General features: G+C 46.2%; 1 protein-coding gene across 1 annotated transcript; it reads left to right on the top strand.

Moving 5' to 3' along the window:
- The first annotated feature begins 128,087 nt into the window (after positions 1 to 128,087).
- LOC125518833 (heme oxygenase-like, multi-helical) lies at positions 128,088 to 132,287 on the top strand. Its single transcript, XM_048683707.2, has 6 exons — positions 128,088 to 128,551; positions 128,623 to 128,731; positions 129,434 to 129,721; positions 129,824 to 130,235; positions 130,356 to 130,625; positions 131,369 to 132,287. Exons 1-6 carry the CDS (start codon positions 128,214 to 128,216, stop codon positions 131,791 to 131,793), a joined length of 1,842 nt encoding a protein of 613 aa, XP_048539664.2. The 5' UTR covers positions 128,088 to 128,213; the 3' UTR covers positions 131,794 to 132,287.
- The last annotated feature ends 11,892 nt before the right edge of the window (positions 132,288 to 144,179 follow it).

Raw genomic sequence — 144,179 nt, 5'->3', positions numbered from 1 at the left:
ACTGGGCCGAGGCCCATGGGTGAGCCACCCACATCCCAGCGCCCTCCTTTTTCCTTACCTGTTGGACCAGCCATCAGATTCGGCCCATATTGGTTTTTTTCCCGTTTTGTGATTTTCCTAATAAACCAGTGCACTGCATATTTACAGAAAAGTCCATAGACAACATGCATATAATAACTCACAAACCGTGCATCGGTTTAAATCAAACTTAATATGAAGCATGCTTAGAATCTTGTCTACTTTAATAATGTCCAACTTTCAATCATGTTTGACATGTTTAAAATGATGTTTGTTTAAATTTGCTTTATGGACATGCTAAAATGCTTTAATTCATAAATAAATAACTGTAGCTCAGATTTTAATAAACTTTATATGTAAATGGGGTAGAATTTTGCCTAGTTTAACATGGTGGCTTCACTTTGCATGCTTAACAACTCTAAAATTATGTTTAGGGAAGAACAGTATGAAAACTTAAAATGTGCACATGAGGAGTTTCCGGACTTGTTGTTTGTTGTTTCCGGCCTCATTTAAACTTGACTAGATAGGTAGTTTTACTTTGCTTCACCCTCTTGCCATGTTAATCAACATTTAATCTTGTTGGGTACATAAACGAGAGGGAACTAAATAACTTGAATGTGGTGTTCTGTCAATATGCAACTCGTTGCATATTGATCTCCACGTAATTTGTAGAATTGTTTGTGCACTTTGCCATGCCATGCCTCATTAAACTGGACATGCATCATAATTGTTTGCGCATCGTGCCATGCTTATGTGGTGGTTGTTTACTATGTTGTTTGCTTTCTTTCCGGTGTACTTCGTCTCGGTAATCCAGTAACATCATGTTGTGAGGATTCGTTCGAGTACGTCCGTTTGTCTTCTTCATGGACTCGTTCTTCTTCCTTGCGGGATTTCAGGCAAGATGACCATACCTTCGAAATCACTTCTATCTTTGCTTGCTAGTTGCTCGCTCTTTTTCTATGCCTATGCTGCAATACCTACCACTTGCTTATCATGCCTCCCATATTGTTAAGCCAAGCCTCTAACCCACCTTGTCCTAGCAAACCGTTGTTTGGCTATGTTACCGCTTTGCTCAACCCCTCTTATAGCGTTGTTAGTTGCAGGTGAAGATTGGAGTTTGTTCCGTGTTGGAACATGGATATTTTGTTCGGATATCACAATATCTCTTATTTAATTAATGCAACTATATACTTGGTAAAGGGTGGAAGGCTCGGCCTTATGCCTGGTGTTTTGTTCCACTCTTGCCCCCCTAGTTTCCATCATATCGGTGTTATGTTCCCGGATTTTGCGTTCCTTACGTGGTTGGGTTATAATGGGAACCCCTTGACAGTTCGCTTTGAATAAAACTCCTCCAGCAAGGCCCAACCTTGGTTTTACCATTTGCACTAACAACCTATAACCTTCCCTTGGGTTTTCACGAGCCCGAGGGTCATCTTTATTTTAAACCCCCCCGGGCCAGTGCTCCTCTGAGTGTTGGTCCGAAACGGGCAGCCTGCGGGGCCACCTCGGGGCAACTCGAGGGTTGGTTTTACTCGTAGCTTGACCTATCTGGTGTGCCCTGAGAACGAGATATGTGCAGCTCCTATCGGGATTTGTCGGCGCATCGGGCGGCTTTGCTGGTCTTGTTTTACCATTGTCGAAATGTCTTGTAACCGGGATTCCGAGTCTGATCGGGTCTTCCCGCTAGAAGGAATATCCTTCGTTGACCATGAGAGCTTGTGATGGGCCAAGTTGGGACACCCCTGCAGGGATTTGAACTTTCGAAAGCCATGCCCGCGGTTATCGGCAGATGGGAATTTGTTAATGTCCAGTTGTAGATAACTTGAACCTTAACTTAATTAAAATGAATCAACCACGTGTGTAACCGTGATGGTATCTTTCCGGCGGAGTCCGGGAAGTGAACACGGTTGTTGGAGTTATGCTTGACGTAGGTTGTTCTAGGATCACTTCTTGATCATAGTTGTTCGACCGTGCTTTGCCTTCTCTTCCCACTCTCATTTGCGTATGTTAGCCACCATATATGCTAGTCGCTTGCTGCAGCTCCACCTCATACCTTTTACCTTACCCATAAGCTTAAATAGTCTTGATCGCGAGGGTGCGAGATTGCTGAGTCCCCGTGGCTCACAGATACTTCCAAAACCAGTTTGCAGGTGCCGACATTACAGAGCAGGTGACGCAACCAAGCTCAAGGAGGAGCTCGATGAAGATCTTGTCCTTTGTGTTGCTTCATTCTAGTTGATTAGTAGTGGAGCCCAGTTGGGGTCGATCGGGGACCTTGTCGCATTTGGGGTAGTCTTCTTTTATTTTGGGTTCCGTAGTCGGACCTTGTGTGTTTCTAGATGATGTAATGTTATATTCATGTAATTGTGTGAAGTGGCGATTGTAAGCCAACTATGTATCTCTTTCCCTTATGTATTACAACGGTTGTGTGAAGATAACCTCACTTGCGACATTGCTTTCAATGCGGTTATGCCTCTAAGTTGTGCTCCGACACGTGGGAGATATAGCCGCATCGAGGGCGTTACAGGTATGACATGCAAAGCTGCCACAAATTGAGCCTCCGGGTCAGGAACAGCCAACTCCTCCTCTATTGGTACTTTGACCAACGGATTATGCAGCACGTCAAGAAAGACATTTGGTGGGACCGGTTTACGTGGAGAACCAAGGCGGCTTAAAGCGTCTGCCGGCTCATTCTTTCGCTGGTCTATATGGTCCACCTGATAACCCTTGAAGTGACCAGCCACTATGTCCACCTCTCGTCGATATGCAGCCATGAGTGGGTCTTTAGAATCCCAAGTGCCAGACACGTGTTGGGCTACTAGATTTGAATCCCCAAAGCACTTAACCCGGCTTAAGTTCATCTCCTTAGCCATCTGAAGACCGTGGAGTAAGGCCTCATATTCAGCTGCATTGTTAGTAAAAGGGAACATTAAACGGAGGACATAACAAAACTTGTCACCTCGTGGGGAAGTTAGTATGACTCCAGCACCCGAGTCCTCCAACTGTCTGGATCCATCAAAGTGAATAGTCCAATACGTGTTATCTGGCTTTTCCTCTGGTGCCTGCAATTCCGTCCAATCATTGATGAAGTCCACAAGTGCTTGGGATTTCATTGATGTGCGAGGCATGTATTTGAGCCCATGAGGTCCAAGCTCAATAGCCCATTTGGCAATCCGGCCAGTTGCTTCTCTTTTTTGAATGATATCTCCCAGAGGAGCTGAACTGACCACTGTAGTAGGATGACCCTGGAAATAGTGTTTAAGCTTCCGGCTTGCCATAAACACTCCATACACCAGCTTCTGCCAATGTGGATACCTCTGCTTTGACTCAATGAGCACCTCACTGATATAATAAACTGGCCGCTGAACCGGATATTCCTTACCAGCTTCCTTGCGCTCCACCACAATAGCCATGCTAACAGCTCGGGCATTAGCAGCCACGTATAGCAATAATGGCTCCTTATCGATCGGTGCTGCAAGCACAGGCGGTTCAGCTAACTGCCTCTTCAGATCCTCAAACGCCTTATCAGCTGCCTCGCTCTAGACAAAATCATCTGTTTTCTTGAGCGTCTCATATAAAGGGATAGCCTTCTCCCCAAGACGGCTGATAAACCGGCTCAAAGCCGCAATCCGGTCGGCCAGACGTTGAACGTCATTGATACATGCCGGTTTAGCCAAAGATGTAATTGCTGAATTTTTTTCCGGATTAGCCTCAATACCTCTATTTGACACCAGAAAACCCAAAAGTTTGTCTGCTAGAACACCAAAGACACATTTTTCCGGATTGAGCATCATCTTATAAACCCGGAGGTTGTCAAAGGTTTCTCTCAAATCCTCTATCAATGTTTCCTCCTTTCTGGACTTTATCACAATATCATCCACATATGCATGAACATTGCGCCCAATCTGCTTATGAAGACAATTCTAAACACATCGCTGATAAGTCGCCTGGGCATTCTTGAGCCCAAAAGGCATGGAGACATAGAAGAAGGCTCCAAAGGGAGTTATGAAAGTTGTCTTCTCCTGGTCCTTAACTGCCATTTTGATCTGATGATAACCAGAGTAAGCATCCAGAAAACACAAACGGTCACAACCTGCCGTAGCATCAATGATCTGATCGATATGAGGGAGGGCAAAGGGGTCTGCAGGACAAGCCTTGTTCAAATCTGTGTAATCCACACACATACACCAAGTGCCGTTTTTCTTAAGAACCAGCACCGGATTAGCAAACCACTCTGGGTGAAAGACTTCCACGATAAACCCGGCGACCAACAACCGAGCTACCTCTTCACCAATAGCCTTGCACCTTTCTTCATTGAAGCGGTGAAGAAACTGCTGGACCGGTTTAAACATAGGATCAATGTTAAGTGTGTGCTCAGCGAGTTCCCTCGGTACAGCTGGCATGCCAGAAGGTTTCCATGCAAAGATGTCCCAGTTCTCACGGATGAACTCGATGAGCGCACTTTCCTATTTGGGATCCAAGTTAGCGTTGATGCTGAACTGCTTGGATGAATCGCCAGGAACAAAGTCAATCATCTTAGTATCTGTGGTTGATTTGAATTTCAATGCCGGATCATGTTCCGTAGTTGGCTTTTTCAAAGAAGTCATATCCGCCGGATCAACTTGCTCCTTATAGAACTTCAACTCCTCCGTGGCACAAAACGACTCAGCACAAGCCGCATCACCTTCCTCGCATTCCAAAGCGACCTTTCTGCTCCCGTGTACTGTGATAGTCCCCTTATGACCTGGCATTTTAAGCTGTAGATAAACATAACACGGCCTTGCCATGAACTTAGCATAAGCCGGCCGCCCAAACAAAGCGTGGTACGGACTTTTGATTTTCACCACCTCAAAAGTCAATGTTTCTGACCTTCAATCATAATCATCTCCAAAAGCCAACTCTAAGGCTATCTTGCCCACTGGATATGCGGACTTACCAGGCACCACACCGTGAAAAATGGTATTTGACGGTTTAAGATTCTTTTCTATCAACCCCATACGGCAGAAGGTATCATAATATAGAACGTTGATACTACTTCCCCCGTCCATGAGTACCTTAGTGAACTTGTATCCCCCAACTTGAGGGGCCACCACTAAAGCCAGATGACCCAGATTGTCCACCCGGGGGGTGATCCTCTCTACTCCACAAAGTGGGTTACTCGGACCAGCGCAAATACTGAGGCACCGTCGGTTCAACAGTGTTTACTGCCCTCTTGTGAAGCTTCTGATCACGCTTACACAAGCTAGTGGTGAAGACATGATACTGCCCACTATTTAACTGCTTAGGATTACTCTGATAACCCGACTGTTGCTGATGTTGGTTCCCCTAATGGTTGTAACCTCCATGGTTGCCTTGGTGCCCTTGATTGATGTGTCCGGTTTGATTACCCTGAAATCCTGAACCGGAACTGCCACCTCCGTAACCCGGCCCGTGGAAACCACCTCCTGAACCGCCGGGCGGGCCATTATCGTACTGGAACATATTGGAGTTCTTGAAATCTCGCATAATATAACAATCCTTCCAAAGATGCGACGCTGGCTTCTCCTTTTGTCACACCCTGATTTTCATGCCACAACACTTAAGCTAATAAATCATGATAAAATGTGGTTTGACAAAAACTTTAGAGTGTTTTGGACCTTGCCTTGTTTGGATTTTGTCTGTTGTTTGCAAGTGCTCTAAAAAACAAATAAATTCTCCAACTCCTATACTTCATCTCCTTGCTCCAAACTCTTGAACCAATGATCATGCCATGTGTATAGAGCAATATAGTATTTTATTACAAAAATAATTTGGCCAAAAAGTATTTTCAAAAATTAGTTTTCCAAAAACCCCTGAATTAAGATTTGTACTGCAAGTACTTAATTCAGGGCAGTAAAAATCTTTCCAAAAATATGTTTGACTCCTATTAGATATAGGATACCCAGAAACCACAAAAATATAATTTTAAAAGTTATTTTCCTATTTGATTTAAAGGCTTTTTCTTAATGCCAAAAATGGTCTTTAATAGGTTAAAATTATTTTAAAGCTTTAAAAAATTTGAGAAAAATTAGGGAGACTCAATGGACATATATTTTCCATATATATGAGTTTCAACACATGGTCATGATCAAAATATTGGACAAAACCTCCCAAAACCATTTCTGCTCATTTCAAGGATTTGAAATATTTCTACAGGAAATATTTTCATAAAAATCCAAGAAAATTCTAACATGTCACATATGACATTTTTGATGATCTTGCCAAGTACCATGTCATGGAGAATAGTATAACCCCATGAAACCCTCTCAAAACCACTTCTGTCCTTTTTCAAGTTTGAACATTTTTGCACTGTCAAACATGTCCAAATGCTCTCAAACTTGGTGCACATGCTCAAATGGTGTAATAATCTGCCCTAGACCAAATGGCACAAGTTGGAGAGAATGTTATCTTGATCAAAGTACCCCAAAACCCTTTCTGTCCATAACCAAATTTGAACAACTCTACATTGCCAAGTGTGTCCTTTTGATCTGAATTTTTGTGCACATGTTCAAATACTCAAATGATGACACTAGAAAAAGTGGTGCGTCAAGGAGAATTGATTTGCATGACTAAATCTTGGTAAAGCCATTTCTGCTGATTTCTAGGGTTTACAAAAATTGCATTGGCAACTTTCTTAAAATGGACTCAAACTTGGTGGTCAACCTCAATTATGTGTGACACTTGATCCAGTTAATTCTCATGTCCAGTGGAGTTAATTTACTTGCCAAAACCTACAACAAACACCTTCTGCAAAATTTCCAAAACCACCTTTTTGACCACTTCCACTAATCTCCATGACCCTATCTTTTTACCACAGCCCCTCCTAGTCTTCTCCTACCTCCAGTAACTCTCCCCTGGCCATTGCTCAATGGTTGAGGGGTAAAATACCCCCATTTACCTCCCTGGACAGCCCCTCTCTCCCTCTTCTTCTACCTCTCTCCTCTCCTAGTGGTTCACCAGGGCATCCAAGGCCACCCCCCCTTTGTTTACTCATCCCACAAAGCCCCAGACACTAGTGGACACGCCCCTGGCACATAAACAATGCCATGGCATGCAGAGCTCGCGCTCTGGAGCATTCTACAGTGCTCTCCGACACTGTAGCACGCCCATTCCAAGGCCTCCCGTCGACCTTGGGCGCCGGAATCGTGTCCCCCGAGGCCGCTTCGGCGTCCACGACACGCAACACTATCGGGCCCCTCCTCCCTCGCCCTCCTTATCCCTCCACGAGCTCACCCGAGCACGTCCATGGACGCTGCCCATGGTGCACCGCGGCCTCGCCCATTTTAAGCTACCCCCGAGCTCTCTCTTGCCTCGGTTGGGTCCCCCTCTCTCCCGTGCACCTCCCAGACATCCTCCTTCTCCCCCCTCGTGCCCTCCAGCACCTTCCATGGTCAGAGTGCCGCCGCCGGCCTCCACTCCGATTCGGGCAAGGGCGGGCTTCTCCCCTCCTCCTCTCCTCACCAGGAAAGCATCCAGGGTCCGGCGACCCTTTTCCCCCCATCTCCCTGACCGCCGGGGCACTGTGCCCCTGCCCATCATCGCCTGGGTGTCCGCCCTCCTTGTCCAGTGCCTGCCGCGCCTCGGCCACCCTCCCTGCCATCCCCGGGGAGCTCCTGATGCACCGCTCCCTGGCGACCCCTCCGGTGGCCGCGGCTTGGCCAGGGGTGGCCTGTGTCGCCGGGAGAAGGCGCCGGCCGGCGCGCAGACGGGGCTCGATCCCCTCCTGTCGCGAGCGTGGGAGTAGGAAGAAGACCCTGCGGGTGGGCCCCGCAGGTCAGTGACCCCGCCGGCCGGCCACGTCATTTAAGTGGAGACGGGCCAGCCGTTCTACGCTTCCCTTCGGCGAAAGCGTCACCGGGGAATACGCCTTCGGCGTGGCCTCCCATCGGGTGTCCGCGAGGAGCTGGGCCAGGCCCAGTGCGCTGCCCGGCTAAATTACGCTCAGCGCGTTAGATTAGGTATAAAACCCTTTTTCTCATTTTCTTTATCCAGTGAACTTCAAAAATCTCTAAACAAGTCAAACAGTGTCCAAATTTGATGATTCAAATTTCTAGTAGTTTCTAAATTCATTCCCTATCGCATGGTGCTACTTGCACATTTTTACAGAAATATTTCTTTCACAAATAATTAGCAAATCCTATTTTTCCATTTCTGTGATAAACTTTAGAAAATCACAGAGAGCCCATTTTTGATCCAAATTCCATGATTCAAAATCCTAGATGTCTATAAGTTCAAAACATAGTTTTTGAACATTTTTACTAATACTTTCTGTATCACCTCAAATAGTGGTCTATTCCTTCATATATAGCCAACTTTGCAATTCATAGAGAAATCATTTGAACTCCAAATCCAGTGAAACCAACTCCTAGATGCTTCTAAAATCATGCCTTGTTAAATGGGTATCCTTGCTCATTTTTCAAAATAATATTTCTGTACCCCTCTTGCAAATCCATAAACCCCTTGATTCCATCATATCCAAATGTTTAGAAATATCCACCGACCCAATTCCAATGAAACCACTCCGGTTAATTTTCATATAACCAGAGATGTCCTAGAAAAGTCAAATCAATATTTTTAGAGCACTTCCATTTCCTGCCTTGTTGTGTTGCTTATTATGGTTGCTTTCGGCGATAGTTGACGAAGTAGACAAAATGCTTGGAGTTGGACCAGAGATATTTGAAGACCTCGAAGACTTTGTTAAAACAGGAAAGCAGCCCTTTGACCATATTTATGAAACCCTTTTTATGCATGTCATATAGCACTTTATTAGTGTTGCATCGGAATCATGATGAGATGGTAACCACTTTGATGGGTTGCCTCTGTTACTTCCTCGTTGATACTTGCATTGTGCATGACCCTACCTCCTTATGAGGGTTATGCCGGTGGGAGTAGATAGGATGCTAAGTAGTGCTACGCAAAAGGGATGGGAATATGCATGGTGATGGAGACAAAGTATTTTCAAAGGACTTTTCGAAAACCCCGTCGGGTGCCACTTATGCCCGAGGGAGATGATGAGTTGGGTAGCCACTTGATGACGAAGTGGTGTACTGAGGCAAGTGTGTGTGTTGCTTTCAAAAACGGATTGGTTTAAGTTGCGACCGTTATTCCAACCTTACATGCGCAACCACTCTACCCTTATATGGGAAAGGGCATTATTGATTACCTAGGCCGATACTATCATGGAGCCCGCATTACCAGTGACGGGGGAGAGTTGGTGCTCTCTCTCGGGACAGGGTCGTGCCAGGTAGGGCGGCCAAGAACATTTTTATGGGGCACCGGACACACCGTTGGTACCCCGTGCCAGTGGTATGTGATGAATATGGGAGCAAGGCTCCACAATTTTTAAGTTGTGAAATTTTGGGCATGGGGGTTACTACCAATCGAGTGGACTCCGTGTTAGTGTCTTCTAGGGAAAGATAGTGATCGGGTGCTTACCCCGGGTACTTGAGGTACCGCGGGTCGTGGATGACACGGAAGTTCCCCGGATCTTGTGGGTAAAGTGTGCAACCTCTGCAGAGTGTAAAACTATTCGAATAGCCGTGTCCACGGTCAAGGACAGTTGGGTAACCGCTCTTGGGCTACGTCCACTTGTTTACAAACCAGTGTGTGTGGGAAGAACTACTTGGGTCAAGTCAAAGGACTTGACATGGATGAGTTGGGTTGGAGCCCACTCCCTTTGTGTTGATATCTATAACCTGTCCTCTTGGTTACTTGAATTCTCCTCATGCAAGTCTTACGATTTGTTGAACATGTCATTGCACTCAAAAACTAGCTTTCCGCAAAAAAATTTACCTGTATCATGCATTGTTGTATCTTGAACCAAAACATGGGTTGCTTGCGAGTACATTCAAAGTACTCATTGGCTTGCCACTGGTTATTTTATTGGCCAGGCATGAAAGAACATGATATGAAGAAGAGTACCTCGGTGACGAACATGCGAGCTAGGATGCTTCCCAGTCAGAATGCCTGTAGGGTTAAGGCAGATGGCATGGGTCCAAGTTATCGACGAAGATTTCCGCTGCGATGTTATACTCAAGACTTGACCATAATGGTCCTACTTGTGTAATACGGTATGTATGGATGTAAGACTCTTGTTATTCAGCTTCTGTGTGTTCAGTGAGCATTGATCTCTGGGATCACTGTACACGTGCATTCGGTGACCATGACTTATGAGTCGGGGTACCCACACCTATGATCCATGCTTTGGACAGGGTTGATTTAACATGCGCTCCAAATTGGGGCCTGAACCTCCGCCCCTCTGGGGCTGCTTGCCCTTACGGTGCTAGCCATTCTCCTGAGCATTGGTGTTAGCGACAAAGTCCAAGCTATTGTCGGCTTTGCGCTTACCACTATTCCCATGGCCTGCCGGACTATGTTGCTGACCTTTGGTGTTGCCGTTCTTTTTCCCTTTCCCCGGTTTGTCCTCCTCTAAGTCAGGGTCTTTGGTATAATCTGAATCGGCGTACTTAACCAAAGCGGCCATAAGCGTTGACATATCATTGCAGTGACATTTGAGCCTTCCTAACTTCAGTTTGTGCGGCAGAAAACGGCAATTGCCCTCCAACGTTAGCACTGCGGTATCTGCATTGATACAATCCAATGAATGCAGAATAGCTGAGACCCGCTTTACCCAATGGGTCGTGGACTCCCCCTCCTCTTGGACACAAGCGGCCAGATCCACAATTGACATGGGCTGCTTACAAGTATCTTTGAAGTTCTGGATAAACCGGTGCTTCAATTCGGCCCATGATCCGACAGAGTTAGACGGTAAGCTCTTTAACCAAGTACGAGTCGTTCCTTCCAACATCATGGTGAAGTATTTAGCACATACTACTTCATCCACATCTAACATCTCCATTGCCATCTCGTAGCTTTCAACCCACGCCTCTGGCTGCAGATCGGCGGTATAATTGGGTACCTTACAAGGTCCCTTGAAATCCTTGGGCAGTCTCACATTACGCAAAGCGGGGGTAAGGCACGGCACCCCTAAGGAACTGAATACTACCCCTGGTTCGACTCAAGCGGTGGGACAAACCGGAGTAGGTTGACGGGCCCCGTGCAGAGCCGCTAACTCGGCCTCCCGACGTGCGCGACCATGATCCACCACATCCTGGGCATTGGCACCGCCCCCTGTCGGGTTGTGTCCTCGTGGCGAGTTACGGTGACGTGCACTACTTGATATGGCCGGTTCATCCTCAACATGCCTGCTGTAGCTCCGGCTTGGACGTGGGGTGGAATTAATCCTCTCACAACTGTGCAAATATGCCTGCTGCTGATTTAGAGTTGTTTGAAGGAGATCTCTGGCCCATCGTGCTTCAATCGCAACTAGTGACTCGCCATCGGTTGGGAGGGCTGCTAACCGTGAAGCGGCAGCCACAATGTTGTCCAACGGGTTGGAGTAATGCCCGAGAGGTGTTGGAACATATTGTGGCACAATGTTATTCTGACGAGGAGGGTCCATCATGCGTGGCTGAACCGGCGCTCCAGTTCCTGGTGCCTCCGTCCGGTTTAATATTGGCTGGTTACTAGTTCTTGCTCCTGGCGCATTGAAGAGATTTCGTGGCTCATAACCCGACGGGAGATGCGATCGGTACCTTCTTCTCATGACTTCTTCGGAAGCGTTCTGATCCAGCCTAATCCGGTAGGCCTGAGCTTCCAACTCGGCCCGTTCTGTAGCCATCCTAGCATTCTCTGCCGCTAGGTCCTCTTTGGCATGAGCTATCTGATCTTTCACCTTCGCAATCTCCGCGTTGTGCTGATCCCGGGCTGCTGCATCCACCTCTGCAGCCATCAATGTTGCCAAAGTGTCGAACAAGTCAGACAGGACTTGAGCCGGAGGCGGCGTAGAGCTTCCTGCCCCTGCCGGCGTGGCCGTTGTTGAACCGGAGAGTATTGTTGCAGTAGCTGACGAATGAAGTGCCGACTGTGTACCGGCCATGAAGATAGCGGCCCGGTTTGGCAGATCAGGGGAGTCCGGAATACTGTTGCCCACAGATCCTCCATCAATCCGACCATCCTGCAGCTAATAGAGAAATTCGGTCTCTCCAGAAGACTCGTCGTCGGAAAAGACAACGGTTTCTCCATCGGACGCCGGTCCGTCCTCGTATTCTGCTCCATGGATGATGCCTACGAAAGCATGCTTCGCCATGGGCTGAACCGACGAAGGGCTTGCATGCTGAGCTGTCTCGATGATGTCGGTGCAGATGTCCGGCTCAGGGGCCGGTTCGCCAATCTTGCCGATGAAGACGTCAATCCCACCAAAGGGGACCCGGTACCCGTATTCGATTGAATCAGCCTTGGGATCCCATCCTGCGTTGTCGATGTAGAGCTTGCCGCGACGACTCTTCGTCATCCGGCCCACAGCGTATCCCTTGAGTCCATCAAAGCTACCCTTCAAGAACTCGAAACCATCGTGCGATAGCCCCACGGTGAGCGCCAACTGTCGTGGGTTTGTCACGGCAGATGTCCTTGTGAAAGGACTTAGTCGTGGAGCCATCGCAACGGGTTAGCTTAAAGGGGTTAAACCGGACAAGGGGACACGGGGAGTTTATACTAGTTCGGCCCCTTCGATGAAAGTAAAAGCCTACGTCTAGTTGTGATTGGTATTGCTATGGTTTCGAAGGCCAGGGAGTGAATCCGCTTTATCTGGCTCTCGAGTTGTTGTCTGTTGTCCCCAAACCACGGCCGGGTCATCCCTTTATATACATAAGTTGACGCCCACCGGTTTACAGAGTCCCGAGGCCGGATCATAGATGTGTCCGGCTCGGTCTCTATTCCTCTAACTTACAACACAAGTTACATGACAGGGTCGGTTTACATCTACAGGCTTTAACCCGCCTTTGGGCCTTGGTCCTTCGTAAAGCGCCACCATCTTCATGTCTTCATGGGCTTCTATCTTCAAGGAGCTAACCTGGCCACTCCTAGCTGGTTTTCCTCCAGTAATCATATCCCCAACAGGTGACATGACTAGTCTGCAGAGACCATTGGCAATTTAACAACACGTGGAGTGCCCTAGGAAAAAAGTGCCCAAACAAGTACAAGAAGCTATGACAGGACTGCACGATCATAGGCATTACATATTTTGAATGGGAAAAGCTTGTCAAAGTTTAATCATTGATGTTAGCAAGAAGACGTTAGTTTAATATATTGGAATTGGAAAACCTTGTCAAAATTTGCTCATTGATGTTAGCCAGAAGACATGCATTTGATATTTTTGAGTGGGACGCCCTTGCTGTGAGCAGCGTCGAGTGTTTTTTCCTATTCCTGTGTTCAGTTTAGAAGTAAGAAGTTACTCTGCTGAGATATTCCTATGTTAAGAGTTTGTTCTAAATATTGTCTATGTAATGTCAGGCCTTGTGTTTGATTGCAAAGTTGAGCTTAGAATGTTGTGTCATGCGGCATCACGAGCTGTTCACCGTGCCTCCTGAGAATAATGCTTCGTATTGTTTTGCATGTCGATCTAATGCCAGTGATTTGCTTGTTAAGAATATCATCCTCTTCTGTTGTTTCCGTGCTTAAGAAGTTCATCGTCTGATGTTTCATTCCTAGCCTATACGACAAGTCAGGTAGGTTAGACATGAAACCATATGATCTTCCGACCAACTCATGATATTAGGCCATGATTGGATCATCGTTTTCCAACCAAAACCGCTTGTAAAACTGATGCTTGTAAATTAAAGCAGATGGTCTCAGGCGAAGGCGCTTGGTTGGTCAATTTTGACTAGTAAAATATCGGAAGTACTTCACCCATGATAAAAACGATGAACGACACTCGGACGTTTGCTAATCCAGCCGTTAGCTACTGTTTTAGCCTTGCCCATGGATGGCATGATATGCACGTCGTGCATTTATCATCTGGTAATGTCATCCCTATAGCAGTGCTCGTAAAATATACACTGGTCTCTCAAATTACACGCATAACCCGCCGGTTTTACTTACAGTCCTCGGGCCCTCGGTTTCTTTACGCCTGTATTTTACGCGTTGTTTCCGATGACAAGTAAATTACACTTGTATGTTAATATAGGTTTGAAATAAACCAGAGCTCCCAAGCGCGCCCTTACCGTTTCATGCCGTCTCAGTTTCTCGAAGGCGCTCATAGGTGTCCGATGATCCTGGCTTCCTGAATGAGCAGCGGGCGCTGTATTAGACCATCCATAGGGCCTGTGAGGCCCTCTCCATTGTCCATCGAGTTGTTGCACTCGGCGTGGCGCCGAGCATTGTTAACATCGTCAACGAACATGAGGATTCAGGAGATGACTTTATTTTGACTGGATGACACTAGGGACCCACTAGGGCCATAGCCATACATACATAAGTGCCTCCTTATTATGTACAACTATATTTTTTTTGCTTTCTCCTGGTTTCCTGACATCACGGTCCCACACCATTGTCAACCTATGTAGTCAATATAAACGAGAGAATTGCACAAGGTGCGGCCAACAACTGGGACCAAGCAGCTCGAGCAGTATTTGTGTTTTTGAGGCATGAGCACTGCAGAGTTTTTCTTGGCGATGATTTTCTTGTTGTTCAGAGAAGAGCAGGGTATTAACTGGGCGGGCTATGGCCCGTCTAGCCCAGGCCAGATATCCAGCCCAGATACTAATTTTTTCAAGATGAAAATGGCTAGCCCAGCTATACGTCTTTTTGAGGAATACTCAGGCAAGGTCAACTTGTTATTCTCCGCCCCACTAGGCTGTAAATCTTTCCTAGGAGGGATGCATTAGGCTTAACAGGAAAATGGGCTTTAAAAATAGTAAATGGGATGTAATTATAAAAAGTGGGCAGTAACTATAAAAAATGCACCAAACACGAAATTAGTTTATAAAATATTATTTATGGATTTTGAAAATCTTAAATTTTCATTGTTGCGCGCGCATTGTTTTGCTGGATTTTTACGTAATACAAATTTATATTTAATCTGACTAGAAATTTCGGGATAAAAATATTTCGGATCCCATCAAAATGTGGGAAATTTTATTGAATTCTGTCTTCAACGGTTGGTTGCAATTATTAATCGTTGTCCTAGCTAGAAAATGGGTTGTACTTTTAACAAACTGTAAATGGGCTGTTGTAAATTCCATTAGAATTCAAAAATGGGATGTACATTCTTACAAAATGCAAATGGGCTATAAGTTCTCTGCCACACACTTGTGGGCCTACTAAGTGACACGTCCCCTAAAAAATAAGTTGAGGCGTATGCAAGGCTTTGTCAACTTATCCTATATACTTAAGAAGTTGATCCCCACTACAAGTATTTATCTCAACATGCAGCATATCCACCTCAGCAATCTTGCCATATCATCATCTCCAAACATACATGCGTGCCACATCATGCCTTCCGTTTCCAATAGTACGCAACGCACAGAAGACTAGCACTCTCGTGCATTTTATTTTCAGCTTTAAACCACCGATGGCTGCAACGCTTCCTTCCCCACTTCCTGCACCCGTTTCTCTGACCTCTCGCTCTTCATTAAGGCTTTTAATAAAAATATAAATGCGTACAAAAAACCCAAAGAAATACTCATTGGTAGATAAAGAACAGGTCATATATTTTCCATTCATCTCCCTTCCGCCACTATTCAGTCGCTCCGCAACACTTTCGTTTCAGCTTCTAGCTAGGTCACCCATATCCTTATAAATTGAATAATGAGAAGGAGAAGCCACCAAGGCTGGGACGCCTGTGTACCTCGCTGCCAGTTCGCATGTCTAAGATATTTCCCCTTCCATATGTGCAAATAATCTTTCCATGTCCTTCCTTTTGTAGAAGCATATGTGAAAGATCTCTGAGATAGAGCCACTCACAAATCCATTAAATAGGAGACTGAAGTAAGTTCCTACTAGATTTATCCCCGAAAACACGTCACTCTAATAGTCTAATTTTTTCCTTGAGATTATTATTCACTGCCACATGGTTGCAGATTCTCACGGTTTCTTCTCCTGCAACTGCCATACGACAAATAGCCAGGAGAGCGATCTCATCCTGGCGATCTAGCAGTGCAGGGAGCAGAGGAAGGAGCGGTTTGAATGTATTCTCTCATTCATAATGTTTAAGTGTAACAGCAAGGTGAGCAGCTCGGAGCCCATGGGGTAAGAGTTTGAGCGCACTCGATACAGGTTGTAGATATCTTGCTACTCACATTGTTACATAAACTCTCCTCGATTGATTTTCTAATTTACATTGAAACTTCTAATCTTCTGCTATCTTACTTTTGATGTTCGCATGAATTCCCCATCTCTGAATTTGCCTCTGAATTTACGTTTATGTTGAATAAACATGCACCTTATATTTGCAACCTATTTTTTTTATTTCGCCACATGCAGGACATTGTCAACCACGCCCATGCAAGCTTCTCGTGATCTACCCTGCCTTCTTCCTGTTCCCAAATCAGCAATTAGCCATCACTAGGTTGATCAACTTTAATTATGGCTGAGATCATTTCATGATGATCCAGTACGTGCATGTATCTGCATGAATGAATACTCTTCTCTTTTGAAAAATTTATATTTGCTTCTTTGCCATGCATTATCACTAATGAAGCAGTACTTATTCTATAAATGTAATGACAAATTTGTTCCATATTCCTTGCACTAATGGCCGACCGTGCAACTGCAATCCAGAACAACTCTCATTTGGGTACGTTTGCTTCAGTTTCATACCATGGCAAGAACTTCGATGTTTGCATTAATTGTTAGCATAAAACACTATCATGATTTCTCTATTCCAAACTCCATCAATATTTCTATTTATTAATATAAAATTTCCGCAGCAACGCGTGGGGTATCATCTAGTTATAGTCAACACACAGGTCTAGCAGCAGTGGCCGTTGGATGTCTATCCAACAGATGTCGTGCTTCTTCTTCAATCTCGGATATTCTTAGCTTCGGCCGCCCAAAAAATGATTCCTCCCCCTGACATCTGGGGCGCACCGTTTCGGAGGCTGACCTGTGGGCCTACTAAGTTGGAGCGTACCAAGGGCTTTGTCAACTTAGTCAATATATACAATTCTAGCTTTAGTGACCGTACGATGTCCATCCAACGGCCGTAGTGCTTCTTCAACCTCTGGTCTTCTTGGTCCAGCCGCCCAAAGCAGCGCCGGTCGTGCCGCCTTCTCCTGCCTCCCGTGGTCGGCTGTGCTGCCGCGGAGGCCTCACCGCCCCCATACTACTCCCACCATTGGCCAGGCCATCCCTCCACTCACCCACACCCCCTGTTATTCTGCGACGACGGCAGCCTCACACCGCAGCCGAACTAGTGAACCCTCGTACTCCTCTCCGCGCGGGCTTCCACTGCTGTGTCTTCCCCGGCTCCACGTCGTCCCCTTCCTAGTCCTCGCCGTCGTCCACCGCCCTGGTGCTCTCGGCGCGACATGGTCAATGTGGTCAACGACCGACTTCCATCGGAAGAGTACTGTACATGGAGAGGCTGACAGCTGGGTCCACGACGGCCGCAAGGAAGTGCCTCCTTATTACGCGTAAAATAATTATTCCTCCACCTGATAGCAGGGACCCACCGGACGGGCCACCTTATTTCACGAAAAAAAATGTTTCCCCCTAACTGCTAGGACCCACCAGACGGGCCACCGTATTTAACGAAAAAAACGTTCCCCCCGCTGTCAGCTCGGACCCACCGGAAGTGCCTCCTTATTACGCACAAAAATATGAATACTCCCCCTGCTATCTAGGACCCACCTTGGTGGGAGGCTGACTAGTGGGCCTACTAAGTTGATGGGGATGGAGGGCTTTGTCAACTTAGTAAATATGAACGATTCTAGCTCCAGTGACCGTACGATGTCCATCCAACGGCCGTAGTGCTTCTTCAACCTCTGGTCTTCTTGCTCCAGCCGCCCAAAGCAGCGCCTGTCGTGCCGCCTGCTCCTGCCTCCCGTGGTCGGCTGTGCTGCTGCGGAGGCCTCACTGCCCCTACTATTTCCATCGCTGGCCAGACCCTACGTCGACGGCAGCCTCACACTACAGCCGAACGACTGAACCCTCATACTCCTCTCCGCGTGGGCATCCACTGCTGCGTCTTCACCGGCTCCGTGTCGTCCCCTTCCTAGGCCTCGCCATCGTCCACCGCCCTGGTGCTCTCGGCGCGGCGTGGTCAACGTGGTCAAGGAACGACTTCCATCGGACGTGGACTGTACGTGGAGAGGCTGACAGCTGGGTCCATGGCGGCAGCAAGGAAGTGCCTCCTTATTACGCGGAAAATAATGATTCCTCCACCTGACAACAGGGACCCACCGGACGGGACACCGTATTTCGCGAAAAAAATGTTTCCCCCTGACTACTGGGACCCACCAGCTACACCCGCGCACGCAAGGAAGTGTGTCTGGGCAAAAAAATGATTCGGCCCCCTGACTGCTGGGACCCACCAGCTACATCTTCGCATGCAAGGAAGTGCGTCCAGACAAAAAAACCAAAAGGATTCGCCCCCCTGACTGCTGGGACCCACCAGCTACATCTTTGCAGGCAAGGAAGTGCCTAACAGTCGGGACCCACCTGGTCAAAGCGTATGTAGCGTTGTTATTCTAGTCGCGAACGTGTACGTACATATATGATGGTTGATGTAGAGGCGCGCACGTGTCATAGTAGAGGCGCGTATGTGTCGTAGTAGAGGCGCACACGTAGCATGTACACGTACGTACAGCGGCCAGGGTGCAAGAAAGAAAATGCGGCCATGTACATACATACGGGCAGGGTCTCCAACGCCTACTCGCGCATACGTACGGCGAGGGCTCGTGTACATGGCTGGGTTGGAACGGAGAAACAGCGTTGTCATCGTGGTCATGGGGAGGCAACGGAATGCGTCGTGTTCATGGGGACGCAACGGAATGCGTCGTGTTCATGGGGAGGGGTGTGGCGTACCGCAAAACAGAGGAAACGGACCTCCTACGGTCGAAACGGGGGTCCTATTGATCAGGAGGAGTGTGGCGTACCGCAAAACGGAGGAAACGGGCCTCCTATGGTCGAAACGGGGGTCCTGTTGATCGGGAGGGGTGTGGCGTACCAGAAAACAGACGAAATGGACCTCCTACAGTCGAAATGGGGGTCCTGTTGATCGGGAGGGGTGTGGCGAACAGCAAAACGGACAAAACGGACATCCTATGGTCAAAACGGGGGTCCTGTTCATCGGGAGGGGAGTGGCGTACCGCAAAACGGACGAAACGGACCTCCTACGGTTGAAATGGGGGTCCTGTTCATCGGGAGGGTGTGGCGTACCGCAAAACGGGACTCCACGGGATACTGTTCATCTCCACCGTCGACCTCCTCCAACCTCCACGGGCTACCGTCGACCTCCTCCAGCCTCCACGGGCTCCTGTTCATCCAGCCTCCACCGCGCGCTACTCCACCGGCTACTGTTCAACCACCCCTCCACGGGCACCCCTCCACCGTCTACTGTTCATCCAGCCCTCCACACCATGGGGTCCTGTTCAACCACCCCTCCATGGGCACCCCTCCACCGTCTACTGTTCATCCAGCCCTCCACACCACGGGGTCCTGTTCATCCAGAGGCAACGCCATCGCTCATTGTTCATCCAACCCCCCCCCCCCCGGCAACGCTCACTGTTCATCCAATCGATCGGCTTCAGTTAGCAGCAGTAGCGAAGGAATCGCTCGATCGGGTTCAGTTAACAGCCATTGATCGATCGCTCGGGTTCAGTAACGCGTAGCCTGCAGTGCAATCGCTCGGATTCAGTTAGAGCCCAACGCCTCGCTCGGGTTCAGTTAGAGCCAACGCCTCGCACACATGTGCGTACGTGTACGAGAGAAACGCGCATCGCTAGGCCCCCGACCTCCCACCGTAACCGGGAACTCCCCGAAATTTTCCACCCCCTCGCTTCTACCACGATTTTTTCTGACATGGACGGCCCAAAGAATGTCATGCAGCTGCGTATCCGGCCCGCCCAGGATGAAAATCCCATTTTCTATCATGATTTTTTGTCATAGAAGTAGGAGCCCACCACATCTATGATGATACCGGGTTTTGTCACAATTATCGTCATAGAAGTGTCATATGTATGACAGAAAAAAATTGTTCGGCCCAAAATGTCACGGATGTGTCTTTTTTTGTAGTGACCTTCGAACTTCCACTCATGCCACGACATCGAGCATTGGTACAACAAAACCTCCATATTTGTTGATTGTGCGCATACATGTCATGCTCATTGGACATCTCACACACATGACAATTTTGCATCTTATGCATGGATTGACTCATATTATGATTGCCTTGTTGCAACTTGTATTCCCATGTCATCCATGATATTTGAGCTTGTGCATTTCCTTAGCAAATTTGTTGTGATCTTTCTTGATGGCATATTCATACATCATGATCATATTGCCCATCATCAATTGCATGATCACATACTCATCTTGAGCATCCATTGCCATATTCATGCTATTGATAAACCGTCTCTCCATGACATCATTTTGCACCTTGGTTGCATTGATCATATTCACAACACATTTGTGTGTGCAATGAATGCTTTTGCTCCCATGAATGCTTTGCATACGATTCCATCTCTTTTGGATAAGCTTCATGCACCTTGTCATGATCAATCTTGTTGCACGGACTCATTCTTACATGATGGATGCTTTGTGTGCTCTAACCATTGTATTTCCGAGTGCTGTTTGTGTTTTCACTTTTTGCATGTATACCACTCCGGTGATACCTTGGAGTACTTGGATTGTGCCATGTTTTCAACTCCGTCCAACTACAAGTTCGTCCACAACAACCGTTTCCATGGTGATGAGGATCATGATCCGAGGTCGGATCTTTCCCAAGTGGGGGAGATGATGTGGAGCATCCCACGTCCATCCCCATGTACACTCCGACTACTCTCCAAGCCCCAAGGATACATAAGACGAGACCTCAAGTATACGCCATTGGACACAAGGTGAACTCGCTCCTGCGAGACATGGCTACTACCTCAAACATGTGTGCTATGCATGACCAGGAACCAAGAGGAAGCCCATGGACAAGAAGGCGAGGACACCAAGCGCGGGGAACAATAAGAAGAGCGGTGGAAGAAGCTCCAGCCACCGGACGACCGGTCGGGACCGGACGTCCGACGCCTGAAGACCCACCGGACGACCATCCCGGACCGGACGACCGGTGATGCCGCACCCGAGCCAAACGAGCAGACGGCCGGCCTACACCGGACGACCGGTGCCTGAAGCACAGCCAACGCCAGCTACAACACCTCCCAGCGAGCGGACATCCGACGACTAGCGGACGACCGGTCTCTCTTGAGCCACCGGACGACCGGTACCCACCGGACGACCGGTACCTGCCTGTGCGCAGTCGGGCCTTTGGCCTTGTATCCCTCTCCCACTTACCCCTTCGTGGCTCTAGACTATATATACTCCTCCACCTCCTCCATTTAAGGGTTAGCATTGGTTTAGCTCATTTTAGAGATAGAGCATTGCTCATCCACATCGGATCTACTCCACGAGAGAGACTGCGGCTTCTACGGAGAAGATCGCTTTGGATTCAAGACCTCCTTGCAGAGAAGAACATCAAGACCTCCTCACGGAGAAGACTGGTTACCTTTGTATCGTCCGTTGTTGACTTTGGATCTTGTATCTTCCTTTGTGTTCATGGATCTAGCGTATGTGTGATCATACTTGTTCGTTTGAGTGTTCTCTTGTGTTTTCCACGTGTTTTCCCTCGTTTCCCTCCTCATGTTCTTCGTTTTCATCGCGGGATCTGCTCCTTTTGTGAAAGATCGGTCGGTTAGGGTTCCCACCCTACATCACCCAACTTACCCCTTGGACTATATATGCTTGTCCCTTAGCTCCATACTAGGGTTAGCATTGGTTTAGCTCATATTTAGAGATAGAGCATTGCTCATCCACATCGGATCTACTCCACGAGAGAGACCGCGGCCTCTACGGAGAAGATCCATTTGGATTCAAGACCTCCTTGCGGAGAAGAACATCAAGACCTCCTCACAGAGAAGACCGGTTACCTTTGTATCGTCCGTTGTTAACTTTGGATCGTGTATCTCCTATCGTGCTTCGAGGATCTAGCACTTGTGTAATCATCCTTGTTGGTTTGAGTGTTCTCTCGCGTTCCCCTTGTGTTTTTCCCCTCGGTTCCCTCCTCGTGTTCTTCATGTTCATCGCGGGATCCACTCCTTTCATGAAAGATCGGCTAATTAGGGTTCCTACCCTACATCATATTAGCTAGCGCTTGTAGCGCTCTTGCTCCAGGGGTTCCTCTGGCACGCTAAAATCTTCATCGCCGAGGCTTATGTCGTCTTTGGAGAGTGGTAGGTAGTTGTTGTCCTCCAAGTCTTCGTTCCTTGTTTGTTCGTCGGGATCAATTTGCCCATCCTCCTGATCATCCTGTTCGGATGTTGGCCCGATGGGGTGATGTAGGGTGGAACCCTATACGGTCGATCTTTCACAAAAGGAGCGGATCCCGCGATGAAGACGAAGGACATGAGGGGAAACACAAGGGGAAAATCACAAGGAGAACACAAGAGAACACTCAAACCAACAAGAATAAGTCACACAAGTGCTAGATCCTCGAAACACTATAGGAGATACAAGATCCAAAGTCAACAACGGACGGTACACGGTAGCCGGTTCTTCTCCAAAGGAGGTCTTGAGTTCTTCCCTAAAAAGGGGTCTTGAATCCGCTTGGGGGATCTTCTCCGGTGGAGGCTCGAATCTCCGAGGAGAAGGTAACCAAATGGATGAGCAAAGCTCTCACACGAAATATGAGCTAATCCTTTGCTAACCCTAGAAAGTAGGACGAGGTGGAGTATATATAGTCTAGGGGGGCGAAGGGGTACACAGGCCTCGGCCCTTACACTATGCGCAGACTAGGGAGGCCGGACGTCCGGGTGTCGGGCCGGTTGTCCGGGCATTCGCGGAGGGCCGAATGTCCGGGCTGTGGAGGTCAGATGTACGGGCTGGTGAAGTTGGCCATGTTGCTCTCGGGTTCGGGGGTGTCCGGATATCTGGGCTGGCAGCCGGATTTCCGTGGGCTTTGGAAGGGCCGGATGTCCGGGCTGGCGAGGCCGGATGTCCGGGCCTGTAGTGTCCTGGCAATTGAACGGCTGTGGTGGGTGAAGCTCCAGGGGCCGGACGTCCGGGGTCATGGCCGGATGTCCAGGGCCTGGGAGATATCCTTGACTCCTTCTATTTGTTTTCTTCAACCGTGAACTAGGGGGCTTGTACATCTTCATGTGCATCTTCGAAAGGATCCTTTTGATACCTAATCATGCACAACGTCTTGAACTTAGGTAGTAGCCATGTCTCATGCATAGAAAGTGGAAGTTCGGAGAGGAGTGAGTTCACCTTATCTTCGGTAGCCTTGGCTCAAGCTCTTGTCATTGGTCCAAGTGGTGTAGTTGGAGGTGTAGGTGCGTCCATGGGGATGATCGTGGGATGCTCCGCATCATCTCGCCTCCCTTGGGGAAGATCCAAACTCGGATCGAAATCCTCATCACCATGGTAGGGCGAGAGATCTTTGAAGTTGAAGATGTCGCTCCCGGAGTACTTGTCGCGTGGAATGTCGATCTTGTAGGCGTACTCGGCGATCGGTAGGCACGGTTACAAGATTTATCTACAAAATAGATGTGCAATATGTGAAGTATCATCTATCTTGTAGCAAGATATGAAATGAGTTGTGTTGGAGAATCGGGTCACAACAACAAACATGGAATCCTTTCCATTCCTATTTCTAGACAACCCAAGCACAAAATCCCTACTAAAATCCTCCCATTGTTGATATGGAATTGGAAGTGGCATGTAAAGCCCAAGAGATTGAGCTTTGCACTTAGCTTGGCGACATGTAGAGTATTGGTTGGTGAAGCAGTTGACGTCGCGAAGCATCGTGGGACAAAAATAGTGCTTGGAGAGCGTAGCAAGTGTCTTGTCGTGTCCAAAGTGGATGAGTAGTTGAACTTGCCATTGGATCTTCTTAGGTTCCTTGGGGTGGACGCGGTAGGGAACCTTGTTAGGAAGGGGTTCTCCGGGGATGATGCCGAATCGGTGCTTAATGCCTCGTAGAGGTGGACCCAGAGGTAGCTCGTCGGGGAAAACATCTTGAAATTCCTGCAAAAGAGAAGATAACACTGAAGATAGAGTGTGAGAGGTGTTAGCTTTTGATGCATCGTCGTTGCACAAAAGGTCATAGTGCATGACACTAGATGTGTTCTCACACAATTCTCTCATATCACGTGTGGTGGCAAATAGGACTAAGTTCTTCTTTTCGCTCATTGTGGAGGCGCTCAATTTGGGCTTGTGGCGCTCACTCTCTTTTTGGTGGCTTGCTCTCTCACTATTCTCTCCACGATGGATGTCTTGCTTGTCGGTGATCACTTGGCTTGGAGACATGGGATGAAGTACGTACATGTTTCCCTTCATCTTGAAGATGTAGTGGTTCGTTCGGCCGTTGTGGATGACACCTCTATGAAATTGCCATGGGCATCCAAGAAGGAGGTGGCAAACGGTCATTGGAACGACATCACACTCCAAAGTGTCTTCGTAGGTGCCAATTTTGCAGGAGACTTGGACTTGATGCTCGACTTGGATAGTGCCGGAGTCCCTAAGCCATTGAACTTTGTAGGGATGTGGGTGCTTCATCTTGGGCAATTGGAGCTTGGAGCAAAGTTCTTCACGTGCGAGGTTATGACAACTCCCTCCATCGATGATGACCTTGACAGATCTTCCATTGATGTCGGCCTTGGTATGAAATATGTGGCATCTTTGGTCTTCTTCTTGTTGATGATGAAGAGTCAAGACCTTGGAGACAACGAGAGCAGGACTTGAATCTTCATCACAAAAGACTTGATCTTCTTCTTCTTCGGGTATGTGTCGGTGCCTTGCCACTTGCTCAAGGGCTTTCATCTCCTCGTCACTCATGGAGTCATGTTTTCCTTCGTTGTTGAGGATCATGGTGTGCTTGTTTGTACACTCAAAGGACTTGTGGCCTCGACCGCCGCATGTGAAGCATTTGAAGGAACTTGTCTTGGCGGTCTCGTCGGTTGGGGTAGATGATGATGAAGCTCTCAGCTTGACGTTGTTTGTAGAAGGAGGATGACTCTGGTAGTCGAAGATGTTGGAGTCGTTGAAGCTTTATTGTTGGAGAGGCCGTATGTCCTGGAAAAGAACTTGGCATAATTGAAGTCATCTTGCACTTGACGTTCCTCTTTGGTAGCTTGATGCACTAGCTCGACGAGGTTCGAGTATGGTTGGAAGTCGGCGATCTTCTTGATAGGATGGTTGAGTCCATTCAAGAAACGTTCCATTGTTTGCTCATCATCTTTCGTGACATTGGCTCGTATCATGGCAATCTCCATCTCCTTGTAGTACTCTTCAACGCTCTTGGTTCCTTGCTTGAGTAGTTGGAGTTTCTAGAAGAGGTCGCGGTTGTAGTAGGTAGGCACGAAGCGTGCTCTCATGACATCCTTCATTTGTGCCCAAGTAGTGATGGGTGGTTCACCTCTTGCCTCTCGGCGGTCGATAACTTGTTCCCACCAAATGAGGACATAGTCTTGGAACTCAAGGGATGCCATCGCGATCTTCTTCTCTTCTTCATAGTTGTGCAAACAGAAGATTTTGTCGACCTTCAATGCCCATGAAAGATACTCTTCGGGATCGTTGCTTCCATTGAACTTGGGCATGGTGAACTTTAGCTTGCCGTAGCGTTTCTCTTCATTGTGTTGGGGCCGTGGATGATGTCGCCCGTGTTGTTGATGATTGTCAAGCTTGTGTTGCTCTTGGTGAGGAGGGTTGTCAACCTCATGTTGCTCTTGTCATGGAGGATTTCCATTCTCTTCATACTCTTGATGAACTTGATGTTCTTGGCGAGCTTGTGGAGGAGCTTGTCGAGCTCGAGGAGGAACTTGAGGAAGTTGACGATGCACGCAAGCTTGAAATCTTCGTTCTTGAACTTCTTCGTGAAGTGCTCCTTCATGTTCACGAGCCTGTCAGCCTCGGTTGGCTACGGCTCGACTTGAATCTTGGAGGGCTTGTTGTGCCTCAAGTGCTTGAGCTTCACGGAGTTGTTGTTCTTGGCGTTGTGCCTCGGCATCTTATGCATCTTGCTATAGACGCGCTCGCTCTTCCTCTTCATGTTGGCATTGTCGTTGCCGTTCTTGTGCTAGCGCAAAAGCCGCTTGGGTTTGACGTTGTCGGTGCTCTTGAGAGTTGGTGTTGCGTAGAGGATTGAGGCTTGCTTGACGATCATTGCGCGCGGCACGGCGAAGAGTGTTTGATGTCGGTGTACTTGAGCCAGAGAGGGTGAAGTTGGAGTTTCGTCTTGAGCGGGTCCTTCTTGAAGAGGACGAAGTGGAAGAAGAGCGGTTGAGCAACAAAGCGCAAATCTCGTCCATCCTTGCGTCATTCTCTTGCTTGTGATCGTCGAGCTTGTGGTCAAACTAGTCCCTTGTACGTTGCTCGAAGAGTCGCAAGTCGACGGCGAGGTTGTCGATGCGTTCACTCATTGCTTGTTGCTCTTGATGCAAATCATGTTGTGCACGAAAGAGGTGGCTCTTGGTGACGTAGGAGTTCATGTCGTCGTCGTGCTTAATGAAGAGTGGGTTGGTATAAGTACTTGGCCTATCCATCATTCCAAGAAAAATGTGAGTGGTAGAAAGAGAAGAACGAATACCAAATGTACCTTGACCAAAGTTGAAAGTGGATCGATGATCACTCCAATGTGGACAAGAAAATAGCACAATTGGTACCAATTGTTGTCGGTTTCTCACACCTACACAAGTAAAAGCTTATGGTGGAGCTTGGTTAGGATGGTGGCACGAAATTTGATGCAATTGTAAGTGAGCTTCAATAATGTTGGAAAAGATTCGCAAGATTGCAATGCAACAAGTAGACCAAGTGATATACGGTACACGGAAACACACACGCAAAAAAGATAGGTGGGGTCGTGCAACCAAGGGTGAGCCAAAATGTGGAGTCCACAAAAATGCTCTTGTTGCACAACACTAGAGAGACGCTAGCACGATTGCACAATAGGCGGATACAAAGACTTGTGCACAACCTACTAAGCAAAAATCCAACGACTTCTATCCCAAGTATGCTCTATGCAAGGTGTTTCTATGCGATGATCCAAGATGATCAAGTATGACGATCTTAATGTTGTATGATGCTATGGTTCTTGCTTAAAAGCTCTTTGATTATCTTTCCCTTTTGCTTAAAAGCTTGGTTGGCTCTTTTATGTTTGAGCTCTTTGTTGGGGAACGTAGTAATTTCAAAAAAATTCCTACGCACACGCAAGATCATGGTGATGCATAGCAACGAGGGGAGAGTGTGATCTACGTACCCTTGGTAGATCGACAACAGAAGCGTTTGGTTGATGTAGTCGTACGTCTTCACGGCCTGACCGATCAAGCACTGAAACTACGGCACCTCCGAGTTTTAGCACACGTTCAGCTCGATGACGATCCCCGGACTCCGATCCAGCAAAGTGTCGGGGAAGAGTTCCGTCAGCACGACGGCGTGGTGACGATCTTGATGTACTACTGTCGCAGGGCTTCGCCTAAGCACCACTACAATATTATCAAGGACTATGGTGGCTGGGGGCGCCGCACACGGCTAAGAATAAGATCACGTGGATCAACTTGTGTCTCTGGGGTGCCCCTGCCTCCGTATATAAAGGACTAAAGGGAGGGTGCGGCCGGCCTAGGAGAGGCGCGCCAGGAGAGTCCTACTCCCTCTGGGAGTAGGATTCCCCCCCCCCATCCTAGTTGGAATAGGATTCGCGGAGGGGGGAAAAGAGAGAGAGGGGCCGGCCCCCTCTCCTTGTCCTATTCGGACCAAGGGAGGGGAGGGGCGCGTGGCCCATGTTGGGCTGCCTCTTCTCTTTTCCACTAAGGCCCACTATGGCCCATATAGCTCCCGGGGGGGTTCCGGTAACCTCCCGGTACTCCGGTAAAATCCCGATTTCACCCGGAACACTTCCGATATCCAAACATAGGCTTCCAATATATCAATCTTTATGTCTCGACCATTTCGAGACTCCTCGTCATGTCCGTGATCACATCCGGGACTCCGAACAAACTTCGGTATATCAAAATGCATAAACTCATAATATAACTGTCATCGTAACCTTAAGCATGCGGACCCTACGGGTTCGAGAACAATGTATACATGACCGAGACATGTCTCCGGTCAATAACCAATAGCAGGACCTGGATGCCCATATTGGCTCCTACATATTCAACGAAGATCTTTATCGGTCAGACCGCATGACAACATACGTTGTTCCCTTTGTCATCGGTATGTTACTTGCCCGAGATTCGATCGTCGGTATACCAATACCTAGTTCAATCTCGTTACCGGCAAGTCTCTTTACTCGTTCCATAATACATCATCCCGCAACTAACTCATTAGTTGCAATGCTTGCAAGGCTTAAGTGATGTGCATTACCGAGAGGGCCCAGAGATACCTCTCAGACGATCGGAGTGACAAATCCTAATCTCGAAATACGCCAACCCAACATGTACCTTTGGAGACACCTGTAGAGCACCTTTATAATCACACAGTTATGTTGTGACGTTTGGTAGCACACAAAGTGTTCCTCCAGCAAACGGGAGTTGCATAATCTCATAGTCATAGGAACATGTATAAGTCATGAAGAAAGCAATAGCAACATACTAAACGATCGGGTGCTAAGCTAATGGAATGGGTCATGTCAATCAGATCATTCAACTAATGATGTGATCCCGTTAATCAAATAACAACTCTTTGTCCATGGTTAGGAAACATAACCATCTTTGATTAACGAGCTAGTCAAGTAGAGGCATACTAGTGACACTATGTTTGTCTATGTATTCACACATGTATTATGTTTCCGGTTAATACAATTCTAGCATGAATAATAAACATTTATCATGAAATAAGGAAATAAATAATAACTTTATTATTGCCTCTAGGGCATATTTCCTTCAGTCTCCCACTTGCACTAGAGTCAATAATCTAGATCACATCACCATGTGATTAACAACGATAGTTTACATCATCATGTGATTAACACCCATAGTTCACATCGCCATGTGACCAACACCCAAAGGGTTTACTAGATTCAGTAATCTAGTTCACATCGCTATGTGATTAACACCCAAAGAGTACTAAGGTGTGATCATGTTTTGCTTGTGAGAGAATCTTAGTCAACGGGTCTGCCACATTTAGATCCGCATGTATTTTGCAAATTTCTATGTCAACAATGCTCTGCATGGAGCTACTCTAGCTAATTGCTCCCACTTTCAATATGTATCTAGACCAAGACTTAGAGTCATCTAGATTAGTGTCAAAACTTGCATCGACGTCACCCTTTACGATGAACCTTTTTTCACTTCCATAATCGAGAAACATATCCTTATTCCACTAAGGATAATTTTGACCGCTGTCCAGTGATCTACTCCTAGATCACTATCATACTCCCTTGCCAAACTCAGTGGTAGGGCATACAATAGATCTGGTATACAGCATGGCATACATTATAGAACCTATGACCAAGGCATAGGGAATGACATTCATTCTCTTTCTATCTTCTGCCGTGGTCGGGCATTGAGTCTTACTCAATTTCACACCTTGTAACATAGGCAAGAAACTCTTTCTTTGACTGTTCCATTTTGAACTACTTCAAAATCTTGTCAAGGTATGTATTTATTGAAAAAACTTATCAAGCGTCTTGATCTATCTCTATAGATCTTGATGCTCAATATGTAAGCAACTTCAGCGAGGTCTTTCTTTGAAAAACTCCTTTCAAACACTCCTTTATGCTTTGCAGAATAATTCTACATTATTTCCGATCAACAATATGTCATTCACATATACTTATCAGAAATGTTGTAGTGCTCCCACTCACTTTCTTTTAAATACAGGCTTCTCCTAAAGTCTGTATAAAACCAAATACTTTGATCACACTATCAAAACGTTTATTCCAACTCCGAGAGGCTTGCACCAGTCCATAAATTGATCGCTAGAGCTTGCACACTTTGTTAGCTCCCTTTGGATCGACAAAACCTTCTGGTTGCATCATATACAACTCTTCTTCCAGAAATCCATTCAGGATTGCAGTTTTGACATCCATCTGCCAAATTTCATAATCATAAAATGCGGCAATTGCTAACATGATTCGGACAGACTTAAGCATCGCTACGGGTGAGAAGGTCTCATCGTAGTCAATCCCTTGAACTTGCCGAAAACCTTTTGCGACAAGTCGAGCTTTGTAGACAGTAATATTACCGTCAGCGTCAGTCTTCTTCTTGAAGATCCATTTATTCTCAATTGCTTGCCGATCATCGAGCAAGTTAACCAAAGTCCATACTTTGTTCTCATACATGGATCCCATCTCAGATTTCATGGCTTCAAGCCACTTTGCAGAATCTTGGCTCATCATCGCTTCCTCATAGTTCGTAGGTTCGTCATGGTCTAGTAACATAACTTCCAGAACAAGATTACCGTACCACTCTGGTGTGGATCTCACTCTGGTTTACCTACGAGATTCGATAGTAACTTGATCTGAAGTTACATGATCATCATCATTAGCTTCCTCACTAATTGGTGTAGTAGTCACAGGAACAGATTTCTGTGATGAACTACTTTCCAATAAGGGAGAAGGTACAATTACCTTATCAAGTTCTACTTTCCTCCCACTCATTTCTTTCGAGAGAAACTCCTTCTCTAGAAAGGATCCATTCTTAGCAACGAATGTCTTGCCTTCGGATCTATGATAGAAGGTGTACCCAACTGTCTCCTTTGGGTATCCTATGAAGACATATTTCTCCGATTTGAGTTTGAGCTTATCGAGATGAAACTTTTTCACATAAGCATCGCAACTCCAAATTTTTAAGAAACGACAGCTTATGTTTCTTGCCAAACCATAGTTCACACGGTGTCGTCTCAACGGATTTAGATGGTGCCCTATTTAACATGAATGCAGCTGTCTCTAATGCATAACCCCAAAACGATAGTGGTAGATCGGTAAGAGACATCATAGATCGCACTATATCTAATAAAGTACGGTTATGACGTTCGGACACACCATTACACTATGGTGTTCCAGGTGGCGTGAGTAGTGAAACTATTTCACATTGTTTTAATTGAAGGCCAAACTCGTAACTCAAATATTTTACCTCTATGATCATATCGTGGAAACTTTTATTTTCTTGTCACGATGATTTTCCACTTCACTCTGAAATTCTTTGAACTGTTCAAATGTTTCAGACTTATGTTTCATCAAGTAGATATCCCCATATCTACTCAAATCATCTGTGAAGGTTAGAAAATAATGATACCCGCCGCGAGCTTCAACACTCATCGGATCGCATACATCAGTATGTATTATTTCCAATAAGTCAGTTGCTCGCTCCATTGTTTCGGAGAATGGAGTCTTTAGTCATCTTGCCCATAAGGCATGGTTCGCAAGCACCAAGTGATTCATAATCAAGTGATTCCAAAATCCCATCAGCATGGAGTTTCTTCACGCGCTTTACACCAATATGACCTAAACGGCAGTGCCAAAAATAAGTTGCACTATCACTATTAACTTCGCATCTTTTGGTTTCAATATTATGAATATGTGTATCACTACGATCGAGATCCAATGAACTTGTTTCATTGGGTGTATGACCATCCCAGGTTTTATTCATGTAAACAGAACAATAATTATTCTCTGACTTTAATGAATAACCGTATTGCAAAAAACATGATCAAATCATATTCATGCTCAACGCAAAAACCAAATAACACTTATTTAGGTTCAACACTAATCCCGAAAGTATAGGGGAGTGTGCGATGATGATCATATCAATCTTGGAACTACTTCCAACACACATCGTCACTTCACCCTTAACTAGTCTCTGATTATTCTGCAACTCCTGTTTCGAGTTACTACTCTTAGCAACTGATCCAGTATCAAATACTGAGGGGTTGCTATAAACACTAGTAAAGTACACATCAATAACATGTATATCAAATATACTTTCGTTAACTTTGCCATCCTTCTTATCTGTCAAATACTTGGGGCAGTTCCGCTTCCAGTGACCAGTCCCTTTGCAGTAGAAGCACTTAGTCTCTGGCTTAGGACCAGACTTGGGCTTCTTCACTTGAGCAGCAACTTGCTTGCCATTCTTCTTGAAGTTCCCCTTCTTCCCTTTGCCCTTTTCTTGAAACTAGTGATCTTGTCAACCATCAACACTTGATGCTCTTTCTTGATTTCTACCTTCATCGATTTCATCATCATGAAAAGCTCGGGATTCGTTTTCGTCATCCCTTGCATACTATAGTTCATCACGAAGTTCTACTAACTTGGTGATGGTGACTAGAGAATTCTGTCAATCACTATCTTATCTGGAAGATTAACTCCCACTTGATTCAAGCGATTGTAGTACCCAGACAATCTGAGCACATGCTCACTAGTTGAGCGATTCTCCTCCATCTTTTAGCTATAGAACTTGTTGGAGACTTCATATCTCTCAACTCGGGTATTTGCTTGAAATATTAACTTCAACTCCAAGAACATCTCATATGGTCCATGACGTCCAAAACGTCTTTGAAGTCCCGATTCTAAGCCGTTAAGCATGGTGCACTAAACTATCAAGTAGTCATCATATTGAGCTAGCCAAACGTTCATAACGTCTACATCTGCTCCTGCAATAGGTCTGTCACCTAGCGCTGCATCAAGGACATAATTCTTCTGTGCAGCAATGAGGATAAACCTCAGATCACGGATCCAATCCGCATCTTTGCTACTAACATCTTTCAACACAATTTTCTCTAGGAACATATCAAAATAAACACAGGGAAGCAACAACGCGAGCTATTGATCTACAACATGATTTGCAAAATACTACCAGGACTAAGTTCATGATAAATTTAAGTTCAATTAATCATATTACTTAAGAACTCCCACTTAGACAGACATCCCTCTAATCCTCTAAGTGATCACGTGATCCAAATCAACTAAACCATGTCCGATCATCACGTGAGATGGAGTAGTTTCAATGGTGAACATCACTATGTTGATCATATCTACTATATGATTCACGCTCGACCTTTCGGTCTCCGTGTTCCGAGGCCATATCTGTATATGCTTGGCTCGTCAAGTATAACCTGAGTATTCCGCGGGTGCAACTGTTTTGCACCCGTTGTATTTGAACGTAAAGCCTATCACACCCGATCATCATGTGGTGTCTCAGCACGAAGAACTTTCGCAACGGTGCATACTCAGGGAGAACACTTCTTGATAATTAGTGAGAGATCATCTTATAATGCTACCGTCAATCAAAGCAAGATAAGATGCATAAAAGATAAACATCACATGCAATCAATATAAGTGATATGATATGGCCATCATCATCTTGTGCTTGTGATCTCCATCTCCGAAGCACCGTCGTGATCACCGTCGTCACCGGCGCGACACCTTGATCTCCATCGTAGCATCGTTGTCGTCTTGCCAAGCTTTTGCTTCCACGACTATCGCTACCGCTTAGTGATAAAGTAAAGCATTACATCGCGATTGCATTGCATACAATAAAACGACAACCATATGGCTCCTGCCAGTTGCCGATAACTCGGTTACAAAACATGATCATCTCATACAATAAAAAACAGCATCATGTCTTGACCATATCACATCACAACATGCCCTGCAAAAACAAGTTAGACGTCCTCTACTTTGTTGTTGCAAGTTTTACGTGGCTGCTACGGGCTTAAGCAAGAACTAATCTTACCTACGCATCAAAACCACAACGATAGTTTGTCAAGTTGGTGCTGTTTTAACCTTCGCAAGGACCGGGCGTAGTCACACTCGATTCAACTAAAGTTGGAGAAACTGTCACCCGCAAGCCACCTCTGTGCAAAGCACGTCGGGAGAACCGGTCTCGCGTAAGCGTACGCGTAATGTCGGTCCAGGCCGCTTCATCCAACAATACCGCCGAACCAAAGTATGACATGCTGGTAAGTAGTATGACTTATATCGCCCACAACTCACTTGTGTTCTACTCGTGCATATAACATCAACATATAAAACCTAGGCTCGGATGCCACTGTTGGGGAACGTAGTAATTTCAAAAAAATTCCTACGCACACGCAAGATCATGGTGATGCATAGCAACGAGGGGAGAGTGTGATCTACGTACCCTTGGTAGATCGACAACGGAAGCGTTTGGTTGATGTAGTCGTACGTCTTCACGGCCCGACCGATCAAGCACCGAAACTACGGCACCTCCGAGTTTTAGCACACGTTCAGCTCGATGAAGATCCCCGGACTCCGATCCAGCAAAGTGTCGGGGAAGAGTTCCGTCAGCACGACGGCGTGGTGACGATCTTGATGTACTACTGTCGCAGGGCTTCGCCTAAGCACCACTACAATATTATCAAGGACTATGGTGGCTGGGGGCGCCGCACACGGCTAAGAATAAGATCACGTGGATCAACTTGTGTCTCTGGGGTGCCCCTGCCTCCGTATATAAAGGACTAAAGGGGGGGTGCGGCCGGCCTAGGAGAGGCGCGCCAGGAGAGTCCTACTCCATCTGGGAGTAGGATTCCCCCCCCCCCAATCCTAGTTGGAATAGGATTCGCGGAGGGGGAAAAGAGAGAGAGGGGCCGGCCCCCTCTCCATGTCCTATTCGGACCAAGGGAGGGGAGGGGCGCGCGGCCCATGTTGGGCTGCCTCTTCTCTTTTCCACTAAGGCCCACTATGGCCCATATAGCTCCCGCGGGGTTCCGGTAACCTCCCGGTACTCCGGTAAAATCCCGATTTCACCCGGAACACGTCCGATATCCAAACATAGGCTTCCAATATATCAATCTTTATGTCTCGGCCATTTCAAGACTCCTCGTCATGTCCGTGATCACATCCGGGACTCCGAACAAACTTCGGTACATCAAATGCATAAACTCATAATATAACTGTCATCGTAACCTTAAGCGTGCGGACCCTACGGGTTCGAGAACAATGTAGACATGACCGAGACATGTCTCCAGTCAATAACCAATAGCGGGACCTGGATGCCCATATTGGCTCCTACATATTCTACGAAGATCTTTATCGGTCAGACCGCATAACAACATACGCTGTTCCCTTTGTCATCGGTATGTTACTTGCCCGAGATTCGATCATCGGTATACCAATACCTAGTTCAATCGTGTTACCGGCAAGTATCTTTACTCGTTCCGTAATACATCATCCCGCAGCAATGCTTGCAAGGCTTAAGTGATGTGCATCACCTAGAGGCCCAGAGATACCTCTCCGACGATCGGAGTGACAAATCCTAATCTCGAAATACGCCAACCCAACATGTACCTTTGGAGACACCTGTAGAGCACCTTTATAATCACCCAATTACGTTGTGACGTTTGGTAGCACACAAAGTGTTCCTCCGGCAAACGGGAGTTGCATAATCTCATAGTCATAGGAACATGTATAAGTCATGAAGAAAGCAATAGCAACATACTAAATGATCGGGTGCTAAGCTAATGGAATGGGTCATGTCAATCAGATCATTCAACTAATGATGTGATCCCGTTAATCAAATAACAACTCTTTGTCCATGGTTAGGAAACATAACCATCTTTGATTAACGAGCTAGTCAAGTAGAGGCATACTAGTGACACTATGTTTGTCTATGTATTCACACATGTATTATGTTTCCGGTTAATACAATTCTAGCATGAATAATAAACATTTATCATGAAATAAGGAAATAAATAATAACTTTATTATTGCCTCTAGGGCATATTTCCTTCACTCTTTTCTCATGCAATGCTTGACGAACCAACATAGCAATTGTGTATGCGATGACAACCTTGTGACACAAGAGATGATACCAAGATATGCAACAATGATGTATGTATGCTATGGGAGTATGATCACTAATGTGCACAAGTCTCGTTGCCGGCAATACTCAATGGCTAGTCTCGATGGGTAAGAAACGCAAAGGAGTAAGGCTATGATGGCTATCAATGTAATGGCAAGAGTGATATGTCACGATACCAAGACAAGGTTACCGGTTCTTGCGTACAGTATGGTGTCAAAATGGTGGCACGAATACCAAGATGTAGTCGATGTGGTCGTTCTTGATGACGCGTCCGTGGGGAAGATGAGCGGCGGTGATGTTGATGTCGAATCGTACCTAAATAGCCAAAACACAAGTAGGACACGGTACCGCAACTCAAATTCTCAAAACAAAATAGGACCAAAATTGTCGGAGTTGGTGTTGGTAAGCGGTGGTTGTGGATGTGGTATATGGTGGTGCTATGCGGAAGTGGTGGAGGTATGTAGAAGTATATGTGGGCACCAGAACCAAATTTGGCGAAATATGGATGGAAAACGGGCGGTGGAGAGGAAGTGGTGCTGCCAGGGGCCGGATGTCCGGGCCTGATGGCCGGATGTCCAGGGCGCTGGATGTCCGAGCTTGTCGGGCCGGATGTCCGAGCTCTGGATCCATGGATGGATTCGAAGATCTTCGCGAGGAGAGGTCAAATCCGGGCAAAATTCAGAGAAATTTGTGGATGGAAATTGGGGAAAACTGGATGGAACGCTAGATCTACCTGCAACACACGAAATCAGCGGATCAAATCCAACAAAACTTCATCACACCAACAAATCACAAAAAAATTGCGGCTATTTTTGTGGGGAATTTTCGAATTAGGGACAAAATCAACAAAACTAGGCTAGCAACACAACGGGGAGGCTCCGAAATCGGATCGGATCCCATGATGAACACGAAGAACACGAGGGGAAACACAAGGGGAAAATCACAAGGGGAACAAAACAGAACACTCAAACCAACAAGAATAAGTCACACAAGTGCTAGATCCTCGAAACACGATAGGAGATACAAGATCCAAAGTCAACAATGGACGGTACACGATAGCCAGTTCTTCTCCAAAGGAGGTCTTGAGTTCTTCCCAAAAAAGGGGTCTTGAATCCGCGTGGGGGATCTTCTCTAGTGGAGGCTCGAATCTCCGAGGAGAAGGTAACCAAGTGGATGAGCAAAGCTCTCACACGAAATATGAGCTAATCCTTTGCTAACCCCAGAAAGTAGGACGACGTGGAGTATATATAGTCTAGGGGGCGAAGGGGTACACGGGCCTCGGCCCTTACACTTTGCGCAGACAGGGGAGGCCGGACGTCCGGGCGTCAGGCCGGATGTCCGGGCATTCGCGAAGGGCCGGATGTCCGGGCTATGGAGGCCGGATGTCCGGGCTGGTGAAGCTGGCCATGTTCCTCTCGGGTTCGGGGGTGTCCGGATATCTGGGTTGGCAGCCGGATTTGTGGGGGCTTAGGAAGGGCCGAATGTCTGGGCTGGCGAGGCCGGATTCCGGGGCCTGTAGTGTCCTAGCGGCTGAGTGGCTGTGGTGGGTGAAGCTCCAGGGGCCGGACGTCCGGGGTCATGGCCGGATGTTCGGGGCCTGTGAGGTGTCAATGACTCCTTCCGTTGGTTTTCTTCAACCATGAACTTGGGGGCTTGTACATATTCATGTGCATCTTCGGAAGGATCCTTTTGATACCTAATCATGCACAATGTCTCAGACTTAGGTAGTAGCCATGTCGCATGCATAGAAAGTGGAAGTTCGGAGAGGAGTGAGTTCACCTTATCTTTGATTGCCTTGGCTCGGGCTCTTGTCATTGGTCCAAGTGGTGTCATTGGAGGTGTAGGTGCGTCCATGGGGATGATCATGGGATGCTCCACATCATGGGGGCTTCTTGGTTTTCGGTGTTCTCCGGAGTTTCATTGTCTTTGGTGCCATTGTTGATGTTATTGGCGCGATGCGATTTAGGGCAGCGTCACTGACGTCGATGTTTCGGCGATATCTCAGGAGGTTCGCCCTCGAGCGGGTTTTTATTGCCGTTTTTAGGTGTTTCCACCATGTATACGTCGTACGAGGAGGTGGTCGTCTAACGTCCGATCACTGGCAGGTGTTGGGCCTGCTCCTCTCCGGCATCGTCGTCCATACCGTCGATGTCTCCGAAGGCGTAATCCATGTCGGTTAAGTCCTCGACAGTGGCTATGAAGTGGATGGTGGGCGTGACGTCAAATTCCCTGCTCTCAGCCCCTAATCTGGGCTGGGCGTATTTCGGATGTCGCTCCGCTGTAATGATGAGGGATCACATTAAGTGCAGAGCCTCTCTTAAAGGCGAGGTTCGGCCATGGAGAAGAGAGTTCATGGAGTACGGCGGGAGGGAAATTCCTTGGCCAAGCTCACATGCAGCTGACTCCGAGAACTTGAAGCCAGTGTTCGGAGAAGAGTCCGGCTTCATGATGATTGTTGGAGACGTTATTCTTTCAGTGTTGGGATCTAAGGCCGCTGAGAGTCCAGCGAGTTCTAAACTCCCATCTTCGGACCTGAAGACACGCTCCGGATCTAGGGCCAGAGCGGAGGTTGGGGTCGCGAACCCTTGGTAAATCAAATCTCCTCGGATATTAGCGACGTAATCCAGATTTCCAAAACTAATCTGGTGACCTGGGGCGTAGCTGTCGATCTACTCTAGATGGCCAATCGAGTTGGCCCGCAGGGTGAAGCCGCCGAACACGAAGATCTGGCCGGGGAGATATACCTCCCTCGGGGCAGCATTGTTGTAGATGATTGATGGGGCCATCGAACCTACTGGCGACGACACAGCGGAACTCTCAATGAAAGCACCAATGTCGGTGTCAAAACCGGCAGATCTCGGGTAGGGGGTCCCGAACTATGCGTCTAAGGATTGATGGTAATAGGAGACAAGGGACACGATGTTTTACCCAGGTTTGGGCCCTCTCGATGGAGGTAATACCCTATGTACTGCTTGATTGACTTTGATGAGTATAGGGGTTACAAGAGTTGATCTACCACTAGATCGTAATGGCTAAACCCTAATTGTCTAGCCTGTATGATTATGATTGCCTCTACGGAATAAACCCTCCGGTTTATGTAGACACCAGAGGGGGCTAGGATTGTACAGATTCGGTTTACAAAGAAAGGAATATTCATATCTGCACGCTAAGCTTGCCTTCCACGCCAAGGAGAGTCCCATCCGGACACGGGAGGAAGTCTTCTGTCTTGTATCATCACGACCCATTAGTCCGGCCCATGTCATATAGTCCGGACGCCCGAGGACCCCTTAATCCAGGACTCCCTCAGTCTGTGGGGCTACCAGGTGGGGACAACCCACCTGGGCGCGGCAGGAGGGGGCGCGCCCTGGTGGGTTGTGCACACCCAGGTGCCCCTCTCCGGTAGGTCTTGGCTCCAGAAATTCTTGTTTATTGTATAAAAATTCCTCGCAAAGTTTCGTTCCATTCCGAGAACTTTTATTTTTGCACAAAAACAACACCATGGTAGTTATGCTGAAAACAACATCAGTCCGGGGTTAGTTTCATTCAAATCATGCAAATTAGAGTCCAAAACAAGAGGAAAAGCGTTAGGAAAAGTAGATATGTTGGAGACGTATCAGGTGCGCCCCTGCCTTGTGGGCCCCTCGTGACTCCCATGACCTAATTCTTCGGCCTATATATTCACATATATTCCCAAACCACCAGAAGTATCCACGAAAAAACTTTTCCACTACTGCAACCTTCTATTCCCGTGAGATCCCATCTTGGGGCATTTTCCGGCATCCTGCCGGAGGGGGATTCGATCACGGAGGGCTTCTACGTCAACTCTATTACCCTTTCGATGAAGCGTGAGTAGTTTACATCAGACCTACGGGTCCATAGCTAGTAGCTAGATGGCTTCTTCTCTCACTTTGATTCTCAATACCATGTTCTCCTCGATGTTCTTGGAGATCCATCCGATGTAATCTTGTTTTGCGGTGTGTTTGTCTAGATCTGATGAATTGTGGATTTATGATCAGCTTATCTATGAATATTATTTGAATCTTCTCTGAATTCTTTTATGCATGATTTGATATCATTGTAATTCTCTTCGAACTATCGGTTTGGTTTGGCCAACTAGATTGGTTTTTCTTGCAATGGGAGAAGTGCTTAGCTTTGGGTTCAATCTTGCGGTGTCGTTTCCCAGTGACAGTAGGGGCAGCAAGTCACGTATTGTATTGTTGCCATCGAGGATAAAAAGATGGGGTTTACATCATATTACTTGAGTTTATTCCTCTACATCATGTCACCTTACTTAATGTGTTACTCTGTTCTTCATGAACTTACACTACTAGGGAAAACCTTATACACAGAAACATACCAGAAGCGCGGGCCAAAAAGAAGCGCTACTACTACTTACCACTAGTGATAGAGGCAAAGGTGTCCCGATGTTTCGATGAGATAGATACCGTTTTCTGTGGGAGTCGACTTTGACGATCCGACTACGAACGTGCGAAGACGTCGCACCTTAGCAATCGCTAAACCAACTTCCGAGGATTATTGACCACGCCGGAGCACGATCAACCTGACCACGAGGGTCTATTTCCTGCGAGCAAACGAAGAACAAGCAAGAAACTGAGATTGCAATATGGATATTTCCGGCATAACTATCCATCACTGATCCAATGCCTACGAGCTTTCCATATACTGGTTTACGCTTATTTACTTTCCCGTTGCTATTGTTACAATCACTACATAATACCAAAAATATTACTTTGCTTTCATTACTCTTTTGTTACCGTTACCATCACTATCATATTACTTTGCTACTAAATACTTTGCTACAGATACTAAGTTTCCAGGTGTGGTTGAATTGACAACTCAGCTGCTAATACTTGAGAATATTCTTTGGCTCCCCTTGTGTCGAATCAATAAATTTGGGTTGAATACTCTACCCTCGAAAGCTGTTGCGATCCCCTATACTTGTGGGTTATCAAGACTAATTTCTAGAGCCGTTGTCAGGGAGCATAGCTCTATTCTAGTATTCTTTGAGTCACTTGGGATTTATATCTGCTGGACACTATGAAGAACTTGAAAGACGGTAAGACAACAATTCATCCCTCAACTACGAGGGGAGGTAAGGAACTGCCATCTAGCTCTGCACTTGATTCACCTTCTGTTATGAGTAAGCTTGCGGCACCTACACCTGCTTCTGCTATTCGCTCTGATACGTCGCATGTTATTGATGATGCTACTTCTGCTATACATGATACTTATGATGAAACTACTTCTATGCTTGATACTACTGTGTCACTTGGTGATTTTCTTGAGGAACGACTTGCTAGGGCTAGAGAGATTGAAAATATTGAATCTGATTATGATGATGAAAGTGATGATGAAGAATCACCTGTTATTCCTGAGGGTTATTTATTTGATCAAGAAGCTTCTTTAGCTATTTTAGCTTGCAAAGATAGATATGAACTCAAAAGGTTATTAGCTAAATAGAATAAGCAATCTCTAAATGCTAGGATGAGACCTGACCCTGCTTTTGCTACTTCACCTATCTTTGTTACTGATAAGGATTATGAATTCTCTGTTGATCCTGATATAATTACTTTGGTTGAATCTGATCCTTTTCATGGCTATGAATCTGAAACTGTTGTGGCACATCTTACTAAATTAAATGATATAGCTACCCTATTCACTAATGATGAGAGATCTCGCTACTTTTATATCCTTAAAATATTTCCGTTCTCATTAAAGGGTGATGCTAAGATATGGTTTAATTCTCTTGATCCTGGTTGTGTGCGTAGTCCCCAGGATATGATTTACTACTTCTCTTCTAAATATTTCCCTGCTCATAAGAAACAAGCTGCTTTAAAGGAAATATACAACTTTGTGCAAATTAAAGAAGAGAGTCTCCCACAAGCTTGGGGGAGGCTTCTCAAGTTACTTAATGCTTTGCCTGATCATCCTCTTAAGAAAAATGAAATACTTGATATCTTTTATAATGGACTAACCGATGCTTCTAGAGATTACCTAGATAGTTGTGCTAGTTCTCTTTTCAGGGAAAGAACACCGGATGAAGCTGAAATCTTATTGAATAATATGTTGACAAATGAAAATAATTGGGCACCTCCTGAGCCAGCTCCTGAGCCAGCTCCTGCTCCAATTAATGATCCTATTCCTAAACCAACTCCGAAGAAGATAGGTGTCCTATTTCTCAATCCCGAAGATATGCAAGAGGCAAAGAAATCTATGAAAGAAAAAGGTATTAAAGCTGCAGAGGTTAAGAATTTACCTCCTATTGAAGAAATACATGGTCTTAATTTACCACCTGCCGAAGAAACATATGATCTTGATCCTTTACTTATTGAAGAACCTCCAGACCTCGATAACCCGACACAGGTAGTAAAGGTAAATTCTCTCTATAGATATGATAAAGCTGAAATCCCTCCTGCTAAAATTGCTAGTCAATGCTTGGATGAGTTTGATAATTTTATGTTTAAGCAAGAAGACTTCAATGCTTATTTTGGTAGACAATTAAAACAAGATGTTGATATGATTAAATACTTGGGTGATTATATGGCTAATATTAGAGGTGAACTTAAACTTGTTAGCAAACATGCTTCTATGGTTACCACTCAAGTAGAACACGTACTTAAGGCTTAAAAGGAATTGCTCAATGAGATGAATAGTAAGAAAAATGATTATGCTGTTAAAGTGGCTACTAGAACTGGTAGAATGACTCGGGAACCTCTGTATCCTGAAGGCCACCCTAAGAGAATTGAGCAAGATTCTCAGAGAAATAATATTGATGCACCTAGTTCTTATAAAAGGAAGAAAAAGAAAAATGATAGAACTGTGCAAACTTCTAGTGAACCTATTGCTGAACCACCTGATAATCCAAATGATATCTCTATGTCTGATGCTGAAACACAATCTGGAAATGAACATGAACCTAATGAAAATGTTAATGATGATGTTCATAATAATGATCAACCTAGTAATGATAATGATGTAGAAATTGAACCTGCTGTTGATCTTGATAACCCACAATCAAAGAATCAACGTTATGATAAGAAAGACTTTGTTGCTAGGAAACATGGTAAAGAAAGAGAGCCTTGGGTTCAGAAACCCATGCCTTTTCCTCCCAAACCATCCAAGGAAAAGGATGATGAGGATTTTGAGTGCTTTGCTAAAATGATTAGACCTATATTTTTGCGTATGCAATTAACTGATATGCTCAAAATGAATCCTTATGCTAAGTACATGAAAGATATTGTTACAAATAAAATAAATATACCAGAAGCTGAAATTTCCACCATGCTTGCCAATTATACTTTTAAGGGTGGAATACCAAAGAAACTTGGAGATCCAGAAGTACCTACTATACCATGCTCCATTAAAAGAAACTATGTTAAAACTGCTTTATGTGATCTTGGAGCTGATGTTAGTGTTATGCCTCTCTCTTTATATCGTAGACTTGACTTAAATAAGTTGACACCTACTGAAATATATTTGCAAATGGCTGATAAATCAACTGCTATACCTGTCGGTATTTGTGAGGATGTGCCTGTTGTAGTTGCGAATGTTACTATTTTAACGGACTTTGTTATTCTTGATATTCCCGAGGACGATAGTATGTCTATTATTCTTGGAAGACCTTTTCTTAATACTGCAGGGGCTGTTATTGATTGCAACAAAGGCAATGTCACTTTTCATGTTAATGATAATGAGCATACGATACACTTTCTGAGGAAACAACCTCAAGTTCATAGTATCAATTCTATCGGAAAAAATTCCATCGATTATATTTGGAGGTTTTGAATTTCCTCTTCCTACTGTCAAGAAGAAATATGATATACTTATTATTGGGGATGTACATATCCCCGTTGAGGTAACCTAGTGTTATTCGAAATTTCTCTATTTTTATGTTAATCGGAATGAGTTTGTTAACAAGACTTGATCAACCTTGTTAGTGGATTCCTTTTAATGATCATGAGATGGATGAAACTAGAAGCACAACCTTTTGTACCCTCTCTATACTTTCTGTTATCTAGTTTAAATAAAATATAAATAAATAATTTTCTGTCTATTATCTGATTATCCGTGCAATATAAAAATACCTCGAAAATAAAAGTTCTCCAAATGCCCTGAAAATTAAATATGATTTTTTCTAGAATATTTGAGGATTTATGGAACAAAGAACACACCAGGGGGGCCAACCACCTTGCCACGAGGGTGGAGGGCGCGCCCACCCCCTAGGGCGTGCCCCTGCCTCGTGGGCCCATGGTGGCCCTCCTCCACTTATTCCTGCACCCATCCTCTTCTTCTTCCTCCCACAAACACGAAAAACCAACTCAAGCACGAGTTCCAGCCCTCTTTGCTGCCATTTTTGATCTCCTTGCTCAAAGCACTTCTCACAAAACTGCTTGGGGAGATTGTTCCTTGGTATGTGACTCCTCCATTGGTCCAATTAGTTTTTGTTCTAGTGATTTATTCATTGCAAATTTTTGCTGCTTAGGTGACCCTGTTCTTGAGCTTGCATGTCAAATTTATATGGTCAAAAGTAGTTTTGATGCATGATATAGGCCCTAGGCACTTGTAGGAGTGGTTGCTATCAATATTATTGAGTTTGGTTTACTTTTATTTTGAAGTTACTAAAAAATTTCAGATTTTTTAAGAGGAAGAAATATGCTTAGGAAAATGTTCCAAGGTGGTTCTTCAAGGAAGCAAGGACCTAGGCTTGCAATGCATGATGCTGATGAAGAGCCACCAAGAGACGCTCCAGTGCGCCCTTGTGAGTGGCCTTCTGAAAATTTTATGGATCGAGTGGGAATTAAAGAAGAATTTAACGCATATTTGCGTAATTCCGGTCTTGAGGACATTGAGGCAGACAAATGCCCCCAGTATCATGATCTCACAAGCTCTTTTGTGAGGAGGTTTGAGTATTCATCTTCGTGTAATTCTCCTTCAGTCATGTTTGATCTTTATGACAAATCTTATACCATGGACTTAGAGGATTTCACTTTTGCTTGCAAACTTCCACAATGGGGCAGTGTTAGGGATCCCCCTAAATCCGAATTTAGAAACTTTCTTGCTAGTATAATTGTAGGGGAATCTAGAGATATAACGCAAGCTACCATAGGGAGCATTCACTTTTTTGCTATACATTATTTTGCTCTCTTCATAGGTAGGTGCATAAATGCTAAGGATGAAGCATGTCACATGTGTGTCCCTGACCTTAGCATTCTCAGGAGTGCTGTGTCAGGAGACCAATCTTATCATATGGGAGCCATTGTAGCACGTAGGTTGCATCATAATAGATATAATGGAGATTTCTTTGGAGGAATTTATGCAACCCGCTTAGCAAAATTTCTTGAGATAGACGTTCGTGAAGGAGACATGGAGTTGCCTCCTGCTTATTTAGATTTTGATTCTATGGTTTCTCACCATTTTGTCGAGAGGAACGAATCGCCTCTCCAGTACCGACTAATCTTTGACAGACGTCGTGCTGTCTATATTACTCTCCATGCTCCTGCTTTCTTTGATTATCAGGCAAGAGGAGGATATACTATTACCAAAGATGAGGCAGATGAGTACGAGAGGAGAGCGGAGGCCGCTCGTCGCCACACTGCAGCTCAGGAGGCGATAGCCGCTGCATCGCAGTACGACCCCAACTATTATTATGGATATCAGCCAGGCCAGCCGTGGCCATAAACCAACTTAGGCCAAAAGCCTAAGCTTGGGGGAGTACGTATTTCTCACCGACATTACATTTATGTTCACACACACTCATTGCTAGATGTCAGTGTTCATACTTTTTCATTGTATCATCCATGCTAGTTTATTTCCTTTTATGCTTTCTTCTTGTGTGTTTAATAAACCTTAAGAAAAAACCAAAAAATTAGTTGTAGCTTTTAATTAATTTACTTTCCATGCTTGTAGTAGTAATTAAAAAGAAAACCCAAAAATATTTCATGTTCTTCTTTTGCTTGTTGGGAGCTTTCCCGTGTAAATAGTTTTATTTCTTTTCTTTGGGGGTCAGTAGGAGAAAACCATGATTAAATTGTTGAAGTGGCTCTTATATGCTTTATTGTTGGTTTAACCAAGATCCCATATTGCTTTGTCTTCTCCTGTTTATTGAATGCTCACAGATTCCAGCTTAGTCCAATGCACGTGCACTCTTATTATTATTCTATTGTTCGGTCATGCAAGTGAAAGGCAATTATGATGATATATGATGGACTGACTAAGATGAGAAAAGCTGGTATGAACTCGACCTCTTTTGTTTTTGTAAATATGATGAGTTCATCATTCTTGATTCAGCTTGTTATGAATAAACATGTTCGCAATGACAATTAGAGATCATAGTTGCTTGTGCCATGCTTGATTAGCTATGAGTTATAATGGTTTACCTTGCGTGCCAACATGCTATTAAAATGGTGATGATGTGGTATGATAGGGTGGTATCCTCCTCTGAATGATTTAAGTGACTTGACTTGGCACATGTTCACGCATGTAGTTGAAACAAATCAACATAGCCTTCACGATATTTATGTTCATGGTGGATTATATCCTACTCATGCTTGCATCCAATGTTTATTAATTTTAATGCATGTACATGGCTGTTGTCGCTCTCTAGTTGGTCGCTTCCCAGTCTTTTGCTAGCCTTCACCTGTACTAAGCGGGAATACTGCTTGTGCATCCAATCCCTTAAACCCCAAAGTTATTCCAGATGAGTCCACTATACCTACCTATATGCGGTATCTACCTACCGTTCCAAGTAAATATGTATGTGCCAAACTCTAAACCTTCAAATAATCATCTGTTTTGTATGCTCGAATAGCTCATGTATCAACTAGGGCTGCCTGTATCTTCCATGCTAGGCGGGTTATTCTCAAGAGGAGTGGACTCCGCTCCTCACTCACGAGAAAATGGCTGGTCACCAGGATGCCCAGTCCCATGCTTTATGCAAACTAAATCAAAATAATTGCAAAACAAAACTCCCCCTGGGACCTGATGTATGTTGGAGGCACTCGTTGTTTGGAGCAAGCCATGGATTGATGTTTGTTGGTGGAGGGGGAGTATAAACTTTACCATTATGTTTGGGAACCGCCTATAATGTGTGTAGCATGGAAGATATCGCCATCTCTTGGTTGTTATGTTGACAATGAAAGTATACCACTCAAAATGTTATTCACCTCTATTTCAAAACTGAGCTATGGCACCTCTACAAATCCATGCTTCCCTCTGCGAAGGGCCTATCTATTTACTTTATGTTGAGTCATCATCCTCTTATTAAAAATCACTAGCTGGAGAGCGCAGCTGTCATTTGCATTCATCACTATTAATTTATATTGGGTGTGACTATGATTGGATCTATTTTACCATGAATTACAATGTCTAGTCAGTCCTTGATCTTTAAAGGTGCTCTGCATTTATGTTTTGCGGTCTCAGAAAGGGCTAGTGAGATACCATCTTGTTATATCATATTATGATTGTTTTGAGAAAGTGTTGTCATCCGAGTTTTATTATTATGGCTCGCTAGTTGATTATGCTATTGATATGAGTAAACTTGAGACCTATGCATTATTGTGAATGTGGTTAGTTATAATCTTTGCTGAAAACTTGAATGTTGCCTTTACATATTTACAACAACAAGAGCAAACAGAGTTTGTAAAAGTTTTTCTTTATTTCTTTCAGTTTGTCAACTGAATTGCTTGAGGACAAGCAAGGGTTTAAGCTTGGGGGAGTTGATACGTCTCCATCGTATCTACTTTTCCAAACACTTTTGCCCTTGTTTTGGACTCTAACTTGTATGATTTGAATGGAACTAATCCGTACTGACGCTGTTTTCAGCAGAATTGCCATGATGTTGTTTTACTTGCCACGAAGGTGGGGGCGCCCCCCCCCAAGGGCGCACCCCCTACCTCGTGAGCCCCCTGGAGACCTCCCGACTCCAACTCCAACTCTATATAACTGTTTACGGGGAGAAAAAAATAGGAGAGAAGAAATCATCGTGTTTTACGATACGGAGCCGCCGCCAAGCCCTAAAACCTCTCGGGAGGGCTGATCTGGAGTCCGTTCGGGGCCTCGGAGAGGGGGATTCGTCACCGTCGTCATCATCAACCATCCTCCAACACCAATTTCATGATGCTCATCGCCGTGCGTGAGTAATTCCATCGTAGGCTTGCTGGACGGTGATGGGTTGGATGAGATTTATCATGTAATCGAGTTAGTTTTGTTAGGGTTTGATCCCTAGTATCCACTAGGTTCTGAGATTGATGTTGCTATGACTTTGCTATGCTTAATGCTTGTCACTAGGGCCCGAGTGCCATGATTTCAGATCTGAACCTATTATGTTCTCATTAATATATGAGAGTTCTTGATCCTATCTTGCAAGTCTATAGTCACCTATTATGTGTTATGATCCGTTAACCCCGAAGTGACAATAATCGGGATACTTACCGGTGATGACCGTAGTTTGAGGAGTTCATGTATTCACTATGTGCTAATGCTTTGTTCCGGTTCTCTATTAAAAGGAGGCCTTAATATCCCTTAGTTTCCATTAGGACCCCGCTGCCACGGGAGGGTAGGACAAAAGATTTCATGCAAGTTCTTTTCCGTAAGCACGTATGACTATATTCGGAATACATGCCTACATTACATTGACAAATTGGAGCTAGTTCGGTGTCACCCTATGTTATGACTGTTACATGATGAACTGCATCCGGCATAATTATCCATCACTGATCTGATGCCTACGAGCTTTCCATATACTAGTTTACGCTTATTTACTTTCCCATTGCTATTGTTACAATCACTACATAATACCAAAAATATTACTTTGCTTTCATTACTCTTTTGTTACCGTTACCATCACTATCATATTACTTTGCTACTAAAAACTTTGTTGCAGATACTAAGTTTCCAGGTGTGGTTGAATTGACAACTTGGCTGCTAATACTTGAGAATATTCTTTGGCTCCCCTTGTGTCAAATCAATAAATTTGGGTTGAATACTCTACCCTCAAAAGCTGTTGCAATCCCCTATACTTGTGGGTTATCAGGCCTGGCCCAACAATAAGGTGATGCCGCACCTAGAATAGCCTCTGGACGAAATTTATGAAGTGGCAACTTGTATATTTCGTCCAAGACTTCATGCACTCCTTATGGTGGCTCCAAAGTCCTGAAGTCATCACTTGTAACTCCGTTCTTGATCCACTTGCACATGCCATCATCTCCATGCTTGGTCTTGCTCCAGTGTTCATCCCTCTTATCCATGCCAAGCCCTTCATTTGTAAGCAAAACAAATGTATCCAATTTAGGCAGCATCATATTCTCATGAACATTAGAATCATTACCAAGAAACGAAAGTATCTGATAATTTAATTGGCATGCGCGAGCTCTAGTAATTGGTCTAGTATGTATAGCAGCATGGGTTGTGGGTGTAACAATGGTATTGATGTCCTCATCATCCTCCCCTTCTTGAAATGGAGTCGTCCTCGACGGAAGCTCATCTTCCTCACCCAACTAAGGCTTCAAATCTGCAATGTTAAAAGTGGGACTAACCCAAAAATCTGCAGGCAGCTCAAGTTTATATGAATTATCATTTATTTTCTCTAACACCTTAAAAGGACCATCAGCACGTGGCATTAGCGTTGATTTGCACAAATTAGGAAATCTATCCTTATGCAAATGTAACCAAACAAGATCTCCAGGTGCAAACACAACATGTTCTCTACCCTTATCTCCAACAAGTTTATATTTAGCATTCATACGCTCAATGTTTTCCTTAGTTAACTCATGCATTTTTAAAATCAATTCAGCACGTTCTTTAGCATCAAAATTAACCTTCTCCGAAGATGGAAGAGGCAACAAATCAATAGGTGCATGAGGTAGGAAACCATAGACAATTTCAAAAGGGCACATCTTAGTAGTAGAATGCAATGAACGATTATAAGCAAATTCAATATGAGGCAAGCATTCTTCCCACATTTTCTTATTATTAATCAAAACAGCCCAAAGCATAGTAGACAATGTTCTATTGACTACTTCAGTTTGTCCATCAGTTTGGGGGTGACAAGTAGTACTAAAAAGCAGTTTAGTCCCCAACCTAGCCCATAAACATCTCCAAAAGTGGCTAAGAAATTTAGTATCACGATCTGAAACAATAGTATTTGGCACACCATGCAAGTGAATAATTTCACGAAAGAACAAATCAGCAACATTAACAGCATCATCGCTTTTATGACATGGTATAAAGTGTGCCATTTTTGAAAATCTATCCACGACAACAAATATGCTATCCCTCCCCTTCTTTGTTCGCGGTAAACCTAAAACAAAGTCCATAGATATATCCTCCCAAGGAACACTAGGTACAGGCAAAGGCATATGTAAACCATAAGGATTGAGTCGTGACTAAGCTTTTTGACATGTAGTGCAGCGAGCAACAAAATGCTCAATATCCCGTCTCATCTTTGGCCAAAAGAAATGTGTAGCAAGTATGTCACGCCAAAGTGTCCCATTAATCCTCCTCCATGCGCCTTCTGCAACAACAAAAGACAAACGGAGCTAGCTGGAATGCATAGCTTGTTAGCACAGAACACAAATCCATCATTAACGACGAACTTGTTCCACGTTCTTCCTTTGTTACAATTCTGCATTACATCTTTAAAATCAGCATCATGCACATATTGATCGTTGATGGTCTCCAAACCAAATATTTTGAAGTCAAGTTGTGAAAGAATAGTATAGCGACGACACAATGCATCAGCAATAACATTTTCTTTACCCTTCTTGTGTTTAATGACATAAGGGAAAGTCTCAATGAATTCAACCCATTTAGCATGTCTACGATTCAGTTTAGATTGACTTTTAATATGTTTCAAAGATTCATGATCAGAATGTATAACAAATTCTTTGGGCCATAAATAATGTTGCCATGTTTCTAAAGTCCGAACAAGAGCATATAATTCTTTATCATATGTAGAATAATTCAGACTAGGCCCACTCAATTTTTCAGAAAAGTATGCAACAGGTTTTCCATCTTGTAATAAACACCTCCTAATCCAATTCCACTAGCATCACATTCAAGCTCAAAAGTCTTATTAAAATCAGGAAGTTGGAGTAAAGGAGCATGTGTCAACTTATCTTTCAATACCGTGAAGGCTTCTTCCTGTGCAGTACCCCAAACAAAAGGCACATCCTTCTTTGTAAGCTCATTAAGAGGTGCAGCAATGGTGCTAAAATCTCTCACAAAACGCCTATAGAATCCAGTGAGGCCAAGAAAACTCCTCACTTGTGTGACCGTTTTGGGCTGCGGCCAACTCTCAATAGCTTCAATCTTGGCTTTATCAACTTCAATTCCCTGTGGAGTAACAACATAGCCAAGAAAAGATACTCGGTCGGTACAAAAGGTGCACTTCCCAAGGTTACCAAACAAACGTGCATCACGTAGAGCAATAAAAACAGCACGTAAATGTTCCAAATGTTCGTCCAAAGATCTGTTATAAATCAGTATATCATCAAAATAGACTACCACAAATCGTCCAATGAAAGCATGTAAAACTTCGTTCATTAATCTCATGAAAGTACTAGGTGCATTAGTTAACCCAAAAGGCATGACTAACCACTCATATAGTCCAAACTTAGTTTTAAATATTGTTTTCCATTCGTCTCCCAAATTCAAACGAATTAGATGGTATCCACTACGCAAATCAACTTTGGAGAAAATTGTAGAGACACTCAATTCATCAAGCATATCATCTAGCATAGGAATAGGATGACGATAACGAATAGTAATATTATTAATGCCTCTACAATCAACACACATACGTGATGTACCATCCTTTTTAGGCACTAGTATAATAGGAACAGCACAAGGACTAAGAGATTCACGTATGTAACCTTTGTCGAGCAGCTCCTATACTTGACGCATAATCTCCTTCGTCTCCTCTGGATTGGTATGGTATGGTGCACGGTTGGGTAGCGATGCACCGGGAATTAAGTCACTTTGATGCTCAATCCCTCGAATAGGTGGTAATCCCGGTGGCACGTCTTGTCGGAAGACATCAGCGAACTCCTGCAAAATGTTAGTGACAGCAGGGGCAAAGAGGAAGGCACGTCCTCGAATGAAAATAATGCCTCTTTGCACACAAAAGCATAGCAAACAGATGTGCTAAAATCTATATCATCAATATCAGATTTGGTGGCAAGTAAACATGCACTTTTCAATTTAATTTCAGAAGCAACAGTAGATGGTTTATTATTAGGCTTCATTTGTTGCTCCAATTCTTTTGCCACAATCTGATTTTCACTCTTATTTTGCTCCTGCTTTGCTTCATTAGCTCTATTAATATCATCTTTCAAAATGGAATCACGAGTCATAGGAAGAAAAGTAATATTTTTGTCCTTATGAACAAGAGTAAACTGATTGTTCTCTACCATGGTGTACAGAATTTTTATCAAATTTCCATGGTCTACCAAGTAATAAGGAACATGCTTGCATAGGTACCATATCACAATCAACATAATCAGCATATGTAGAGATACTAAAATGCACATGAACGGTACGTGTTACCTTAACCTTGCCGTTGTTGTTGAACCATTGGATGTAGTAAGGATGTGGATGCGGTCTTGTGTGAGAGAAAGCTTCTCCACCATCTCCATGATAGCCAAGTTGTTGCAGCTCCCTCCATCTATGATGACGCGAATAGAACTTTCCTTCACAACTCCCTTTGTATGGAACAAATTATGCCTCCAATTTTGCTCAGCTTGTGTAACCTGCACACTCAAAACACGTTGAGCAACTAAACATTCAGACCTGTCAGCATCTTTAGCAGCCATGTATTGCGTCTCATGATCAGAATCCTCTCCACCGTGTTCTTCATGTGTAATAAGAGCCAAAGTCTCCTCATCATAGTCACTAGCGAACTCATACCAACCATCCTCGGTAGCAATCATCACACGCTGAGATTGGCATTCTCTCACAAAATGTCCTCTTCCCTTACAACGACGACAAATAATATCACTTGTGTGCCTTGTTGATGCCATGGAAGAAGAAGAACTTTGCGCAGGTCCGACAGGTGTGCGCTTGGTAGATAGTGGTGGTTGTGCCTGCTTTCTTGTATCACGACTAGAGGTGGCACCTAATGGAGGTTCTGGTGGAGTGGAAGTAGAGGATGCACGTGGTATACATGATGAAGATCGACCTGTAGAAAAGTTAGTTCGCGCCAATGCATGTCGATCCTGCACTTCACGTTCAGCTTTACAAGCAAGATGGAATAAACGAGTGATATTAGGATACTCCTTATACTCTAGAATGTCTGAATCTCTCTATTCAATCCACCCATAAAACATGCAAGCATAGCTTCATTCTCGTCAACAATACCACATCTAATCATGCCAGTTTGTAATTCCTGATAATATTCTTCTACAGAATTTTTTCCTTGTCTTAAACGCTGCAATTTTTGAAGTAATTCACGTTGATAATATGGTGGAACCCAAGGAGTACGCATAGCAGTTTTCAAAGCAGCCCAAGTAGCTGGAATAGGATATAATCTACAATGTTCAGACCACCAAACACATGCGAAGCTAGTGAAAGCACAAACAGCAGGAGGAACACGTCTCTCCTCAGGATACTGTAAACATGTAAATCGTTGTTCAGTTTCTAACTCCCAAGTAAGATATATATCAGGAACATATCTACCCTCAAATGGTGGAATATTCAATTTCAATTTAGGGAGATGGTCACGATCTCGTACCTGAGGGGGAGCCCTACCATTGCCATTATTTGCATGTGGACGACCTGGTGGTTGTTGTGCTGGTGGTTGCACATAGTTCTGATTTTGATCAACCTCATCCTCGTAATCTCCCGCAAAATCCTCCTCCTCCGCATCAGGAGCAGGAGTCACAGAAGTATCAATAGCAGCACCAACAGTTTGGCCAGGCGCAAGAGGGAGACGGCTCGTTCGGAGGAGGGTTGTTTCACGACGTGGAGGTACTTGTTGTTGTTGTTGTTGTAGAGGTGCGTTAGGTGCAGCCGGTGGTGGTGGTGGAAGACGCGCGAGCAATTCATTAAACTTGTTATCGAGCTTTGTTTCGAATGTCTTCTCCATGCCATCTATCTTCTCCATGGCCTCTTCAAATCTATTTAGCACATCTTGCACCTGTCCACTCATCATTTTCTAAAATTTATCATGCAACTCCTTATTCGTCATGTTCTCCTAGTCAGTCTCGTCGGCTTGTGATCCTGCCACGGTTAGCAGCAATAGAAACACATAAGAATATGATCCTACAGACTACTAACAAGAGGTGGTGGTGGGTGTCACAAATCCATCAAGCAATTCTCAAATTCTTACCAGTTCTTACCCAGCAGTAGGCGGTGATCGGCAACTGTTGTAGTCAAAACTCTCAAAGCTTGGATAGAGTGATTACCAGGGAGAGTCAAACGCACGACGTAGATGTACGTGGAGCTAGGAAGGCTTATAATATGGTAGCAAAAAGGGTCAGCAATAATCAATTCAGAGATGCAAAGTTGAATAAACGCTCAACGACAGTACTGTGCTCGTCCTAGGCTAGACCGTGCTAGAGACGCGAGCCTAGAACACTAAAAAAAATCACGGCGCTGCACGTAAACAAGGGAAAAGCACACTTTGGAACTTTTTTTCGCTCTGTTTTTTTGGCGTTCCTTTTTTTGCGCTCCTTTTTTTGGGAAAAATCACTATAATGGCGAGTGTCTCAAAACTCTTCCCTCGTAAAACTGACAGGATGGCATGAATTTTTTTGACATTTTTTCGAAAATCAGGGCAGCGACGACGAAAAAGTGCGACAAAAGATCACTATGATGGCGAGTATCTCAAAACACTCCGTGGGACCTAAAAATATGATAGGGAAAAATTATTTTTGGTCGCCGAAATTTTGGCCTAAAAACTGCCCGGGGGTCTCTAGACTTTTTTTTTGAGACCTACTCAGGCAAGGAAACACAAAACGAAAACTTGATGGATCTCGAAAACAAACCTAATATGAAAAGAGCTCGGATTGGTGGTGGACAGGCAGATGTATATGTGGACTCGGATTGGTGGTGGACAGGCGGATGTATATGGCAGCGGTAAGGAATATGTTGGTGGTGGTGGTATGTGGTAGGAACAATGATGATGGTGCGATGGCGGCATGACAACTTGTGAACGGAACTCGAAACTCTAAAGGGAACTAGATGCTAAGACCAGCAACTAGACACGACGATGCAACCGCAAATTCAACAATGCAAAACCCTAAAAAGAATATGCAAAGGCTCAGATTGGTTCGGATATGATGACCTAACCCTTTTTTTGGCTTTTTCGTGGACTGTAGGTATGAAGAACAGACTCGATCTAAACTATGATAAACTGTAAAATCTCACCGAGCAACCACTTGATAGAGGCGAAGGTGTCCCGATGTTTCGATGAGATAGATATTGTTTTCTGTGAGAGTCGACTTTGACAATCTGACTACGAACGTGCGAAGACATCGTGCCTTAGCAATCGCTAAACCAACTTACGAGGGTTATTGACCATACCGGAGCATGATCAACCTGACCACGAGGGTCTATTTCCTGCGAGCAAACGAAGAACAAGTAAGAAACTGAGATTCAATCTGGATATTGCGAATAAAAGAGGAAAGCTTTATTAATGAAGGTGGGGTTCTGTGACGTCTTGGTCTGGTCGTTGGACACAAACGAAGTACGCGAAGTTGCAGCTATGGCGAACTTTTTAGTCTAAACAAAACCCAAAGTCTAAACGACGCCCTAAGGGCTATATATATGGAGGAAGAGGGGGAATTTCGTGGCCCTTGGAGGGGGTCCGAAACCAACCCTAACTCTTGTTTCCACACACATACGGACTCTGAAAACAGCCTATACTTAAGTATTTCGAAAATACATGGGCCTGGCCCAATAATAAGGTGACGCGGCACCTAGAATATCCTCTGGACGAAATTTATGAAGTGGCAACTTGTATATTTTGTCCAAGGCTTCATGCACCCCTTATGATGGCTCCAAAGTCCTGAAGTCATCACTTGTAACTCTGTTCTTGATCCCCTTGCGCATGCCATCATCTCCATGCTTGGTCTTGCTCCAGTGTTCATCCCTCTTATCAATGACAAGCCCTTCATTTGTAAGCAAAACAAATGTATCCAATTTAGGCAGCATCATATGCTCATGAACATTAGAATCATTACCAGGAAACGAAAGTACCTGATAATTTAATTGGCGTGCGGGAGCTCTAGTAATTGGTCCAGTATGTATAGCAGCAGGGGCTATCAGTGTAACAATGGTATTGATATCCTCATCAACTAGCGACCGGCAAATAAACGCGTTGTAGCTAAGTTTATAGCAGTAGCGTGTCCAAAGAATGAAACGCTACTATTACAATTCCTACACTATTCTCGGCAGGGTACGAATATTAGTAGTGAGCTTACGCAAAGCGCACTGCTGCTAAGATGGTTGGAGCAGCGTGTTTTACGCGGAAAGCGTTACTGCTAATGAAAAGAAAATAAATTGAAAAACATATAGAAAAGTAAATGAAAATGAAAGAAATGGAAAAGGGGGAAATGAAAAAAAAGAAAATGTGAAGGAAAAGAAAAGGAAAAGAAAAATAAAGGAGAAAGGCGTAGCAGCAGCGTGCTTTCAGGACAAGCGCTATAGCTAACTCAGTAGTAGTGCATTTTATTAGCCAGCGCTATAGCTAAGGTAGCAGTAGCACTTTCCTGGGCTAGCGCTACTACTATTTTTGACTTAACCGCACGGTTCTTCTCCCCCCTGGCCACTTCCCCAAATCCCCCCTCGATCTGCTGTCGCCGCCGTCGTCGCCCTACATCGCCGTCGGCCGTCGCGCACTCTACCGTCGCCCTCTGCTACCCTCGGTGGCCGCTATTCTCGTCGTCGTTGTGCACCCAATGTAGTTAAGTAAATATAATTGTAAACTAGATGTTAATTAGGGCAGTAGTTGTAGATGCTTAAGTAGTTTTTAGTACAAATTCCTAGGGTTCATCAATGGGTTCTTAAGTAGTTCTAGATGCTTAAGTACCTAGCTAGGGTTCATCTAATTAGTTAGTACTTGTAGATGCTTAAGAACTAGGGCAGTAGGGTTAGGGCAGTAGGGTTTAACTAGATGTTAATTAGGGCAGTAATGTTTAGTTTAGAGAAAAAATTCAATACAGTTTTTTTGTACTATTTTTTAGTAAGTGTTCAATAGAATTAGTAAGAAAATTAACAAAACTAGTTGAACTAGTTTATATTTAGTAAGAACTAGTTGAATTAATAGAACTAGTTTATTTTTAGTAAGAAAATTAATAGAACTAGTTGAACTAGTTTATTTTTAGTAAGAACTAATTTATTTTTATTTATTGTAAGTGTTTAGTTGAATTAATAGAACTAGTTTATTTTTAGTAAGAAAATTTAGGTATATGAGATTTGATGATCTAATTGAAATTTTACTATAGAACTAGTTTATTTTTAGTAAGTAAATTAATAGAACTAGTTTATTTTTAGGTGTCTTCAACAGAATTCTAGGTTGATTCGTGTTGAAGTGGACATACCACATTTTTTTTTATTTTTTTAGTTAAAGCAATTATTCGTGCATCAATGTCGATGATGCCTATCTCGCATCCTCGTCATCGACTCGGTGGAGGAGGCCTGCTTGATCAGTGGGGCCATGTCCAGGACTGGGCTCCGCCGGGTTGGTACTAGGAGGTGCTACCTTCCAGGGGGCGCAGCTTGGTGAGGAGCCAGCCCATCATTAACCCAAACCTTCTTTGGTGGCAGTCGCGTGGGCTAGTGACGGTGCAGAGGCTTGAGGACCCCGTGGAGGTGGTACATCACCGTGTCAGCGAGGAGGACGAGCACATCCATCGCTACATGGTTGCGTTGGAGGGCAGGTTCTCCAATACCTGGCAGGTTCTTCAAGGATCTCACTGGAGCTATGATCCTGTGATGGTTCCTTCTCTTTGGGTGTCCATTGCCCGCGCCGATACCCATCGTTCGCTAGGGTTTTAGCTGTATTAGTGATGTTATATGCATGATACAATTCGAGATGTATTAGTGATAATATTCGATGATGTACGGACGCAAGAGATGATTTAGTTTTGCTTATTGAATGCATGCTAATTCGAATACTAATTTATTTTATGATTTGGTTTTGCTTACTGAATGCTCAAATTGGAGAACTACTCCTATTTTGAATGCTCAAATTGAACCCCACTATGCAAGGCGTATGCATTTGATTAGTTGATAGCTTATAGGGTTTTGTTTTTTTGCAGAAGTCAAGGAGCCCCTCTATCCGTGTCAAAACCGGTTGTTCTCGTGTAGGGGGTCCCGAACTGTGCGTCCGAGGATCAAAGGTAACAGGAGACAAAGGGAACACGGCATTTACCCAGGTTCGGGCCCTCTTAATGGAGGTAAAACCTTACGTCCTGCTTGATTGTATTTGATGAGTATAGGGGTTACAAGAGTTGATCTACCTCGAGATCATAATGGCTAAACCCTAGATGTCTAGCCTATACAAATTCTAATAGCCTCTACGGACTAAATCCTCTAGTTTATATAGACACCGGAGGGGCCTAGGGTTGTACAGAGTCGGTTTACAGAGGAAGGAAACTATACATCCGGATGCCAATCTTGCCATCCACACAGAGGAGAGTCCTATCCGGACACGGGGGAAGGTCTTCTACCTTGTATCTTCACGACCCACCAGTATGGCCCATAACACACGGCCCAGACATCCAAGGACCCCCTAATCCAGGACTCCCTCACCCTCCATCATCCCCGCCGTCGTCCCCGTCACTGCCCCCTCTGACCTCGAGGTGAGACCAGCCAAATCTCCATGTCAATATGAGTCCAATAAGATATTTCAAAATGTTTTTGTTCATATTTTCAACCATTGAAATGCAATGACCATCAAGTTTGAATGCTCATATGATGTAGATATAAAGATGTATATCTTGTGTTGCTCAAATAGGATATGTGCTTGCCCAAGTGGCCAGCCATGTTTGCAGGTCACACCTCCGAGTGGCCTATGTTTTGCCGGAGTGTTGATTAATTTCCGTTCCAGCAAATTTCAGGCGCTCGATATGTCCTTTTTTAGCAAAGGTCATGCCGGATTTTTCCGTGAATTTTGGCATGACTTGTGCTAGAATATGTAGGAAATATCGAGTGGCCTGGATTTTCTAGAAAGATAATTAAACGACATTTCGGGTTGACTTTAAGTCTGTCAAGGCTCCATACACGGCAGTCAACAAATGAGTGAGGGAGACTCCGCCATATATGAGAGGACGAAGAATCCCGACTGTTGTCGTGGGGGTCGCTTCTCCTTCATTCCCGTGTGCTAGACATTTTGGTGTAATGCACTCGGGGATGAAGGGAGGAGTGACCATCACCGACGGGCGAATATATACACCACATGAGCTGAGAGTTTTCTAGGAAAGACTCGGCAGACCAATAGTCAACCCGTGATGAATAATAATGATCTAATTTAGTTTTTGTAGTACATATATTTAATTGTACAAGTTTAATCTTTGAACTATGAACATAGGAAATGTCGTCATCGGACAACGAAAGTCTCCCGAGGGAGTGCGACTGGTGAAATGACGATTGAAGTCTGTGCGATAGGCCTCACATGGACGAAGGTCAACGCTTTAGCATTAAGCTCCAGGAGACCTTCGATGTCGAAACGGTATGCAACGACGATAAGTGTTTTTTTCATAATTAAGCATGACTTCTACTACTTCAACATGTAATTTTCGTCTTTTACAATTCGACTAGCTTATCCCATGCCATACAAGACGCTATGTCTTGGAGAGGATGGATTTTGAAGATCATGAAAGTATGGAAACAAAGAAAATTCACCTAAGGACCCATCATGGTATGGATTTTGATGTAAATCTATACAATTCTGAGAGCGTAACCCATTTTGGTTGCCCGAATTGGGAAGCACTTTGCAAGATGTATGATTTTCATGAGGGTATGCTTGTCACCATGGATCTTGGTGATCCTGACATCGTCCAAGACAATAAGGACATTTGGGTCCTTCTTGGTATGCTTCCAATTCTACCGCTATGTGAGTTTCTCAAACATAGTTATTAAGTAATTTATATTGTTTATTTCAAAATAGTTGATAGCTTATTTCCATTGACAGCTTATTTTCATTCTTCAAAGAATGTGCGGAAGATGGTAGACAGAACCTACTACACTGAAGGCTCGGAATTAACTTATCAGGAGAAAAATCATATGATCTCATTTATTACTGATCTTGAGAATTACAATATCTATTATCAAACTCCTCCACATTATGGTCAATACATGCCACTAGTGCACGTGTTGAACTACGGTAACATCCATGGAGATGCTATGGTAAGATTTTTTACTATTACGACATCCGTGCATCTTTTGCATAAATTCTTCTAAAACTGAACTACATTGCCAACTACGAAGTTATTACTATGTTTGTCATCAAAAAATCCCGAAGGATTGTGTGCCTCATCTGATGTTTCAGAAAGGTCGCCTTGATGTTTTGAACATACAGCCAGGTCATCCTACAAATCACTCCTGTCCATATCGGATTTCTAAAACCGATGAAGACATGACAATCAAAGATTGGAAAAAATGTATGGTCAATCGTGGGGAGCTACTTGGAAGCAACATTGTGCGAAGGGCGAGAATTGGAGATAGGATAATCTCCATTCTCCATAATGGAGAGTCAGGGCCTATCTTGTTTTATGCTATTTTACCTAAGAGAAGGTAGTAGGTCCTATGAGAGAGAAGTAGGTCCTAGGTACAATCTGTTATTATGTGGTACAATGTGTTAGAGTTGATGATGATGAGGAGGAGTTGTGATTATGACTAGTGACCAACTTTCTATATGATGTCTCATTGATGAAGATGATGATCATGAGGAGGTGTTATATGAAAATGATGTATTATGATGATAAGTTGTTAATGATATGATGATGATATTTATTATATCATTGGGTGAAAGAACCGTGGATTAGTTTCAAGTGGATGTCCATCCACTTGAAACTAGTCCACGGTTCTTTCACTCAGTGATGTAATAACTCATTATGATCTAAAAAAAATCTCTAAATTGTTATTGTGTCAAAACTTGTATAAAGGTGTATCAATACAACATGAAATAAAAAAGAAATAGAATACAGAATAATAGTAGTAGCGCGGGCTGTGAGAAGTGCTACTAGTAATTACCAGTAGCGCCCTTTCCAGGAAGCGCTACTACTAGGTGGATATAGCGGTAGTGCGGGTAAAGCCATGCTACTGCTAACCTTTAGCTCTAGCGTCGTACCAGTAGCGCTGCCACCCGCGCTACTGGTATGCCAAAAACCCACACTACTGCTAGGCTTTTCCCTAGTAGTGTTTGTCGGTGTCAAAACCGGCCGATCTCGGGTAGGGGGTCCCAAACTGTGCGTCTGAGGATCGAAGGTAACAGGGGACACAGGGAACATGATGTTTACCCAGGTTCGGGCCCTCTTAATGGAGGTAAAACCCTATGTCCTACTTGATTGTATTTTATGAGTATAGGGGTTACAAGAGTCGATCTCAAGATCATAATGGCTAAACCCTAGATGTCTAGCCTATATGAATTCTAATAGCCTCTACGGACTAAACCCTTCGGTTTATATAAACACCGGAGGGGCCTAGGTTTGTACGGAGTCGGTTTACAGAAGAAGGAAATTATACATCCAGACGCCAATCTTGCCATCCACGCAAAGGAGAGTCCCATCCGGACACGGGGGAGGGCCTTCTACCTTGAATTTTCATGGCCCATCAGTCTGGACCATAACACACTGGCCAGATACCCGACGACCCCTTAATCCAGGACTCCCTCAGTAGCCCCTGAACCTATCTTCAATGACGATATGTCCGGCGCGCAAGTTGTCTTCGGCATTGCAAGGCGGGTTCTTCCTCCGAATACTTCAAAGCAATCTTCTCAATAAAAGAGATGTATCTGGCTCTGCATAACAGTCACAACCCTCAACCACGAAGGAAAAATACTTAATCAAAGTAAGGTTTGTCAACTGACAACTTTTTTGGGCAAAACGCCACGTCTGGCCTCTTTATCATTTTGAACCATTTTTTGGCCTCCCCCTTCGCGTTTCGAGGCGCTGCCTCTATTGACACGTCTTGTCAAAGCAGAGATCGTGTCCGCTTATTGCGGGATCTTCATCAATACGGGTTTGGGTAATCCAACCGTGCTATTCGCACGACCCCTTGGGAATAGGCGGGTTTTATGGCATGAGGGGGGCGCTTGATATTCACTACCTATATAAGTGGATAAAGATCCCTTATTTTTACCCCACACCTTCTTCCTTCCTCTGCTTTTCCATCCTCGAGCTCCAGCGCCCAAGCTTCGATCTTTCCCACCGCCACCAACCTCTCCAGCCATGTCCGGATCTAACTCACATGGCAAGTGGATGGCCTCCTCCGTCACGGCAAAGGATGTCAAGGAGCTCCGGGAGGCGGGGTACCTGATTGCGGACATCATGCACAAGCTCCCTGCCAAAAAGCAAGCCATCCCCACTCCGGAGCCTAGCGAAAGAGTGGTGTTTATCCCCCACTTCCTCCGCAGACTAGGGTTTCCCTCCACCCCTTTGTCTATGGCCTCATGTTTTATTATGGGTTAGATTTTCACGATCTAGCCCCAAATTACTTCCTCCACATCTTGGCGTTTATCGTCGTGTGCGAGGTGCTTCTCCACATCCCCCCACACTTTGGCCTATGGCTCAAGGTCTTCAACGTGAAGCTGAAGGTGGTCGATGGGCAGCTCGCGGACTGCGGCGGTGCCATGGTGAGCAAGCTCCCCAACACCACCTGGCCAAAAGGAGCCTTCATAGAGACCATCAAGGTATGGCAGCAGGATTGGTTCTACATCACCGAACCCCACGGCACCGTATGGGCGGCCACTCCTGAGTTCGGATCTAGGCCCCCTATGCGGCTTGCGTCGTGGACCAACAAGGGTTTGGACTAGGGGTCGACCGATGAAGTGATGATGCTGCAAAAGCGCATCAAAATATGATAGGAAAGAACACCAGCCTCACTGACGTGATTCAGGTGATGCTTTTCCCGAAAGGGCCGCGGACCCTGCAATGATTCTTCGGCACAACGCATGAAGAGATCTGGAAGCTGCTCTTCAAGGCCCAGAAGACGTGACCGAAGAAGACCGACGACATCGGCCTCGATAGCACGACTCCGGCCACTCCGGTAAGTAGTTTGTTTCCAAACATAACTTTGGTTCACAAATCAAAGGGTATACTGAGTTTTGCATTCCTCATTCAGGGCTGGACAACGAAGGTGGAGTGTATCAAGTGTCCGGCTCCACTACCTGAAACCCGGCCATTCCTCTGCTAATGAGGATGCTGGTCCCGGCGCCGTATCAGGCACCAGAAAAGAAGGCCAAGAAGAAGAGCAAGGAGGCGAATGGTGGCCTCCATCGTAAAGGTACTTTGGACGCCGTGTTCGGAGATATTGAAGATCTCTCCTCCCACGAGGGAGATGAAGACGAAGAGGAGGAGGAGGCAAAAAGCGATTCTCCCCTTAAGGGGAGGAGAAGAAAAGGGCCGCCTTCGTAGATCTAGAGGCGGGGCGTCCAAGAGGGGGAAGATAACCCTCTCGGATGATTCGGACACGGATGCCGAACACTCCCCCAAGATGTGCCCCAGGGAAAAGCCCCTGGTCACATCGTAAGTGCCAAAGGATACTTTACAGGTATCCAATCTTTTATTATTGTAATATAACATATTATACACTATGTTTCAGTCCGTCCTGCGACCACCCTCAACCATCATCATCTGAGGGGAACTCTCTAGCATCGGATATGGTGGAGAGCGAGACACCTCCGCGAGCCTCTCCGCCAATCGCAGTGGATAACACCGAGGTGTTGTATCGAAGGGCTTCTCTGGGCCACGGAGAGGTGCGGGAGGCTGAGGGAGTCCTGGATTAAGGGGTCCTCGGGTGTCCGGGCTGTGTGATATGGGCCGGGCTGATGGGCCATGAAGATACAAGGTAAAAGACCTTCCCCCGTGTCCGGGTAGGACTCTCTTATGCGTGGATGGCAAGCTTTATGTCCGGATATGTATTTTCCTTTCTTTGCAAACCGACTCTGTACATCCCTAGGCCCCTCCGGTGTCTATACAAACCAGAGGGTTTAGTCCGTAGAGGCTATCAGAATTCATATAGGCTAGACATCTAGGGTTTGGCCATCACGATCTCAAGGTAGATCAACTCTTGTAACCCCTATACTCATCAAATACAATCAAGCAGGACGTAGGGTTTTACCTCCATTAAGAGGGCCCAAACCTGGGTAAACATCTTGTCTCCCTTGTCTCCTGTTACCTTCGATCCTCAGACGCACAGTTCGGGACCCCCTACCCGAGATCGGCCAGTTTTGACACCGACATTGGTGCTTTCATTGAGAGTTCCATTGTGTCGTCGACAGAAGGTTCGATGGCTCGTTTGATCATCAACAATGATGTCGTTTCCGGGGAAATGTGCCTTCCCGGCGAGGTTTTTGTCTTCGGCGGCTTCGTTCTGCGTGCCAACTCGATTGGCCACCTCAAACAGATCGATAGCTACGTACCTGGTCATCAGATCAGTTTCAGGAACCTAAATTATGTCGCTGACATCCGAGGAGATTTGATCTTCAAAGGGTTCGCGGCCCCGACTACCGCTCTGGCCTTAGATCCGGAGAAAATCGCCAGGTCCGAAGATGGGAGTTTGGAGCCTTCCGGACTCTCTGCTACGAATCTCACTACCGGAGATCCGGAGGCGATTGTGTCCTCGGCAAATTCAGAATCATACTGGGTTCCCCCATCATCGAAAGGCCGGACTCGCCCCGGACTATAGCTATGAACTCTCGGAGTCCGCGCCAAGCGAGCGTGGCTGTGATGGCCTGGCTTATTAGGGATGGTAGACTACTCATATCAATAAGGGATTCCTAATTTTCCGGGAGCCCATTCAGAAAGAACTCCAAAGTTAAGCATGCTCAGCTTGGAGTAGTTTCAGGATGGGTGACCGGCCGGGAAGTTGCTCCCGGGTGTGCACGAGTGAGGACAAAGTGCGCAGAAAAGACTAGTATTGATCTATGGGGCAAGTCTAGATCCCGCCAGGAGTAACGACCACCGGCGGGTGTGTCCGGGGCGTCACAGTGGCCAGGAGGCCTTTGCCCTGGCTAGCCCCGCGGACTCTCGTTTCCCCGTCCAAACGTCACTCTTAAACAAGGCTCTAGACTTAATGCGGTCCCTCACCATTATAGAGGAATCACCTCCTAACTATGTCCAGCCCGGATTAGGGGCTGAGAGCAGGGAATTTTACGTCCCACCCACCACCCACTTCATAGCCACCGTCAAGGACTTATTCGACATGCTAGATTACACCTCCGAAGACATCGACGACATGGACGATGATACCGGAGAAGAACAAGGCCAAGACCCGTCGTTTACCGGACGTTAGACGACCACCTCCACATACGATGTGTATATGGTGGATACACCCAAAGAGGATGACGGCGAAGGAGGAAGGATCTGGTTGAGGACAAACCTGTTGAGGCACCACCGAAGCGTCGACGCCTTCTACACCACTCAAAATCGTGTCGTGAAAAAGACAGTAATATTGGCATCGGAGACATTAACACTCCAGAGGACGCCGAAGACCCCGAAGCCCCCGTCGAGCTCACATCCGAACATGATGATGTGGATGAGGGGCAAGTTAACCCCGACGATCCGGTCGGGAACGAGGATTTGGCAGATAGCAACTATCTACCCCTCTCTGAGGATGATGTCAGCCTCGGCAACGGAGATTTCATCGTGCCAGAGGAACCCCTCGAGCAGGAGCACTTTAAGCGCCAACTAGTCGCCACTGCAAGAAGCCTCAAAAAGCAGCATCAATGGCTCCAAGCCGAACAAGATACACTCAATGACAGATGGACCCAGGTCCTAGCTGCCAAAGAATACGGCCTCCAATGCCCAACAAAAAGTTATCCGAAGCGTCCGCTACTACCACAATTTGATGACGAGGCCTTCGAGCCAATATCGTCGAAACATGACCGCGCTGATGAACCAGACCGGCCACCACATGGGCTAGATAAAGCGGCCACCTACGCCGAACACCAACCCGCACCACCCCTCCGTAGGGACAGAGAGACAGCGTGATGCAGAGAATCCCAAGGTCATCCCCATGGACCTACCATCGTCTCACCAAGTGACTAGCGGACCAATGACACGAGCACGTGCAAGAGCTCTCGAAACTAAGGTGAACTCACTCCTCTGCGAACTACCACTTACCATGCAAGAGAATTGGCTACTACCTCAAATGGAAACCCTATGTGTGATCAGGTGCTTGGAGGAAGACCACGGACCAACTACATTCAACGGACAAGACGGTGAGGACGCCAAGTTCACGGGACAAGAAGAAGAACTGCTTGAAGTCCCCAGGCTCCGGACGACCGACGAACCCCGAACGTCCGACGACCTCCAGGCTCCGGATGTCCGGCCCTCTCCGGACGACCGACACTTCCATACCCGAGCCAAAACTATGGATTTCCGAAGCGCTACGGACGACCGACGACCTCTAGGCTCCGAACGTCTGACCCCGATCGGACGTCCAACCGAAGTCCACCCGAGCCGAATCTACGGACGTCCGACAGGCACCGGACGTCCGGACCCTCGCGAGCCTCTTGAAGACCGGTGACTCCCGGACGTCTGGCGCCTGTGCACTGCCATGTGTTGGGCCGCAGCCCATGTACCCCCCACTTCGCCCCTTTTGCACTAAGACTATATATAGACTTCCTATTCCTTCTGATGCGAAGCATCCTATGGACATCACCATGTCAAGAGTTCATTCGGCAAGTGACACGTGCGACATCTACTTCACATACATAAAGGTGAATCCTCTCCTTTACACGTGCTCACTTGACCCCTTCGAGGATGGTATACTACTTGACACTTCTCCCGTGTGCATGCATAGGGGAGCTTCATGGACGGCGAGGAGGAATGCAAGCGCCAAGGAACAACTACACCATCCGCGAGGGAAGCGTGGAAGAGAAGGAAGAAGAAGCTTAGACAAGTTTCTGGAAAGCCCGGAACTTCCAACCGCTGCCCAGAACCTCCGGCCATCCCGGAACTTCCGGACCCGACGCATCGAAGTCGTCCGAGAGTGTGCCAACTCTCTGGATAGCCCGAACCTTGGTCGGACCTTCGCCCGGAACCTCCTGCGCCCGGACCTTCCGGTCGTCCCCGCAACTTCCGGCCCTGCCTACGCGCAGAGACTCGGGCCAAGGCCCATGTACCCTTTCACCCCTCACTTACCCCTTCGTGGCCACTACTATATATACTCATCCCCCTCCTCCATTTTAGGGTTAGCAAAGGATTAGCTCATATTTCGTGTGAGAGCTTTGCTCATCCACTTGGTTACCTTCTCCTCGGAGATTGCGCCTCCTACAGAGAAGATCCCCCAAGTGGATTTAAGACCCCTTTACGGGAAGAACCTCAAGACCTCCTTTCGGAGAAGATCGGCTACTATTGTACCGTCCGTTGTTGACTTTGGATCTTGTATCTCCTATCGTGTTTCGAGGATCTAGCACTTGTGAGGGAGTCCTAGATTAGGGGGTCTCCGGACAGCCAGATTATATCCTTTGCCCGGACTGTTGGACTAAGAAGATACAAGATTGAAGACTTCATCTCGTGTTCGGATGGGACTCTACTTGGCGTGGAAGGCAAGCTAGGCAGTACGGATATGGATATCTCCTCCTTTGTAACCGACCTTGTGTAACCCTAACCCTCTTCGATGTCTATATAAACCGGAGGGTTTTAGTCCGTAGGACAACATACAGTCATACCATAGGCTAGCTTCTAGGGTTTAGCCTCTCTGATCTCATGGTAGATCTACTCTTGTACTACCCATATCATCAATATTAATCAAGCAGGATGTAGGGTTTTACCTCCATCAAGAGGGCCCGAACCTGGGTAAAACATCGTGTCCCCTGCCTCCTGTTACCATCCGCCTTAGACGCACAGTTTGGGACCCCCTACCCGAGATCTGCCGGTTTTGACACCGACATTGGTGCTTTCATTGAGAGTTCCTTTGTGTCGTCGCCGTTAGGCTTGATGGCTCCTTCGATCATCGTTAGCGATGCAGTCCAGGGTGAGACTTTTCTCCCCGGATAGATTTTTGTATTCGGCGGCTTTGCACTGCGGGCCAATTCGCTTGGCCATCTAGAGCAGATTGAAAGCTACGCCCCTGGCTGTCAGGTCAGGTTTGGAAGCCTAAACTACATGGCCCATATCTGTGGAGACTTGATCTTCAACGGATTCGAGTGCCTGCCGAGTGCGCCACACTGTCACGATGGGCATGATTTAGCTCTGCCACCGAACAGCGTCCTGGAGACCGCACCAGCAGCCGCTCCGACCTTTAATTTGGAGCCAACTGCGCCATTCGAGGGTGGGTGGTTAGACCCCGCCGCGGTGGCAGCAGCCTCAACGGAGATCGAACCGAACACCAACCTTATCCTTCGAGAGGGTCGTGACTCCACATCGCTGGACTCTCCTCCGAACTCTGAACCATCCGCGCCTCTGCCAATCGAATCCGATTGGGCGCCGATCATGGAGTTCACTGCCACGGATATCTTTCAGCACTCGCCCTTCGGCGATATACTGAATTCACTAAGGTCTCTCTCTTTGTCAGGAGAGTCCTGGCCGGATTATGACCGGCAGGATTGGGATGCGGACGACGAAGAAATTCGACGCCCACCCACCACCCACTTAGTAGCCACTGTCAATGACTTAACCGACATGCTCAACTTCGACTCCGAAGACATCGACGGTATGGACGACAATGCGGGAGACGAAGAGGAACCACTGCCCACAGGGCACTAGACAGCCACCTCATCATACGATATATACATGGTGGACACACCCAAAGAAGGCAATTGCGACGAGACAGCGGAGGTTGACCCCTCCAAGAAGCAACCTAAGCGCCGACGTCAGTGGTGCCACTCTAAGTCCTGCCAAAGCAAAAGCGGTGATACCGGCACAGGAGATAATAGCACTCCGGATAGTGCCGAAGATGGCAATAATCCCCTCCAGCACGATTTAGGGAAAGAGGATGGAGAGGCCAGCCCTCCTGAGAGAGCAGCAAAGGAGGAGGATGACAATTACATGCCTCCCTCCGAAGACAAGGCAAGCCTTGACGATGACGAATTCGTCGTGCCAGAGGATCCCGTCGAACAAGAGCGCTTCAAGCGCCGGCTTATAGCCACAGCAAATAGCCTTAAGAAGAAGAAGCAGCATCTTCAAGCTGATCAAGATCTGCTAGCTGACAGATGGACTGAAGTCCTGGCGGCCGAGGAATATAAACTCGAACGCCCCTCCAAGAGTTACCCAAAATGCAGGTTGCTACCCCGACTGGAGGAAGAAGCGTATGATGCGGCTGATCGTCCACCACGTGGCCACGACAGAGAGGCATTCCAGCCAAAACCTCAGCCTGCACCCTGACGCCATTCAAATAAAAAGGCATGGGGAAATACGCCAGACCTACGAGACGTATTGGAGGACAAAGCAAAACATGCAAGATCGATCTACGGATCACGAGGGCGCGCCACTATGCGAGACAATAAACGTCACGCCGGATACAGTAAAAGTAAATCCGGTTGGGCCGCACACAGCGGGCAAGACTCATTGGAGCTACATCGTGATATAGCCCAGTACAGAGGCGCCGCACACCCCTTATGCTTCACAGACGAAGTAATGGATCATCAAATCCCAAAGGGCTTCAAACCCGTAAATATAGGATCATACGATGGCACAGCAGATCCTGCGGTATGGATCGAGGATTTCCTCCTGCATATCCACATGGCACGCAGTGATGATCTACACGCCATTAAATACCTCCCACTCAAACTCAAAGGACCAGCTCGGCATTGTCTCAATAGCTTGGCAGCGGAATCCATTGGTTGTTGGGAAGATCTGGAAGCCGCATTCCTCGACAACTTTTAGGGCACTTATGTGCGACCACTAGATGCCGATGATTTGAGCCACATAATTCAGCAGCCAGAGGAATCGGCCAGGAAATTCTGGACACGGTTCCTAACAAAGAAAAATCAAATCGTCGACTGTCCGGATGCAGAGGCCCTAGAAGCTTTCAAACACAACATCCGTGACGAGTGGCTAGCCCGGCACCTTGGTCAGGAAAAGCCAAAATCTATGGCAGCCCTCACGACACGCATGACCCGCTTTTGTGCGGGAGAAGACAGCCGACTGGCTCGTAGTAATAACATATCAAAGAACCATGGTACTTTCTATACCAAGGACGGCAATAGCAAGTCACGTCGCAACAAACATAAGTGCCGCATTAACAGTGACAATACCGAGGATACGACAGTCAATGCCGGATTCAAAGGCTCTATACCCGGTCAGCGGAAAAAGCCATTTAAAAGAAGCACTCCGGGGCCGTCCAGTTTGGACCGTATACTCGATCGCTCGTGTCAAATACACGGCACCCCGGACAAGCCAGCCAACCACACAAATAGGGATTGTTGGGTGTTCAAGCAGGCTGGCAAGTTAATTGCCGAAAACAAAGATAAGGGGCCACATAGCGATGACGAGGAGGAGCCCCGGCAGCCGAATACCGGAGGACAGAAGAGGTTCCCCCCACAAGTGCGGACGGTGAACATGATATACGCAACCCACATCCCCAAGAGGGAGCGGAAGCGTGCGCTCATGGACGTATATGTCTTGGAGCCAGTCGCCCCAAAGTTCAACCCATCGTCCTCCTGTCCGATCACCTTCGATCGCAGGGACCATCCCACTAGTATCCGTCATGTCGGATTCGCCGCACTGGACCTAGACCCAATTATTGACGGATTTCACCTCACTCGAGTCCTTATGGATGGCGGCAGCAGCCTGAACCTGCTTTACCAGGACACAGTGCGCAAAATGGGTATAGACCCCTCCAGGATCAAACCCACAAAAACAACCTTTAAAGGCGTCATACCAGGTGTAGAGGCCCATTGCACAGGCTCAGTCACACTGGAAGTGGTCTTTGGATCCCCGGATAACTTCCGAAGCGAAGAGTTAATCTTCGATATAGTCCCGTTCCATAGTGGTTATCATGCACTGCTCGGGCGAACCAGATTTGCGAGATTCAATGCGGTACCGCATTATGCATACCTCAAGCTCAAGATGCCAGGACCTCAGGGGTTCATTACAGTTAATGGAAACACAGAGCGCTTTCTCCGAACGGAGGAGCACACTGCGGCCCTCGCAGCGGAAGCGCAAAGCAGCCTCTTAAGGCAATCCACTAGTTCGGCGTTCAAGGACCCGAACACCTTCAAGCGCGCCCGGAGTAATTGGCAACTGGACCGCATGGCACGTCCCAAGCTCGCATAACAATGCGGCCCCCACCCCGGCCCCAGCCAAACGGCGAAATTCGTGCCACGCGTACATATTACGCATTAAAAATACCATGGGCATAGGTGGGTAGGGGGGCACAACTATGGCACACCCCAAGACGCGGCTTAAACCGCACTAGGGGATTCCCACTTTGTTATTTTTCTTTCAGGACATTAATCTTTGGAAACCCTGTCCGGCAGCATGATTGCCGAACACATGATGCAGCAACCAAGGAGGCAGAAAGCTACATCACAAAATGGAACTCCTAGGTGGATTACGGTAACGAGTGAAATACTTGCCTTAAAATTATTCCTCAGCTTGCCCTTGGAGGGGATATAGGCCTACCTTTTTGCTTACTGCACTGCATGTATCATTCCGCTTTAATGCACCTTTTTTGAATAAACAATACATAGCATTAAGACTATTATTGCATTCTTCCTTTTTTACATATATGTGTTCATTAATGACACCTTGCAACCATACACTTTGGTACGGCCAATACACCAGGGGCTTAAGTACCCCACAATATGGTGTGAGAAGTCAGAACACTTTCACAAGTGCGGCACCCCGAACTTATAGCATTATATGCATCAGCTCCGAATCATGTCTTTGGTCAATAGTTGGGTTTCCCGGCTCCCATGTTTTGGTACCTTACGTTCCACTATATCGGCTAAGGTAGCACTGGGAGAACTACTGCGATTGTGCCCCGGTTCAGCTGGGCTAAGCACCTCAGTAGAGAAAGCTAAAACTGACTGTCATGGTAAGGCGAGAGACTGGTCGTTGTTCGAGAGGTTTTCGAGTACCTAAAGACTTATGCCGCTTAGAGCGAGGAGTCGGCCCTGTCCGGCTTAAGGCGTGTATCGCGCCCCGAATTCGGCCTTCCGAATACCAGGGGCTTCGCCGAAATTTAAAATTATAGAATTCTATGGCTAAGTGAGAGTGATAAAGCATTATTAGTCTGATTGCCTTGTTCGTTGTGCCAAGCACCTCCCTCGAAGGACCCAAAAATGGGAACAAGAGTGCTCAGGTTTATCCCGAACACCCCAGCACTCGTGGCATGGGGGAAGAAGCTGACGACTAGCCATCTCTCATATTTGATAAACGACCGAACAGAAGGTAATATTTTAAATTCAAACAAGCATTGCATAGCGCATATGAAACAATTTTTCAGCATACAGGATCTCACGAGCAAATTCATTCAAATATTACATCTTTCGTACACTCGTCCGCTAGGAGACGGGCACCCTTCAGGACACCCTCATAGTACATCTCGGGGTGGCGATGCTCCTTGCCCGCCGGCGGCCCTTCCTTGATCAGCTTCATGGCGTCTAGCTTGGCCCATTGCACCTTCACACGGGCAAAAGCCCGGCGTGCACCTTCAATGCAGACGGACCGCTTGACGACTTCTAGCCGTGGGCAGGCATCCACAAGCCGCCTCACCAGGCCGAAGTAGCTGTTCAGAAGGGCATTGCCAGGCCACAGCCAGACTATAAAGCCCTTCATGGCCTGTTCGGCCGCCTTGTGTAGCTCGACCAGCTGCTTTAGCTGGTCGCTCATAGGCACCGGGTGTTTGGTCCCAGTATATTGGGCCCAGAACAACTTCTCCGTTGAGCTTCCCTCCTCGGCCTGGTAAAAAGTTGCGGCATCTGACACACTATGGGGCAAATCTGCGAATGCTCCTGGAGAGCTCCGGATTCGGGTAAGTAACAGGTAATTTACTTTCACATGCTTGTTTGCATATAGAATGCCTTACCTGCCGCTATCTTCTTCATCACATCAATCTCCTGGAGGGCATTCTGGGCTTCAGCCTTGGCATTTTTCGCGCTTTCGAGGGCCGCGGCAAGCTCGGACTCTCGCGTCTTCGAGTCACGCTCCAATGCCTCATGCTTCGACACGAGAGCTTGGAGCTCTTGCTGCACCTCGCCCACCCGTGCCTCTTGCCTTTCCTGCTCGGTGCGCTCCTTGGCCGCTTTGTCTTCGGCCTCGGATAGCGCTTGCTTCAGGGTCGCCACCTCGGTCGTGGCCCCTGGCAAATATACGATGATCCTGTCATTTTTCAATTGCATCTTCTTTTATATATACATATCTATAGACAGGGTATTACTTACCCTTGTTCTCCTCAAGCTGCCTCTTGGCAAGGCCGAGCTCTTTCTTGGACCCCTCGAGGTCCTGCTTCAGTGTGGCGACCTCCGCAGTCAGTGCGGCTGAGGCCAGCAGCGAAGCCTGCATACGCATATAGACATACTTATGTTAGACTCCTGCGGTATTATTTGATCCTCTATTCGTTTTCTTTTTGAACACCGAACAGAGCATCAGGGGTTACTGTCTATGCGGTAATATTTTTCCTATATTTCAAACACTTACCTCAAAGCCTGTTAGAAGGCTGGCACAGGCTTCAGTCAATCCGCTCTTGGCGGACTGAACCTTTTGGACCACCGCACTCATAATACTGCGGTGATCCTCGTCGATGGAAGCACTGCGAAGCGCTCCCAGCAGATTGTCCGGCGCCTCTGGATGGACAGAGGTCACCGGCACAGGCGTCTTGCCCCTTTTAGAAGGAGGTCGCCTGCCCGAGTTCGGAACCACTGGGGGTTCCGGCGCGGTGTTCGGCTGAGGGCCGAACTCGGATCCCTCGGGAGCCTTGCTCCCTCTACTCCCGGAGTCCGGAAGGTCGCCTTGAGGAGCCTCCGGGATTGTCTCCCCTCGACCAGGTGCCTCTTGAGACAATACCTCGGCGTTCTCCGTAGGGCAGGGGGAGGTGGTGGTCGGGAGTGGATCGCTATCCATATCCGACGAGCCCAAGGAGCCGTCCGACGATACGTCAATACGAGCTCGTGGCGGTCTGCATAATCATAATTCGGCGTTAGAGGAAACAGCACGACAAATGAATGCTATGAGTTACTCTGGCATCCGAATACTTACGACTTTGCCAGGGGCTTGGCCCTGAGCAGCCACTCATCTTCGCCTTCGGCGGCGATGGTAGAGTAGTCCGGAAGGAGAGTCCTTCCCTTCTTGGACCCTTCACCCCCCCCCCCTGGTTGGGGCGGCCTTCCTTTTCTTGTCTCCCCCAACTGATAGGGGAGCATCTTCTTCTTCATCCTCATCTTCGGGGGAGGAGTGTGCCGCAGAGTTATCGGACGATGAGTACGATAACACCTGGCGTCGGGAACTCTTTCGGGTTCCCTTGGCCTTCTTGGTCATCTCCGGCACCTTGTAAGGAGCCGGAGTCAGCATCTCCGTCAGGAGAGCGTCTGTTGGGCCTTCGGGCAAAGGAGCTGGACAGTCGATCTGTCCGAACGTCTCCTGCCAGTCCTGTCAAAGGTACGGGAGCTTAGATCCCGCATAGAGTCAAACTATGAAAAACAAGTATCCTGTAAGGGGTAAAACAGCTTACCGCGCTGGCTTGGCGCTTCGGCAGAATCCGTGATCCTCGGTAGTGGGAGGGGGAACCTCGGCGCCCTTGAATAGCACCTTCCAGGCATCCTCATGTGTTGTATAAGGAAAAGACTCAATAAATTCACTCCATTTAGCATGACGCTTGTTCAACTTGGTTTGGCCCTTAAGGTACTTGAGCGTTTCATGATCGGTATGAATGATAAATTCATGAGGGCGAAGATAGTGTTCCTGATGAGGACATCAATACCATTGTTACACCCATAGCCCCTGCTGCTATACATACTGGACCAATTACTAGATCTCGCGCACGCCAGTTGAATTATCAGGTACTTTCGTTTCTTGGTAACGATTCTAATGTTCATGGGAATATGATGCTACCTAAATTGGATACATTTGTTTTGCTTACAAATGAAGGGCCTAGCTTGGACAAGAAAGATGAACCATGGAGCAAGTTCAAGCATGGAGATGATGGCATGCGCAAGGGGATCAAGAACGGAGTTACAAGTGATGATTTCAGGACTTTGAAGCCACCATAAGGAGCGCATGAAGCCTTGGACGAAATATACAAGAGACCACTTCATAAATTTCGTCCAGAGGCTATTCTAGGTGTTGCGTCACCTTATTATTGGGCCAGGCCCATGTATTTTCGAAATATTTAAGTATAGGCTGTTTTTAGAGTCCGTATGTGTGGGGAAACAAGAGTTAGGGTTGGTTTCGGACCCCTCCTCCAAGGGCCATGAAATTCCCCCCCCCCTCTTCCTCCATATATACAGCCCTTAGTGCATCATTTAGACTTTGGGTTTTGTTTAGATTAAAGTTCGCCATAGCTGCAACTTCGCGTACTTCGTTTGTGTTCAACGACCAGACAAAGGCGTCACAGAACCCCGCCTTGATCAATAAAGCTTTCATCTTATATCCGCAATATCCAGATTCCAATCTCAGTTTCTTGTTCTTCGTTTGCTCGCAAGAGATAGACCCTCGTGGTCAGGTTGATCGTGCTCCGGCGTGGTCAATAACCCCTCGGAAGTTGGTTTAGCGATTGCTAAGGCGCGACGTCTCGCACGTTCGTAGTCTGATCGTCAAGGTCGACTCCCACAGAAAACGATAGCCACCATCTCTTTGAAACATCGGGACACCCTCGCCTCTATCAGTTCCCATTCATGTAAAACGCACACTAAAGCATAGAGCTCTTTGTCATAGATGGGGTAATTGAGCTGCGCTCCGGAAAGTTTCTCACTAAAGTAAGATATGGGGCACTTCTCTTGCGTTAACACACCTCCTATGCCATTACCACTAGCATCGCAATGAATCTCAAAGGGTTTGTCAAAGTTGGGTAATGCAAGCACGGGAGCATGAGTAAGCAAATTCTTAAGCTCATTGAAAGCGGTATCTTGGGATGGTCCCTAAAAAAAGGCGCATTCTTCTTGCTCAAAGCATGCAAAGGAGAAGCAATGGTGCTAAAATCTTTCACAAAGCAACGATAGAAACCTGCAAGGCCAAGAAAGCTATGCACTTGTTGCAAATTGGTTGGTTGCGGCCAAGTCTTAATAGCATTGATCTTGGACTCATCAACATGAACACCCTTGGAAGAGACAACAAAACCCAAGAAAACAAGCTTGTCAATGCCAAAAAGGCATTTCTCCATATTAGCATAGAGATGCTCTTTTCGAAGAGTTTGTAAAACGGTTCGGACATGGGTGACATGCTCTTTGAGAGACTTGCTAAAAACAAGGATATCATCGAAGTAGACCACAACAAACACACCAATGTAAGGGAGAAAGACATGATTCATAAGACGCATAAAAGTACCCGGTGCTTCCGATAGACCCATAAGCATGACTAACCACTCATACAACCCAAACTTGGTTTTGAAAGCGGCTTTCCATTCATCACCCTCTTGTATGCGGATTTGATAGTAACCACTCTTAAGATCAATTTTGGAAAATATAGTGGCACCACTAAGTTCATCAAGCATATCATCAAGGCGTGGAATGGGATACCTATAGGGAACGGTGATAGCATTGATAGGTCTACGATCGAAGCACATGCAAAAGCTACCGTCTCGTTTTGGCACAAGAATGACCGGGACGGCACAAGGTCTCAAACTTTCACGCGCATGTCCATGGTCTATGAGGTGCTTTACTTGCCTTTGTATTTCTTTGGTTTCTTCGGGGTTGACGCGGTAGGGAGCTTTGTTCGGAAGCGGTGCTCCGGGGATGAGGTCGATGTGGTGCTCAATGCCTCGTAGTGGAGGTAGTCCCGAAGGTAGCTCGTCGGGGAAAATATCATGAAATTCCTACAAAAGAGAAGACAGCACTAGAGGAAGAGTGTGAGAGGTGTTAGCTTGTGGTGCATTGTCCTTGCACAAAAGGACATAGTATAGTACACTAGATGGGTTCTCACACACTCCTCTTATCTCATGTTTGGTGGCAGATAGGACTAAGTTCTTCTTTTCGCTCATCGTGGAGGTGCTTGATTTGGGCTTGTGGCGCTCACTCTCTTTTTGGTGGCTCGCTCTCTCACTATTACCTCCACGATGGGTGGCTTGCTTGTCGGCGACAACTTGGCTTGGAGACATGGGACGAAGTACGTACTCATTTCCCTTCATCTTGAAGATGTAGTGGTTCGTTTGGCCGTTGTGGATGACTCCTCTATCAAATTGCCACGGGTGTCCAAGGAGAAGGTGGCAAACGGTCATTGGAACAACGTCGCACTCTAAGGTGTCTTCGTAGGCGCCAATTTTCAAGGAGACTTGTACTCGATGCTCGACTTGGATAGTGCCGGAGTCGCTAAGCCATTGCACTTTGTATGGATGTGGGTGCTTCGTCTTGGACCATTGGAGCTTGGAGCAAAGTTCTTCACTTGCGAGATTATGGCAACTCCCTCCATCATGATGACCTTCACGGATCTTCCATTGATGCCGGCCTTGGTGTGGAATATGTGGCATCTTTGGTCTTCTTCTTGGTGATGTTGGAGAGTCAAGACCTTGGAGACAACAAGAGCGGGACTTGAATATTCATCGCAAAAGACTTGTTCCTCTTCATCGTTCACTTGCCGGTGCATGGCGACTTGCTGAAGAGCGTCCATTTCTCCTTCACTCATCGAGTCGTAGGTTCCGTCGTCGTTGAGGATCATGGTCTGCTTGTTGGTGCACTCGTAGGACTTGTGGCCTCAGCCTCCGCATGTGAAGCATTTGAAGGAACTTGTCTTGACGGTCTCATCGGTGGGGGTTGAGGATGATGAAGCTCTCGGCTTGAAGTTTCTCGTAGTAGGAGGATGGCTTGGAGTTGATGCAGCTTTCTTGGAACTCGACTTGTCGATGTTGCTTGTAGAAGGCTTGGCAGACGGTGTTGGAGTCATTGAAGCTTGGGTGTTGGAGAAGCCGTATGACTTGGATGAGAACTTGGCATACTTGAAATTGTCTTGCACTTGACATTCCGCTTTGGTAGCTTGATGCACTAGCTCGGTGAGGTTTGAGTATGGTTGGAAGTCGGTGATCTTCTTGATAGGATGGTTGAGTCCATTCAAGAAATGTGCCATAGTTTTCTCATCATCTTCCGTGACGTTGGCTCGTATCATGGCAATCTCCATCTCCTTGTAGTACTCTTCAACGCTCTTGGTTCCTTGCTTGAGTAGTTGGAGTTTCTTGAAGAGGTCGCGGTTATAGTAGGTAGGCACAAAGCATGCTCTCATGACATCCTCCATTTGCGCCCAAGTAGTGATGGGTGGTTCACCTCTTCCCTCGCGGCGCTCGATAAATTGTTCCCACCAAATGAGGACATAGTCTTGGAATTCGAGGGATGCCATCGTGATCTTCTTCTCTTCTTCATAGTTGTGCAAATGGAAGATTTTGTCGACCTTCAATGCCCATGAAAGGTACTCTTCAGGGTCGTTGCTTCCATTGAACTTGGTCATGGTGAACTTTAGCTTGCCGTAGCGTTGCTCTTCATTGTGTTGCGTCACCTTATTATTGGGCCAGGCCCATGTATTTTCGAAATATTTAAGTATAGGCTGTTTTTAGAGTCCGTATGTGTGGGGAAACAAGAGTTAGGGTTGGTTTCGGACCCCTCCTCCAAGGGCCATGAAATTCCCCCCCCCCCTCTTCCTCCATATATACAGCCCTTAGTGCATCATTTAGACTTTGGGTTTTGTTTAGATTAAAGTTCGCCATAGCTGCAACTTCGCGTACTTCGTTTGTGTTCAACGACCAGACAAAGGCGTCACAGAACCCCGCCTTGATCAATAAAGCTTTCATCTTATATCCGCAATATCCAGATTCCAATCTCAGTTTCTTGTTCTTCGTTTGCTCGCAAGAGATAGACCCTCGTGGTCAGGTTGATCGTGCTCCGGCGTGGTCAATAACCCCTCGGAAGTTGGTTTAGCGATTGCTAAGGCGCGACGTCTCGCACGTTCGTAGTCTGATCGTCAAGGTCGACTCCCACAGAAAACGATAGCCACCATCTCTTTGAAACATCGGGACACCCTCGCCTCTATCAGTTCCCATTCATGTAAAACGCACACTAAAGCATAGAGCTCTTTGTCATAGATGGGGTAATTGAGCTGCGCTCCGGAAAGTTTCTCACTAAAGTAAGATATGGGGCACTTCTCTTGCGTTAACACACCTCCTATGCCATTACCACTAGCATCGCAATGAATCTCAAAGGGTTTGTCAAAGTTGGGTAATGCAAGCACGGGAGCATGAGTAAGCAAATTCTTAAGCTCATTGAAAGCGGTATCTTGGGATGGTCCCGAAAAAAAGGCGCATTCTTCTTGCTCAAAGCATGCAAAGGAGAAGCAATGGTGCTAAAATCTTTCACAAAGCAACGATAGAAACCTGCAAGGCCAAGAAAGCTATGCACTTGTTGCAAATTGGTTGGTTGCGGCCAAGTCTTAATAGCATTGATCTTGGACTCATCAACATGAACACCCTTGGAAGAGACAACAAAACCCAAGAAAACAAGCTTGTCAATGCCAAAAAGGCATTTCTCCATATTAGCATAGAGATGCTCTTTTCGAAGAGTTTGTAAAACGGTTCGGACATGGGTGACATGCTCTTTGAGAGACTTGCTAAAAACAAGGATATCATCGAAGTAGACCACAACAAACACACCAATGTAAGGGAGAAAGACATGATTCATAAGACGCATAAAAGTACCCGGTGCTTCCGATAGACCCATAAGCATGACTAACCACTCATACAACCCAAACTTGGTTTTGAAAGCGGCTTTCCATTCATCACCCTCTTGTATGCGGATTTGATAGTAACCACTCTTAAGATCAATTTTGGAAAATATAGTGGCACCACTAAGTTCATCAAGCATATCATCAAGGCGTGGAATGGGATACCTATAGGGAACGGTGATAGCATTGATAGGTCTACGATCGAAGCACATGCAAAAGCTACCGTCTCGTTTTGGCACAAGAATGACCGGGACGGCACAAGGTCTCAAACTTTCACGCGCATGTCCATGGTCTATGAGGTGCTTTACTTGCCTTTGTATTTCTTTGGTTTCTTCGGGGTTGACGCGGTAGGGAGCTTTGTTCGGAAGCGGTGCTCCGGGGATGAGGTCGATGTGGTGCTCAATGCCTCGTAGTGGAGGTAGTCCCGAAGGTAGCTCGTCGGGGAAAATATCATGAAATTCCTACAAAAGAGAAGACAGCACTAGAGGAAGAGTGTGAGAGGTGTTAGCTTGTGGTGCATTGTCCTTGCACAAAAGGACATAGTATAGTACACTAGATGGGTTCTCACACACTCCTCTTATCTCATGTTTGGTGGCAGATAGGACTAAGTTCTTCTTTTCGCTCATCGTGGAGGTGCTTGATTTGGGCTTGTGGCGCTCACTCTCTTTTTGGTGGCTCGCTCTCTCACTATTACCTCCACGATGGGTGGCTTGCTTGTCGGCGACAACTTGGCTTGGAGACATGGGACGAAGTACGTACTCATTTCCCTTCATCTTGAAGATGTAGTGGTTCGTTTGGCCGTTGTGGATGACTCCTCTATCAAATTGCCACGGGTGTCCAAGGAGAAGGTGGCAAACGGTCATTGGAACAACGTCGCACTCTAAGGTGTCTTCGTAGGCGCCAATTTTCAAGGAGACTTGTACTCGATGCTCGACTTGGATAGTGCCGGAGTCGCTAAGCCATTGCACTTTGTATGGATGTGGGTGCTTCGTCTTGGACCATTGGAGCTTGGAGCAAAGTTCTTCACTTGCGAGATTATGGCAACTCCCTCCATCATGATGACCTTCACGGATCTTCCATTGATGCCGGCCTTGGTGTGGAATATGTGGCATCTTTGGTCTTCTTCTTGGTGATGTTGGAGAGTCAAGACCTTGGAGACAACAAGAGCGGGACTTGAATATTCATCGCAAAAGACTTGTTCCTCTTCATCGTTCACTTGCCGGTGCATGGCGACTTGCTGAAGAGCGTCCATTTCTCCTTCACTCATCGAGTCGTAGGTTCCGTCGTCGTTGAGGATCATGGTCTGCTTGTTGGTGCACTCGTAGGACTTGTGGCCTCAGCCTCCGCATGTGAAGCATTTGAAGGAACTTGTCTTGACGGTCTCATCGGTGGGGGTTGAGGATGATGAAGCTCTCGGCTTGAAGTTTCTCGTAGTAGGAGGATGGCTTGGAGTTGATGCAGCTTTCTTGGAACTCGACTTGTCGATGTTGCTTGTAGAAGGCTTGGCAGACGGTGTTGGAGTCATTGAAGCTTGGGTGTTGGAGAAGCCGTATGACTTGGATGAGAACTTGGCATACTTGAAATTGTCTTGCACTTGACATTCCGCTTTGGTAGCTTGATGCACTAGCTCGGTGAGGTTTGAGTATGGTTGGAAGTCGGTGATCTTCTTGATAGGATGGTTGAGTCCATTCAAGAAATGTGCCATAGTTTTCTCATCATCTTCCGTGACGTTGGCTCGTATCATGGCAATCTCCATCTCCTTGTAGTACTCTTCAACGCTCTTGGTTCCTTGCTTGAGTAGTTGGAGTTTCTTGAAGAGGTCGCGGTTATAGTAGGTAGGCACAAAGCATGCTCTCATGACATCCTCCATTTGCGCCCAAGTAGTGATGGGTGGTTCACCTCTTCCCTCGCGGCGCTCGATAAATTGTTCCCACCAAATGAGGACATAGTCTTGGAATTCGAGGGATGCCATCGTGATCTTCTTCTCTTCTTCATAGTTGTGCAAATGGAAGATTTTGTCGACCTTCAATGCCCATGAAAGGTACTCTTCAGGGTCGTTGCTTCCATTGAACTTGGTCATGGTGAACTTTAGCTTGCCGTAGCGTTGCTCTTCATTGTGTTGGGGTCGGGGGTGATGACGCCCGTGTTGTTGATGATTGTCAAGCACGTGTTGCTCTTGGTGAGGAGGGTTGTCAACCTCATGTTGCTCTTGTCGTGGGGTATTTCCATTGTCTTCATTCTCTTGATGAACTTGATGTTCTTGGCGAGCTTGTGGAGGAGCTTGTCGAGCTCGAGGAGGAACTTTACAATGCACGTGAGCTTGAAATCTTCGTTCTTGAACTTCTTCGCGAAGTGCTTCTTCATGTTCACGAGCTTGTCGGCCTCGGTTGGCTACGACTCTAACTGGATCTTGGAGGGCTTGTTGCGCCTCAAGTTCTTAAGCTTCACGGAGTTGTTATTCTTGGCGTTGTGCCTCGGCATCTTGTGCATCTTGGTGTAGACGCGCTCGCTCTTCCTATTCATGTTGGCGTTGCCGTTGCCATTCTCGTGCTAGCGCAAAAGCCGCTTGGGTTTGATGTTGTCGGTGCTCTTGAGAGTCGGTGTCGCGTAGAGGATTGAGGCTTTCTTGACGATCATTTCGCGTGGCACGGCGAAGAGTGTTAGATATCGGTGTACTTGAGCCGGAGAGGGTTAAGTCGAAGTGTCGACTTGAGCGGGTCCTTCTTGAAGAGGACGAAGTGGAAGAAGAGCGATTGAGCAACAAAGCGCGAATCTCGTCCATCCTTGCGTCATTCTCTTGCTTGTGATCGTCGAGCTTATGGTCGAAGTAGTCCCTTGTACGTTTCTCGGAGAGTCGCAAGTCGGCAGCGAGGTTGTCGATGCGTTCAATCATTCCTTGTTGCTCTTGATGCAAAGCACGTTGTGCACCAAAGAGGTAGCTCTTGGTGACGTAGGAGTTCATGTCGTCGTCATGCTCAATGAAGAGTGGGTTGGTAGAAGTACTTGGCCTATCCATCATTCCAAGAGAAAAATGTGAGTGGTAGAAAGAGAAGAACGAATACCAAATGTACCTTGACCGAAGTTGAAAGTGGATCAATGATCACTCCAATGTGGACAATGAAATAGCACAATTGGTACCAATTCTTGTCGGTTTCTCACACCTACACAAGTAAAAGCATATGGTGGAGCTTGGTTAGGATGGTGGCACAAAATTTGATGCAATTGTAAGTGAGCTTCAATAATGTTGGAAAAGATTCGCAAGTTTGCAATGCAACAATTAGACCAAGCAATATAGGGTACACGGAAACACACACGCAAAGAGATAAGTGGGGTTGGGCAACCAAGGATGAGCCAAAATGTGGAATCCACAAAAATTCTCTTGTTGCACAACACTAGAGAGACGCTAGCGCGATTGCACAATAGGCGGATACAAAGACTTGTGCACAACCTACTAAGCAAAATTGCAACGACTTCTAGCCCAAGTATGCTCTATGCAAGGTGTTTCTATGATATGATCTAGTATGATAGTCTTAATGTTGTATGATGCTATGGTTCTTGCTTAAAAGCTCTTTGCTTATCTTTCCCTTTTGCTTAAAAGCTTGTTTGGCTGTTTGATGTTTGAGCTCTTTTCTCATGCAATGCTTCACGAACCAAGATAGCAATTGTGTATGCGATGACAACTTTGTGACACAAGAGAATATACCAATATATACACCAATGATGTATATATGCTATGGGAAGTATGATCACTAATGTGCACAAGTCTCGTTGCCGGCAATACTCAATGGCTAGTCTCGATGGGTAAGCAACGCAAAGGAGTAAGGCTATGATGGCTATCAATGAAATGGCAAGAGTGATACGTCCAATACAAAGGTGAGGTTACCGTTTCTTTCTAATGGTATGGTGTCAAAATGGTGGCATGAATACCAAGATGTAGACGAGGTGGTCGTTGTTGATGACGCGTCCGTGGCGAAGATGAGCAGCGGTGATGTTGATGTCGAACTGTACCTAGATAGCCGAAACACAAAAGGATATGGAACCGCAACTCAAATTATCAAAGCTCGAAGTGGCAACACATGTCGGAGTGTGAAACGAGTATGCAATGGTGGAGGTATGCAGAAGTTGTGATGGTGAAAAGGTGGTCGGAGTGCGTATGCGGAAGTGGTCGAAGATGCGCGAACGTTCTGTCTAGGCCGGAAGTTCCGGGCAGAGCGGAAGTTCCGGGGACCGGAGGTTCCCGGGTTGGCCGGAAGGTCCGGGTAGGGCCGGAAGTTCCGGGGATCATGAATTTGGCAAGAACAGAGAATTAGGGATCGTGGATTTGGGTGGAAAAACTTGGAGAACAACCCAAATCTGAAGGGGAAAAGAAAACTTTGGGGAAAAACAAGGGTGGGGAAGCTAGATCTACGAGCCACACACAAAATTCACGGATCAAATCCAACAAAACTTCATCACACCAACAAATCACAAAAAAATTGGGGCTATTTTTGTGGGGAATTTTCAAATAGGGACAAAATCAACAAAAACTAGGCTAGCAACACAACGGGGAGGCTCCAAAATCGTGATCAACGAGGCTCTTGATACCAAGATGATGTAGGGTGGAACCCTAATCGCCCGATCTTTCACGAAAGGAGCGGATCCCGCGAAGAACACGAGGAACATGAGGGGGGAAACGAGGGAAAACACAAGGGGAAACATGAGAGGAAACTTGCACCATGAGACTTATTGTTCATCTTGGACCACTTGATTTCACACATGTTAGAGATCTTGCTTCGACTTGTCACTTTCACCATTCCATGCATCATGATATATATGCCTTGTGTGTTGCATCCAATTCTTGGATTACATGGTCCTATCACATGTTTCGTTGCAACAATATCATTTCTTCACATATGCCATGTCCCATTGATTGCTACATGCTTGCCTTGATTGCCTTACACTTGATGAACACTTGCTCTTTCTATTGTGTTGAGTGCCATACTATCTTCACTACACCCTATGCACGTTATGCTTGGATTGTCTTGCACTTGGCACATGTGTTTAGACACTTCATTTTACTTGGTGTTGTGAATGCTTCTTATGCCTACCATCGACCTTCCATTGAGAACTTTTCCCATGCTTGCTATAACCTTGAGGTAGTTTCTTATTCTCTTGTCACACATATTTTCATCACTACCTCACATTTACATGCTTGTCCCCATGATATCTTTGCTTGTGCTCAGTTTATGTGCTTACATGCCATGTCACTATCCTTTGTGAAACCATATGCTTTGCATGATGACGACACTTGTTTGGTGAATCACCTCTTGAATGCTTGGTTTTGCACTAATGCTAACCACATTTATTTTTCCAAGTGTTTTTTGTCCTTGCTCATTTGAAAGAACCACTAGACGGTGCGACATTAGAGAGTGCCTACTTCAAGCTCGAAGATGATGACTACTTGGTGATTGACCACTCCTACACGGTGACGCCATCTCTTTCCCATGGTGATTTGGATTTCGATACGAGGTCGGATCTTTCCCAAGGGGGAGGAGATTATGCGGAGCATCCTATGGACATCACCATGTCAAGATTTCATTCGGCAAGTGACACATGCGACATCTACTTCACATACATAAAGGTGAATTCTCTCCTTTACACGTGCTCACTTGACCCCTTCGAGGATGGTATACTACTTGACACTTCTCCCGTGTGCATGCATAGGTATTGTCGGAGCTTCATGGACGACGAGGAGGAATGCAAGCGCCAAGGAACAACTACACCATCCGCGAGGGAAGCGTGGAAGAGAAGGAAGAAGAAGCCTGGACAAGTTTCTGGAAAGCCCGGAACTTCCGGCCGCTGCCCGGAACTTCCGGCCCCCGGAACCTCCGGCCATCCCGGAACTTCCGGCCCCGACGCATCGAAGCCGTACGAGAGTGTGCCAACTCTCTGGATAGCCCGGACCTTGGCCGGACCTTCGCCCGGAATCTCCGGTGCCCGGACCTTCCGGCCATCCCCAGAACTTCCGGCCCTGCCTGCGCGCAGTGACTCGGGCCAAGGCCCATGTACCCTTTTCCCACTCACTTACCCCTTCGTGGCCACTACTATATATACTCATCTCCCTCCTCCATTTTATGGTTAACAAAGGATTAGCTCATATTTCATGTGAGAGCTTTGCTCATGCAATTGGTTACCTTCTCCTCGGAGATTGTGCCTCCTACGGAGAAGATCCCCCAAGCAGATTCAAGACCCCTTGATAAAGGCAAAGGTGTCCCGATGTTTCGATGAGATAGATATTGTTTTCTGTGGAAGTCGGCTTTGACGATCCGACTACGAATGTGCGAAGACGTCGCGCCTTAGCAATCGCTAAACCAACTTCCGAGGGTTATTGACCATGCCGGAGCACGATCAACCTGACCACGAGGGTCTATTTCCTGCGAGCAAACGAAGAACAAGCAAGAAACTGAGATTGCAATCTGGATATTGCGAATAAAAGAGGAAATCTTTATTAATGAAGGTGGGGTTCTGTGACGTCTTGGTCTGGTCGTTGGACCCAAATGAAGTACGCGAAGTTGCAGCTATGGCGAACTTTTAATCTAAACAAAACCCAAAGTCTAAACGACGCCCTAAGGGTTGTATATATGGAGGAAGAGGGCGGAATTTCGTACCCCCTGGAGGAGGGGTCCGAAACCAACCCTAACTCTTGTTTCCCCACACATTCGAAAATGCATGGGCCTGGCCCAATAATAAGGTGATGAAGCACCTAGAATAGCCTCTGGACAAAATTTATGAAGTGGAATCTTGTATATTTCGTCCAAGGCTTCACGCACTCCTTATGGAGGCTTCAAAGTCCTGAAATCATCACTTGTAACTCCGTTTTTTATCCCATTGCGCATGCCATCATCTCCATGCTTGGTCTTGCTCCAGAGCTTATCCCGCTTATCCATGCCAGGCCCTACATTTGTAAGCAAAACAAATGTATCCAATTTAGGTAGAATCATATTCTCATGAACATTAGAATCATTACCAAGAAACGGAAGTACCTAATAATTTAATTGGCGTGCACGAGCTCTGGTAATTGGTCCAGTATGTATAGCAGCAGGGGTTGTGGGTGTAACAATGGTATTGATGTCCTCATCATCCTCCCCTTCTTGAAATGAAGTCGTCCTCGACGGAAGCTCATATTCCTCACCCAAATAAGGCTTCAAATCAACAATGTTAAAAGTGGGACTAACCCCAAAATCAACAGGCAGCTCAAGTTTATATGCATTATCATTTATTTTCTCTAACACCTTAAAAGGACCATCGGCACGTGGCATTAGCTTTGATTTGCGCAAATTAGGAAATCTATCCTTACGCAAATGTAACCAAACAAGATCTCCAGGTGCAAACACAACATGTTTTCTACCCTTATCTCCAGCAAGTTTATATTTAGCATTCATACGCTCAATGTATTCCTTAGTTAACTCATGCATTTTTAAAATCAATTCAGCACGTTCTTTAGCATCAAAATTAACCTTCTCCGAAGATGGAAGAGGCAACAAATCAATAGGTGCACGAGGTAGGAAACCATACACAATTTCAAAAGGGCACATCTTAGTAGTAGAATACAATGAACGATTATAAGCAAGTTCAATATGAGGCAAGCATTCTTCCCACATTTTCTTATTATTCTTCAAAACAGCCCTAAGCATAGTAGACAGTGTTCTATTGACTACTTCAGTTTGTCCATCAGTTTGGGGGTGACAAGTAGTACTAAAAAGCAGTTAATTCCCCAATTTAGCCCATAAACATCTCCAAAAGTGGCTAAGAAATTTAGTATCATGATCTGAAACAATAGTATTTGGCATACCATGCAAGCGAATAATTTCAAGAAAGAACAAATCAGCAACATTAACAGCATCATTGCTTTTATGACATGGTATAAAGTGTGCCATTTTCGAGAATCTATCCACGATAACAAATATGCTATCCCTCCCCTTCTTTGTTCGAGGTAAACCTAAAACAAATTCCATAGATATGTCCTCCCAAGGAACACTAGGTATAGGCAAAGGCATATATAAACCATAAGGATTGAGTAGTGACTTAGCTTTTTGACATGTAGTGCAGCGAGTAACAAAATGCTCAACATCCCATCTCATCTTTGGCCAAAAGAAATGTGTAGCAAGTATGTCCTCCGTCTTCTTCATGCCAAAGTGTCCTATTAATCCTCCTCCATGCGCCTCCTGCAACAACAAAAGACGAACGGAGCTAGCTGGAATACATAGCTTGTTAGCACGAAACACAAATCCATCATTAATGACGAACTTGTTCCACGTTCTTCCTTCTTTACAATTCTGCATTACATATTTAAAATCAACATCATGCACATATTGATCTTTGATGGTCCCCGAACCAAATATCATTTTCTTTACCCTTCTTGTGTTTAATGACATAAGGGAAAGTCTCAATGAATTCAACCCATTTAGCATGTCTACGATTCAGTTTAGATTGACTTTAAATATGTTTCAAATATTCATGATCAGAATGTATAACAAATTCTTTGGGCCATAAATAATGTTGCCATGTTTCTAAAGTCCGAACAAGAGCATATAATTCTTTATCATAAGTAGAATAACTCAGACTAGGCCCACTCAATTTTTCAGAAAAGCATGCAACAGTTTTGCCATCTTGTAATAACACACCTCCTAATCCAATTCCACTAGCATCACATTCAAGCTCAAAAGTCTTATTAAAATCAGGAAGTTTGAGTAAGGGAGCTTGTGTCAACTTATCTTTCAATGCCGTGAAGGATTCTTCCTATGCGGTACCCCAAACAAAAGGCACATCCTTCTTTGTAAGCTCATTGAGAGGTGCAGCAATGGTGCTGAAATCTCTCACAAAACGCCTATAGAATCCAGTGAGGCCAAGAAAACTCCTCACTTGTGTGACCGTTTTGGGCTGCGTCCAGCTCTCAATAGCTTCAATCTTGTCTTTATCAACTTCAATTCCCTGTGGAGTAACATAATAGCCAAGAAAAGATACTCGGTCCGTGCAGAAGGTGCACTTCCCAAGGTTACCAAGCAAACATGCATCACGTAGAGCAATAAAAACAGCACGTAAATGCTCCAAATGTTCCTCCAAAGATATGATATAAATCAGTATATCATCAAAATAGACTACCACATATCGTCCAATGAAAGCATGTAAAACTTCGTTCATTAGTCTTTCCAAAGATGTGCTCGTCCCACTTGATTTGGAACACGATGTTGTTGTTGTGTTGTAGAGGTGGGACAAGTGCAGCGGGCGGTGGAAGACGCGCCAGCAATTCATTAAACTTGTTATCGAGCTTTGTTTCGAACGCCTTCTCAATGCCATCTGTCTTCTCCATGGCCTCCTCAAATCTATTTAGCACATCTTCCACCTGTCCACTCATCATTTGCTGAAACTTATCATGTAACTCTTTGTTTGTCATGTTCTCCCAGTCAGTCTCGTTGGCTTGTGATCCTGCCATGGTTAGCAGTAATAGAAACACACAAGAATATGATCCTACAGACTACTAGGAAGTGTTGGTGATGGTGTGGTGGACAGTCACAAATCCGTCAAGCGATGTAACACCCTCGATGCGACTATATCACCCATGTGTCGAGGCACGACTTAGAGGCATAATCGCATTGAAGGCATATGTCGCAAGTTAGGCAATCTTCACAACATCCCATGTAATATAAATAATAAAGGGGAGATACATAGTTGGCTTACGCTCGCCACGTCAATCAAGTACATAAATACCATTACATCATTCAAACACTCATGGCCCGACTACGGCGCCAAAATAAAAGATAACCCAACATGCGACATGGTCCCGATCACCCCCAACTGGGCAACACTACTGATCATCAGGAAAGGAAACATAGTAACGTTGAGATTCCTCGTCGAACTCCCACTTGAGCTCAAGCGCGTCACCTGGAGTGGAATCATCAGGCCCTGCATCTGGTGTAATAGTAATCTGTGAGCCACAGGGACTCAGCAATCTCGCACCCTCGCGATCAAGACTATTTAAGCTTATAGGTAAGGCAAGGTAAATATGGTGGAGCTGCAGCAAGCGACTTGCATATATGGTGGCTATCTTGTTCGCAAAAGAGAGCGAGAAGAGGAGGCAAAGCGCGAGCAAGAAACTAGAGGGCAACCTGCGCAAGCATTACTCCAACATCGTGTCCACTTCCTGGACTCCGCTGAGAAGAGGCCATCACGGTAACACACTCAGTTGATTCATTTTAATTAAGTTAAGGTTCAAGTTATCTACAACCGGACATTAACAAATTCCCATCTGCCCATAACCGCGGGCACGGCTTTCGAAAGTTCAAATCCCTGCAGGGGAGTCCCAACTTAGCCCATGACAAGCTCTCACAGTCAACGAAGGAATAGACCTCCTCCCGAGACGTTCGAATCAGACTCGGTACCTCGGTTCTTCAAGACACTTCGACAGGTTAAAACAAGACCAGCAACACCGCCCGAATGTGCCGACAAATCCTGATAGGAGCTGCACATATCTCGTTCTCAGGGCACACTCAGATTGTCTTAGGTACGGGTAGGCCAGCCCAGAGTTGCCCCTGGTAGCCACCGGCAGCTGACAGATGGACCAACACTCAGAGGAGCACTGGCCCGGGGGGGTTAAAATAAGATGACCCTTGGGCTCCGCAAACCTAAGGGAAAAAGGGGCTAGGTGGCAAATGGTAAACCAAGGTTGGGCATTGTTGGAAAAGCTTTAATCAAGGTGAACTATCAAGGGGTTCCCATTATAACCCAACCGCGTAAGGAACGCAAAATCCGGGAACATAACACCGATATGACGGAAACTAGGGCGGCAAGAGTGGAACAAAACACTAGGCGAGAGGCCGAGCCTTCCACCCTTTACCAAGTATATAGATGCATTAAGATAACATGGCAATATAATGATATCCCAACAAGTAAATAATGTTCCAACAAGGAACGGTCTCCAATCTTCACCTGCAACTAGCAACGCTATAAGAGGGGCTGAGCAAAGCGGTAACATAGTCAATCAACGGTTTGCTAGGACATGGTGGGTTAGAGGCTGAACATGGCAATTTGGGAGGCTTGAAAGCAAGTGGTAGGCATCGTAGCATTGGCATAGCAAAAGAGCGAGCATCTAGCGAAGCAAAGATAGTAGTGATTTCGAGGGTATGATCATCTTGCCTGCAAAGTTGTCAGAGTTGACTGGATCCTCGAAAGCAAACTCAACGGGCTCCTCATTAGCGAACTCGTCTCCCGGCTCTACCCAAACAAGACAAACAAGCAACAAGGACAACAATCAACCACGTGCAAGGATCAAACAATATGATGGAAGGATGGTATGCTATGCGGGATGCAATGCAGGATGCATATGCAAGATTTGACAAGGGATGCAAGAACCTGGCCTCGACTTGGAAATCCAAGTGTGCCACTGGAAAGATGAGATGAAATCGCTTGAAAACGATATAAATAACGCCGGAATCGGAGTCACGGTTTGGAAATGGCAAGCAATTCAAATATGACACCGGTCTGCGATTTACAGCAAGTAGCCATCTAAATGCAATGAGATGAACATGCTACACCACCCAAACAAGACAACAAAATACATGGCAGGGATGCATTCAAGATTCTTAACAAAAGTCTAGCACTGAGCTACGGCCAATTCATCCATTAACAGGTTCAAACAAGCATGGCAAAAATGCATATGGCAAACAGATTTCAGACTTGGTGAAATTAACACTTGTCTGGAATTTCAGATCAGGTAGCACACTTCGGAGCAACAAAACTATATGCTACAGGACCTGAACATGGCAAAGTAAAGCATGGCATGGAGCTACTCAAAGATCTTAACAAAAGTCCCTTAGTGACCTTGAGCCAAAAGGGACCAGGAAATACAATTGCAAGCATGTGAACATAGCAAAAGCATAATCAGTTTTCAGACTTAGTGAAAACTGACACATGCTGAAAACAGATATCAAGTAGGCATGTTTACGAGCTCGATGCACTCACTACAGAGCAAGTCATGACAATATAAGCATACACCCATCAAGAATACACAAAATTCAAGCTAGACATGGAAAGAACAATAGCATAGCATGCACGGATCAACTACAACATCCTTGACAAAATCGCTAACAAGTAGACAATCTGCCCAGATTCACGAAGTAGCAAAAGTAGAGCTCGATTGACTCAAGCTAGGGTGCTCCATAATTGCAAACAAAGACATGTATGGATAGAGCACTACAAGATTAACAAAACATCCTTACTGATCATCCTCAAAAGAGGCACGGATCACTCGGAAACAACATGAACATATGGCCATATGAGATAAACAGATCAAGGACTTTGTGGAAATGCTAAGTCCCTGAAATCAGCATTACCAAGTGCCTCACTTTGCAAGCTTGTGCTAGTCACCACACACATCACAAAAATACATGGGTTGCACCTCTGGAAAGATGGCAAAACCCTTAACAAAACATATGTAGAGCTCATGGGCATATCATGCACACAATAATCATGGCAAAAATGACAAATAACTAAATGGAGCAGCACATCTGACAATTATCTCAAGTAGCCCTCTTCTAACAGAATTTCGGGCATCAAGATGAACTCAAATGAAAATGATGCAATGAGATGAAATTATGTGCTCTCTGAGACGAACATTTTGATATGCTATAAGCCCAAAACGGAGCTACGGATGCAAAGTTACGGCACAATGAACGGGGCAATATGAACTAGGGTTTCGGGAGAAAAAGTCAACCGAGGCGATTTGGATCTGAGATCTGCACGCAGATCGAGGTTCGTCGCCAAAGTCGCCGGAGCTCGCCGGAGTTGGAGGAGAGGTGGCCGGCGAGGCGGGGGTCGCCAGATCTGGCCGGGGCGACGCGGGTCGCCGGCGGGGGCGCGGACTCCGGCGTGGCGGAGCCGCCGGAACGGCGAGGTGGCCAGGCGGTTGGTGGCGACGCGGGTCGCCGGAGTAGGTGGCGGCAATGGCGCGCGGCGATCGGTGCGGTGGCGGCGGGCGGCGGAGACGAGGCACTGGCGGCGGGGTCGGGCGCGGGGCGCCGCGGGAGGCAACGGGCCTCGGGGGCCCATCCTGGGCTTGCCGGGCCGGCGGTGGAGAGAGTGGCGGCGTGCCACGTGGTGCCACACGATTGGCGCGGAGGCGGCGGCGCAAAGTGTCCGGCGCGGACCGGACGTGTCTGGCGCGCGGATGGAGCAGGGCTAGGGTTTCGGGAAAGAAGGAGATCCGAATTTCGGGGGGGGGTCTATTTATAGGCATAGGGGGAGCTAGGAGAGTCCAAATGAGGTGCGGTTTTTGGCCACGCGATCGTGATCGAACGCTCTAGACGATGGAGAGGGTTTTGGTGGGTTTTGGGCCAAAATGGAGGGGTGTTGGGCTGCAACACACACGAGGCCTTTTCTGTTCCTCGGTTAACCGTTGGAGTATCAAACGAACTCCAAATGATACGAAACTTGACAGGCAGTCTACCGGTAGTAAACCAAGGCCGCTTGGCAAGTCTCGGTCCAATCCGGAAATGTTTAATCCCCACACACGAAAGAAAGGTAGAGATGACCACCGGAGGAGAACGAAGCGCCGGAATGCAAAACGGACAACGGGGAAAATGCTCGAATGCATGAGATGAACACGTATGCAAATGCAATGCATATGATGACATGATATGAGATGCATGACAACAACAACAACAACAACAACACACGGAGACAAAAACCCGAACCCGAGAAAATAAAATAACTTAAGGCCAGAAACGGCAAGAGTTGGAATACATATTGGGAAAGTCATATCCGGGGTGTTACAAGCGAATCTCAAATTCTTACCAGTTCTTACCAAGCAGCAGGTGGTCATCTGCAACCGTTGTAGTCAAAACTCTCAAAGCTTGGATAGAGCGATTACCAGGGAGAGTCAAACGCACAATGTAGATGTATGTGGAGCTGGGAAGGCTTATAATATGGTAGCAAAAAGGGTCAGCAATAATCAATTCAGAGATGCAAAGTTGAATAAACGCTCAACGAAGATACTGTGTTGGTCCTAGGCTAGACCGTACTAGAGACGCGAGCCTAGAACACTAACAAAAACACGGCGCTGCACGTAAACAAGGGTGGAGCACACTCTATTTTTTCACTTTTTTCTCTTTTTTTTGCTCCACAACAATTTTTTTTCGAAAAAGTCTACAAATGTCCTAAAAACTGCCTAGCCAGAATTTTCCAGGCTTAGTTTTTTTGAGTTTGGAACTAATTTTCTTCTACGGATGGCTCAAAATTTGGGGAGTCCTACCCTGTCATGACTCGGAGTATCACGTGATCTAGAAATCAAAAACAAAGCAACAATTACTAGACTCAGACTAGGACTGGTGGCGGAGATGAATCTGGTGGAAACTCGGACTGGTGGCGGAGATGAATCTGGTGGAACTCAGACTGGTGGCGGATATATGTTGCAGGTGGACTCGGATTGGCATGAATATGTGGTGGTGATATATGGCAGCAGTGATGAAGTTGGTGCGGTGGTGGTATATGGCATCAACGATGATGATGATGCGGTGGTGATATATGGCAACGATGACATGACAACCTGTGAACAGAACTCGAAACTCTAAAAGACTAGACGCTAAGACCAGCAACTTGACACGACGATGCAACCGCAAATTCAACAAAGCCAATACAGAAAATATTATGCAAAGTCTCAGATTGGTTCGGATAGGATGAACTAACCTTAATTTTGTTTGGCTTTTTCGTGGACTATAGGTATGAAGAACAGACTCGATCTAAACTACGAAAAACTGTAATATCTCACCGAGCAACCTGGAAATCTGATACCACCTGATAAGGGCAAAGGTGTCCCGATGTTTCGATGAGACAGATATCGTTTTCTGTGGAAGTCGACTTTGATGATCCGACTACGAACGTGCGAAGACGTCGTGCCTTAGCAATCGCTAAACCAACTTCCGAGGGTTATTGACCATGCTGGAGCACGATCAACCTGACCACGAGGGTCTATTTCCTGCGAGCAAATGAAGAACAAGCAAGAAACTGAGATTGCAATCTGGATATGGCGAATAAAAGAGAAAAGCTTTATTAATGAAGGTGGGGTTCTGTGACATCTTGGTCTGGTCGTTGGACACAAACGAAGTACTCGAAGTTGCAGCTATGGCGAACTTTTAATCTAAACAAAACCCAAAGTCTAAACGACGCCCTAAGGGCTGTATATATGGAGGAAGAGGGGTAATTTCGTGGCCCCTGGAGGAGGGGTCCGAAACCAACCATAACTCTTGTTTCCCCACACATATCGACTCTAAAAACAGCTTATACTTAAGTATTTCGAAAATACATGGGACTGGCCCAATAATAAGGTGACGCAGCACCTATAATAGCCTTTGGACAAAATTTATGAAGTGGCATCTTCTATATTTTGTCCAAGGCTTCATGCACTCCTTATGGTGGCTTCAAAGTCCTGAAATCATCACTTGTAACTCCGTTTTTGATCCCCTTGCACATGCCATCATCTCCATGCTTGGTCTTGCTCCAGTGCTCATCCCTCTTATCCATGCCAGGCCCTACATTTGTAAGCAAAACAAATGTATCCAATTTAGGCAGCATCATATTCTCATGAACATTAGAATCATTACCAAGAAACGAAAGTACTTGGTAATTTAATTGGTGTGCGCGAGCTCTAGTAATTGGTCCAATATGTATAGCAGCAGGGGCTGTGGGTATAACAATGGTATTGATGTCCTCATCACCCCTTTACGGGAAGAACCTCAAGACCTCCTTTCAGAGAAGACCGGCTACCGTTGTACCGTCCATTGTTGACTTTGGATCTTGTATCTCCTATCGTGTTTCGAGGATCTAGCACTTGTGTGATCATTCTTGTTGGTTTGAGTGTCTCTCTTGTGTTTCCCCCGTGTTTACCCTCATTTCCCTCCTTGTGTTCTTCGTGTTCATCGCGGGATCCTCTCCTTCCATGAAAGATCGGCCGGTTAGGGTTCCTACCCTACATCACCTTCTAGCTAGGGTTAGCAAAGGATTAGCTTATATTTCGTGTGAGAGCTTTGCTCATCCACTTGGTTACCTTCTCCTTGGAGATAGCGCCTCCTCGGAGAAGATCCCCCAAGCGGATTCAAGACCCCTTTGTGGGAAGAACCTCAAAAGACCTCCTCTCGGAGAAGACCGGCTACCTTTGTATCGTCCCTAGTAGATCGTGTACCATGTGAACACTTATGTACTCGAGGATCTAGCACATGTGTGACTATTTCTTGTTGGTTTAGTGTTTCTCTTGTATCCCCCCGTGTTTTCCCTCGTTTCCCTCCTCGTGTTCTTCGTGTTCTTCACGGGATCCGCTCCTTTCGTGAAAGATCGACCAATTAGGGTTCCTACCCTACATCATCTTGGTATCTAGAGCCACGTCGATCATGATTTCGGAGCCTCCCCGTTGTGTTGCTAGCCTAGTTTTTGTTGATTTTGTCCCTAATTCGAAATTTCCCCACAAAAATAGCCCCAATTTTTTTTGTGATTTCTTGGTGTGTTGAAATTTTGTTGGATTTGATTCGTGGATTTGCTTTGCCTTGAGTGGATCTACCTTTCCCCCTTGTCTCCACCCTTTCCATCCACGAAATTGCCCGGATTCGACGATTTTCTCCCCATCCACCCCGCCCACGTGACGTTCATCCCGTGCCCGAATTTCGCCCAGGCGCCAGACGTCCGACTCCTACTGGACGTCCGACGACTAGACGACCGGCCCAGCCCGGACGTCCGACGAACCCTGACGAAAATGTTTTTTAGTTTAGTCACCACCACCGCCCCACAATTCCGCCTACACACTCCTACCACCTATACACCATCACCACTTCCGCATACTACCACCATTGCTGACTCGTTTCGCACTCCGACATGTGTTGCCACTTCAAGCTTTGAGAATTTGAGTTGCGGTTCTGATGCAGGGTGGAACCCTAGATGGCCGATCTTTCACGAAAGGGGCGGATCCCGCGATGAACACGAAGAACACGAGGAGGGAAACGAGGGGAACACAATAGAACACTCAAACCAACAAGAATGATCACACATGTGCTGGATCCATGAACACAAAGGGAGATACAAGATCCAAATTCAACAACGGACGATACAAGAGGTAACCGGTCTTCTCCGTGAGGAGGTCTTGAAGTTCTTCTCCGCAAGGAGGTCTTGAATCCAAAGGGATCTTCTCCGTAGAGGCCGCGGTCTCTCTCGTGGAGTAGATCCGACGTGGATGAGCAATGCTCTATCTCTAAATATTAGATAAACCAATGCTAACCCTAACTAGGAGGAGGGGGAGTAGTATATATAGTCTAAGCCATGAAGGGGTAAGTGGGAAAGGGGATACATGGGCCTCGGGCCCTGTCCATGCGCGCAGGTAGGCGCCGGATGTCCGGGCTGGGGCCCGGATGTCCGGCCGTTCGCGGGGCGCCGGATGTCCGGGGCACTCGCCGGATGTCCGGCCTGGCGGTGGCCGAGACTGTTTCTCTGTGGATAGCTGCTACCCGGATTTCCGGGGTTGGGAGCCGGATGTCCGGCCGCTGATGTTGTTGGCCGTCTGTTGGGGCAGCTCCTGCACGGCTGCCCAGGCGCCGGATGTCCGGCCTCTGGCCCGGATGTCCGGCCGTTGTACCGTCAGCGGCTCCGCCTTCTTCCATCGTTGCTTCCAGGCTTCCCTCGTGGATGGTGTAGTTGTTCCTTGATGCTTGCACTCCTCCTCGTCGTCCGTAGTGTTCCGACAATACCTATGCATGCACACGAGTGGAGTGTCAAGTAGTATACCATCCTCAAAAGGGTCAAGTGGGCACGTCTAAAGGAGATGATTCACCTTTGTGTATGTGAAGTAGATGTCGCACGTGTCACTCGGCGAACGAACTCTTGACATGGTGACGTCCATAGGATGCTCCGCATCAGGTTCCGTATCCTTTTGTGTTTCGGCTACCTAGGTACGGTTCGACATCAACATCACTGCCGCTCATCTTCGCCACGGACGCGTCATCAACAGCGACCACCTCGACTACATCTTGGTATTCGTGCCACCATTTTGACACCATATCGTAAGTAAGAACGGTAACCTCGTCTTGGTATTGGACATATCACTCTTGCCATTACATTGAGAGCCATCATAGCCTTACTCCTTTGCGTCACTTACCCTTCGAAACTAGCCTTTGAGTATTGCTGGCAACGAGGCTTGTGCACATTAGTGATCATACTTCCCATAGCATACATACATCATTGTTGCATATCTTGGTATCATCTCTTGTGTCACAAGGTTGTCATCGCATACACAATTGCTATCTTGGTTCGTGAAGCATTGCATGAGAAAAGAGCTCAAACATCAAAGAGCCAAACAAGCTTTTAAGCAAAAGGGAAAGATAAGCAAAGAGCTTTTAAGCAAGAACCATAGCATCATACAACATTAATATTGTCATATTAGCTCATCTTGGATCATATCATAGAAACACCTTGCATAGAGCATACTTGGGATAGAAGTCGTTGCATTTTTGCTTAGTAGGTTGTGCACAAGTCTTGGTATCCGCCTATTGTGCAATCGTGCTAGCGTCTCTCTAGTGTTGTGCAACAAGAGCATTTTTGTGGATTCCACATTTTGGCTCGCCCTTGGTTGCACGACCCCACTTATCTTTTTGCGTGCGTGTTTCCGTGTACATTATATTGCTTGGTCTACTTGTTGCATTGCAATCTTGCGAATCTTTTCCAACATTATTGAAGCTCACTTACAAGTGCATCAAATTTTGTGCCACCATCCTAAACCAAGCTCCACCATAAGATTTTACTTGTGTAGGTGTGAGAAACCGACAAGAATTGGTACCAATTGTGCTATTTCATTGTCCACATTGGAGTGATCATTGATCCACTTTCAACTTCGGTCAAGGTACATTTGGTATTCGTTCTTCTCTTTCTACCACTCACATTTTTCTCTTGGAATGATGGATAGGCCCAGTACTTCTACCAACCCACTCTTCATTGAGCACGACGACGACATGAACTCCTATGTCACCAAGAGCCACCTCTTTGGTGCACAACGTGCTTTGCATCAAGAGCAACAAGCAATGAGTGAACGCATCAACAACCTCGCCACTGACTTGCGACTCTCCGAGAAACATACAAGGGACTACTTTGACCACAAGCTCGACGATCACAAGCAAGAGAATGACGCAAGGATGGACGAGATTCATGCTTTGTTGCTCAACCGCTCTTCTTCCACTTCGTCTTCATCAAAAAGGAGCCGCTCAAGTCAACACTCCGACTTCACCCTCTCCGGCTCAAGTACACCGACATCGAACACTCTTCGACATGCCGCGCGCAACGATCGTCAAGCAAGCCTCAATCCTCTACGCGACACCAACTCTCAAGAGCACCGACAACGTCAAACCCAAGAGGCTTTTGCGCTAGCACGAGAACGGCAATGACAACGCCAACATGCAGAGGAAGAGCGCGCGCGTCTACACCAAGATGCACAAGATGCCGAGGCACAACGCCAAGAACAACGACCCCGTGAAGCTCGAGCACTTGCGGCGCAATGTGCCATTCAAGATTCAAGTCATGCCGTCGCCACACATAACCGCCATTGACGTGAACAAGAGGAAGCACTTCACGAAGAAGTTCAAGAGAGGATTTACCAATCACGTGTACATCGTCAAGTTCCTCAAGTTCATCCTCGATCTCGACAAGCCCCTTCACAAGCTCCTCAAGAACCCCAAGGAAATCAAGTTCACCAAGAGCATGAAGACATTGGGAATCCTCCACGACAAGACCAACATGAGGTCAACAACCCTCCTGGCCAAGAGCAACATGAGTTGGACAATCATCAACAACATGGGCGTCATCATCCCCGAACCCAACACAATGAAGAGCAACGCTACGGCAAGCTCAAGTTCACCATGCCCAAGTTCAACGGACTGTAGGATCGGTGGGCCTCGACCCGTTGAATAAATGGGTCTACATGGGCCGTAAACGGGCGTAATTGGTATCGACCCAGCACAGTAACGGGCGGTTAACAGGCCGGAGGACAGCAAAGGCTTAATTCTATCACAACATAATGGGTCGTTAATGGGCCAGAATATAGGACAGGCTGGAAACGACGCAACAGGTTAACAGGCCACAAACGGGCCGACTCTGGCCATGGGCTGAATTTGGCCCATTAGGGGAACATGCCAGTCACGGGCCGAAAGTAATCGAGGGTCAGAAAGGAGCCCAAGAATGTATGGGCCGTCGGTAGGCCGAAAGCTAATACTGGCTGGAAACAGCCCATGTGAATCATGGGCCATTAATGGGTATAAAGAAATTTACTGTTCATTATGGGCTAAGAGTCACCGCGGGCCTCTAAAGGGCCTAAAGATACGAAAAGCCTCATATGGGCCGAAAGATGTCGTGGGCCATACGTGGGATGAAAGTGAAACGGGCTTGTGTTATATTCGACGGCCCACATGACATTGTTGGGCCAGTTTCAGGTAGGCCCTAACGGGCCATGAGTTACTGGGCCGTAAAATGGGCTATTTGCGAAGAGACCGTTGACAGGCTTTTCATGGGCCAGCCCGCGAACTTTTGACCAAGTCAAATGGGTTGGCCTTTATAAGCTAAATGGGCCAGTGCTGGGCCGTCACACGTGTCGACATATCATAGGCGCCTATCTGACCCACTAACAAGCTGACACGTGTTTCCTCCGGCCAATCATAATTTTACACGTGGAAAATTCCCATTGGTCCGGGCTGTTAACGGGTTATCGGATCCAAAACCGGACCCGATAGCTTAATGGCGACCCGTTACGGTGGATGCCATGTGTCGGTCACCCTTGATGAAAGCACTTCTGTGACGCGCGGTTTATCGTCATGGAAGTGGACACTTCTGTGATGATAATTTTGGTAATGTCATGGAACACTTCTACAACTGCAAAGGTATGACTATCTTGATTCTGTCATAAAATCGTCATGGATGTACATGCATGATAGAAAACGTGACCTACTGTGACAAACACGTATCATCACGGAAGTGTATTTTTTTGTAGTGATAGTCAAGGAACTTGCTATAACTCAGAAGATTGTTGAGCTGAAAACAAAATTGACTATGAGAAGGCCCAATTCAAGAAGAATATGGCAAAGCTTAGTATCGTTGATGTTCAAAACTTCAAGCAAATGATGATTGACCTCAAGGCTGAGTTCTAGAAGAAACGTGATGAAGCTAAAGGCTCACATGAGCGCATGAAGTACTATGCCAAGAAATGCGTCCAGGATCACAATGAGGATGTGAAGAGAAAGGCTCTTGGGAGTCCAGGCATTGACCCCAAGCTGGCTGCCAAGAAGAAGAAGAAGCCTGCTGATGCTGAACCCGAAGCCCCACGGTAGGAAAGACCAAGCATTGTCTTCCCTACCAGCATGACTGCCGAAGCCAAAGGTCGCCTCAGCAGCTTCTGAGCAAAAGAAGACTAAGCTGGCTGAGGCTGAAGCCAAGAAGAGGAAGCATCAAGACACTTTTGATGCTGCTCCATCCCAGAAGAAGCTGAAGTCTTCAAAGTCTTCTCACAGAGAATGTGCTGCTCCCCAAGAACCATTGCTCGTTGAGCCTATTTCTGTTGCATTGCCTGCTTCCACCAACCGTGAACGTCGCCTCATCGTGCATGAGCCTGCTACCACAGAGGCTCATGAGATTGAAGACATTCCAGCTGCTGACTCCATCGCAGCTGGAGACATTGGTCATGATGACAATGTTGAAGATGATGTAGTCCTTCCTTAGCTCATGCCCAATCTGGTATCATCGCCTGCTCCTCCGAGCAGTGAACAGATCAACATTGGCGGTCCCACGATGCCAATCGCACAATATGAGTTCTGGGAAGAGCACCACCCCAACTCCCCATTACATGAAGTCATTCGTCACACTCTACCTGCTCATGTCACCACTCTGGTGCTTGATACCCTGCAAGAGACTCCAGAAGACATGGAGAAGACCACTTGTTCACCAAAGGTGTTGCCCTCTTTCTGAAGGCTTCGCAGAGGCCCTAGGCCCACGGTCTCCATGTCCAGCATACCTAAAGAGGATGTGCACACCACAAGCTCAGTTGCGCGCCAAGTGTTTCCTAAAGCCATCCCTTCAGTTACTGCTCATGAGTCTGAAGCCAAAGAGGCTGAAGATATTCTAGATGCATCAGCCGATGACAATGAAGAAGAAGATTGTGAATTTATTCCCCCTACCGCTGATCCAGTTGTTCAAGAAGAAGTGATTGTGCCTGACCCGCTAATTGTCTAGACCACTGAAGCTCCTGGGCCTGATTGATGCTGCCACTGAAGCCAATGACGTTGTCATGGCTAAAGATAATGTGCAGCCTGAAGCCAATGATGCTGCTGAAGACACTATGCAGCCATCCACCTCGGATGTTGCTGATGCTCCACCTGTCCCACACATGATGGCAACGCACTTCAACCATGAGGGCGAGCTAGTCAGCATCAAATGGCCAATTATGACGCCTCCAGTTGCTAATGGTCCCCAATATGATTACCATGTTGAGCAAAGGCCTCAGACCCAGAAGCCGAAGCCAAGACTACCAAGGCTTCCAAGTGCTGTTACAAATCAGGGTGCCTTCAGTGTCTTGAGCTTCAGAGAGCACAATACCTTCTTCGACTCTGCCAAGAATCCATACAAGAAGCCAAAGATCTCCTCTATAGGTTCTGGAGCCGCCAGCAAAGGAGCTACTATTCATGCGTTCTGTACAATCAAGACAGAATCTTTCCCCACAAGCATCTCAAATGTGATGCCTTTGCTGGGTTGCCATGCCTTGAAGACGCTCTTGACTACTTCCGCGAAGTTGGTCTGCTCCCATTTGTCGTTGACAAGGAGCACTGGAATGAAGAGCTACTATTGCAATTCTTTGCCACTCTCCACATATCAGTCTACAACACGGATCTGAAGACATGGGTCCTTGAGTGGATGACAGGGGATGTCCATCATGAAGCTAAAGCTCAAGATATCATCGAGCTCACTTCCTTGCCCACTCCCGATGATCTGTATGAGCCAGGTTGTCAGCTCCATGAGCAAGAACTGCAGAGTGTCTTCTAGAAGCCTGAGCCCAATATGAGTCAAATGCTCAGCATGATGAAGCCTTTGCCAATTGATGCTGAATACCCTAAGGAATTCAATGTCCAAGACCTCGAGTACCTGCCTCGTACTTGTTGGAAATATGCCCTAGAGGCAATAATAAATTAGTTATTATTATTATATTTCATTGTTCATGATAATCATTTATTTTCCATGCTATAATTGTATTGATAGGAAACTCAGTTACATGTGTGGATACATAGACAACACCATGTCCCTAGTAAGCCTCTAGTTGACTAGCTCGTTGATCAATAGATGGTTACGGTTTCCTGACCATGGACATTGGATGTCGTTGATAATGGGATCACATCACTAGGAGAATGATGTGATGGACAAGACCCAATCCTAAGCCTAGCACAAGATCGTGTAGTTCGTTTGCTAAATCTTTTCTAATGTCAAGTGTCATTTCCTTAGACCATGAGATTGTGCAACTCCCGGATACCGTAGGAGTGCTTTGGGTGTGCCAAACTTCACAACGTAACTGGGTGGCTATAAAGGTACACTACAGGTATCTCCGAAAGTATCTGTTGGGTTGGCACGAATCGAGACTGGGATTTGTCACTCCGTGTAAACGGAGAGGTATCTCTGGGCCCACTCGGTAGGACATCATCATAATGTGCACAATGTGACCAAGGAGTTGATCACAGGATGATGTGTTATGAAACGAGTAAAGAGACTTGCCGGTAACGAGATTGAACAAGGTATCGGGATACCGACGATCGAATCTCGGGCAAGTATCGTACCGATAGACAAAGGGAATTGAATACGGGATTGATTGAATCCTCGACATCGTGGTTCATCCGATGAGATCATCGTGGAGCATGTGGGAGCCAACATGGGTATCTAGATCCCACTATTGGTTATTGAACGGAGAGTTGTCTCGGTCATGTCTGCATGACTCCCGAACCCGTAGGGTCTACACACTTAAGGTTCGATGACGCTAGGGTTATAGGGAAAGTATGTACGTGGTTACCGAATATTGTTCGGAGTCCCGGATGAGATCCCGAACGTCACGAGGAGTTCCGGAATGGTCCGGAGGTAAATATTGATATATAGGAAGTATGGTTTTGGCCACCGGAAGTGTTCCGGGCATCACCGATAGTGTACCGGGACCACCGGAGGGGTCCGGGGGGCCACCGGGTGGGGCCACCAGCCCCGGAGGCATACATAGGCCAATAGTTGGAAGGGACCAGCCCCTAGGTGGGCTGGGGCGCCTCCCCACCAAGGCCCATGCGCCTCAAGAGGAGAGGGGGCAAACCCTAGGCGCAAATGGGCCCTAAGGCCCACCCTAGGTGCGCCCCCCTCTCTCTCCGCCTTGGCCGCCTCCCAGATGGGATCTGGGGGCTGCCGCCGCCCCTAGGGAGGGAACCCTTGGTGGGGTCGCAGCCCCTCCCCTCCCCCTATATATACTTGAGGTTTGGGGCTGCCCAAGACATGTGATTCAATCTCCCTGTTGGCGCAGCCCTACCCCTCTCCCTCCTCGTCTCTCGTAGTGCTTGGCGAAGCCCTGCTGGAGTCCCGCTCTCCTCCACCACCACCACACCGTCGTGCTGCTGCTGGATGGAGTCTTCCCCAACCTCTCCTTCTCCCCTTGCTGGATCAAGGCGTAGGAGACGTCACCGGGCTGTACGTGTGTTGAACGCGGAGGTGCCGTCCGTTTGGCACTAGGATCATCGGTGATTTGGATCACGGCGAGTACGACTCCATCAACCCCGTTCACTTGAACGCTTCCGCTTAGCGATCTACAAGGGTATGTAGATACACTCTCCTTCCCTCGTTGCTAGATTATTCCATAGATTGATCTTGGTGATGCGTAGAAAATTTTGAATTTCTGCTACGTTCCCCAACAGTGGCATCATGAGCTAGGTCTATGCGTAGTTTCTATGCACGAGTAGAACACAAAGTAGTTGTGGGCGTCGATTTTGTCAATTTACTTGCCGTTACTAGTCTTATCTTGATTCGGCGGCATTGTGGGATGAAGCGGCCCGGACCAACCTTACACGTACGCTTACGTGAGACCGGTTCCATCGACTGACATGCACTAGTTGCATAAGGTGGCTGGCGGGTGTCTGTCTCTCCCACTTTAGTCGGATCAGATTCGATGAACAGGGTCCTTATGAAGGGTAAATAGAAATTGGCAATTCACGTTGTGGTTTTGGCATTGGTAAGAAACGTTCTTGCTAGCAACCTATAGCAGCCACGTAAAAACTTGCAACAACAATTAGAGGACGTCTAACTTGTTTTTACAGCAAGTGTTTTGTGATGTGATATGGCCAAAGGATGTGATGAATGATATATGTGATGTATGAGATGATCATGTTCTTGTAATAGGAATCACGACTTGCATGTCGATGAGTGTGACAACCGGCAGGAGCCATAGGAGTTGTCTTAATTTATTTATGACCTGCGTGTCAACATAAACGTCATGTAATTACTTTACTTTATTGCTAACCGTTAGCTGTAGTAGTAGAAGTAATAGTTGGCGAGACAACTTCATGAAGACACGATGATGGAGATCATGATGATGGAGATCATGGTGTCATGCCGGTGACGATGATGATCATGGAGCCCCGAAGATGGAGATCAAAAAGGAGCAAAGTGATGATGGCCATATCATGTCACTATTTGATTGCATGTGATGTTTATCATGTTTTTGCATCTTATTTGCTTAGAAAGACGGTAGTAAATAAGATGATCCCTCATTAAAATTTCAAGAAAGTGTTCCCCCTAACTGTGCACCGTTGCGAAAGTTCGTCGTTTCGAAGCACCACGTGATGATCGGGTGTGATAGATTCTAACGTTCACATACAACGGGTGTAAGACAGATTTACACACGCGAAACACTTAGGTTTACTTGATGAGCCTAGCATGTACAGACATGGCCTCGGAACACAAGAGACCGAAAGGTCGAGCATGAGTCGTATGGTAGATACGATCAACATGAAGATGTTCACCGATGATGACTAGTCCGTCTCACGTGATGATCGGACACGGCCTAGTTGACTCGGATCATGTAATCACTTAGATGACTAGAGGGATGTCTATCTGAGTGGGAGTTCATAAGATGAACTTAATTATCCTGAACATAGTCAAAAGGTCTTCGCAAATTATGTCGTAGCTCGCGCTTCAGTTCTACTGTTTAGATATGTTCCTAGAGAAAATTTAGTTGAAAGATATTGTAAGCAATGATGCGGACTAGGTCCGTAGTCCGAGGAGTGTCCTCACTGCTACACAGAAGGCTTACATCTTTGATGCACCGCTCGATGTGAAAACCCCTACAACGTCGTCTGTGGATGTTGTGAACACCTGACAGACACATCCTGATGTCTACTTGATAGTTTAGTGCGCCATACTTCACGGCTTAGAATCGGGATTCCAATGACGTTTTGAACGCCATAGAACATATGAGATGTTCCAAGAGATGAAATTGGGATTTCAGGCTCATGCCCGTGTTGAGAGGTGTGAGACCTCTGACAAGTTCTTTTGCCAACAAGATGGAGGAGAATAGCTCAGCTAGTGAGCATGTGCTCAGAATGTCTGGGTGCTACAATCACTTAAATCAAGTGGGAGTTAAACTTCTAGATAAGATAGTGATTGATAGAGTTCTCTAGCCACTATCACTAAGCTACTAGATCTTCGTGATGAACTATGACATGCAAGGGATGGAATTGATCCCGGAGCTGTTCACGGTGCTTAAGACCGCAAAAGGTAGAAATCAAGAAGGAGCATCAAGTGTTGATGGTTTATCAAGACCACTGGTTTCAAGAAGGGCAAGGGCTAGAAGGGAAACTTCATGGATGGCAAACCAGTTGCCGCTCCAATGAAGGAACGCAAGGTTCAACCCAAACCCGAGACTAAGTGCTTCTATTGTAAAGGGAACGGTCACTGGTAGCGGAATTACCCCAAATGCATGGTAGATAAGAAGGCTGGCAACTTCAACAAAGTATATACGTATTATTAATGTGTACCTCGCTAGTACTCCTGGTAGCACCTGGGTATTGGATACCGGTTCAGTTGCTATTATTGGTGACTTGAAGCAAAAGCTACGGACTAAACGGAGACTGGCTAAGGGCGAGGTGACGATGTGTGTTGGAAGTGTTTCCAAAGTTGATGAGATCACCATCGCACGCTCCATCTGCCTTCGGGATTAGTATTGAACCTAGATAAATGTTATCAGGTGTCTATGTTGAGCATGAATATGATTAGGTCATGTTCATTGCAATACGGTTATTCATTTAAGTTAAAGAATAATGGTTATTCTGTTTACATGAATAATACCTTTCATGGTCATGCACCCTATCTGAATGGTTCAGTGAATCTCGGTCGTAGTAATACACATGTTCACGCCAAAAGATGTAGAGTTAATAATGAAAGTACCACTTTCTTGTGGCACTGCCGCTTAGGTCATATTGGCGTAAGATGCATGAAGAAACTCCATGTCGATGGATGTTTGGAGTCACTTGATTTTGAATCACTTGACACATGCGAGCCATGCCTCATGGGCAGGATGACTAAGACCCCGTTTTCAGGTACAATGAAACGGGTAAGTGACTTGTTGGAAATCATGCATGCTGATACGTGTGACCCAATGAGAATTGAAGCGTGCGGTGGATATCGCTATTTTCTCATCTTCACTCACGATTTGGGTAGATATAGGTATATCTACTTAATGAAGCACGAGCAAGGTAAATATAAGTGGAGCTGCAGCAAGTGACTAGCAAAATATGGTGGCTAACTTATTCGCAAAAGAGAGCGAGAAGAGGAGGCAAAGCACGAGCGAGAAACTAGAGAGCAACCTGCGCAAACATTACTCCAACACCGTGTCCACTTCCCGGACTCCGCCGAGAAGAGGCCATCACGGTAACACACTCGGTTGATTCATTTTAATTAAAATAAGGTTCAAGTTATCTACAACCGGACATTAACAAATTCCCATCTGCCCATAACCGCGGGCACGGCTTTCAAAAGTTCAAATCCCTGCAGGGGAGTCCCAACTTAGCCCATGACAAGCTCTCACGGTCAACGAAGGAATAGACCTCCTCCCAAGACGTTCCGATCAGACTCGGTATCTCGGTAACTCAAGACACTTCGACAGGTTAAAACAAGACCAGCAACACCGCCCGAATGTGCCGACAAATCCCGATAGGAGATGCACATATCTCTTTCTCAGGGCACACTCAGATGAGCGCTCCATACAACTATAACCAAACCTCGAGTTTCCCCGAGGGGGCGCTGCACAGGACTCTAGTTTGGACCAACACTCAGAGGAGCACTGGCCCGGGGGGGTTTAAATACGATGACCCTCGGGCTCCGGAAACCCAAGGGAAAAGAGGCTAGGTGGAAAATGGTAAGACCAATGTTGGGCATTACTGGAAAAGCTTTAATCAAGGCGAAATATCAAGGGGTTCCCATTATAACCCAACCGCGTTAGGAACGCAAAATCCGGGAACATAACACCGATATGACGGAAACTAGGGTGGCAAGAGTGGAACAAAACACTAGGCGAGAGGCCGAGCCTTCCACCCTTTACCAAGTATATAGATGCATTAAGATAACATGGCAATATAATGATATCCCAACAAGTAAATAAATGATGTTCCAACAAGGAACGACCTCCAATCTTCACCTGCAACTAGCAACGCTATAAGAGGGGCTGAGCAAAGCGGTAACATAGCCAATCAACGGTTTGCTAGGACAATGGTGGGTTAGAGGTTTGACATGGCAATTTGGGAGGCTTGAAAGCAAGTGGTAGGCATCATAGCATTGGCATAGCAAAAGAGCGAGCAAACTAGCATAGCAAAGATAGTAGTGATTTCGAGGGTATGATCATCTTGCCTGCACAGTTGTCAAAGTTGACTGGATCCTCGAAAGCAAACTCAACGGGCTCCTCGTTAGCGAACTCGTCTCCCGGCTCTACCCAAACAAGACAAACAAGCAACAAGGATACAATCAACCACGTGCAAGACCAAGCAATATGATGAAATGATGATATGCCATGCGGGATGCGATGCGGGATGCAAAATGCAAGATATGACAGGAAATGCATGAACCTGGCCTCAACTTGGAAATCCAAGTGTGCCACTGGAAAGATGAGATGAAATCACTTGAAAACTATATAAAGAACGCCGGAATCGGAGTTACGGTTTGGAAATGGCAAGCGATTCAAATATGGCACTGGTCTGCGATTTACAGCAAGTAGCCAACTAAATGCCATGAGATGAACATGCTACAGCAACCAAACGTGACAAAAAAAATACATGGAAGGGATGCACACAAGATGCTTAACAAAAGTCTAGCACTGAGCTACGGCCAATTCATCCATTAACAGGTTCAAACAAGCATGGCAAAAATGCATATGACAAACAGATCTCAGACTTAGTGAAATTACCACTTGTCTGGAATTTCAGATCAGGTAGCACCCTTCGGAGTCACAAAACTACATGCTACAGGACCTGAACATGGCAAAGTAAAGCATGGCATGGAGCTACTCAAAGAGCTTAACAAAAGTCCCTTAGTGACCTTGAGCCAAAAGGGATCATAAAATACAATTGCAAGCATGTGAACATAGCAAAAACATAATCAGTTTTCAGACTTAGTGAAAACTGACACATGCTGAAATATAACTCAAGTAGGCATGTTTACGAGCTCGATGCACTCACTAAGGTGCAAGTCATGGCAATACAAGCATACATCCATCAAGAAGGCACAAAATGCAATCTAGACATGGCAATAACAATGACATAGCATGCACGGATCAACTACAACGTCATCGACAAAATTGCAAACAAGTTGACAATCTGCCCAGATTCACAAAGTAGCAAAAGTAGAGCTCGATTGACTCAATCTAGGTTGCTCCATAATTGCAAACAAAGACATGGATGGATAGAGCACTACAAGGTTAACAAAACATCCTTACTGATCATCCTCAAAAGAGGCACGGATCACTAGGAAACAACATGAACATATGGCATCATGAGATAAACAGGTCCAGGACTTGGTGAAATTACTAAATCCCTGAAAACAGAATTAGCAAGTGCACCACTTTGCAAGCTTGCACTAGTCACCACACACATCACAAAAATACATGGGTTGCACCTCTGGAAAGATGACAAAACCCTTAACAAAACACATGTAGAGCATCAGGGCATATCATGCACACATTAATCATGGCAAAAATGACAAAATCCTAAATGGAGTAGCAGATCTAGCAATTATCTCAAGTAGCCCTCTTCTAACAGCATTTCGGGCATCAAGATGAACTCAAATGAAAATGATGCAATGGAACAAAATGATGTACTCTCTGAGATGAACATTTTGATATTCTATATGCATGAATCGGGGCTACGGATGCGAAGTTACGGAGCTACGAACATGAGCACTTGGATCGGAATTTCTGGGACTTGGAGAAAAAAACGCCTCCGAGATCTAGGGTTTGCACGGATTACGAGGACGGCCGGATCTTCGCCGGAACAGTGCTCGGGGCCGTTGGAGAGGTCGAGGTGGCCGGAGTTGGAGATGGACGGGGCGGCGGCCGGAGCGCGGCGGCGCGGCGCGGTGGCGGCGGCGGCGTGCGGAGGCGGCGGCGGCGCGCGCCAGCGGCTGCGGCTCAGAGGAGAGGGAGGTGGCGGCGTGGCGGCTCAGGTCGTGGGGGCCGGCTCCAGGCTCCCCGGGCCGCGACGGCGGCGAGGTGGCGGGTGCCACGTGGCAGGAGGCGGTTGGCTGGCGGCGGTGTGTCCGCCCCAGGCGGACAATGTCCGGCGGCGCGCGGTGTAAAATTAGGGTTTCGTGGGTAGGAGGAGATCCGAAAATCGGGGGGTGTTTAAATAGGCATAGAGGGAGCTAGGAGAGTCCAAATGAGGTGCGGTTTTCGGCCACGCGATCGTGATCGAACGCTCTAGATGATGGAGCAGAGTTTGGTGGATTTTGGGCCAAATTGGAGGGGTGTTGGGCTGCAACACACACGAGGCCTTTTCGGTCCATCGGTTAACCGTTGGAGTATCAAACGAAGTCAAAATGATACGAAACTTGACAGGCGGTCTACCGGTAGTAAACCAAGGCTACTTGGCAAGTCTCGGTCCAATCCAGAAATGTTTAATCCCCACACACGAAAGAAAGCTAGAAATGACCACCGGAGAAGAACGAAGCGCCGGAATGCAAAACGGACAACGGGGAAAATGCTCGAATGCATGAGACGAACACGTATGCAAATGCAATGCACATGATGACATGATATGAGATGCATGACAACGACAACAACACACGGAGATAAAACCCGAACCCGAGGAAATAAATATAACTTAACGCCGGAAACGGCAAGAGTTAGAGTACAAATAGGGAAAGTTACATCTGGGGTGGTACAACACTCCACCACTACGAAAGGATCTCGTCCCGAGATCTAGGACTGAAAGAACGTCGGGTACTCAGAATGGAGGTGATCCTCGCGTTCCCAGGTAGCTTCACGGTCGGAATGGTGTGACCACTTGACTTTGAGAAATTTGATTGACTTGTTGCGAGTCTTGCATTCAGTCTCTTCGAGAATAGCAACTGGGTGCTCACGATAAGAGAGATCTTCTTGGAGCTCAATGTCCTCGAAGTTGACTGTGCGGTCAGGAGTCTTGTAGCACTTTCGAAGCTAAGAGACATGGAACACGTCATGAACATTTGCAAAGTTTGAAGGAAGCTCGAGTTGATAGGCGAGGTCGCCTCTCTTGCTGACAATCTTGAAAGGTCCCACGTATCTGGGGGCAAGCTTCCCTTTGATACCGAAGCGACGAGTACCTTTCATAGGGAGACGCGGAGGTAAAAATGATCTCCGATCTCGAAAGCCAAATCACGGTGCTTACTATTATAGTAGCTCTTCTGGCGGGATTGGGCTGCTTTGAGGTTATCTCGAATGACTTTGCACATTTCTTCTGCCTCTGTGATTAAGTCATTACCCAAAAGCTGACGTTCACCGGTTTCAGACCAATTGAGAGGGGTACGGCACTTCCTGCCATACAGAATTTCAAATGGGGCCTTGCCCGAACTTGCTTGAAAACTGTTGTTGTAGGAGAATTCAGCATAAGGAAGACAATCCTCCCACTTCATGCCGAAGGAGATCACACAAGCCCTGAGCATATCTTCAAGAATCTGGTTGACACGCTCGACTTGACCGCTTGTTTGAGGATGGAAAGCTGTGCTGAAGCGGATGTTGGTGCCCATGGCCTTCTGAAAAGAATCCCAAAACTTCGAGGTAAAGATGCTGCCACGGTCTGAAGAGATCACTTGAGGAATACCGTGCAGAGAGACAATTCGAGAGGTATAGAGTTCCGCCAATTGAGCTGCAGTGATCGACTCTTTGATAGGCAGAAAATGAGCCACTTTGGTGGGTTTGTCGATGACAACGAATATAGCATCATTGCCACGCTTGGACTTTGGAAACCCAGTCACAAAGTCCATTTCAATGTGGTCAAACTTCCATTCTGGAATGGCAAGAGGTTGGAGGAGACCTGCTGGCCTTTGGTGTTCTGCCTTCACTCTTCTGCAGACATCACATTCATTCACGAATTGAGCGATCTCACGCTTCATTCGAGTCCACCAATAAGCCTGCTTGAGGTCCTGATACATCTTCATGCTCCCAGGGTGGATGGAGAGGAGAGAATTGTGAGCCTCGTTCATGATCACTTTACGGAGGTCACCTTTGGGTACAACAATACGATCCTCGAAGAAGAGAGTGTCCTTGTCATCAAGGCGATAGCACTTGTACTTGGACTGATTCTTGGCAATCCCAATCTTCACCTTTTTCACCATAGCATCAAGAAGCTGGGCTTGGCGAATCTGGTCTTCTAAGGTAGGAGAGACTTGAAGGTTGGCGAGGAAACCTTGAGGAACAACTTGCAGATTAAGTTTGCGGAAAGCTTCACAAAGCTCGGGTTGATAAGGCTTAAGAATCATACTGTTGCAGTAAGCCTTTCTGCTCAAAGCGTCAGCAATCACATTGGCTTTGCCTGGAGTATACTCGATACTCGGATTATACTCTTGAATCATTTCGACCCATCGAGTTTGCCTGAGGTTGAGATTAGGCTGAGTGAAGATGTACTTGAGACTCTTGTGATCAGTGAAAATGTCCACTTTTCTTCCCAATAGAAGATGTCTCCAAGTCAAAAGAGCATGCACAACGGCCGCCAACTCGAGATCATGAGTGGGGTAGTTCTTCTCATTAGGATTCAACTGGCGAGATGTATAAGCAACAACTTTCTTCTCTTGCATCAAAACTGCGCCAAGACCTTGGAGAGAGGCATCACAAAAGACCTCGTACGGCTTGGATTCATCACGCGGAGTCAGAACTGGAGCAGTGATCAATTTCTCTTTCAAAGTGTTGAAAGCAATGTCACACTCCGGAGACCAAACGTACTTGACATGCTTCTGAAGAAGATTTGAGAGAGGCTTCGCAATCTTAGAAAAGTTTTCAACGAATCTTCGGCAATAGCTTGCGAGACCGAGAAAACTGCGGAGTTGCTTCACGTTCTGAGGAGGTTCCCAATTCACAATTGCAGACACCTTCTCAGGATTCACGGCAATGCCCTTGGCAGAGATGATATGACCAAGATAAAGCACTTCATCAAGCCAAAATTCACACTTGGAGAACTTGGCGTAGAACTAATGCTCCCTGAGCTTATCAAGAACCAAATGCAAGTGCTTGGCATGATCTTCCTTGTTCTTGGAGAAAACCAGAATGTCGTTGAGATAGACCAAAACGAAATCATTGGTGTAGGCATTGAAGATGAAATTCATCATGCGAGAGAATGTCGGAGGAGCGTAGACGAGGCCAAAAGACATGACAGTGTATTCATATGAACCAAAGCTTGTCCTGAAAGCCGTCTTGGGAATATCTTGCTCACGGATTCGAATCTGATGATAAACCATACAGAGATCAAGCTTGGAGAATACTCGAGCACCTTTGAGTTGTTCGAACAGCTCATTGATGTTGGGAAGTGGATATTTGTTCTTTATGGTCTTCTTGTTCACTGGACGGTAATCAACACAAAGTCGGTCCGTTCCATCCTTCTTCTTCACAAAAAAAACACCACAACCCCACGGAGAAGAACTAGGCCGGATGAGACCCATTTTCTCTTGAATATTGAGTTGCTTCTTCAGCTCCTTCAACTCTTCAGGTCCGAGCTTGTAAGGACGCTTGCACACAGGTTCCGTGCCAGGCTCAAGATCAATAATGAATTCAACTGGCCGGTGCGGAGGCATTCCTGGAAGCTCTTCTGGAAAGACGTCTTGATATTCGCAAACGACTGGAATCTGAGAGATAGCATCCAATTCACCCTTCTCATTGAGAGAAAACAGACGAATGGTATTATCCCGAGCGGCAAAAACAATTACATCCTCAAACGAATGAGTCAATTGAATCTACCTGGCTGCACAATCAAGCTGAGCCTTGTGCTTAGAAAGCCAATCCATTCCGAGAATAAGATCAATATCCGAGTTACCAAGAACAATTGGGGAAGAAAGGAACTTATAGTCACCCAATGTGACAGTAACCTCCGGGACGCAGGTGTTAGCTGTCATCTGCTTGCCCGGCGACACAATTTGCAAGGAACTTTGTAGATACTGATAATCACACTCATACTTTGATGCAAAAGGTTTGGAAATGAAGCAATGCGCTGCACCCGTGTCAAAAAGAACTTTTGCAGGAATATCATTAATAGGAAGGTTACCCATGATGACATTTGGTGAGTCCTCTGCCTGAGCTACATTCACCATATTGACCTTGGCGAACTTGGGGTTATGCTTGACCACAGCTGTACTTGACGATCTGACAGGAGGAGGAGGAGGAAGACGCCTCTGGTTGAAACACTTGTTGGCATAGTGACCCTTCTGTTGGCACTTGTTGCACGTGACCTCTGAAAGCGGACGATGATACGGAGCACTCGATCTTGGAGCTTGAGACGAAGTCTTGTTCTGAAAGCCAGGGTTGGGTGGGTGGGAAGAACCACTGCCACATTTGCTCTTCTGCTGATACGGCTGACGGAACGGAGGAGGAGGAAGCCAATACTTCTGCTGCTTGGCCACTTGAGTGGAGGAAGAAGGAGTAACATCTCTGACTCGCTTCTTGGAAGCATCACACCTCAACTGAGAAGCCTCTTGCTTCAGTGCCATGTTGTAGAACTCATCGTATCTCAAGGGCTCAAAGAGAACAAGAGCTAGCTGAATATCTTCTCTAAGACCACCCCTAAACTGGTATATCATGCTCTTCTCATCAGGGAAGTCCTGCTTAGCAAAGCGGGCGAGCTTCTGGAACAACTTGTTGTAGTCATAGACAGACAAAGAGCCTTGCTTCAGGTTGCGGAATTCCTCACGCTTGCTTTCAACCACGCTCTGCGGAATATGATGAGCTCGGAAATCTCGACGGAAATCATCCCAAGTGATAACACGTCCACCTCTGGAATCCTTGTACTGCTGGAACCATTTTGCAGCTTGATCTTTGAGTTGGAAGGAAGCGAACTTAATAAAGTCCTCAGGCCTGACGTTACTGCACTCGAAATGCTTGCACAGATCCACAAGCCAATCGTCAGCATCGGTTGCCTCAACACAATTGCTGAAAGTCGTTGGCCCGTTAGCAAGGAACTGGTTGAGTGTAGCAAAGTGATTCTGATTGCTGCCTTGATTCCCTTGGTTGCCTTGATTGCGCTCTTGAAGAATTTGCATGATCAACTGTGTGTTTGCATTGGTTGCGGCCATCACAGCTTGCCGTGCCTCCGGAGGAGGTGGAGGTGGTGGCGGATTAGGATTCGGAGTCGTGCGCGTTGGAGGAGCCATCCTGAAGAGGTTGACCACCATTAGCACATTGACAGACAAATATTGAAGCTGAATCCAACGGAATGAAAATTGCAACATATAGTCTTCACATCCGAACAAAAAGAACGAATGCATTCCTGTTGAAATGGTCACATATCCATAAATTGAGAACCACGTAGAATTAAGGTAGAGAAATAAATCAACAAGGTATGGATCAAGAACGAATAATCGGTAAGAAATCCCAATCTCAAACCAATACCCGTGGAAGAAGAACTAGAGCTACAAGAATTCCCACCTATGAAACTCCCAAACCTTTCCGGTTATGCAATCAGGTGTTGGGGATACAGGGGAAGCATAATATCTCACCCAAATCTAGCAATTCCTACATCCAGCTGTATCCATCCTTCAACACATAACCAAGAAACCTTCGGAAACCATCTACCTCAACCTTAGAAAAGCATCCGTTATACAAGTTATGGCGATACTCCCGAACTCCCGCCCCAGTACTGGATGGCGTCGAGGTTATCTCACCAACGAACTGCATAAAAGAGATTTTCGATGTCGGCGTACTAAACTCAGGTATTCCAGAACTGCAACGATAAAATTATGATGACAACACCTCAGATCTCAACACCCCGGGACACTTCCACAAAACCCCTGACAGGAGGCACCAAGACAATGTTCTCATCATAAAACCATCGGAACGATTCCAAGATACCCGCATGATCCTAAATTTTTTTAGTGAAATTGAGAAGAGAAGAGTCAAAACTCTACGTCAGGATGCCTTATCAGAGCGATGAGGAGACTGGGAAGTAAAAAGAATTCCTAAACTCACCGATATATAATTCCTAAATGACTCAAAACATTTTTTCTAGACACAACTCGGCCGCTAAAAACGATCAACCAATGGGGCTCCTAAGATCGGGGAAGCCTCTGATTACCAACTTGTAACACCCTCGATGCGACTATATCTCCCACGTGTTGAGGCACAACTTAGAGGCATAATCGCATTGAAGGCATATGTCGCAAATTAGGCAATCTTCACAACATCCCATGTAATATAGATAATAAAAGGGGAGATAACATAGTTGGCTTACACTCGCCACGTCAATCAAGGTACATAAATAACATTACATCATCCAAACACTCATGGCCCGACTACGGGGCCAAAATAAAAGATAACCCAACATGCGACACGGTCCCGATCACCCCCAACTGGGCACCAGTACTGATCATCAGGAAAGGAAACATAGTAACGTTGAGAGTCTTCGTCGAACTCCCACTTGAGCTCAAGCGCGTCACCTGGAGCGGAATCATCAGGCCCTGCATCTGGTGTAATAGTAATCTGTGAGCCACAGGGACTCAGCAGTCGCGCACCCTCGCAATCAAGACTATTTAAGCTTATAGGTAAGGCAAGGTACAAATATAAGTGGAGCTGCAACAAGCGACTAGCAAAAATATGGTGGCTAACTTATTCGCAAAAGAGAGCGAGAAGAGGAGGCAAAGCACGAGCGAGAAACTAGAGAGCAACCTGCGCAAACATTACTCCAACACCGTGTCCACTTCCCGGACTCCGCCGAGAAGAGGCCATCACGGTAACACACTCGGTTGATTCATTTTAATTAAAATAAGGTTCAAGTTATCTACAACCGGACATTAACAAATTCCCATCTGCCCATAACCGCGGGCACGGCTTTCAAAAGTTCAAATCCCTGCAGGGGAGTCCCAACTTAGCCCATGACAAGCTCTCACGGTCAACGAAGGAATAGACCTCCTCCCAAGACGTTCCGATCAGACTCGGTATCTCGGTAACTCAAGACACTTCGACAGGTTAAAACAAGACCAGCAACACCGCCCGAATGTGCCGACAAATCCCGATAGGAGATGCACATATCTCTTTCTCAGGGCACACTCAGATGAGCGCTCCATACAACTATAACCAAACCTCGAGTTTCCCCGAGGGGGCGCTGCACAGGACTCTAGTTTGGCCCAACACTCAGAGGAGCACTGGCCCGGGTGGGTTTAAATACGATGACCCTCGGGCTCCGGAAACCCAAGGGAAAAGAGGCTAGGTGGCAAATGGTAAGGCCAATGTTGGGCATTGCTGGAAAAGCTTTAATCAAGGAGAAATATCAAGGGGTTCCCATTATAACCCAACCGCGTTAGGAACGCAAAATCCGGGAACATAACACCGATATGACGGAAACTAGGGCGGCAAGAGTGGAACAAAACACTAGGCGAGAGGCCGAGCCTTCCACCCTTTACCAAGTATATAGATGCATTAAGATAACATGGCAATATAATGATATCCCAACAAGTAAATAAATGATGTTCCAACAAGGAACGGCCTCCAATCTTCACCTGCAACTAGCAACGCTATAAGAGGGGCTGAGCAAAGCGGTAACATAGCCAATCAACGGTTTGCTAGGACAATGGTGGGTTAGAGGTTTGACATGGCAATTTGGGAGGCTTGAAAGCAAGTGGTAGGCATCATAGCATTGGCATAGCAAAAGAGCGAGCAAACTAGCATAGCAAAGATAGTAGTGATTTCGAGGGTATGATCATCTTGCCTACACAGTTGTCAAAGTTGACTGGATCCTCGAAAGCAAACTCAACGGGCTCCGTGTTAGTGAACTCGTCTCCTGGCTCTACCCAAACAAGACAAACAAGCAACAAGGATACAATCAACCACGTGCAAGACCAAGCAATATGATGAAATGATGATATGCTATGCGGGATGCGATGCGGGATGCAAAATGCAAGATATGACAGGAAATGCATGAACCTGGCCTCAACATGGAAATCCAAGTGTGCCACTGGAAAGATGAGATTAAATCACTTGAAAACGATATAAAGAACGCCGGAATCGGAGTTACGGTTTGGAAATGGCAAGCGATTCAAATATGGCACTGGTCTGCGATTTACAGCAAGTAGCCAACTAAATGCCATGAGATGAACATGCTACAGCAACCAAACGTGACAACAAAATACATGGAAGGGATGCACACAAGATGCTTAACAAAAGTCTAGCACTGAGCTACGGCCAATTCATCTATTAACAGGTTCAGACAAGCATGGCAAAAATGCATATGACAAACAGATCTCAGACTTTGTGAAATTAACACTTGTCTGGAATTTCAGATCAGGTAGCACCCTTCGGAGCCACAAAACTACATGCTACAGGACCTGAACATGGCAAAGTAAAGCATGGCATGGAGCTACTCAAAGAGCTTAACAAAAGTCCCTTAGTGACCTTGAGCCAAAAGGGATCATAAAATACAATTGCAAGCATGTGAACATAGCAAAAACATAATCAGTTTTCAGACTTAGTGAAAACTGACACATGCTGAAATATAACTCAAGTAGGCATGTTTACGAGCTCGATGCACTCACTACGGTTCAAGTCATGGCAAGACAAGCATACATCGATCTAGAAGGCACAAAATGCAATCTAGACATGGCAAGAACAATAACATAGCATGCACGGATCAACTACAACGTCATCGACAAAATTGCAAACAAGTTGGCAATCTGCCCAGATTCACAAAGTAGCAAAAGTAGAGCTCGATTGACTCAAGCTAGGGTGCTCCATAATTGCAAACAAAGACATGGATGGATAGAGCACTACAAGGTTAACAAAACATCCTTACTGATCATCCTCAAAAGAGGCACGGATCAATAGGAAAGAACATGAACATATGGCATCATGAGATAAACAGGTCCAGGACTTAGTGAAATTACTAAGTCCCTGAAAACAGAATTAGAAAGTGCACCACTTTGCAAGCTTGCACTAGTCACCACACACATCACAAAAATACATGGATTGCACCTCTGGAAAGATGACAAAACCCTTAACAAAACACATGTAGGGCATCAGGGCATATCATGCACACATTAATCATGGCAAAAATGACAAAATCCTAAATGGAGTAGCAGATCTGGCAATTATCTCAAGTAGCCCTCTTCTAACAGCATTTCGGGTATCAAGATGAACTCAAATGAAAATGATGCAATGGAATGAAATGATGTACTCTCTGAGATGAACATTTTGATATGCTATATGCATGAATCGGAGCTACGGATGCGAAGTTACGGAGCTACGAACATGAGCACTTGGATCGGAATTTCTGGGACTTCGAGAAAAAAACGCCTCGAGATCTAGGGTTTGCACGGATTACGAGGACGGCCGGATCTTCGCCGGAACAGTGCTCGGGGCCGCCGGAGAGGTCGAGGTGGCCGGAGTTGGAGATGGATGGGGCGGCGGCCGGAGCGCGGCGGCGCGGCGGCGGCGTGCGGAGGCGGCGGCGGCACGCGGAGGCGGCGGCGGCGGCGCGCGCCGGCAGCTGCGGCTCAGAGGAGAGGGAGGTGGCGGCGCGGCGGCTCGGGCCACGGGGGCCGGCTCCGGGCTCCCCGGGCCGCGGCGGCGGCGAGGTGGCAGGTGCCACGTGGCAGGAGGCGGTTGGCTGGCGGCGGTGTGTCCGCCCCGGGCGGACAATGTCCGGCTGCGCGCGGTGGAAAATTAGGGTTTCGGGGGTAGGAGGAGATCCGAAAATCGGGGGGTGTTTAAATAGGCATAGAGGGAGCTAGGAGAGTCCAAATGAGGTGCGGTTTTCGGCCACGCGATCGTGATCGAACGCTCTAGATGATGGAGCAGAGTTTGGTGGATTTTGGGCCAAATTGGAGGGGTGTTGGGCTGCAACACACACGAGGCCTTTTCGGTCCATCGGTTAACCGTTGGAGTATCAAATGATGTCCAAATGATACGAAACTTGACAGGCGGTCTACCGGTAGTAAACCAAGGCCACTTGGCAAGTCTCGGTCCAATCCGGAAATGTTTAATCCCCACACACGAAAGAAAGCTAGAAATGACCACCGGAGGAGAACGAAGCGCCGGAATGCAAAACGGACAACGGGGAAAATGCTCGAATGCATGAGACGAACACGTATGCAAATGCAATGCACATGATGACATGATATGAGATGCATGACAACAACAACAACACACGGAGACAAAACTCGAAACCGAGGAAATAAATATAACTTAACGCCGGAAAAGGTAAGAGTTAGAGTACAAATAGGGAAAGTTACATCCGGGGTGTTACAGATGCTTAAGGCTTCAGCTGGAGAAGCTCGAACCCAAAGCGGACAAACACATCTTCATAGGATACCCAAAGGTGAAAGTGGGGTATACCTTCTATCTCAGATCCGAGGGCAAATTGTTTGTCGCTAAGAACGGGTCCTTTCTCGAGAAGGAGTTTCTCTTGAAAGAATTGAGTGGGAGGAAGATAGAACTTGATGAGGTTGTTGAACCTTTACTTCAACCAGAGAGTGATGCAACACAGAAAGATGTTTTCTGTGGCGCTTACGTCTGTTGAAGAGGACGTTAATGATAGTGATCATGAAGCTTCGGATCAAGTTGCTATCGAACCTCGAAGGTCGACAAGGATATGTACTACTCCTGAGTGGTACGGTAATCCTGTCTTAGATATCATGTTGTTAGACAACAATGAACCTACGAGCTATGGAGAAGCGATGGTGGGCCCGTATTCCGACAAATGGTTAGAAGCCATGAAATCTGTGATAGGATCCATATATCAGAACAAAGTATGGACTTTGGTGGACTTGCCCGATGATCGGCAAGCCATTGAGATAAATGGGTCTTTAAGAAGAAGACGGACGTGGGCGGTAATGTTACCGTCTATGAAGCTGGACTTATGGGAACGAATCTTTTCATAAGTTCAAGGAGTTGACTACGATGAGAATTTCTCACCTGTAGCGATGCTTAAGTCCGTCGGAATCATGTTAGCATTAGCTGTATTTTCCGATTATGAAATCTGACAGATGGATGTCAAAAACAAGTTTTCTTACCAAGTTTTCGTAAGAAAGAGTTGTATGTGATACAATCAAGGTTTTAACAATCCTAAGGATGCTAAAAGGTATGCTGGCTCTAGCAATCCTTCTATGGACTAGAGCAAGCATCTCGGAATCGGAATATATGTTTTGATGGAGTGATCAAAGCTTTTAGGTTTATAAAATGTTTGCTAGAAATTTGTATTTACAAGAAAGTGAGTGGGAGCACTACAACATTTCTGATAAGTATATGTGGATGACATATTGTTGATCCGAAATAATTTCTGAAAAGCATAAACGGTTTGTTTGAAGAGTGATTTTCAAAGGAAGACCTGGATAAAGCTGCTTACATACTGGGCATCAAGATCTATAGAGATAGATCAAGACGCCTGATAATACTTTCAAAAACGCACACCTTGACATGTTTTTGAAGGAGTTCAAAATAGATTAGTCAAAGAAGGGGTTCTTACCTGAGTTGTAAGGTGTGAAGTTGAGTAAGACTCAAAGCTTGACCACGGCAGAAGAAAGAGGAAGGACGAAGGTCGTCCCCTATGCTCTTGTCATAGGCTCTATACGGTATGGCATGCTGAGTACCGCACCTGATGTGTGCCTTGCCACATGTCTGGCAAGAGGGTACAAAGGTGATCTAGGACTGGACCACCAGATAGCAGTCAAAATTATCCTTAGAGAAATAAGGAAATGTTTCTCGGTTATGGAGGTGATAAAGAGTTCGACGTAAAGAGTTATGTCGATGCAAGCTTAACACCTATCCGGATAGCTCTGAGTAGAGATATCGGATACGTATAATGGAGCAATAATTTGGAATAGCTCCAAGTGGAACGTGGTAGCAGCATCTGCGATATAAAGTTTTGCGAAATACATAGGGATCTGAATATGGCAAGACCCGTTGATTACAACCTCTCTCACAAGCATAACATGATCTAACCCAGAACTCATTGAGTGTTAATCACATAGTGATGTGAACTAGATTATTGAACTCTAGTAAACTCTTTGGATGTTGGTCACATGGCGATGTGACCTGTGAATGTTAATCACATGGCGATGTGAACTAGATTATTGACTCTAGTGCAAGTGGGAGACTGTTGGAAATATGCCCTAGAGGCAATAATAAATTAGTTATTATTATTATATTTCATTGTTCATGATAATCGTTTATTGTCCATGCTATAATTGTATTGATAGGAAACTCAGTTACATGTGTGGATACATAGACAACATCATGTCCCTAGTAAGCCTCTAGTTGACTAGCTCGTTGATCAATAGATGGTTACGGTTTCCTGACCATGGACATTGGATGTCATTGATAACGGGATCACATCATTAGGAGAATGATGTGATGAACAAGACCCAATCCTATGCGTAGCACAAGATCGTGTAGTTCGTTTGCTAAAGTTTTTCTAATGCCAAGTGTCATTTCCTTAGACCATGAGATTGTGCAACTCCCGGATACCGTAGGAGTTCTTTGGGTGTGCCAAACGTCACAACGTAACTGGGTGGCTATAAAGGTACAGTACAGGTATCTCCGAAAGTATCTGTTGGGTTGGCACGAATCGAGACTGGGATTTGTCACTCCGTGTAAACGGAGAGGTATCTCTGGGCCCACTCGGTAGGACATCATCATAATGTGCACAATGTGACCAAGGAGTTGATCACGGGATGATGTGTTATGAAACGAGTAAAGAGACTTGCCGGTAACGAGATTGAACAAGGTATCGGGATACCGATGATCGAATCTCGGGCAAGTATCGTACCGATAGACAAAGGGAATTGAATACGGGATTGATTGAATCCTCGACATCGTGGTTCATCCGATGAGATCATCGTGGAGCATGTGGGAGCCAACATGGGTATCCAGATCCCGCTATTGGTTATTGAACGGAGAGTTGTCTCGGTCATGTCTGCATGACTCCCGAACCCGTAGGGTCTACACACTTAAGGTTCGATAACGCTAGGGTTATAGGGAAAGTATGTACGCGGTTACCGAATGTTGTTCGGAGTCCCGGATGAGATCCCGGACGTCACGAGGAGTTCCGGAATGGTCCGGAGGTAAAGATTGATATATAGGAAGTATGGTTTTGGCCACCGGAAGTGTTCCGGGCATCACCGGTAGTGTACCGGGACCACCGGAGGGGTCCGGGGGGCCACCAGCCCCGGAAGAATACATGGCCCAATAGTGGGAAGGGACCAGCCCCTAGGTGGGCTGGGGCGCCTCCCCACCAAGGCCCATGCGCCTCAAGAGGAGAGGGGGCAAACCCTAGGCGCAGATGGGCCCTAAGGCCCACCCTAGCTGCGCCCCCCTCTCTCTCCGCCTTGGCCGCCTCCCAGATGGGATCTGGGGGCTGCCACCGCCCCTAGGGAGGGAACCCTTGGTGGGGGCGCAGCCCCTCCCCTCCCCCTATATATACTTGAGGTTTGGGGCTGCCCAAGACATGTGATTCAATCTCCCTGTTGGCGCAGCCCTACCCCTCTCCCTCCTCGTCTCTCGTAGTGCTTGGCGAAGCCCTGCTGGAGTCCCGCTCTCCTCCACCACCACCACACCGTCGTGCTGCTGCTGGATGGAGTCTTCCCCAACCTCTCCTTCTCCCCTTGCTGGATCAAGGCGTAGGAGACGTCACCGGGCTGTACGTGTGTTGAACGCGGAGGTGCCGTCCGTTTGGCACTAGGATCATCGGTGATTTGGATCACGGCGAGTACGACTCCATCAACCCCGTTCACTTGAACGCTTCCGCTTAGCGATCTACAAGGGTATGTAGATACACTCTCCTTCCCTCGTTGCTAGATTACTCCATAGATTGATCTTGGTGATGCATAGAAAATTTTGAATTTCTGCTACGTTCCCCAACAGTACTATATATATCACATCTTGAGGCATACTTTGTGGCCAATCAAGGGTCATTCTCCTCACGCCAAAATTGAGGGCACCATGAAGACATTGGTCTTCTGTATCATCAATCACATCAGATTCAACACTGAAGACTTCTTCATCCGCTAGTTGGCTACTTCAGGAATTGATCTATTTGGCCTCAAGTTTTATGCTCTGTGGGTTATGCGGCTCATTAAGCTTCACTCCACAATCAACTATCAAGCTTCACCACGCAACCATGTCGTATTTCTACCTGAAGTTGACATGTCACATGAAACCATATACCCAGAGCCCGCAAAGGAGCCTGTTCGTGAAGACAATGCTGCCTTCCAAAGCTTCACTCAACCTATTGAAGGAGTTCATGTGCCTAATCCTCCTACTTCAGCTGGTCCTCTTACTAATCAACTTCGTCTATCACATCATGCAAACATTGATGCCACAACCAGCACGGTAGCTCAAAGGCCTCAGAAGCGTGCCCGTGTCCTGAATGACATAGAGCTTCTTGTATCACTTCACCCGAAGCAGGATAGGCATCATGACTGGATGAAGCGCCAGATGCAGAGTCTTCTCATTGATGTCAATCGCATTCGCAACCTTGCAACCAAGAACTCATTTGTTGCACATGAAGCATGTCGGCGGTCCTGGAAGAGCCTCACAATGCTCTGTTCTGAAGACGATCTTCGAGAAGATGGCTTCACTTAACGTTTCAAGTTTGACTCTAGGCCTCCCCAATCAGCAAGTTGGCATCCAAATCCTTCCCTTGAAGATTCTGAATATTCATCTTCGACTCCAACTGTTGTTGCACGAGTCATAGATGAAAAGGACGACGCCACTTCACCAGCGATGGCTTCACTTCACCATGATTCAACATCAGGCCCCTCTGCACCACCCAACTCCAGCATCGACCCTGCTGCCCCAACATTTTCACCGCCTGGGAATGAGTAGACACTCTATGTCTTCAAACCTTTTTGGTCATTACTGACAAGAGGGGGAGAAGCATATGAGTTGATAGTCTTCAAGCGGGTCCATATGGGTCGGGTGCTTATTTTTTTGCCTAAGTCTTTACAACTCTCGTTCTTGAACTGTTGGCTTTTGAGTTGTAACACTTAAACTTGATGGTCGTCTGCCACTTTTGCTGCTACCTTAGGATGTGATGATAAATCCCGCATGAAGTCATTATGCATACGCCCATTTCTCATTACGCATTTCATTATCTTCATCACATTTGTGTATGCATGATGAATTGTCTTCATGTGTTGAAGAAGATCTCCACAAAGCAAAACCTGCCATGTGCATTTGCATTCAAAGGCAAAACATTTATATGCACATCTTCAGGGGGAGCCTCTTTCAACCTATGAAGACAATGCCCATGTACTTTAACTTTCACATACTTTTTTCCTCGTTGAAAACTTCAACCAGCTTGTCATTAATCACCAAAAAGGGGAGATTGTAAGTGCATCTAGTGCCACCCCTAGTTGGTTTTGGAGTATTGACGACAAACGTGGTTGAGGGACTACTGTGTTTGTGAGAATTGCAGGATAACACAAGTAGTAGTCCCTCATTGATTCGGTTTACCTACCATAGATGACCCCTAAAAATGTATGAAGACATTGAAAACAATGGTGGTTCGTGAAGACATTCACGTTGAAGATAATGACGGTGAAGACATTCACTTGAAGACTATGGAGTGCGAAGACACAGTTTCTTTCGTAGTTTCCTTTTCTTCTTTATTGAGTCATAGGAACCACCGAACTGTTAAGTGGGGTCCAAGTGAACAAAGTTAGATGACTGATGTGATGCTCAACCAAAATCATATGTCTTCGAGCGAAGACAATGAGAGCAAATCTTATCCAGAGTTAGATGAGTCAGCTTTGCTTTTAGCCCAAGCCAAGCTGCTGCGTGTGTTTGAAACCCGACCGTTGAACACGTGTTGGTTTCTTAGTGACCCAGGGTCATTTCGGACAATCATGTCGGGTTGCCTCCTGGCTATAAATAGCCCACCCCTACGTCATAAATTGGTGGCTGCTCAGAGTTAGTGCATGACTTTTGTCGTTTGAGAGCAACCCACCTCCGAAGCCTTTGAGAGAGAGATCCTTGCGAGGACAAAGCCCAAAACACCTAGAGCCAAAGAGTATTAGGCATCACTGAAGTATTTATGTCTGCGTGACCTGAAGACTTGTTACACTTGAGGACTGTGTATCCTTCAGCCGGTTAGGCGTCACGTTTTGAGGATCCAAAAGTCATTGTGGATCGTCAGTGAACGGATTCTGTGAAGGTTTGGAAGTCTACCTTGGAGACTTACCAGAGTGATTGGGAGAGGACCGGGTGTCCTTAGCTCAAGGGGAATAAGGTGAAGACACGTCTTCTGAGTTCAATCTCAGCCTCCCTAACCAGACGTATAGTTGTCATAGCAACTGGAATTGGTCTACCAAATCCTTGTCTTCACCAAGCTACTGGTTCTATCCCCTACCTTCTTTACATTATAGTTTGTCTTTGTGAAGTCATTGCTTGCTTGCCTGATCTGTTTGACTTCACTTTGCGAAGACTATTACTTGTTTGGCTTCGTAATGTCTTCTATTCCGATCCATACTACATATCTGCTATTAGTCTTCGTGCTTTCACTATATTGCTTACTTGTCTATGGCATGTCTAGTGTAGTTCATCTTCCGCTACATATCATATAGGTTCATATTAATTGTTTGTCTTCAAAGACCTCGTGTTTTGAAGACTTTCATAAAAATCGCCTATTCACCTCCCTCTAGTCGATAACTAGCAATTTCAAGTGGCTGTCGTTTTATTCCACCCGCCACTGGAATTTTTCCGAAATATCTATGGCGAGTTCTTGACATCGCTCGTCACTAATGTGATCCCACCAAAAAGCATTTTCACAGTAGCGCCTGGCGGAGGTGCAGGCCTTATTGGACGCATGCGATGTTGCTGTCCCCAAGCCGTAGGATGGGGTGGTGGTGGAGGAGAAAGATGAAGAAGAGGAGGAGGAGCCGGCCGTGCGCTGGAACCCGACATTGGAGGGGCAAACCTGGACGTGGACGACAACAATGCCCTGCGCGTCAGAGATTGTGTCCGCGCTAACCGTGTGGGTGGGCGCGGAGACGTGATCACCAGAGAGGCAACCGGTGGTGTAGCAACAGCCTGAGCCGGAGTAGGTGCCGCTTGCTGTAGCAACACTGCACGCGCCGTCGCCACTTGCCCCATGGCAGCCACTGCCCTTCGTCTACCTCACTGCGGACGAGGTGAGGAGTAGATCCATGGCCTTTTTATCTTTTTAAGTTTAAATTTAAATGTTGAAATGTTGGGACTATGTTTAAGTTAAGTTTGTGTACTTTTGGTGTGAAATATTTTATGTTTCAAAATGTTGATTTATTAAATCATAAATGTTAAATAGGTCTGTTGTGTTGGGCGCCTTACAGTCCGACAGACAAAAAACATATACTGGTGTCCGGTTGCTGATTCAAACAGATGAAAAATAATTGTGTGCGTTTGTGTTTGTGCGTTGGAGTTGGCCCAGGAGAACCTGCTCCTCGCAAGAGTGAAGAAAAAGAAAAATTGAAGTCTAGGAAGTTTCCTTGCAGCAGCAAAATCGAGTTGCAACTTTTTTTTATCTTTCCAACAATTACGGTGCGTACGGTGTTGGACAGCAACCAAGGGAAGGGAAGGGAGACCGCACGCATTGCCGGCGGCCGGTTACTCCACTTGCCTCCTCCTCCAATTCAATCGGCGGCGAGGACGAGGCGGATGCGCCTTCTCCGCCTCCGCCTCCCGCTGCCAGCGCTACCCCCAAGCCCAAATCCAACAACCAAATCCTTCTTCTCATTATCCTCTTGTTGGCCAGGAGTCACGCGCACCAGCCCCACCAGCCACCACAAGCAGATGTCGACGACCTCCTCCTCCGCGGCGGCCGTCGCCGAGGGCTCTGCCGCCCGCCGCTTCTGGATCGCCGCCTCCTCGCGGGAGGCCGCCTTCGCCACGTACACGCCCTTCCTCCTCTCCCTCGCCGCGGGGTCACTCCGCCTCGATTCCTTCCGCCACTACCTCGCGCAGGACGCCCACTTCCTCCACGCCTTCGCACGCGCGTAAGCCTTTCCCCTTCAATCTCGCCTTTACATTCTGATTACCCTGGATCTGATCCATTCCGTACCATCAGCTACGAGATGGCCGAGGAGTGCGCCGACGACGACGATGACAAGGCCACCATCACCGCCCTTCGGAAAGCCATCCTCCGCGAGCTCAACCTCCACTCTTCCGTACTCCAGGTCCTGATCCTACTCAACTGCCAACCCCATTCTTCACCCCACACACAACTGATTTCCTCGCCATTGATTCGGATTTACTTGTCCCTCTCGGAGGCTCTGCCTGCACCCACGACCCGATCTGACCCTCTTGCATATAATGATAAAAACGGATGTCCAGCATGCTACTAACGTTGATAGAAACCAATTTGTTCAGGATAGTATGATATGAAATACCTTATATAGTCGGATTCCACGTACAATTGCTATTATCTTATAGAGCCTCTTTTCATATATTTAAGATACAATGTAACAAACCTGTGCGTGCATTTAACAACCCAGCTATTGATTCTTATATTGAAGTTTGCTGTTGTTTTATTGGTGATGATTATTTAAGTCATACCTGATGATTTCAACTATATCAACTGTAAATCATATACATATTTCACTGGAGTATGAAGTTTGAAATCTTACATCTACAAACAAAATGCTCGGCAGGTGCCATCTGGTTTCATTTTTAGGTCCTGCCAGAGAGATAAATCACAGTTTCACTGCACGCCGTGTGCTGCAGTTATATGTATGTATATAATAGTCCTTTGGACTGGATTATACTCTCGTATACTGATTGCTACTGTATTAATTAAATTTTCTTCCCCACAAGGATCTTCTTTTTAATACCAAGAGTTTTCATTACTCAGCTAGTTGCCTTGGCTATCCAATTTGCAGGAGTGGGGAGTTGATCCTACCAAAGAGATCCCTCCAAGCCCAGCAACAACCAAGTACACTGATTTCTTACTTGCAACTGCAGCTGGAAAAGTTGATGGTGGGAAAGGTTCTGATAAAATGGCCACACCATTCGAGAAGACAAAAATTGCTGCGTACACTGTTGGGGCGATGACTCCGTGCATGAGGCTTTATGCATATCTTGGCAAAGAACTCGGCGTTTTCCTGAAACAAGATGAAAATCACCCATACAAGAAATGGATCGATACGTATGCAGCCACTGACTTTGAGGTATAGAACATGTCATTCATTTATGTATTGATCCTACTTCTGCATGTAATACTGGCCTGCTTTAATAGAACCAGTGCATGCGTGTTTCCCCCTCCGCTGCAGAGTAATGCACTCCAAATAGAAGAGTTGCTTGATAAACTAAGTGTCTCTTTAACTGGTGAGGAGCTCGAGATTATTGGGAAGCTCTACCAACAAGCTATGAGATTGGAGGTTGAGTTTTTCTCTGCTCAGCTCCTCGAAGAACCTGTTGTAGCTCCACTTTCAAGATATCGTGATCCCAAAGACAAGCTCGTGATTTTTTCTGATTTTGATTTGACATGCACTGTTGTTGATTCGTCTGCCATTTTGGCGGAGATTGCGATTTTATCACACCAAAAGGCTAGTCAGAGTGGGTCTGATAATGTCCTTGACCGTACAAAATCAGCAGACCTGAGAAATTCATGGAATATGCTATCTAATCAGTACATGGAAGAGCATGAGCAATGCATACAAAAGTTACTTCCTCCAGAAGAAGGTCTGCATAATGCTCTCTCTGTTTGATTAATTTCTGATGAAAATTTGCAATTTACCAATAATGCATAACCATGCTTGCAATAACCAGCTGATGATTTGATTGCTTTTTGTTTAATTCCAGCAAAGTCAGTAGACTACGATCAACTATACAAAGGTCTTGAAGTGCTATCAGAATTTGAGAGACAGGCAAATTCTAGGGTTATTGATTCCGGTGTCTTGAGGGGAATGAACTTAGATGATATCAGAAAAGCTGGGGAGCGGCTTATTCTGCAAGATGGTTGTCGAAATTTCTTTAAGAATATTGGAGAGACAAGGGAGAAGGTCAATTTAGATATCCATATTCTTTCGTACTGCTGGTGTGCAGAGCTTATTAGGTCAGCCTTTTCATCAGGTAATGCTGAAAACCCTTGGCCATTTTTTCTTCCATTTCTTTCTGATGATGGTCACTACATGTTTACAACTTGTTGCTTTACAGTTGAATTTTGCCCTTGGTGTACATTGATTATTTTGTTATCAGTATGACCTTGTGACTGACTATCATTTGAACTGTTCCTTGCAAAAAGAGGACTTGTCTTTTTTGAACAGTAGCAATAGCTTTATGAGTGCTGTTTACCATGATTACTGTATCATTTAGTTAGTACCAGTGTTTTGTTGTTGGTCTTTTTACTTATTATGTTGATCTGTGAGTGACTGCCAAGTAAGGGCCAACCAATATTTGACAGAACTTGGGGTTCATTTCTTTCGAACAAACAATGACCTTCATCTGGCAACTTGATCAAAACCAACGGTACTACAGAAATTAGCAAAAGTACCAGTGTTTTGTTGTTGGTCTTTCTACTTATTATGTTGATCTGTGAGGAACTGCCAAGTAAGGGTCAACCAATATTTGACAGAACTTGGGTTTATTTCTTTCGAACAAACAGTGATCTTCATCTGGCAACTTGATCAAAACGAACAGTACTACCGAGATTAGCAATTTTATATGTTTGCTAGTTATCTTTAATTCTGGGGGCAATGGTTGGTGTTCCCTGGACATGTCTGCTGCAGTGTTTTTATACCAAAAACTCGTGTTTTTATGTTTAAGGTCAAAAGCCAAAACTCGTGTAATTTTTATGTGCTCATGCCCTCATGCAGTTGGTTGTCTTGACGGAGTAAACATACATTCCAACGAGTTTACCTTTGAGGGATCTGTTTCAACTGGTCACATCAACAGAAAGATAGAGTCTCCACTAGACAAAGTTGAGAAGTTCAAAATCATCAAAAGTGACCTGGATAGTATAACACCATCGTTGTCTGTTTATATCGGGGACTCAGTTGGAGATTTGCTTTGCTTGTTGGAAGCAGATGTTGGCATTGTTGTTGGATCAAGCACAACCTTGCGGAGAGTGGGCAAACAGTTTGGTGTTTCTTTTGTTCCGTTGCTTCCTGGTTTGGTAGAGAAGCAAAGGCGGCTCTGGAAGCAAGAAGCATCCATCTTCAAGGCGCGATCTGGAGTTCTTCATACGGTTTCTAGCTGGTCAGAGGTACAGGCCTTCATTCTGGGAAATGATTCCAGCTGATTGTTGCTGGCTGCCCTTATCACTCTCTTTTCCTTTGGCAACAAGACTGGTACCAGCTCATGCAAATCAGACGTGAAATCCCCGTTGTGGCCATTTTATGAAAGCCACATTGCTATTCACCTCCTATATGAGTACCCTGTGTCCTGAAATGGTTTAGTTTGTATGATCAATGTGTAATTGATTACACTTGAGTTGTCTTTCCATTTGGGATCATTTCTTATAATCGCGGGAGTGGTTCCTGTACTGGCATCGCTACAGAACAGAGTGGTATACTGTCTCCAGGTGTTTCCCAGGTGCAAGCGTAGAGCTGTTTTTGGCAATGAAATTTGAGATTGCTATATGTTTGTTTGTTTGACTATATATCCTTATCCTGGGACTGATCATAGCTGAGATGATTGGAGGCAGAACATTCAAGATGTAAAATCACATAGGATGATAAACAAAATACTCCCTCTGTTTCGAAGTAAATATAATTGATGTTTTGGCATCGGTCAGTTTTTCCAAAGTAATTATAATTGTTGTTTTGGCATCGGTCGGTTTTTCCAAAGTAATTATAATTGATGTTTTGGCATCGATCATGTTTTCCAAAACAACTGATGTCCTGGCTCAGCGTACTCAACGGGTTCCAGACTTCTCCGATTCTAACATCTTCGTAGACGAACATCGGCATATGTCATTGGCTAGGTGTGTGATATGCAAGACATGGGTGAGCTTTTGTAGACCCAAAACCCTACACCACCCAGAGGGACCCCGCCTATGGGCTACCCTAGGTTGGTCCAACCGCCTCGAGGATCGTTGCTCTCCAACATGAAGAACGAGAAAACAAGAACAAGGGAGAGATGTAACGGGTAGGAGAAAAAGTTGGCTCCCCGCCTATGGGCTACCCTAGGTTGGTCCAATCGCCTTGAGGATCGTTGCTCTCCAACATGAAGAACGAGAAAACAAGAACAAGGGAGAGATGTAACAGGTAGGAGAAAAAGTTGGCCCTGGTCGGCATTGCCCCGCCCGGGATGGTGCCCGTCCCCGTCATCGTCATTGCGAGGGTTGGGTTTGTTGGGGTTGTTGTTGTTCGTCATTGCGAGGGTTGGGCTTGTTGGGGTTGTTGTTGTTGAGCAGTGTGGCTTGCTTAATGACCCAACAATTTCGATTGGTGTGGAGCATGGTTGTTCAGCTATGAGTTGTTGAAACGCCCTCGGTGCGGCTATATCTCCCACGTGTCGAAGCACGACTTAGAGGCATAACCGTATTGAAAGCAATGTCGCAAGTGAGGTAATCTTCACACAACCCATGTAATACATAAGGGAAGGAGATACATAGTTGGCTTACAATCGCCACTTCACACAATACATGAATAAAGCATTACATCATCTAGATACAATCAAGGTCCGACTACGGAACCAAAATAAAAGAAGAACCCCAAATGCGACAAGGTCCTCGATCGACCCCAACTGGGCTCCACTACTGATCAACTAGAACGAAACAACACAAAGGACAAGATCTTCATTGAGCTCCTCCTGAGCTTGGTTGCGTCATCTGCACGGACTCATCGGCACCTGCAAGCTGGTTTTGGAAGTATCTGTGAGCCACGGGGACTCCGCAATCTCGCACCCTCGCGATCAAGACTATTTAAGCTTATGGGTAAGGTAAAGGTATGAGGTGGAGCTGCAGCAAGCGACTAGCATATATGGTGGCTAAACATACGCAAATGAGAGCGAGAAGAGAAGGCAAAGCACGGTCGATAAAAGTATGATCAAGAAGTGATCCTAGAACAACCTACGTCAAGCATAACTCCAACACCGTGTTCACTTCCCGAACTCCGCCGGAAAGAGACCATCATGGTTATACACGCGGTCGATGTATTTTAAATAAGGTCAACTTCAGGTTTTCTACAACCGGACGTTAACAAATTCCCATCTGCCCATAACTGCGGGCACGGCTTTCGAAAGTTCAAATCCCTGCAGGGGAGTCCCAACTTAGCCCATGACAAGCTCTCACAGTCAACGAAGGAATAGACCTCCTCCCGAGACGTTCCGATCAGACTCGGTACCTCGGTTCTTCAAGACACTTCGACAGGTTAAAACAAATCCAGCAACACCACCCAGATGTGCCGACAAATCCCGATAGGAGCTGCACATATCTCGTTCTCAGGGCACACCGTATGAGCAAGACGTCGGGTAGGCCAGCCCAGAGTTGCCCCTGGTAGCCCCAGACATCGCTCGGTTGGACCAACCCTCAGAGGAGCACTGGCCCGGGGGGGTTAAGATAATGATGACCCTCAGGAGAGCGACTCCCAAGGGAAAAGAAAAGGCTAGGTGGCAAATGGTAAAACCAATGTTGGGCATTGCTGGAGAAGTTTTAATCAAGGCGAACTATCAAGGGGTTCCCATTATAACCCAACCGCGTAAGGAACGCAAAATCCGGAAACATAACACCGATATGACGGAAACTAGGGCGGCAAGAGTGGAACAAAACACCAGGCATAAGGCCGAGCCTTCCACCCTTTACCAAGTATATAGATGCATTAATTAAATAAGATATATTGTGATATCCCAACAAGTAAAACATGTTCCAACAAGGAACAACATCTCCATGTTCCAACAAGGAACAACTTCAATCTTCACCTGCAACTAACAACGCTATAAGAGGGGCTGAGCAAAGCGGTAACATAGCCAAACAACGGTTTGCTAGGACAAGGTGGGTTAGAGGCTTGGTTCAACAATATGGGAGGCATGATAAGCAAGTGATAGGTATCGCAGCATTGGCATAGCAAAAGAGCGAGCAACTAGCAAGCAAAGATAGAAGTGATTTCGAGGGTATGGTCATCTTGCCTGAAATCTCGCAAGGAAGAAGAACGAGTCCATGAAGAAGACAAACGGACGTAGACGAACGGATCCTCACAAACGCGACGTTATCGGAACCAACCCGAGGAAGCAAACACCGGAAAGAAGCACACAACATAGTAAACAACCAACACATGAACATGGTATGATATGCGGGATGCGGTATGCGATGCATATGCATGAGTTGACAAGGAATGATTGAACCTGGCCTCAACTTGGAAATCCAAGTGTGCCACTGGAAAGAAGAGATGAAATCGCTTGAAAACGATATAAAGATCACCAGAATCGGAGTTACGGTTTGGAAATGGCAAGCAATTCAAATATGGCCACGTTCTGCGATTTACAGCAAGTAGCCATCTAAATGCAACAAGATGAACATGCTACAGCACTCAAACATGGCAACAAAATACATGGCAGGGATCCATTCATGATGCTTGACAAAGGAGGAACATTGAGATACGGCCAATTCATCCATTAACAGGTTCAAACAAGCATGGCAGAAGTGCAATTGGTAAACATGTTTCAGACTTAGTGAAATTAACACAAGCCTGGAATTTCAGATCAGGTAGCTCACTTTGGAGCATGAAAACTATATGCTACAGGACCTGAACATGGAAAAGTAAAGCATGGCATGGAGCTACTCAAAGAGCTTAACAAAAGTCCCTTAGTGACCTTGAGCCAAAAGGGATTAGAAAATACATTTGCAAGCATGTGAACATGGCAAAAACATAAACAGATCACAGACTTAGTGAAAACTGGAGCATGCTGAAACAGATATCAAGTAGGCATGTTTACGAGCTCGATGCACTCACTACAGAGCAAGGCATGACAATCTAAGCATACACCCATCAAGAATACACATTATACAAGCTAGACATGGCAAGAACAATAACATAGCATGCATGGATCAACTATAACATCCTCGGCAAAATCGCTAACAAGTAGACAATCTGCCCAGATTCACGAAATAGCAAAAGTAGAGCTCGATTGACTCAAGCTAGGGTGCTCCACAATTGCAAACAAAGACATGGATGGATAGAGCACTGCAAGATTAACAAAACATCCTTACTGATCATCCTCAAAAGAGGCACGGATCACTAGGAAACAACATGAACATATGGCATAATGAAATAAACAGTCCAAGGACTTAGTGGAAATGCTAAGTCCCTGAAATCAGCATTACCAAGTGCCTCACTTTGCAAGCTTGTGCTAGTCACCACACACATCACAAAAATACATGGGTTGCACCTCTGGAAAGATGGCAAAACCCTTAACAAAACATATGTAGAGCTCATGGACATATCATGCACACAATAATCATGGAAAAAATGACAAATATCTAAATGGAGCAGCAGATCTGACAATTAACTCAAGTAGACTTCTTCCAACAGAATTTCGGGCATCAAGATGAACTCAAATGAAAATGATGCAATGGAATGAAATGATGTACTCTCTGAGACGAACATTTCGATATGCTATATGCATGAATCGGAGCTATGGATGCAAAGTTATGGCACGATGAACATGTGCATATGAAACATGGAAATCTCGGGGACTTAGAGAAATTAGACCTCGCGGGAAAAGTCAACCCGGGACTGAGACGTGCAGGACGAGCAGATCTGGGTCGGGCGCGGGCGCGTTTGGATGAAGGGACCGGTGGATCTCGTCCCGATCCACCGGACCTCGCCGGAGACGACGGAGATGGCCGGAGGGTGGCCGGAGACGGCGTGCGGTCGCCGGAGGCGGGCGCGCCGACGAAGGGTGGCGCGCGGGTCGGGGCGTGCAAGGCGGCGCAGCCGGATGGCGCGGAGGCGCGTTGGGCTACAGCGGCGGCACAAACCGCGGCGAGGCTCGCCGGCGGGAGGGCTTGGCGGCGGCGCGACGGGGATCTCGGGATCCGGCGACGACGAACCTAGGCGGCGGCGCGCTCAGGCACTCGGGAGGCGCGGGGTCGGGCGGCTCGGGCCCGGAGGGCCAGATCCGGGTCCCGGCGGGCCGGGCGCGGTGCGGTGAGCGGCGGGGACAGCTGGCGCGAGGGGTGTGGACGAGGGCGGCGGCGCGATGACGTGGCAGCTCCGGACTGGGCGCGCGGACGAGGCGGACATGTCCGGGGGAGAGGGTGGACGTGTCCGTCGGCGGGAGGAGGAAGAAGCTAGGGTTCATCCGCGAAAATTTCGGGGATGTCCACATATATATAGGTAGAGGGAGCTAGGAGAGTGCAAATGAGGTGCGGTTTTTGGCCACGCGATCGTGATCGAACGACCGAGATGATGGAACAGGTTTAGGTTGGTTTTGGGCCAAAATGGAGGGGTGTTGGGCTGCAACACACACGAGGCCTTTTCGGTCCCTTGGTTAACCGTTGGAGCATCAAACGAAGTCCAAATGGTACGAAACTTGATAGGCGGTCTACCGGTAGTAAACCAAGGACGCGTGGTAAGTCTCGGTCCAATCCGGAAATGTTTAACCCCACACATGAAAAGAAGGTAGAAATGACCACCGGAGGAGATAGGAGCGCCGGAATGCAAAACGGACAACGGGAAAAATGCTCGGATGCATGAGACGAACATGTATGCAAATGAAATGCACATGATGACATGATATGCAATGCATGACACACAAGCAATGACATGGCAACAATAGCGAATAACCGGAAGACACGTGGCACATCGGTCTCGGGGCGTTACAACACTCCACCACTACGAGAGGATCTCGTCCCGAGATCTAGATTGGCACCGGAGGGACAACGGAAGAGAAAGAGAAGAGGTAAAACCAAGTTGCTTCTTTGACAAACGAGTGAAACCAAGGAACCTCGAGAGGTTGAGCAAATTGAAAGACAGCATACCACGAAGATGAATAAAGTTGAAAGCACTCCGTTAAGAAAGAGGAATAAGAAAGAACCGATTCGGGTAGCACTCCGGTTGCGAAGGGAGGCAAAAACTTGATAGGATGAAAAGAACTCGAAAAGCGGGCACGACACTCCGGTTAAATGGACAATCATGAAAAGAACATGATCTTGACAAAACAAGAAGATGGTTGAAGAGAACAACGACACAATGCCTCTGAACGAAAGAATAGAAGTTGTATCGACGGAACAAAAGAACGGAGAAGAAAACAACATCTTCTACCTGACAAGCATCTTAAAGAGAAGGGTCACACGGAGTTGTTGGAACAATCCACACCGAAAAGATAGGCTTGAAGTGGGCTTATGGAAAACATCTCAAAACCAAGAGGTGAAAATCTGCCACTAACGGAAACGATATATTGGATTGATATGAACAAGAAGACGAGAACTTATTTCACCAGGGGGATAGATGAAGAACTTGGGTCAATTATAAGCACCATAGATAGCAACAATCCTTAGGGAAAGATTTAGGTGAAATATAACCCAAGGTAACTCCAATGGCGAGATTGATGGATTTAAAATACCTCATTCTTAACAACAAGTGAATCATGAAACATGAACTCAAATTATCAAGAATGACATAATACCACCTCAAATGACACGGTAGAAAGAATTGCACTCCAGATATCAAGATGAAGAAAGCTTGAACTCGTTAGAAAAGAATGTCGATGAAAACTTCGAGAAGGAATTAAATCCTTGATGAATCCATCATGTAGAACCTTCATGAAGAACTCCGGTAATAAAAGAATGATCCAAAATAATTGAATGATGAAAATAATAAGATTGAAGCCTCGCAATGATTTATATAGAGATCCCCGTGATAATATAATTGAAAGAGGTTGGAACTCCGGGAAAAAGAGAAGATGAAACAAATGAAACCGAGAATTTGAAGGGCCTCCGGAATAAAGAATTAATCATTAGGATGAAACAAGAATAAGAATTACATTATGATTGTCCTTCATCAATTAAATTGATGATAAACAATGGATTTGGCACACTACTTATTCTCGTATCAAGGATTAAGAGAGATATAACGTAAACTTGAGAAAGTCTTCAACGATCCACCAGTAGAATTGGAAAGAACGAATGAATTGATATGATAAACAAGGAAGAGAAATCTTGAACGAACCACCGTAAGAATTAAAAATGAACAAAGAAAAGATAAGGAAGACACCGGGAAGAATTAGCAAATGAATGAAGATGCTTGAGAGAATTTAGACCCATGAGAACGAAGAGATCATGAGCCGATTAGAGATCTCTTGAACGATGCACCGGTAGGTTTGGAGAATGATAACAGAAAGTTGAGAATTAATAAATCTTCTGAAATGATGGGCTCTGGAGAAACAAACTAGAAAGACTGCTGAATTACTCCGGCTGGGTGAAAAGAATTCTCACAATCGAAAGCAATTATGAGAGGAAGGCAACAAGCTAGAATCACGAATCTTGAAGAGAATGGAGCAAGATTAAAGAGAAACTCTTCTTCGGTCTTCAAAATCCGAGAATGACGACGAGAAACACCACCATGAATTATTGAGATACTCCGGGATAAAAATTAGAAAGGTTGAACCAAAGATGAAAAGAATTTGGAAGATCTTGGAGAAAAACATAAGACTGATGATAATTCATTTTTACGTCAAACTTCGAAAAGAATTTGAGGATAGCTCCGGGAAAATAAGAAGAGTCAGGTAAGATCCTGGGAAAAGACCTGTGGGTTAGGGCCCACTCAAAAGAAACACCGTTGAAGGATTTAAAAGAGAGAATGCACCGGTTGAATTAAAAGGCTTGAATGAGAGAGCATCTTCGAAAGAGCTTGAACGAAAACAGAGTGTAAGCACGAATCTTCGAGATAACTTGAGCACTCCGGAATAAATGAATAGCGAGAAATGAATGAATATGAGGAGCACAGGCATGAGAAGGGGTTAAGATAATGATGACCCTCAGGAGAGCGACTCCCAAGGGAAAAGAAAAGGCTAGGTGGCAAATGGTAAAACCAATGTTGGGCATTGCTGGAGAAGTTTTAATCAAGGCGAACTATCAAGGGGTTCACATTATAACCCAACCGCGTAAGGAACGCAAAATCCGGAAACATAACACCGATATGACGGAAACTAGGGCGGCAAGAGTGGAACAAAACACCAGGCATAAGGCCGAGCCTTCCACCCTTTACCAAGTATATAGATGCATTAATTAAATAAGATATATTGTGATATCCCAACAAGTAAAACATGTTCCAACAAGGAACAACATCTCCATGTTCCAACAAGGAACAACTTCAATCTTCACCTGCAACTAACAACGCTATAAGAGGGGCTGAGCAAAGCGGTAACATAGCCAAACAACGGTTTGCTAGGACAAGGTGGGTTAGAGGCTTGGTTCAACAATATGGGAGGCATGATAAGCAAGTGATAGGTATCGCAGCATTGGCATAGCAAAAGAGCGAGCAACTAGCAAGCAAAGATAGAAGTGATTTCGAGGGTATGGTCATCTTGCCTGAAATCTCGCAAGGAAGAAGAACGAGTCCATGAAGAAGACAAACGGACGTAGACGAACGGATCCTCACAAACGCGACGTTATCGGAACCAACCCGAGGAAGCAAACACCGGAAAGAAGCACACAACATAGTAAACAACCAACACATGAACATGGTATGATATGCGGGATGCGGTATGCGATGCATATGCATGAGTTGACAAGGAATGATTGAACCTGGCCTCAACTTGGAAATCCAAGTGTGCCACTGGAAAGAAGAGATGAAATCGCTTGAAAACGATATAAAGATCACCAGAATCGGAGTTACGGTTTGGAAATGGCAAGCAATTCAAATATGGCCACGTTCTGCGATTTACAGCAAGTAGCCATCTAAATGCAACAAGATGAACATGCTACAGCACTCAAACATGGCAACAAAATACATGGCAGGGATCCATTCATGATGCTTGACAAAGGAGGAACATTGAGATACGGCCAATTCATCCATTAACAGGTTCAAACAAGCATGGCAGAAGTGCAATTGGTAAACATGTTTCAGACTTAGTGAAATTAACACAAGCCTGGAATTTCAGATCAGGTAGCTCACTTTGGAGCATGAAAACTATATGCTACAGGACCTGAACATGGAAAAGTAAAGCATGGCATGGAGCTACTCAAAGAGCTTAACAAAAGTCCCTTAGTGACCTTGAGCCAAAAGGGATTAGAAAATACATTTGCAAGCATGTGAACATGGCAAAAACATAAACAGATCACAGACTTAGTGAAAACTGGAGCATGCTGAAACAGATATCAAGTAGGCATGTTTACGAGCTCGATGCACTCACTACAGAGCAAGGCATGACAATCTAAGCATACACCCATCAAGAATACACATTATACAAGCTAGACATGGCAAGAACAATAACATAGCATGCATGGATCAACTATAACATCCTCGGCAAAATCGCTAACAAGTAGACAATCTGCCCAGATTCACGAAATAGCAAAAGTAGAGCTCGATTGACTCAAGCTAGGGTGCTCCACAATTGCAAACAAAGACATGGATGGATAGAGCACTGCAAGATTAACAAAACATCCTTACTGATCATCCTCAAAAGAGGCACGGATCACTAGGAAACAACATGAACATATGGCATAATGAAATAAACAGTCCAAGGACTTAGTGGAAATGCTAAGTCCCTGAAATCAGCATTACCAAGTGCCTCACTTTGCAAGCTTGTGCTAGTCACCACACACATCACAAAAATACATGGGTTGCACCTCTGGAAAGATGGCAAAACCCTTAACAAAACATATGTAGAGCTCATGGACATATCATGCACACAATAATCATGGAAAAAATGACAAATATCTAAATGGAGCAGCAGATCTGACAATTAACTCAAGTAGACTTCTTCCAACAGAATTTCGGGCATCAAGATGAACTCAAATGAAAATGATGCAATGGAATGAAATGATGTACTCTCTGAGACGAACATTTCGATATGCTATATGCATGAATCGGAGCTATGGATGCAAAGTTATGGCACGATGAACATGTGCATATGAAACATGGAAATCTCGGGGACTTAGAGAAATTAGACCTCGCGGGAAAAGTCAACCCGGGACTGAGACGTGCAGGACGAGCAGATCTGGGTCGGGCGCGGGCGCGTTTGGATGAAGGGACCGGTGGATCTCGTCCCGATCCACCGGACCTCGCCGGAGACGACGGAGATGGCCGGAGGGTGGCCGGAGACGGCGTGCGGTCGCCGGAGGCGGGCGCGCCGACGAAGGGTGGCGCGCGGGTCGGGGCGTGCAAGGCGGCGCAGCCGGATGGCGCGGAGGCGCGTTGGGCTACAGCGGCGGCACAAACCGCGGCGAGGCTCGCCGGCGGGAGGGCTTGGCGGCGGCGCGACGGGGATCTCGGGATCCGGCGACGACGAACCTAGGCGGCGGCGCGCTCAGGCACTCGGGAGGCGCGGGGTCGGGCGGCTCGGGCCCGGAGGGCCAGATCCGGGTCCCGGCGGGCCGGGCGCGGTGCGGTGAGCGGCGGGGACAGCTGGCGCGAGGGGTGTGGACGAGGGCGGCGGCGCGATGACGTGGCAGCTCCGGACTGGGCGCGCGGACGAGGCGGACATGTCCGGGGGAGAGGGTGGACGTGTCCGTCGGCGGGAGGAGGAAGAAGCTAGGGTTCATCCGCGAAAATTTCGGGGATGTCCACATATATATAGGTAGAGGGAGCTAGGAGAGTGCAAATGAGGTGCGGTTTTTGGCCACGCGATCGTGATCGAACGACCGAGATGATGGAACAGGTTTAGGTTGGTTTTGGGCCAAAATGGAGGGGTGTTGGGCTGCAACACACACGAGGCCTTTTCGGTCCCTTGGTTAACCGTTGGAGCATCAAACGAAGTCCAAATGGTACGAAACTTGATAGGCGGTCTACCGGTAGTAAACCAAGGACGCGTGGTAAGTCTCGGTCCAATCCGGAAATGTTTAACCCCACACATGAAAAGAAGGTAGAAATGACCACCGGAGGAGATAGGAGCGCCGGAATGCAAAACGGACAACGGGAAAAATGCTCGGATGCATGAGACGAACATGTATGCAAATGAAATGCACATGATGACATGATATGCAATGCATGACACACAAGCAATGACATGGCAACAATAGCGAATAACCGGAAGACACGTGGCACATCGGTCTCGGGGCGTTACAACACTCCACCACTACGAGAGGATCTCGTCCCGAGATCTAGATTGGCACCGGAGGGACAACGGAAGAGAAAGAGAAGAGGTAAAACCAAGTTGCTTCTTTGACAAACGAGTGAAACCAAGGAACCTCGAGAGGTTGAGCAAATTGAAAGACAGCATACCACGAAGATGAATAAAGTTGAAAGCACTCCGTTAAGAAAGAGGAATAAGAAAGAACCGATTCGGGTAGCACTCCGGTTGCGAAGGGAGGCAAAAACTTGATAGGATGAAAAGAACTCGAAAAGCGGGCACGACACTCCGGTTAAATGGACAATCATGAAAAGAACATGATCTTGACAAAACAAGAAGATGGTTGAAGAGAACAACGACACAATGCCTCTGAACGAAAGAATAGAAGTTGTATCGACGGAACAAAAGAACGGAGAAGAAAACAACATCTTCTACCTGACAAGCATCTTAAAGAGAAGGGTCACACGGAGTTGTTGGAACAATCCACACCGAAAAGATAGGCTTGAAGTGGGCTTATGGAAAACATCTCAAAACCAAGAGGTGAAAATCTGCCACTAACGGAAACGATATATTGGATTGATATGAACAAGAAGACGAGAACTTATTTCACCAGGGGGATAGATGAAGAACTTGGGTCAATTATAAGCACCATAGATAGCAACAATCCTTAGGGAAAGATTTAGGTGAAATATAACCCAAGGTAACTCCAATGGCGAGATTGATGGATTTAAAATACCTCATTCTTAACAACAAGTGAATCATGAAACATGAACTCAAATTATCAAGAATGACATAATACCACCTCAAATGACACGGTAGAAAGAATTGCACTCCAGATATCAAGATGAAGAAAGCTTGAACTCGTTAGAAAAGAATGTCGATGAAAACTTCGAGAAGGAATTAAATCCTTGATGAATCCATCATGTAGAACCTTCATGAAGAACTCCGGTAATAAAAGAATGATCCAAAATAATTGAATGATGAAAATAATAAGATTGAAGCCTCGCAATGATTTATATAGAGATCCCCGTGATAATATAATTGAAAGAGGTTGGAACTCCGGGAAAAAGAGAAGATGAAACAAATGAAACCGAGAATTTGAAGGGCCTCCGGAATAAAGAATTAATCATTAGGATGAAACAAGAATAAGAATTACATTATGATTGTCCTTCATCAATTAAATTGATGATAAACAATGGATTTGGCACACTACTTATTCTCGTATCAAGGATTAAGAGAGATATAACGTAAACTTGAGAAAGTCTTCAACGATCCACCAGTAGAATTGGAAAGAACGAATGAATTGATATGATAAACAAGGAAGAGAAATCTTGAACGAACCACCGTAAGAATTAAAAATGAACAAAGAAAAGATAAGGAAGACACCGGGAAGAATTAGCAAATGAATGAAGATGCTTGAGAGAATTTAGACCCATGAGAACGAAGAGATCA

The sequence above is a fragment of the Triticum urartu genome, chromosome 7A, assembly GCF_056163025.1.
Source record: "Triticum urartu cultivar PI428250 chromosome 7A, HENAU_Tu73, whole genome shotgun sequence".
Lineage (NCBI taxonomy): Eukaryota > Viridiplantae > Streptophyta > Magnoliopsida > Poales > Poaceae > Triticum > Triticum urartu.
Note: the sequence above shows the minus strand (reverse complement) of the source record. Positions and strands in the feature narration are given on the sequence as shown.

Excerpts from the sequence above, each read along its gene's own strand:
- LOC125518833 (XM_048683707.2), top strand. The coding sequence starts at position 128,214 with ATGCGCCTTCTCCGCCTCCGCCTCCCGCTGCCAGCGCTACCCCCAAGC. Across the intron at positions 128,552-128,622 it reads CTCCACGCCTTCGCACGCGC|CTACGAGATGGCCGAGGAGT; the intron begins GTAAGCCTTTCC and ends CCGTACCATCAG. Across the intron at positions 130,236-130,355 it reads GTTACTTCCTCCAGAAGAAG|CAAAGTCAGTAGACTACGAT; the intron begins GTCTGCATAATG and ends GTTTAATTCCAG.